Source organism: Macaca fascicularis, chromosome 3 (assembly GCF_037993035.2).
Source record: "Macaca fascicularis isolate 582-1 chromosome 3, T2T-MFA8v1.1".
Classification (NCBI taxonomy): domain Eukaryota; kingdom Metazoa; phylum Chordata; class Mammalia; order Primates; family Cercopithecidae; genus Macaca; species Macaca fascicularis.
This window is the reverse complement of record NC_088377.1, coordinates 14485184-14629068: the sequence shown is the minus strand read 5'-3', so window position 1 is coordinate 14629068 and position 143885 is coordinate 14485184. Positions and strand designations below refer to the sequence as shown.

Sequence of the window (143885 nt, the reverse complement as noted above, 5' to 3'; positions counted from 1 at the left end):
TTTTCTTCTGACTCCACTTCCAACAGCCATTTTTATCTCTGACAGCAAGCTGGCCTCTGTCTCTGGAGCTGGACAGCATCATGCCCAGATCACTCCATTTTCAGAGCAGGCTTTAGCAGACTCCTGGCTGATGGGAGCCCCAGGGAGGGGAGCGGGGGAGTGAGCGACCTGCCCCCACTGCAATCACACGGCGAAGGTTACTTTCCCCTCCACCAAGTGGGACCCTTTGCAAAGCATTTGCTCCCTCTGCCTTTGGGTTGTCCTAATTCAGAAGGCAGGCTGCTGTCTGATTAGCCCAAAATGCTCCTAGAAGCTTCTCCCAAGAAGCACCCATTCAGGCACTACAGCTTCCAAATTACTCAACATTCAATTAGTTCATAAAAATTCATATTCCTGGAGAAAGTAAAAAAATTGGAAATAGTTTTAGTTGATATAATAGAATTTTTTTAAACCACATTTTGAAAAAAAAAAAAATCATAAATCCCTATAGAAGTAAACTGCTGGCCAGGCAGTGACTCACGCCTGTAATCCCAGCACTTTGGGAGGTAGAGGCAGGTGGATCACCTGAGGTCAGGAGTTCGAGACTAGCCTGGCCAACTCTGTCTCTAAAAATACAAAAAGAAATTAGCCAGGTGTGGTGGCAGATGCCTGTAATCCCAGCTACTCAGGAGGCTGACACAGGAGAATCACTTAAACCCAGGAGGTGGAGGTTGCAGTGAGCCGAGATCATGTCATTGCAATGCAGCCTGGACAACAAGAGTGAAACTCCATCTCAAAAAAAAAAAAAAAAAAGGACGAAAAAGTAAACTGCTTTATAACTTTAAATAGTTTTTCACACCTTTACCATGTCTAATCCTTTCAGTAAACCAGTTCAAGGTTTCATTAATTATGTCTAATTTTTGTCATGTTATTATAAATAAGAAAACTAACCAGAGGGAGGTTAAGTAACATGCTCAGGGTTCTATGCTGGGCCGGACCTAGAACCCATCTCCTCTTTTATTCTTATTGCGTGTTCATTCCACAATCACATCTTAATCCGGGCCCAGATTTAACAGCCTCAGTTCTCCCACCGAATTCACACAATCCAGATTCATTCATTATATGGCACAAAGATTTCACTAGATGTTCAGAACTACATTGCAGTACAAAAAGTCTACAAATAGCTTCGTACATAATGCTGAGAGTTTGGGTAAGTGAACTATTCAATATTGTGAAATATTATGCAGTCATCAAAACAAAGTTGCAAAAGTATATTTGGCGATATAGCAAACCATAATATAATAATATAGAATATGCACAGCAAGCTGACCTTTTTATAATTATATGTATAAATAAAATGTATAGGAAATCATGTGAAAGGATATACCCTAAGATATTAATAGTGGTTACTTATGGATACTTGGATTATAGGTGATTTTATTGTCTTCAATTCAGTTTTCTGTAGAATCTTCTAATTTTTCTACAGTAAAAGTACATTTCTTGGGTACTTTTTTTGTTTGTTTTTTCTGAGACGGAGTCTTGCTCTGTCGCTCAGGCTGGAGTACAGTGGTGCAATCTTGGCTCACTGCAACCTCCGCCTCCTGGGTTTAAGCGATTCTCCTGCCTTAGCCTCCTGGGTAGCAGGGATTACAAGTGCATGCCACAATGCCTGGCTAATTTTTGTATTTTTTTAGTAGAGACAGGGTTTCACCATGTTGGCCAGGCTGGTCTTGAACTCCTGACCTCAAGTGATTTGCCTACCTTGGCCTCCCAAAGTGCTAGGATTACAGGCATGAGCCACCATGACCAGCATTCTTGGGTACTTTTTAAAGTTTCAAGGTTGTTTCAGCAGGAAGACCCATCTGGTTAAAAAACAAATGTGTGTTTGGCCAGGCGCGGTGGCTCACACCTGTAATCCCGGCACTTTGGGAGGCTGAGGAGGGCGGATCACGAGGTCAGGAGATCGAGACCATCCTGGCTAACATGGTGAAACCCCGTCTCTACTAAAAATACAAAAAAAATTAGCCGGGTGTGGTGGTGTCCACTTGTAATCCCAGCTACTCGGGAGGCTAAGGCAGGAGAATGGCATGAACCCGGGAGGTAGAGCTTGAGGTAAGCCAAGATCGTGTCACTGCACTCCAGCCTTGGCGACAGAGCGAGACTTTGTCTCAAAAATAAATAAGTAAATAAACAAACAAAAACGTGTGTTTATGCCTGGGGTAAATACATTTAATAGTGTAAAAGTTCAGTCATTTCCATCTATTTTATCTCATCCCTAACTGGCTATGGATGTTAAACTCAGTTGACTTCTTTGAGGATAAACATAAACATGTTTCACAAGCTTATTGATGTCTACTTTTAGTGAATTTCTTTAGGAAACAGAAGATTCATTACTAAACATTTTTTTTCATGTCTATTATGTTGGGATTGTTCTCCCCAGAAACTGTGTATTGCTGCTCGAACCTAAAGAGAATTACTGTACTCTTTACTGGACAAAATCACAAAACCACTGACTGGCCCACCCCGAATTGTGTTCCCTCAGAGACGACCACTGCCTCCAAGTCTTTTTTATCTATTTCTGCTTGATCTATCATCAGATTTCCCTGAGTTGCTGTTCAAACGTGTCCACATTTCTTTCATTTCTCTACTCCATTCCCACCCGACTCTGTTTCATCGGAGGACTTGGCATCTTTCTCCCTCACTTGAGCCTCGTGGCTTTCACACTCTGGTAGCTGAGGCCGCCTTTGTTCAAAGGGCTCTCTACCAGGAGGCACACAAAGTAAGGTGACATGTGTGCTTGTTTTCCCAGGACAGTTGACATCTGTCATCCTGACTTAATTATGAGACGTTCCCTCTTCCACTCGCGAATGTGCCCTGATTTGGACAATAATTTTTATAGTCCTACTAATGACGAGAAAAACATTGAAGATGGAAGCTGTTCTCAGTGGGGACGGTCCCTTGCCCCTTTTTCGGCCTCTGTGTCTTGGCTCATGCTAATCTTTCTTGTACTCGGTGACAAAAATGATCTCTTGTTCCTGTGAGAATTCTGACGTTATTACTTCTTAATCTGGATGGTTGTCTAGTGCTTCTCAGACTGATGATCTGTGTATGTTTTCTTTTAACCACCCATCTCAAACAGTTCAATTCAAATCCTCATTTCAGAGCTACCCAAAAATGCATGTGAGTAAGACTCATTCTTGCAGAGAAAAAAAAAACAAAACAGGCTGGAACCAAAGTCTGCTCATTCACAGATTGCTTTCCCCCACCCTGGCTCTCTTAAGAGCCACATCAGGACTGGATTCTCCCAGGTTTTCCTTCAGAGTGGAGAGAAACACAGCAGTCGTTGCCTTGGAAACTCTGTCCAGGGGCTGGCATCACGGGACTTGGCTCGCCTGCTCTGTGGCTGACATCCAAAGCTGACTCACTTAAGTTTTGATTGGTTATGGCTTCGCTAAGAGGGACATAGCGATTGAGGAGAGAGGACAGGGGAACTTGAGCAAGTGAAATGACTATAGCAAGACATCTGTCTTTTTCACAGAGTAACTCAAATGATGGCAAAAGAAATAACCAGTGCACGTTAATAATTAAGAGTCTTGATGAAATGTTGGCAGCCAGAGATGCCCGTGTTTTAATCCAGTTCAGAATTCCATGAGCTGATTCAAGAATATCTTCAAGACGTGCACCTGGTGCCACCTACAACTGTTCTTACACAGCAGCAGCAAATGTGGGTGGTTCTTCTATTCTAAGCTTCTTTTGTGGTCTTGGTTCTCCAATGGGCAGAATATTGTCAATATCCATCAGATTACAGATGCTTTAGATGAGTCTCTATCAGCTATCAATCGAGGTTTCCATTTCAAATCAATAATTAAAATAACAAAACATTTCTGATTGCTTTTTTAGATTACTTTTAAAAGGAAACCTACAGAGCATCCTAACGCAACCCCCTCTTTCTATAGATGAGGAAACCTAGCTTGGGAGATGGACGCCAGGGATGTGAATTGCTCCAGTTGTTAGAGGCTCAGTAGGACACACACCCCAAGGCTCTAGGACTCCCAGTGTGCTGGAACCTCACAGAACTACCACTTTGCCTCTGCTACATTCTGTGGAGTCTAATCGCTTAATGCATGAGTATTTTTTTTTTAATCTGTTTCAGCAAATGGAAGTCTGGCATAAAATGTAGTTGCCTGAATTCACTTTAAAGCTTTGAACAATGTTGTCATTCTGAATAATGTGCTTTGGAGATCTTGACCCATAACAAGATAGCACTGTTCCTTAATCTTTCCAAAGGAATCTATAGCGTTAACACAGATAGAGCGTTCCTGCAAAGTCTCGTGTGAGTCAGACACATTAGCAAGGTGATCAGAAATGTACTTATTCTGGAAGACATTTGTACTTATTCTGGAAGACATCACTCCGAAGTGATCTGGCAAACACAGCATTAAGGACTCAGAAAGCATTGGGGGAGGGGAGTTAGTAACAAATCTGAGTCATGAAAACAGGAAACGAGGGAAAGAGAAAACATAATTAACTTCCAGCGTAGAATGCTAGTGCCTCAGGGACAATACTGAAAAAGCTGTTAGCAGTCTGAGAGGGGCTGCATCGGGGACGGGGGGTGGCCTTGACTATTATTTTATTTTAAATAAGATTCTTGGTTACAAGAGTGAAGGGATAAAGTCAGGCTGCAATGAGGCGACCTTCCTGTTGGACAGGGCCTCCTGCAGCTACTGAGTTTCCCACTGTGTGTGTGCACAGGCTGGACACGATGAATGTTTACGTGGTGAAATGCGGCCCCTTGTGGCCTGGTTCGGAAAACATAACAAAAAAGTCCGACTCACAGCCTCAGAGTAATACTAACCTACTTTACAGCGTGTCAAACAGTGACACTGAAAAAATGACTACGGTACTCAGCAAAGTTAGTAATCACACCAAAACGCACCAACATATAAAAGAACCATTTTATTCAAGAAAGCCGGGAAGAACTGTCCCCTAAGCCAACTCGTGTCACATTTGAACGTGCCTGGGGACCCCCTGGCATGTTGTTGCAGCAGCACAGGTTTGGTTCAGCAGGCCTGGACGAGGCGTGAGGGTCTGCATTTTATTTATTTACTTACTTGCTTACTTGTTTTGAGATAGGCCTGTCGCCCAGGACGGAGTGCAGTGGCGAGATGACGGCTTACTGCAGCCTCGACCTCCCAGGCTCAAGCAGTCCTCTCACTTCAGCCTCCAGGGTAGCTGGGACTGCAAGTGCACGCTACCATACCTGCTAATTTTTTATTTTTTCATAGAGACAGGGTCTTGCTATGTCGCCCAGGCCAGTCTCCTAGACTCAAGTGATCCTCCTGCCTCGGCCTCCCAAAGTGCCAGGATTTCAGGTGGGAGCCACTGTGCCCAGCCAGGGTCTGCATTTCTGATAAGCCTCAGCAATTCCCACCCTGAGAGTGGCCAGTGGCTCAAGGGAAGGGTTGGCCAGTGGCTCAAGGGAAGGGTTGGCCAGGTCTCCTCTATCAGGGCCTCCTCACTCCAGGACCACAGGCCTCTGGAGGGCATTCTCTGCCTTGCTTTGGCCTCCCCGGGGTTACAATTCTTTCCCACACCCAAGCACTAAGAAGCCTGGGGAGCTACTTTTCTTTCGCATCTTCCAGCTCCAGGGTCTCCTTGCCCCAGCTCGAGGTCATCATTTCCCCGTAAGAAAGAGTGTCCTGTGGGGAGACAGCCCACTCCCCGACACCTTCCTAGCCTACTCTGGACCTTCCTGCTGCAGGAAGCAACCATTCCAGGCTGGCAACTGACTGTGTCTTATGGATTCCGCAGTCATGAAAGCCACAGGTTTCTTTCTTGATCACTGAAAGCAGCAGGTGGTTTTCAATGCCATTGCCTCCAAGTCTCCTCTTGGGATGTGCATCTCTGAAGGTGGCATTAATGTGTATCTGCCAGGCTTCTCCCTCGCACCCAGACAGCATGCACTGAGGCCCACTCCGGCATCTTGTTTCCAGTGTCAGAGTGGCACTCACACCCCACCCCACTCACAGTCCCCAGAATTCATTGTATTTGGTTAGGAAGAAAATCTTTAATACAAAGTATTTTTAACCCGGTGTGGGAGGAGAAAGACAGAATAAATACAACAGTAGAATCATCACAGATGGGTAATTACACATGTAAATGAGCTCAATTTGGTTAATTTCCCTTGAGTTCCTATTTACCTGGTTAACATTTTATGCTAGCCCCACAGCACCACTGAATTTTGGGGTACTTTCTTTTTACTCTTAAACGTCAATTCCAAAATATGAAAAGCAATTTTGAATAGTTTGGTGGAACCATTTTTCTCAGCTTATTTTTTTTTTCAGATTTTTCCATTTACCATCATAAATGGTCTACAAAGTATGAATTGCCTCCAGTGTACAGAGTCCTACAACGTGTTGGATCTCAGGAAAACACAACCCTAGTATTCCAGGAACAGTGGCCACAAAACTAGAATACAAAATCTAAGTAATAAGGTCAGGCCATGCTGGAGTCATTTAAGAATAATGAAGTGGGAGAAATGACATCGGGCTGAGAAATCAGCAAGGGCTTCCTAGAGGAAGTGGCACTCAAGCAAGATCTTGAAGGACAAATAAGAACTGTATGTATAGAAAAGGATCAGGTGTGAGACACAGAGAGTACACAGGGCATATTCAGGGGATATCTGCAGATCATTAGAAAGTCAGGACCAAGGACCCGGGGAGACAATTGAGGGCTGTGGGAATTAGAGACACAGGAATAATCACTGAAATCCTGGCAGGGCAGAAGTATCCAAGAGAGACTGCAGAGAAAGAAATGAGGGCAAAGGCAGAGCCGGGGAGAAGCAGGAGGAAGATGAACTCCAGCAAAGCAGCAGCAAGGAGGCAGGAGGCCACCAGGAAAGACAGACGCCATCAATGCCCGAGGATGACAGCACACTTGTTTGTTTTTTGTTTGGTAAAAATTTTCAAACAATACACAGGCCAGGTGCTGTGGCTCATGCCAGCACTTTGGGAGGCCAAGTGGGGAGGATCACCTGAGGTCGTAAGTTCGAGACCAGCCTGGCCGACATGGGGAAACCCCATCCCTACCAAAAATACAAAAATTAGCCAGGTGTGGTGGCACATGCTTGTAATCCCAGCTACTTGGGAGGCTGAGGCAGGAGAATCACTTGAACCCAGAGGCAAAGGTTGCAGTGAGCCAAGATGGCACCACTGCACTCCAGCCTGGGTGACAGAGTGAAACGATCTAAAATAAACCACAGGTACTCAAAAGTGCAGATATAATGAACCCCTACCCATGCCCATTCATAAATAATCAGCAGAGAGTAAGATGAGGGCCATACTATCCCTTTTGCTGTGTGGTTACTTTACCGACATTTTACCACAAACCCCAGGCCCCACAGCATCCAGCCCCTGCATACGTCATTATGCCTCGCTCAGAAATGTGGGCAATCAAGAAGAAAATGTTAAAGGAGAGGACAATTTAAAATCATTGGAAATTTTAGGGATTTCAGACAGAGAGTAACACTGTGTAGGAACTCACCGGCGGCCTTCAAGAGAGTAGTTTCAGCAAGATGCCTGGAGCGACGACCAAAGACCCAGAGTGGAAGTCCCTAGTGGGCAAAGTCAGCGCGGTTAAAAATAAGAGCGCAGTTCAGCGAGGTGCCTGGGCCACAGGAGGGCTCTCTGTCACCAAGATGAGACGTAAGTATGCTTGCGGGTCAAGATAAAGAATCAATAGAGTAGTTAGAGAACGAAGATGTGAGTAAACAGATACTCGATGCAGCAACATTCGTTCATTCCATTGAAGATGAAATGAGCACGTATTACCGGGCTGCATTCTTTTTGGCCCAGGCCACGAGACGGATAAAATCCCTGCCCTCGTGGAGCTAACACTCCAGTGGCGGGACAGACATTAAACAAACAAATGTAAAATACAATGCCCAGCAATGATCACCGCAATAAAGTAAAATAAATGACTCAAAGGAGGTGGCACACGACAGAGCCAAGAAGACACATGAAGAGGTGAGAGCTTGAAAGAGAGGCCAGACAGGACCTCTGGGCAGAAGAGGGGCTGGGGGATCTAGTAGCCAGAGAATCTCAAGGGAGGGACAACAGCAGGGGAGGGAACTCACGCTGAGTTCACTGTGTTTTATAGAAGAAAAAGAAGAGAGAAGCTCAGGACTTCTAAACCCTTCTAGACGCGAAGATTGCTAATACTCTATTAACTGACACAATGTCCCTTTACGTGTTTTACTGCGAAAAAACAAGCTCAGAGCGAGGCAAGAAGGCAGCCATGCACGGAAGGAAGGCACTGGGTCTGTTTATTAGCCAAGTGGGACTTCAGGCAATGTAAAGTCTCCGAGTCTCAGTTTCTGCATGTGTAAAATGGATATGATGCTTCCTGTGGAAGGGGTTTCTGTGAGAATGAGGTGGTATCATACATGGAGCCCAAGCACAGTGCTCGGCACCTCCTAAATGATCGTTAAGTGCTATCTTAGAAAAAAAAAAGGGGGGAAGCAGTTGTGACGGTCAAAAAGCAGCTGTTCCGTTTTGGAAAGAACCTTTAGAAGGCTTCCTAAGATTTCTCCTCAAAATGGCTACGTGCTCTTCTTTTTGGTCTGGAAAATGTTATGCAATCAAACACACGCTTTACTTTCTCAAAATTTCTACTGTTCTCAACAAGCCCCCAAAATTGCATGCTCCTGGTAAGGGTGGACAACGGTTAACGGAGAGAAATGTGAAAGTGACGACATCCTGGAGAAACCTAAATTATCGCATTTCCTCGAATCCACACAGTAGGTTCATGGAGTCTCACTTCCCCGCTTTGAACTTTTCTCATTTTCTTTCAGGGTTACATGAATTAGAAGGTTGAAGAGCCCTTGAAGGGTCACCTTGTCCATCTCTGCCTTAAAATTAGATAATAACTAAAAACCATGGTGGTAATTGTTCAGGGAGAAAAAAAAGAGTTATAGAGTTCATTTAATTTTGTTAAGCTAATTAGCAGAGGTCGACAGAGCCAACTTGAATGAAATGAGGCCAGTTCTATTTGAAATCACATTTAGGCCAATAAAACTCTGGGCCCCAGCACATCCATTCCTCATCCCACCCTTCTCTACCTTCGAGCTTATTATCACTGGGATTTAAATGGGTGTGACTATCCCCAAGAAACTATAACTCTATAAACTGGCCTTGACTGCACTCATGCCCTCGTGATCAGCTGCCTAAATAATGAATTAGCCCACAGACAGAACTCAGCTCTCACTAAAAAAATTAATGATCAATACCCAAAATATGTCAGATTAGATCAAAAAATAAGTTATTCTCCCTCAGTTCAAAAGTGATTGCCAACAAACTGTCTCTGCATGTTCACTCAAGCAACTGCCCAGTTATTTATCCTATCTGGGGAGAACAAAATAGATGTACATAATATCAACTACTTGTATAAAATTTTAAGTCATTTGTTTCAGGTATTTTGGGTTTTCTCCAGGAGAGGTGGAGAATGTGGCTGTAATCCCTAAAGTCTTAGAACGAGACTCGGCACAGTGGCTCACGCCTGTAATCCCAGCACTTTGGAAGGCTGAGGCAGGCAGATCACTTGAGGCCAGGAGTTTGAGACCAGCCTGGCCAACATGGTGAAACCCTGTCTCTACTATAAAAATACAAGAATCAGCCAGGTGTGGTGGCACATGCCCGTAGTCCCAGCTACTTGGGAGGCTGAGGCACAAGAGTCGCTTGAACCCAGGAGGCGGAGGTTGCAGTGAGCCCAGATTGCGCCGCTGCACTCCAGCCTAGGTAACGGAGTGGGACTTTATCTCAAAATAAATAAAATCGTATTTTCAGACATGGCTAACTTTAAAAAAATAAGTTTCATTTTAGACATACTAAATGAAAAGATGTTAGAACTTGTTCTTTTGGGTGTTGAGAAGTCATTTTCTCTTTTCAACTTTAAGTCAAACAGTATAGAAGGAATACACAGCAATATGCTGGAAACCCAGCTGGGGTGGGGGAAGCCTTCATTTTTTAGCACTTGCTGATTTCTCAGGTGTAAATGTCCCCACCATGGCCAGTTTCAAGCTACCAACAGTTTAATGACCAGCTGAAAAATTCCTGAAAAATTGATAATCGGTTCTCCCCTGCACACCACTGGAGCTAGACGAAGAGGCGACTGGTCTAAGATTTCTTTCACACCCTGTCTTATTTGGTTAGTAAACTCAGTTGTTAAATAAACCACTAAAAAGTGTGAATTTCATACCATATAATCACATTTAAACAAGCTTTTAAATATGGTTCTCATCCTAGGTGATCATTAAAACTCAGGTTATAAAATAATATTCAATTATATAGAAATATTTTTAGGAAATATTTTAAGTGAAAATAGTGTGACCAGTATGACCCCAAATTTGCATATAAAAATGACTAGAAGGATATACCCCAAAATGTGAATAATTATTAAAAGATTATGTGCTTTATTTCCTTCTTTGTGCTTTTTTTTTTTTTTGAGATGGAGTCTCGCTCTGTCGCCCAGGCTGGAGAGCAGTGGCATGATCTCAGCTCAATGCAAGCTCCACCTCCTGGGTTCACGCCATTCTCCTCTCTCAGCCTCCCGAGTAGCTGGGAGTACAGGCACCCGCCACCACGCCCGGCTAATTTTTTGTATTTTTAGTAGAGATAGGGTTTCACCGTGTTAGCCAGGATGGTCTCAATCTCCTGACCTCGTGATTCACCCACCTTGGCCTCCCAAAATGCTGGGATTACAGGCGTGAGCCACCACGCCCGGCCATGCTTTTTTCTATTTTTCAAATTTTGTGCAATGTTTACAACTGGAAAAAAAAATAAAGCCAATAAATGTTACATAGTTTAGAAAAAAATATATAGCATTTCAGATTATGTCATTAGAATCTTACAAATAGACTGGCTAGAAGACTGAATCAGATTGACTCTATTTAAATAAGGCTAAATCTTTATCCTTTATTTTTATGATGTTTTACTGCTTTCAAAGTACTGTCGTATGCATTATCTAATTTGATCATCCTTGACGCAGGGAAGACAGGTTATTGTACTTTCACTATACAGATGCAAAAACAGATGATTACATGATTTGCCCCTGATCACACAGCTAATAAAGCAGTTAAACTGGGACTTTGACCCTGGATTTCTGGTTGCTATCCCCAAGACCCTCCTTCAAAAACAAGCTAGGGGAAGCTTTGCTCATGGCGCCTTGGTTCAAGAAGTTCCTACTGAAAACCTAGACCTGATTCTGCAAGGGGCCACTCTCCTGGTCTTGAGCATTTTAAATGTCCTGTGCTTGACTAGAATCATCCGGGTAGGACACATGCCATTCAAGCATCGATGCCACACAGAACGATGCCTCCAGTGGACTCTTTAGCTTGGAAATGTATGAGCATGACTGGAGAACTTGCTGAGGACAGCACCCACACTCTGGGATGAAAACTATGCACAACGTTCTACACACACCCAGTTACAACAATCTTTAAAAGCTGCACACCAGGTTCTGGTATCAGTTTCCGTATCTTCTCCTTAAAGAACTAGGGAGTGCCCTTTATGGGAATGGCTGAAGGAGTAACTTCTGGGGAGATCTGTCTGAAGCCTCCACTGGGTCCCGTGTGGTTTGGGCTGGGACATCGGTCTCCTGCTTCTGGACTCTTACTCTTGCTCACAGGCAGTGCTTTCCCAGGGCTCATTTACCAGAAACGACCACATGCTGGGTTTTCCAATTGTAAGAAACAAAAATTTGTTGCCTCAAGTAGTAGGTTTTAGCAGGTGGATATATGGGACCACACATACACGTTCTGATGAGGCCTCATAGAAAGCCAGAAAAGCCACGCCACCAGATTCAGAGAAACAGGTGGCCCAGGAGGGGGTGGCCCAGAACAGGGGAAGGCCCCTCTCCTGCAAGTGTCACCGTGCAGCACAGACAGGAGGCAGCACTCCCACCTGGACCCCAGCCTTGGAAGTCCCTCTCTCACTGCGATGGCAAGGCCACTCCTTCAGGGATGCCACAGGTTGAGGCCAAAGATGAAGACTGTCTTATGAAACAGTGTTTCCTGGATTGGCTTTTAGATGCTTCGGTGGAGGCCATGTGATACAAAAGCGTTCTGGCTTCCATCTGCAGCCCAGGGGAGCTTCGTTAACTTCACGTGAAGAACCCTAACAAGAATACACGTGCAGGGATGGAAAGGTAATCAAAGGCCCACTCTAGAGGCAGGCACTAAGGCATGAGCTACATTTATCTCCTGATCCGTAACAGAATCTTAATGAGCACCAGGACATTAGAAATTACTTTTCATTGGTGAAATGAGCTTTCAAGATGAGTGAATTGGCTACAAATATTGTACAGCCCCTTCCTTCCCTAGTATGAACAGGGTATAAGGAATCAGGGAGCCAAACTGCCTATGGCTTTGGAATGGAATCTGAAAATGCTTGCTGGAGTACTCTGTAACCTGCACAACTAGAGTTAGCTGAGTCTTGTGGCTAAAATACTCTCTCATCTGTTTGGAATGAATTTTCACACAAGATGCCATCAAAGCACCTAAGAGGACAGACACCTGGGACTACATCAAGCTTACTGCGGCCAGACGTTTCCTTGTTGCCAGCGGGTGTTGACATTTGCTTCCACAGCACCATAGTCTGTTAGTGGGAGAGGAGTCTGCGAGAGAGAACACCTAGAGGACTCACTCAACTCTAACTGAGGTTGTCAACAATCTCTCAAAAAGAACACAAGAATCCTGCAGGATCCAGTCAGTGTGACTTAGGACCTTTTGCTCTGAGAACTTTAGTATTCTCACAAATAATCAGGGAACTTCTGAGCACAAGCTGAGTGAGTTACTCATACCACTGGGTACTGTTTTGTGACCTCACTCGCACCCAGAAACAAAGGGGTCTGGGGAAATGTGGGGTTACCTTTATATTCCTGAGCAGGCCTTCCACACTGCCATGCTAATGTGTGGCTTTCACAGCACGAGGATTTCTGATCTCAATTAAATATAATTCAGTTGGTAAAAATCAATCTTAAAGAACTTTGTTTTAACCTTTATTCTCTTCAATTATAAAAATACATACTACAGAAGTTTTACATGACAGAAAACAGAAAAACCAAAAACTCCCCCAGAATCCCACCCTCAGAGATGGCTACTCCTCTTTGGTAAGTATTCCTCCAGGTTTTTTAAGCATATAGTAGTACACAGCAGGAAAATGTAAAATCCTACTATATATGCGACTGCTCTTGAAGAAGTTTTCCAACAGTTCTGACAGATCATTCTGACCAATTTCTCTAGGAAACTTTAAGCATTAGTTTTCAGAGAAAATTCCATGACACTGCGGGTAGAAAAACCTCTAAGATTTTTCTTATCATTTATAATAAATATTATCCCAAGTGTTAAAGGTCAAATAAAGTTTTTAAAAATAGTAAATAAATGTGATACAGAGGAAAAAAAGTTCAGAAAATTATCCCAGTTTCTTATCAAAATCAAAACTCCTAAGTCCCAATTCCAACAAGTACCATAAAACGGCTTTAAAATGGGATTTTGAGAAACAATCACTTTTTACCATAAAATATAGCTAAAAGTAATTCCACAATTTTGGGGTCTTTTTTTTGGGGGGGGCGGGGGGACAAGGTCTCAGTCTGTCACCCAGGCTGGAATGCAGTAATGGCATGATCAAGGCTTACTGCAGCCTCGACCTCCCAAGCTCAAGTGATCCTCCCACCTCAGCGTTTCGCATGCCTGGCTAATTTTTTTTTTTTTTTTTTTTTTTTTTTTTTTGTAGAGACGACGTCTCACTATATTGCTTCATTTAACAAATAAGGGGAGGAAGGGCGGGGGCAGAATGGAGGACACAGACTAGAGTTCAGCTTTTACAAGTGGCAAAGGACAATTTTGATTCGGCCTCCCACAGCTTCATTTGTAATGCTTTCAAGACATCTTCCATCTATTGAATTGAAAAAATAAAAAATTAAACACACATATCATTTAAAATTATACATGGTTAAAAATAATTAAGATATACACTTAATGCAATTTTGGATATGTCATACATTACATGGTAGATATTCAGTGTTTACCAAAACTATTTGCAGGCATAAATTTTTTAAAATAAAGCATAATTCTATCAACATTAGTTCTCAACCTACAATCTGCATCTCTTTTATACAATCATCACCATCTCACCTATCTGGCCATGACAAAATGTTAACATCCAACAACAAGGCTATTTATACCACAAGAATCGAAGCAAACAAAATACTGATTTGAATCAAAGATGTATTTCTAGCTTAGCAAAATTAGAATACATAGTTTTGATTTTGTCATGAAATGTCTTCCTTATTATTTTGTTGATTAAGCTTTAGCTTCATTTGAATTCCCCAAAAATCAACTTTACTAACACCTGAAATGAAACAGGCACACTCTTCCTGCGATCAAGACAGATGACGTTATGAGAATTATCGTTTGTGGGGAAGCACTTCTTCACTGACAAATTGTTCATACAGAGATACAAAACGTACAGAATAAAATTACCTGTGTTAGAGACTTTTCTATTTCAACTCTGCTTTCAAGATTAAAAAGCTCTTTATCTTCTGACACAATTTGCTTTTCAGAGGACCCTAAAACATAACTGACGTACGGTACAAGGTTAAAATACAAGCCTGGTGTGGTGGCATGCACTTGTTCCCAGCTATTCAGGAGGCTGAGACAGAAGGATCATCTGAGGCTAGGAGTTTGAAACCAGCCTGGGCAACACAAGACCCCAGGCAATACGCCTGTTGTCTTAGCTGCCTGGGAGGCTGACGCAAGAGGATTGCTGGAGCCCAGGAGTTCAAGGACGCAGAAAGCTATGACCACAGCATTGCACTCCAGCCTGGGTGACAGAGTGAGACCCCATATCTTAAAAAAATAAGTTTTAAAAGAAATAAAAATTAAAAGCTAGGGGCGGTGGGCAAAATCCTACTAAACTACATTCAATTTTTAAAAACAACTAAATATACTTTTATTCCAAAAAAATTTCTCACAGTGTTTTCTCCTACAATTTAGAGTGTCTGACTTTTCCAATACCAAATAAAGAAGCAGGTCAAAGCAAAAAAAAAAAAAAAAAAAAAATTACTGGCTTGTTAGAAATCATTACTTGAAAATATATTTAACCAAACAGTATTGATTTAGTTCGGACACTTCCGTGCCAATTTCTCTGCAAACTTAACTTTCTGAAACACCAGTTGTGAGGTAAACATTTATATATCAAACTTACCTTTCAATGGCTTCAACACTGAGGCAAAACAAGTCTCTCTTGTAATCGAGATTCTTGGGCGTGCATCTGTACACGTAGCCAAGATTGAGCGAGCACCCTGCACAGTACAAAGTCTCCAGGATGCTGCAATAAAGAAACGCCTTGCTTTAGGAAACGAAGTAGCAACTCATTCTAATCTCATTGTTAAAATCCATAAACACTTCAGCTTCTAAAGTATGCTATTCTGACCACACTAGGTCATACATAAAGGATAGGAAAAAATGATAGTAATATATTTACAATAAAAATGTAAAGACAGTCATCTCCAAGTCACAATGCCTTAAGTATCAAATAACAAGGGACATACAAAAAAGTGACAAGAGACGATATCGAGGTGGTGTTTTTCTAGAATATAAATTCCTCAATCTGGTACTAATGTAACAAAGTGGAGAATAAATATTTTAGGCTTGCCAGCCATATATGGTGTCTGTCACTACTCACCTCTGTCATTGTAAAACAAAGCACCTATAGACAATACTAACTGAATAATCTGTGTTCCCATAAACTCGTATTCACAAATGAGTGCCCTCCCCATGGGCCATAGTTTACCAAACTCTGCTCTAGTGGAAGGTAATACTGTTTGTCTTAATTTAAAAAAAAAAAAAAAAAAAAAAAGACTCTCCAAAGTTAGATGACAACCCATGCAATTGTTCCTTCATTCTAGTTACCTCTCAACTCAGGTTCCACACACTTGAATATACCCTCCCCTAAAGCCTACTCATGTCTCCTTAAAACCCGGCTTAGAATCCAGTGTCTCTCAAACGCCTTGTTGAACTGACCCATCCAAATTTACCATTCTATAAATACACTAAAATTGCCACTCCAACACACAGCAAAGTGATGACTGGAGATTTCAATCCAGTAGTGATCACAGTAGTAAAACATACACCACAATCGATTATTATTGCAAAAGTATTATCTCCTACTCAGTACATGAAATACTTGTAATCACAAAATATCTATTCCTGCTATCAAGCAAAAGGGAGCTACCCAAGACTCACAGATTACAGACTACATCATTGTTTACTTACAGATACTGAGACACTGTTAATTATTACAGCAACATATGGATCAAAGAACAAAATGGAATTCTCACTGATGATGTGATTAGCTGGATAATATGCCACTGATTACATATTAAGTGTCTACGGGCTTTTATAAGTTTCTACACTTTTTTTAGTTTTACAGTAGAAACAATCTCACTATGTTGCCCAGGCTGGTCTTGAACTCCTAGCCTCAAGCAGTCTTCCACCTTGGCCTCCCAAAGTGCTGAGATTACTGGCAGGAACCACCATACCCAGCCAGCTTGTACAAGTTTTTATATAAGAAATATAAAAGTATGTTAGTAAATCCCACTTAAATTACTCACAGTGAACAGGCAAACCTCCATGCTATATATCAAACCTCATTACCATTATGAGACCGCCTCACACCATTACCAAGATTGTAAACTAGTATCTAATGTCATCAGCCAAGAAAGGACACTCAGAGAAACCAGAGGCTTGAACTCCCCCAAACACACTGAGCCATGAATAAGACTGTTTTATCCTGAGTTATCAAAATCAACCTAAACACCACCAAAAATAGGAAAAAACCCATTCACACTTCTAGAATCATCTTGTGGAACAATGAAGAGATGGTAGCTACTATTAAGGCAGCATCTTTCTGCTTTCACAGTTGGCAAGAATTTGGCCAGAATTCACTCTTGTCATCGAACACTAACATTGAGAAGGCAGTGCCAACAATCGCAAGGTAATGTTAGACAAGGAATAATCCGATTGTAAGATCCTCAACAAAGGACAAAGTCAGACTTAAGAGAGAAAACAGCACTGCTACCTTCACAACATATTTCTAAAGCCCTCAGTGCTCTTGCTGACCATCAGCAGAATGGCTCAGGCAGGTATTTCACAGGATGGGCCTATCAAAAAATTCCCTAGTGAAGTCCAAGACAACTGAAGGCAGTCTAATCGATGGGTTTAGGTGATACAAACAAACAGTATTAATAACTCTGGATCAAAGAGAGTGAATTCTCTATCAATCCTGATTAGAAAAAAGAAGAAAGTCTCTGTTTGGTGCTAGACTGTCTTTGACACTTGTCTCATAGTTGCAAATCTTTTAATAGTAAGAGAACAGACCTCAGGCAGAGAACGAGCCAGGCAACAATATCTCAGCTAGAACTAACAACAATTGTTTTCACTGTAATTCTCTCCAGAGTTACTTTCTAGTTATGGCAAGTATATATTTATGATAGTAAAAAGAATCCTTTTAAGATAAATTTAAATAAAAATTTTGAGTTGATTTAATTTAAAAAATTTAGTATGTAATAGCACAGTTGGTAGGTAGTACACAAATAGAACAAAAATGATGGTGACATCAAAATGGCTAGAGCTAGGAAGTGGGGAAGAAAAAGCACTTCGAAGGCAGTAAGGAAGGATAACAAGCATAGTCCTAGCTCTTATTGCTAATTCGTCCTGTGACCTTAGCAAAGTTCTAGCCTCCCTGGGCCTAACTTTCTTCAACTACAAAATGAGAAATGATCTGAGCCTGGGTTTTCCAAATTTTTATGGCCTGCATGCCAGCACCACAATTTTTGTCACATTCACAAACTATCTGTACTGTTACTAATGTATCTTAAATGGAGAAACTTTTTTTTTAACTTTTTATGGAAGAGATACATAGGGCAAAGATTACAGAAGGAGGACACAGAGCTTCCAAGACCTTTCTAGGTACACCCGGCATCTCACATTCACCAACCTGGAAGTTCTCTAAAACCTGTGGGGGTTTTGGAGGTCTTATAACACAGGCATGATCAAGTAAATCATTGCTGATAATCTCTAGCCCCTCTCCCCTCCACGGAGGTGGGAGAAGAGGTTGGGGTAGGGCTGAAACTTCCAACCCTCTAATCATGCCTTGGTCCTTCTGGACCCCAATCCTTAAGCTACCTAGAAGCCCCCCAGCCACAGTAATCTCATTAGGATTCAAAACGACATCATCATCACTCCAGAGATTCCAAGCATCTTAGAAGCTCTTCTGTCAGAACTGGTGACTAAGACCAAACATGGTAACAAAAGATACCCTTATCACCCCATCGCTCAAGAAATTAAAAGGGTTTTAGGAGTAACTAAGTATTGAATGTTTCTGTCCCCCACCAAACGTATCAGTTGAAATGGTAGCTCCTAATGTGATGGTATTAGGAGGTGGGGTCATCAGGAGGTATTGGTCGTAAGTGCACAGTTAACTTTTTTTAAATTGAAATATACTTTATTTGACAGGATACTCTAGCATCACTAAAAATGAAAAGCCAGGATTTTTAATATACATAAAATATATATAAAATTAATTTGTGTTTAACTGTGTACCGCCTAAAGTTATTTCATATGCAAGTATAAGATACAGTTTACATTTGGAGCAACAATTACATAGGGCAGCGCTTCCCACTCAGTTTGCTCAGGTGTCACTATGGCACATGGGTGGCAGGTATGGCAAGACATTTGTCCCCTCAACCCTTAAAGTGGCCACACAGGGCCTCAGATTGCTGGGGCTCCTGTGTTGTTTGCTCTTGCCACAAACAGCCTTATCTGTTTACCCCAATAGGCTGTGTATGTGACAGCAGCATTTCATGTGTGCCATAACATGAGAAAGGTGGGCAACATTAGCCTAAGGCACTCTTTAACATTCAGATTTTATAATACAGCTATTTTCTTTTTTTTTTTTTTCAAGACTGAGTCTTGATCTGTTGCCCAGGCTAGAGTGCAGTGGTGATCTTGGCTCACTGCAAGCTCTGCCTCCCTGGTTCAAGTGATTCTCCTGTCTCAGCATCCTGAGTAGCTGGGATTACAGGCATGTGCCACCATACCCAGCTAATTTTTGTATTTTTAGTAGAGATGGGGTTTTGCCATGTTGGCCAGGCTGGTCTCAAACTCTTAACTCCCAGTGATCGGCCACCTTGGCCTCCCAAAGTGCTGGGATTACAGGTGTAAGCCACCGCACCCAACCTTCTTTTTCTACTTTTATTTTCGATTTTCTTCAGCACCAAGCCCAAAGATCCAAAAAGGGAGTGTCAGAATATGCTTTTAGAAATCTGGAAACTCTAACTTTTCAATATTTAAAGGTGACCACAACCACTCAAGAACTGATATATTTTCTAAAACAGGATATAGAAAAAGCAAAAAGAGAACTGATATATGCAAATGACTGATTTTTTACTATCATGGAAAGTTTTATCCCAAGTAATCTTACTACTAGTAATGACATTTTAAAGATTTTTATTAAAAAAAAAATTCTCTAACATATTCATATACAGTTTTACTCACCAACCATTTTCCTTTTCACGTTTGGATAACTTCTGTTCCTTATCCACAGAAACATTACAGGAAACACCTAGAAACAGAGAAAGTAACAATAATTTATTAATGTGGTTCATTATAACATATATGCAGACAATTTCTAGTCCAACTTTTTAGAACTTGAAGGACAAAAAATAAGCCCAAAGTCACACACACACAACAGTGGTTTGAAATGAAATGTACTGGGGCCTTCTGGGAAAAGATGGCAGAATAAGAGTTATTTCCAACCAGATGCAGTGGCTCACACCTGTCATCCCAACAATTTGGGAGGCCAAGGTGAGAGGATGGATTGGGGCCAGGAGTTCAAGGTCAGCCTGGACAACATAACGAGACTCTATCTTCAAAAAAATGTTTAAATAAAAATTTAAGAAAAATTTTAAAAGGTTATTTCCTCCCTTTCCCTGAAAACCACTAACATTAATAGTATGGCTAAAATTAGAGGGAAAAATTCATTCCACAGTAAACTTGGAACCATTAGAATCTCAAATCACAGACTGAAAAGAACTATCTGCCAGTTAGTGAAACTGGGTTCCCAAACTAGGAAGATGCAAACAGCCAACACATATATCTCCAGATTTCCAACACAGGGCCCATTTCTCTAAAAGTAACTGAGAAGGTCCTCAGGATCCCAGCCACACATCTTTTACTTGAACAATGACTTGGACAGAGGTCACTGCTGGACTCGAGGCAGCAGCAAACATTCCCAAAGAATCCAGGTCTAGGACACACTAAAGGACAGGGTAGAGGGTGAAGAGAAATGAAGAAAGGACATCAGACCTAAAATGGCCAAAACAGACTCTTGATTTCATGGCCTCCTACAGTCTACCTGAACTCTGTAAACTCCATCCACCTGCTTGCTGAAATCAGAAACCAGGGTGTCATCCTTGATTCTTCATCTCCTCATCTTGCTCCCCCATATCTACTCCACTGATCCATCCCATCAATTCTACGTCACAAACCTCACTCCAGCCCCCAAACGAACAGCACTAACTCTTGCCTGGACTACTACCCTGGCTCTTCACTGACCTCCCCCCTTCCATACTTGTTCCTCCTTCAATGCTTTCTCCAAAGAAAATGCAGGGTCATATTACTCCCCTGCCTAAGCTAGCATAATAATGTACTTACTAGAACAGATTACTACTCTTTAGAACAGACTAAAACGTCTTGCAGTTTCTGGTCTCTTCCTTCCTCCCTAAATCTTATCTTTATTCTCTTTGACCATACTCTAGTCTCAAGGATTTTGCACCAGCTGCTCAGCACCTATCAAAAGCAGAGAGCATGACCAAGAACTGTACCCGCAGCCCAGCTAGCATTCACGTATAAAAACAGGAAAATATTTTCAAGCACATAAACTTGAAATTTTCTTGGAGATGTGGACGTGGGGAGCACTAAAGATTAAGCAAACAACTCAGGAATGAAAAAAGCTATTAAGAAGCTTTCTTATGTTAATGAGTACTGGAGTTGGGAAAAAAAATTATATAAACATTATAGGATCGGGTGCTCTAACTCACATTTGTAATCCCAGCACTCTAGGAGGCTGAAGCAGGGGATTGCTTGGGGCCAGGAGTTTGAGATCAGCCTGAGCAACATAGCAAGACTCTGTCTCTACAAAACATTTAAAAATTAGCCAGGTGTTAGTTTGTGTCTGTTGTCCCAAGCTACTTGGGAAGCTGAGCTGGGAGGACAGTTTGAGCAGGCATTCAAGGTTACAGTGAGCTATGATTGTGCCACTGTACTCCAGCCTGGGCAACAGAGGGCTGTTAACCCACTATAACCCTATTTAAAAAATAATCTATTAAATAATTAACCCTATTTTAAAAAATCATAGTAAGGCTGTTATGTCTACAACAGAATGTAAATGTACAGAATGTAAATGTATAAACCTTAACAAAATGAAAATAATTAAACTAATTCAAATTGGGTAAGGAAGGAATGGAAATGAATCAGAATTCATGTTTGTCTTTACGGGGGTGGGGGGGAGGGCGGGGAGATGTTAAATCCTATTATCTAAATCTGATTAATCAAAAAGTGTATAGTTCTTTAAACTATGTTTACTATTTTAAAACTACGTTTTAAATTTAAAAACTATTAATATAAAAATTAACAAAAATAATTGCCTTTCTATAAGTAAAGCAAAACAAAGAAAAGAGGCCACATGGTAAAAGATACTATCGAAACAAAGTACAAATAAAATGAAAGATGTAACACCAAACATGTTATTTCTTAAAAAGATGTAAACAAGGTAAACTCATTCAAAGAGCTTTTCCTACTGGATCAAAAATCTGCCTGGTTTTTCTTTTCTTTTTTTTTTTTTTGAGATGGAGTCTAGAGCTGTTGCCAGGCTGCAGTGCAGTGGCGCAATCTCGGCCCCTGCAACCTCCTCCTCCCTGATTCAAGCGATTCTCCTGCCTCAGCCTCCGAATAGCTGGAATTACGAGCGCACACCACCATGCCCGGTTAATTTTTGGCTTTGGCGAGGGTGGTCTGGAATTGTATTTTCAGTAGAGATGGGGTTTCACATGTTGGCCAGGATGGTCTCGATCTCCTGACCTCGTGATCCGCCCATTTCAGCCTCCCAAAGTGCTGAGATTACAGGTCTGAGTCACCGCGCTTGGCCTAGTTTGATTTTAAGAGGTGCAAAGAGTTTATCTCAACTTTCAGTTAACTAGGGGACACTGGTGTGCTCCTTTATTCCCAGTATTACACCAAGGAAAACGTTCCAGAAACGTCGATAAGCCGGTGATGAATTTCTGCCATCGAAACATTTACAGTATTCAAAGACAGGAAAAACCTCATCTTGAAAAACCACAATCCAAAACAACAGCCATTTTTACACCAATTGAGAAAAAATATGTGAACCACTTTATCCCTAAATACTGTAAAAATAGCAAAATGAGGGAACAGAGGAAAAACAGGTAACTGCTAGGACCAGGATTAGAAACGAATTCCCGCCGCCTTCTGAACTCTTTTGCTACGTCCTCCTTCCTCGCCAATTTTGATGAGGTTGGTGGTGCTTTTACGGCAAATTTCCTTCCCTTTCTTCCCCATAGCACTGTTCCGTCAGCTCCGCGGCCCTATCACTGGAGACTGTAGAGGTATCCGCTGATACACACAGCCCGCTAATTTCTGTGGGGAGTAATAGTACTGGCTGCACCTCAAGTGCTTACAGTCTAGTTGACCATTTGTTTCTCTTTTTTTAGGGTCTTTAAGAGTGTTATTCTTTGTTGCCCTTTGCTTCTGAGTAATGCTCACGATGATGCTGACTCAACCGCTGCTCTTCTGGGATCGGGGAGCCCAGAACAGAACCAGTCGCCCGAGAACCAAAGTGGAGGGGTGACCCTCCTCCCCTTTTCCTGCGACAGCTCACACTCTCAGACTTTTTACTCTCAAAGTCCCTGGACAGCGCCAAGGAGCCCCCGCCCCCTCCGGGGCCGCCCCGGCGCGGCACACCTGGAAGAAGGCGACCCCACGCCCCCATGCCCGGCTCGACCCAACTGACAGCGCAGCAGGATGCAGTTGGTGTCCTCCTGGCTGGCCACCCAGCTCAGCGAGTCGCCCAGCGGCCGCCGGCAGCCGCAGCACAGGAACACCAGCGGCCTCTCCTCCGCAGCCCCCGCCTCCTCGAGCCGCGCCTTCTCCGTGTCGGCCACCGACGCGTCTTCGCTCACGGAGCTCCACATGCTCGCCCACTTCTGCAGCAGCTGGTGGCGACTCGAGTCTTCGGAGAGTCTCTTGCCCAACAGCGAGGAGTCGCTGCCCTTGCCCTTGTCGCCGCACTCACAGCCGCCAGCGCATCCTCTGCTGCACCTCAGGGCCCGAACGCCCGCCATTACCTACAAACCGCCCGCGCCCCAGAGCGCGAAGGGAAAAAAAACCGCCGCTGCACATGCGCGGGGCGGGGCGCGTTGGCGGAGGCCGAGAAGGGGCAAACGCTTGAAGGGGCCGGACGGCGGGCCGCTTCTAGTGCGCATGCGCGCCGTGCGTCCTTGGCCTGGCGTGTTAGTCACTGCGCCTGCGTCAGGTTTTCCAGCCTGAAGAAATTGACGCTGCTGACCTGTTTGCTTGTCTTCCTAAGGATTATTCACCCCTTTCCGTGGGAGGGGCAGCGTCACTGAGAAAGTTACGGGCTGCAAGCCTGAGTGTCTAAGAACCACCTGGCGAGCTTCTTAAACAGATCGCCAGGCTCCATCTTCACAGACTCTGGTTCAGCAGGTAGCAGGTTAGCCCGAGAATCTGCATTTCTAACAAGCTCCTAGGCTTGCCCACGCTGTCAGTATTGGCAGCCCAACCTTTTTTGGGGGATTGGGAGGAGTCTTTCTATGTTGCCAGTCTCGAACTCCTAGCCTTAAGCGATCTTCCCGCCTCGACCTCCCAAAATGCCAGAATCACAAGCGTGAGCCACTGTGCCAGACCACCACCCTTTTTCTTCTTTTTTGTAAATGGACTAATTATAGTTGCATATAAGCGACTCCACTTTTGATGAACACTGCGCTATTTTGTCTGCTCCTGGGGGCCTCCTTTCCATGAAGTGGAGAAGGAAGGGGATAGGGGAGCCCCTCGTCACAGGGTCTTTTTGCGCATTGCTATTCCTAGAATGAGACCCTGGGAAGGGCCCCGGATCACTCAGGCTGTCACTGCAAGGAAAAAGTTGAGGAAGCAGCCATGCCCCTGGAAAGCTTGGAAGTGTGCCTGCTGCTTGGATCAAGGAATAATTCGTCCTTGCAAGGAAGAAGCATCCCTTCTTGATGATAAGGACAGATTTCCCCAGCTGCCCCAGAAAGCCAGCCTCTGCCTAAAACACCATAGGTCAGGAGGGAAAGCTGACGGGGAACCAGCCAGCTTTATGCACCGGAGACAGCCTGGTGGCATACCTGGGAAGAAAGCTACCTGCAAGGACCTACCTCTGTTCCCACTACGCGCTGGGTGTCCCCCAAGTCACTGCCTACTTTGCTTGGTTGCATAAACTATTTACGTACTTACAGCCACTAGCAAAAAGCAAAAGCTTTGGAGTCAGTGGTCCTGGTTAACTTACCCCTCCCTCCACAAGGTAGTAACAGTGTAGGGAACTGTGGAAAAGGCTGTTTGCCTTTCCTGAGTCTGATTCTTCCTGGAGTAAATGGAGTCTGTTTCTTCAGTACTACACCAAGTTGTTCATAAGGATCAAGTTTTCTAATATTCATGAAGATACTTTGTAAACCCTAGCACACCATGCTCATGTTAATGAGCTTCTTACTGGAAGAAAATGCTTTAGATAATTTAGGCTTTTTTTTTTCCACCCATAGAATTCCCTTCCTTCCTTCTGCTTTTTTTCCTTTATTTTTTCAGAGATGATGTTTCAGTATGTTGCCCAGGCTGGTCTCGAACTCCTGGCCTCAAGCGATCCTCCTGCCTCAGCCTCCCAAGTAGCTGGAACTACAGGCATGCATCACCATACTTTGCCCCTTCTGCTGTTGTGGAGCCAAGCCTGACCTTCCTGGACTGTTGTTTTCAAGCATAATATATCTGGTGCAACATTGATACAATCCACATGAGTTCTTTAATTAAGTGGCTAGTTACTTTGGGATTCAAAGGATCATCTTGTCTCAGGCTTTGGGTTCCTATTGTCAATACTTTAATTCTATGATAGGGTGCCCCAGGAAAGAAGGAATACAAGGCCGAGCTGCATGGTGACTTTCAGGGACCCTATTTTTGCCTCGGTAGGCCTTTCCCTCCATAAAACAGTTAACAAAAATTTCATTATATAGTCACATTGCTATGAAGATAATTATATTAAAATGATATCATAAAACATTTTTAGACCTATAAGTTCATTTATTTCTCCTGATTTAAAAAATGGAAACATTTTCATGATCCTTCAAAATATGGTTTGTAAGCATGGTGACTCCTGCACCTCATGGAGAAGTTGGCTGGTGCAAAATGAATTCCTCTATAGGCACAAGTGTGTGTGTATTAATATTAGGAATATAAAAACAAGACTAGCCTTGGTGGCTCATGCCTGTAACCCCGGCACTTTGGGAGTCTGAGGCGAGAGAGTCACTTGAGCCCGGGGGTTTGAGACCAACCTGGGCAACACAGAGACACTCTGTCTCTACAAAGATTTAAAAATTAGCCAGGCATGGTGGTGCGCCCCTGTAGTCTCAGCTGCTTGTGAGGCGAAGGCAGAAGGATGGGTTGGGGTTGGGAGGTCGAGGCTGCAGTAAGCTGTGATCATGCCATTGCACTCCAGCCTGGGTGACAGAATGAGATCCTGTCTCAAAAAAATAAAAAAAACAAAAACCTCAGCTAACCACAAAATCATCCTATTTATGGAGGGAGGACAAAATGAGATGCTTGAATAAGATGACCTCATATTTCGTGGTTGTAGTTGCTTCCTAAACTACATTCTCACCATACCTCCTAGTTATATAACTAGGAGATTTGGATAAGGTTGAGTCCATCTCCACCACTCTCACCACCAGTTCCAGGAATGAGTCCCTATAGGTTTAACTCGATCAATAGGGATGACCATGACTCTTCCATAGTGATTGGGGCAGGGATGGCACCTACCCCTGGCTACCCATGCTGCTCCCCTGGCAATAGGGATTGGCTCAGAATAAAAACTTGACCTTGTCAAGTTCAGTTTTTCCTAATCTGAGTAAGGGAATCACAGAGAAACAGCACCCAATCTCTAGATCCTTCCAGTTGTATGAGCCAACCAGTTCCAGTTATTGTGGAAGCCAGTTTCAATTGTTTTGTTTTTACTAGCAACCAAAAATGTATGTAACAATTGAGGTTTCCACTAAGACTCCAAGATGAGGTAAAAATGAGATACCAAAGTGTGTGTGAGACAGATTGCCCTCCTTCCTGGAGGAATCTTCAGCATAGATTTAGGAGAGATGATTTCCTCTTGTTTTTTTTTGTTTGTTTGTTTTGTTTTTGCAGTCTCGCTCTGTCACCCACGCTAGAGTGCAGTGACATGATCTCAGCTCACTGCAACCTCCACCTCACGGGTTCAAGCGATTCTCCCACCTCAGCCTCCCGTGTAGCTGGGATTACAGGCGCCCACCACCACACCCAGCTAATTTTTGTATTTTTAGTAGAGACGGGGTTTTACCATGTTGAACAGGCTGGTCTTGAACTCCTGACCTCAGGTAATCAACCCACCTCGGCCTCCCAGAGTGCTGGGATTACAGGCATGGGCCACCATGCCTAGCTGATTTCCTCCTTCTCTTACACCTCTCTCACACACTTTGGGAATATAAAGGAAGGGAGAAAATGGTGACCAAGATGATGTCACTGGAAGGATCTCTTTGGAGATGGGCCCCTCCCTGATAGAGAAGATGAGGGCATCTGCCTTCTTGCATCAATTTGGCTGACAAGAGACTTTGAGGAGACACTTACATACCTGTTGGTTCCCAGGCACTTGGGGACAGGGTGACCTGCAGGAGCGGCAAGCTGCATGTGTTTTGATAGCACAACAAAGGCAAACAAGGTAGGTTGTCAGCTAGATCTGAACTTTGCTGGCAGGATGTCACCTGGAGTCTTAATTTCTGCCTAAGGAGCTAACCTGAAAGCACGAAGACCCCCCGTGGTGAGTCAAGTGTGAACAGCACTCCTGGAGAACCAGGGCAGAGGGAGAGCCGGCCTTGCCCAGTGGGTTATGGGCATGCACTTGGGATTTGGGAGGTACAGGGAGTCCCCGAGGGGGCTAGGAGAGAGGGTCAGTTCTAACTAGACCTGACCTAAGAGTGCAAAACAAAGTTAGAACAAGTTCAAGTGTGTATTAGTCTGTTCTCATGCTGCTATAAAGAACTACTTAAGATAGGGTAATTTATAAAGGAAAGAGGTTTGATTGACTCACAGTTCTGCAGTTCTGGGGAGGCCTCAGGAAACTTACACTCATGGCAGAAGGCGAAGGGGAAGCAAAGCACATCTTACATGGCAGCAAGAGAGAGAGAGCAAGTCAAGAGGAAGTGCCACACTTTAAAACTATCAGATCTCATGAGAACTCACTGTCATGAGAACAGCCTGGGGGAACTGCCCCCATGATCCAATTCCTCCCACCAGGCCCCTTCCTCAACACATGGAGATTGCAATTCAACATGAGATTTGGGTGGGGACACAGAGCCAAACCATATCAAAGTGAAAACTGTCCTATCCCCCACCTTCTCCATCTCAAGCTAGGCAGAAATGAAAACCGCAGGGAACAGGTGAGGTGGGAAAGAGCAGGGCCAGCCACAGCCCCTTCCCCACCTGAGGCAGGGAAGGCTGAGGCAGCCTATGTCCTACCTGGGGCAAAAGGAAAACAGTTCTCATCCTGTAGTGAAGATTGCTGTGTTGACTAATATCTTGGACTGATGCTACCATTTCTTCACTGAGATTCTGTTTGCAACGAAAGTGCCTGCAGAATTGTCTATTCCCTAAGAGGGCCTTGGAAGAACACAGAGGGCATGCACTAAAATTCTGCTAGTATGGGTTTCTTTGCAAAGGTGTGTAGGAGAGAACCATGAGGGATGGTACAGGAATCCAGGTTAGCAGCCCTGAAGCCAACACCACTTCTCCTACAACCTAGAGGGATGCTGGGCGAGGTTATCAGAAGGAAGGAGAGTTGCGAAGAGTAGACCACCTTGAGACGATCACCTTCCATCCAGGGTCACAGCCACCAGCTGGGGTGACCTCATAGGGTCATTAAGGAGATTAAATTCTCTGACCTCACTCTCTTCTGTCCCTCTGTTTCCTGCTGGAACTCGCCACTGCCCACATCCAGCCAGAATCCACAGGGCACAGAGGATATTGATGTAATCCATACAAGTTCACCATGGTTGAGAGCAGGGTGGAGCGTGAATGGGAAGGGATCCCACACACAGACTGCCCTTGTGCTCATCCAGGGCCACAGGGAAGGTGGTCATCACCAAAGAAGGTCTAAGGGCATAGTGGAAGGCAAAATGTGAAAGAGAATTCCATTTTTATTGTAACCTGCAGTCTTTTCTTGCACAACGTATGGGTTACTTGAACTACCTGATTCAACTCTAATTTTTGGCTTGATTCAAAAGCTTTGGTGTAAATAACAAACAAATGCTCATCCAATTTATATCAATGGCTAGCACTAGAGGGGAGAGAGAGAGAGAGCAAGAAAATATAACTGGGGGAGAGAAGGAAAAAGAGAAGAAACAAATGAGATCTTGATAATTTGGGTGAATTATGGCCTTTTAAGAGTGCTCTGGCAATTGAGGAAAATCAGAAATTAATGGCTACAGGCCAGGCATGGTGGCTCATGCCTATAATCCCAGCACTTTAGGAGGCCAAGGGTGATTACTTGAGGTCAGGAGTTAGAGACCAGCCTGGCCAACATGGTGAAACTCCGTCTCTACTAAAAATACAAAAATTAGCCAGCTGTGGTGGCGGCCACCTGTAGTCCCAGCTACTCAGGAGGCTGAGGCAGGAGAATCATTTGAACCTGGAGGGCAGAGGTTGCAGTGAGCCAAGATTGTACCACTGCACTCCAGCCTGGGTGAAAGAGTGAAACTCTGTCAAAAGAAAGAAAGAAAGAAATGGCTACAGAACACAATCAGTCTATATTTTAATTTCATTCCCTTCCTTACACTAATATGACGGGATGACAGGTCGCTGGAATCAGTCAGCTGGCTCCTTTAGTGTGATCCACTTTTTTTTTTTTTTTTTTTTTTGAGACAGTCTTAGTCTGTCACCCAGGCTGGAGTGCAGTGGTGTGATCTCAGGCTGGAGTGCAGTGGTGTGATCTCAGCTCAGTGCAACTTCTGCCTCCCAGGTTCCAATGATTCTCGTACCTCAGCTTCCTGAATAGCTGGGATTACAGGTGCATGTCACCTCACTTGGCTAATTTTTTGTATTGTTTGTAGAGACAGGGTCTGGCTATGTTGCCCAGGCTGGTCTGCAACTCAAGTGATTCCCCCCACCTCAGCCTTCCATAGTGCCGGGATTACAGGCATGAGCCACCACACCTGGCCTGATCCAATTATTGGTAGAAATATGTCTAGGGGCCAAATGGCACCCAAAGCTGCCTTCCCAAGAGAATGCCATGCTGAACATTCAGCCCCAAGGGACCTTCTGCCACCATCCGAGCCCTCCTTAGGGCGATAAAATGCATTGTGGGAAAAGTGTGGATAGATATTTCTAGCTCTGTTCTGGGAGTGAAACAATATCTACAGGAATACACTTCACCTTCTTAAAAATCCTCAGAGGCAAGATGTTCTTTAAATAGTTCTGTTTCCCTCTCCTATTTAGTGTGTGGAATCACGATTTGCTAGTCTTTAACAGAGATGTTTGGTTCTCATGCAAGTTAAAAAAGAATAAGGAAAAGAACGTGATTTTCAGCAAAGTCATAATATATTTCAGCTGGGAAAGAATCCACACATCATAATCCACATGTCTCAGTCTACAAGTGGAAAAGCTCAGGTCTGGAGTAGTTCAGGAGTCACAGATCTAGTTAGTGGCAGAGACTTATGGACATCTGGGCTGATAGATGTCAGGTACCCTTCCCCTCTCAGGAATACTGCGCCTCCTCTCCCCACTCCAGCAGTATGACTGTGGTGGGCTCCCACCCTGAAGGTCTTAACTCACTCCTACCCTATCCCAGAGGTGGCTACACTCTAGCCCTGGTGATCAGTCTTAGCCACCAGCCACCTTCCTGGCCACAGCAACTGGTTCAAGGTGAGCGGGTGCCCAAACTAGAGTCCGTCCTGGGACTTTTCATGCCAAAGCTTGAAAGGAGAGTCCTCTGCTCATCCTTTCCTCTTGAATCACGACTCCAGAGCTGTCATGAGCCATGTCCCTAGTCATGTGGAACAGCCTGGCGTGACCGTGACCCTCAGAAAGAGACAAGATGCAAGGCAGAGCCCGGGAGTCCTAGCAGCACCCACACCCCACTGCTCCCCATCCAGCTCCACGGCCCCCACCTCACAGCATGGTCCCATTAAACCCCACTGGTGTTTAAGCCACTTAAAATTGGGTTTCTGTCACTACCAAAAGAATCCTGACTGAATGCAGATTCCAGTCCAGAGCCTAGGACTCTGAACCCCAAGTACGGTGGTCACACCAAACTGTTGAAATGTAACACCATATATCTATAGGCCCATGTAGTTTTCAAAATACGTCTTTCAAGGGGGCTAACTCTGAGGAATTCCAATATCATGTGGGAGAAGAATATGTTTCCAATGTAAAATTCTTTTTTTTCTTTTTTTTTTTTTTTTTTTTTTTTTTTTTTTTTGAGACAGAGTCTCACTCTGTCGCTCTGTCAGGCTGGAGTGCAGTGGCGTGATCTTGGCTCACCGTAACCTCCACCTCCCTGGTTCTAGCTATTCCCCTGCCTCAGCCACCCAAGTAAGTGGGATTACAGGTGCATGCAACCACGCCCGGCTAATTTTTTTGTGTTTTTAGTAGATACAGTGTTTCACCATGTTGGCCAGACTAGTCTCAAACTCCTGACCTCAGGCAATCCACCTGCCTCCATCTCCCAAAGTGCTGGGATTACAGGTATGAGCCACTGCGCCCGGCCTCTCAATGTAAAATTCTTCTATCAGCCCCTCACTCTCTTTCTAAGCACTCCTTTGTTTCCCTGTAGTTCTGTTCATTTTTTTTTTTTAAATACAACTGGAGGAAGATGGCTAAGACTGATCACCAGGGCTATGCTATAGCCGTTAAGGAATAATAGGTTTTAGCATCTATGCCAAACTCATAAATCTCCCTTTTAACTAAAAGGGTATTTTCTAAACCCAGCACAGACTAATCAGAACATGAATTTTGTGACTTCTGAATCTGGAATAATACCAGAGATGCTTAAGATTACAAATCAAGTATTCTTGGAGAGATTCAAGAAATGTCATATCCATAGCTGAAGGATTGGAAGATAAAGGAATTCACAGAAAATAAAGTAAGTAAGAAATGTAAATGACCAAAGAAAAGACAAGAGGCATAGGTCCAGGAGGCCCAACATCTGACTAATAGGTGGTTCAAATACAGGGAACACAAAATAAAGAGAATAAATCTTTAAAGAAATAATACAATTGACTGGGCACAGTGGCTCATGCCTGTAATCCCAGCACTTTGGGAGGCTGAGGTGGGTGGATCGTTTGAGGTCAAAAGTTCAAGACCAGCCTGGCCAACATGGTGAAACCCAGTCTCTACTAAAAATACAAAAATTAGCTGGGCAGTGGCGACGCATGCCTGTAATCTCAGCTACTCCGGAGACTGAGGCAGGAGAATCGCTTGAGCCTGGGAGGCAGAGGCTGCAGGCAGTGAGCTGGGATCATGCCACTGCACTCCAGCCTGGGCAACAGAGTGAGGTCCTGTGGAAAAAAAAAAAAAAAAAAACCAGCAATTGTCACTGCACTCCAGCCTGGGTGAGAGAGTGAGGCCCTGTCAAAAAAGAAAGAAAAGAAAAGAAAGGGAGAGAGAGGAAGGAAGGAAGAGAGAGAGGGAGGGAGGGAGGGAGGGAGGGAGGGAGGGAAAGGAAGGAAAGGAGGGAATGCAATTGCCCAGAGCTAAAAGATGAATCTTCACATTGGAAGAGCACACTAATTTCATGGCACAAGAAATGAAATAATCTCACACCGAGGCTTAACATTGTAAATTATCAGAACCCCAACCTTAAGAGAAATTTCTACAAGTTTCAGAGAAGAGGGAAAAGGTAAAAGAATCAGATCACATTAGACTTCTCATCAGCAACCTGACTTCAGAAGCCAGAAAGCTCAAAGTTCAGTGGGCAGATGATTTTCAGACTAGAGTTATATGCCCATTCCAATCATGATCCAGGTATAATTGACATTTTCAGATGTAACGGAGCTTGAAAATTTTATCTTTTACATCGCTGTTTTTTTTTTTTTTTTTGAAAAGAGTCTTGCTCTGTCACCCAGGCTGGAGTGCAATGGCGTGATCTCAGCTCCCTGCCACCTCTACCTCCTGGTTTCAAGTGATTCTCCTGCCTCAGCCTCCCAAGTAGCTGGGATTACAGGTGTCTGCCACTATGCCCAGCTTATTTTTGTATTTTTAGTAGAGACAGGGTTTCACCAGGTTGGCCAGGCTGGTTTCGAACTCCTGACCTCAGGCGATCCACCCGCCTCGGCCTCCCAAAGTGTTGGGATTACAGGTGTGAGCCACCACACCTGGCCACATAGCTTTTCTTATTTGAACATATGCTACAACAAGAAATGTAGAAAGATAGGTCACTATAAAAGAAAAGCAAATATTTAATATATGAAAAGATTCTCTGCCATGCTCATTTTTAAACTACACTAAAAACCAATAGCTCACCTGTCACTTTGATAAAATCCAGAAGTTTGACAACATAATCTGTTGTCCATACTATTGCCCAAGAAAACAGGCACTTTCATACATTGTTGATAGAAATGCAAGGTATTATAACCTCTATGGAAAGGAATTCGGCAATATCTAACACCATTGCATACATATGTATCCTCTCTCTCTCTCTCTCTCTCTCTTTCACACACACACACACACACACACACACACCCCTACCTCAGATCTAGGAATTGATTCCAAAAGTACATTCGCAAAAATATTGTAAAACATGAACACAAGACATTGCAGCACTACTTGAAATAGTGTAGTAGTGGTAGTACAGCCACACAATGGGAGCATTACATACCTGTGAAAAAGAGAGAGGCTTATCTCTACATGCCATGGAGGGGACACCAGAATAAACAGTTAAGTGAAAAAAGGCAGGCTAGGTGCAGTGGCTTACGCCGGTAATCTTAGCACTTTGGGAGGCCAAGGCGGGGGGATTACTTGGGTCCAGTAGTTCGACACCAGCCTGGGTGACATGGCAAGACCCTGTCTCTACTAAAAATACAGTAAAAGTTAGCTGGGCATGGTGGCACATGCCTGTAGTCTCAGCTACTCAGGAGGCTGAGGTGGGAGGATTACTTGAGCTTAGGAGGCAGAGGTTACAGGGAGCCAAGATGGTGCCACTGCACTGCAGCCTGCACAACAGAGCAAGACCCTGTCTCAAAAAAATAAAACAATGTTTTTTTTAAAATGTAATTTGCTAATGGACATCTAAAAAAAGGTAGAGGGAAGACATTAATATACATACATATTTACTTATATTTTTAAAAATTGAAGGATATACCAAAAATTTTTTTTAAAAAGTACTTACTTAGCTGAGAGTAACAGAAACACAGAGGAGGAATAGGAACTGTGGATCCACAAGTGTACCTTGTCTTGTATATTTGACTTTGGAATCATGTAACTATTTGACATAATTATAAAACAAAATCTTTTTTTAAAAAGTGATCTCTAAATATGTAGATATCGAATATATCTAAGTGGATGGCATAGCTGCATGGAGAAGAACTATTTTGAGTAATTTTAAAACACGAACTTGAGTATATATATCTCATGAGATATGCCCTAAGTACCAAAATAAATCAATAAATTTCTGCCATCTCTCTCCCAAAAAGATTTAAACCATTTTTAGTAAGCATGTTGTTGTTGTTAGAATTGATATTGTTAGATGCAAAAAATAAAATAAAATACTGACAAATATACCTAACCAAAAAGGTGAAAGACCTCTACAAGGAAAACTACAGAACACTGCTTAAAGAAATCACAGCTGACACAAACAAATGAAAACACATCCCACGCTCATGGATGGGTAGAATCAATATTGTCAAAATGACCATACTGCCAAAAGCAATCTACAAATTCAATGCAATTCCCATCAAAATACCACCATCATTCTTCACAGAACTAGAAAAAACAATCCTAAAATTCATATCGAACCAAAAAAGAGCCCACATAGCCAAAGCAAGACTAAGCAAAAAGAACAAATCTGGCGGCATCAAATTGCCTGATTTCAAACTATATTATAGGGCCATAATTGCCAAAACAGCATGGTACTGGTATAAAAATAGGCACATATACTAATGGAACAGAATAGGGAACCCAGAAATAAACCCAAATACTTACAGTCAACTGATCTTTGACAAAGCAAACAAAAACATAAAGTGGGGAAAGGACAACCTATTCAATAAATGATGCTGGGATAACTGGCAAACCACATGTAGAAGAATTAAACTGGATCCTCATCTCTCACCTTATACAAAAATCAACTCAAGATGGATTAAGGACTTACATCTAAGACCTGAAACTTTAAAAATTCTAGAAGATAACATCGGAAAAACCCTTCTAGACATTGGCCTAGGCAAAGATTTCATATCCAAGAACCCAAAAGCAAATGTAACAAATACAACGATAAATAGGTGGGACTTAATTAAACCAAAGAGCTTTTGCACGACTAAAGGAACAGTCAGCAGAATAAACAGACAATCCACAGAGTGGGAGAAAATCTTCACAACCTATACATCTGACGTGGGACTAATATCCAGAATCTACAAAGAACTCAAATCAGCAAGCAAAAAACAATCCCATCAAAAAGTGGGCAAGGACATAAATAGACAATTATTAAAAGAAGATATACAAATAGCCAACAAACATATGAAAAATGCTCAACATCACTAATGATTAGGGAAATGTAAATCAAAACCACAATGCAATACCACCTTACCCCTACAAGAATGGCCATAATCAAAAAATCAAAAAATAGCAGATGTTGGTGTGGATGCAGTGAACAGGGAACACTTCTACACTGCTGGTGGGAATGTAAACTAGTACAATCACTATGGAAAACAGTGTGGAGATTCCTTAAAGAACTAAAACCATTTGATCCAGCAATCCCACTACTGGGTATCTATCAAGAGGAAAATAAGTCGTTATATGAAAAAGATAGTTGCACACGCAGGTGTATAGCAGCACAATAGCAATTGCAAAAATGTGAAACCAGCCCAAATGCCCATCAATCAATGAGTGGATAAGAAACTATGGTGTATATATATATATACACACACACACCATGGAATACTACTCAGCCACAAAAAGGCATTTGCAGCAACCTGGATTGGATTGGAGACTATTATTCTAAGTGAAGTAACTCAGGAATGGAAAACCAAACATCATATGTTCTCACTCATAAGTGGGAGCTAAGCTATGAGGATACAAAGGCATAAAAATGATACAGTGGATTTTGGGGACTCAGAGGGAAAGGGCGGGAAGGGGGTGAGGAATGAAAGACCACAAATTGGGTTCACTGTATACTGCTCAAGTGATAGGTGCACCAAAATCTCACAAATCACCACTAAAGAACTTACTCATGTAAGCAAATACCACCTGTTCCCCAGAAACCTATGGAAATAAAAAGGTTTTGAAAAAAAGAACAGAAATGATAAATTATTCCAAAGACAAAATAGAATCGATATTGGTATTCTGAGGTTGTTTGTGTGTACATTGTATATTGAGTAATTATGTTAGTCTTGTTGGGAATGTAATTTTACATTTTGGAGAAAGAGATATAGCTAAGAAAGATAAGGTTAAGTAAAAACTCCATGCTTGTGATTTTGCAGTGGAAGCATCAGTATGAACTCATGCTATTTTGTATCTCAAAAAATAAATATTTCCTAGCTCTCTATATTGAATAGGTCTAAACATTACAACCAACCCAGTAGCAACAAGCGCACCTATCATCTAGACAGTGATAGCTAAATACTATTTTCTGCTAAGAACTGGGATTCCTTCGAGAAATGACTGAATTCAAGGTTCGCAGGGGTATCCAATCTTTTGGCTTTCCTGGGCCACACTGGAAGAAGAGTAATTGTCTTGGGCTACACATAAAATACACAAATAGTAACAATAGCTGATGAGCTTTAAAAAAAATGCAAAGGAATCTCATAATGTTTTAAGAAACTTTATGAATTTGTATTGAGCCACACTTAAAGCCATCCTGGGCCACATGTGGCCCATGACAAGCTTGTTCTAGGACAAGAAACGTACAAAATGTACATAGATTTAAGTTCAAAAATGCATCTCTCTCTCTCTCTCTCTATATATATATGTGTGTGTGTATATATATACATACACACACACATTTTTTTTTGAGACAGAGTCTCACTCCATTACCCAATGTGGAGTGCAGTGGCACGATCTTGGCTCACAGCAACCTTCACCTCTTAGGTTCAAGCAATTCTCCTGCCTCAGCCTCCTGAGTAGCTGGGACTGACTACAGGTGTGTGCAACCGTGCTCAACTAATTTTTGTATTATTTTAGTAGAAACAGGGTTTCACCCTGTTGGCCAGGCTGGTCTCAAACTTCTGGCCTCAAGGGATCCTTCCGCCTTGGCCTCCCAAAGTGCTGGCATTAGAGGCATGAGTCACCATGCCCAGCCCCCGAAATGTATAATAATTTTTTTAAGCTTCTTATTATTTACTGTTGGAAGACTCTAGACAGGGATAAATAGGTGTAGCATGAAAGACTTTCAGGGCAGTGAAACTACTTTGTATGATACAATAATGGTGGATACATGTTATTATACATTTTCCCAAACCCATAGAATATACAACAACAGTGAACCCTAATGTAAACTATGGACTCTGGGTGATAGTGATGTGTCATTGTTGGTTCATCAGTTGTAACAAATGTACCACTCTGAGGCAGCATGTGGATAATGGGGAGGCTATGCAGGTGTGTGGGCTGGAGGTATATAGAAAATCTGTCCCTTTTTCTCAATTTTGCTATGAACATAAAACCGCTTTTTTTAAAAAAAAAAAAAAAAGGTTTATTAGACAGAGAGAGAGTAAGAATAGGAAGGAGAAGACATCTGTAAATTTAACAAGACTTCAGAGACACATCTCCCATCAAGCAATTGCAAAACATGGCCCTTACTTGCTCCCAATTTGAGCAAATTAACTATAAAAAAAATTATGAGACAAAGAAAATGTGAACATTGACTAGATATTTGATTCAATTAAATAATATTCAGGTGGGATAATATGGTTTTCTTTAAAAAAAAAACCCTCCTGCAGAGATACATACAGAAATATTTGCAGATGAAATGATATTTTTTGAATTTGCTTCACAGTAACCCAGGGTTGGAGACGTGCGTAGGGTTACAGATGAAACTAAATTGGCCTTGGCCATGACTTGATAAAAACTGTTCAAGTTGAGTGATGGTTACATGGGAATTAATTATGCTTTCTCACTGCTTTTGCAAATGTTGAAATTATCTATGACAAAAATTGACTTTTTAACAAAGTTATGCAAATTTTGCAAGTACTCTGATATATACCTATGTTTGTTTCAATATTAAAATGTAACTTTTTTTTCTTTGAGTTGGAGTCTCGCTCTGTCCTCCAGGCTGGAGTGCAGTGGCGTGATCTTGGCTCACTGCAAACTTTGCCTCTTGGGCTCAAGCCATTCTCTTGCCTCAGCCTCCTGAGTAGCTGGGATTACAGGTGTGCACCGCCACGCCTGACTGATCTTTGTATTTTTAGTAGAGATGGGTTTTCACCATGTTGGCCGGGCTGGTCTCGAACTCCTGACCTCAGGTAATTCACCTGCCTTGGCCTCCCAAAGTGCTGGAATTACAGGTGTGAGCCACCATGCCCAGCCATTAAAATGTAACTTTTATAGCAAAAATCTTTAATAAAAACATGGGCACTCCAGAAAGAAGTGTGTTTATTTTGAGGATTTATATTCCCAGGAAGTGACATTGATTTGCCCAGTGCAGAGGCTGATTCATGGCCCCCAAAAATATCTACATTCGAATCCCCTAAGCCTGTGAATTTTACTTTGTGTGGCAAAAGGGACTTTGCAGATGTCATTAAGATTTTGAGATGGAAAGATTATCCTTGATTACCTGCGCAGGCCCAGTATAATCACAACTGTCCTTATAAGAAGAGGAGCTTTGGAAGAAGAGAGAGTTGACTATGGAAGAGGGAAAAGGTGATGTGATAATGGAAGCAGGGGAGAACGACAGTGTGGTGGGGGCCACGAACCAAGGCATGAGGACAGCCTCCCAAAGCTGGAAAGGGCAAGGAAATAGATTATCTCCTGGGGCCTCCAGAAGGAACCAGTCCTGGCAACACCTTGTTTGAGCCCCATAAGACTCATTTCAGGCTACTGGCCTCCAGAACTGTAAGACAAAAAAAGAAATAGAAATTGACATAAGGTAAGACATCAAATCTGTGTTGTTTTAAGCCACCAAGTTAATAGTAATGTGTTGTAGCAGCCATCGCACATTAATGCACCCAGTTTGCAGATCTCAGGGGTACTGGAGACTACTGTATCTGGCTGTATCCAGCTCTTTGCCGGGAAAATGAGGTTCCCACCACCTGAGACCATAGTATTGTGAGAATTGCCTGAAGCACCTTGTCCAGGTCATCGTTCAATAAACGTTTGTGCCGTCTTGCTCCCTAGATTTCTCCCTTCTACCTTTCTCTCCACACTCAATCTGTAGTTGCGATGTAATAGAAAACATCCTAGAAAAGACAACTTTGCCTTCAAGCTTTGGGTTACAAATTAAAGAGAGAAGAAAAACAATGCTAACAGTCAAGGTCTTTGAGGTATTTGTTAATGTAAGTATGTCATTATTATCTTAGAGTTAACCTTGATGACAGTATCACTTCTTACTAATGTCAAAGGGGCAACATTTTTTAAAAACTGTTTTTCTACCAGGGTGCTTGCATGGATCTTTCTTTTCTAGTCAGTCTCTGCTTGTCCATCATGGATATTTTAAAACCTAGATTATTATCAGACAAATAAATTCAACTTAACAATCAGTATTCTGTCAGAAGTGAAAATTCCAAACTAATAAAATTACGCTCAACTGGAAAACGTAGGAAGGTCTTTTTAATTTTATCCATTCTGTAGAGGTATCTCCTGTTTGTTTTTTGTTTGTTTGTTTGTTTTTTTGAGACAGAGTCTTGCTCTGTCGCCCAAGGCTGGAGTGCAGTGGCGCGATCTCGGCTCACTGCACCCTCCGCCTTCCGGGTTCACACCATTCTCCTCCCTCAGCCTCCTGAGTAGCTGGGACTACAGGTGCCCGTCACCACGCCCGGCTCATATTTTTGTTTTTTTAGTAGAGACGGGGTTTCACCATGTTAGCCAGGATGGTCTCGATTTCCTGACCTCATGGTCCACCCGCCTTGGCCTCCCAAAGTGCTGGGATTACAGGCGTGAGCCACCACGCCCGGCCAGGTATCTCTTGGTTTTATTTGCATCTCCCTGATGACTGACTTGGAGCGCTTTTTCATGTGCGTATTGGCTATTCACTTATCTTTCTTTATAAAGTATCTGTTCAAGTCTATGGCCAATTTTTTAATTGGGTTATTTGTCTTTTTATTATTGATGTATATATTCTTGGTATAAATTCCTTAGTAGATATATAATTTTTAACTTTATTTCTTTCCAGTTTGTGGCTTGCCTATTCATTTTCTTAGTAATCTCTTTGATAAACAAAAGTTTTAAATTTCAGCTGAATGTAATTTATCAATATATCCATTTCTACAGTTTGTAAAGCTGCTGGGATGATGATTGGGATTGCAGTGAACGTGATCAATTTGGGGCCATTTAACATCTTAATAATACTGAATTTTTCAAACCATAAGCTAGTATCTCTCTCCATATTTTAAGTCTTATTTCATCTCAGTAACATTTTGCAGGTTTTACTCTGGCACATATTTTGTTAATTTTATTCCTATATATTTTATAATTGTTGACACTAACAGAAAACATTTATCAGAGTATCAAAAAAGCATAAATTACACTTAAAAATAATGTGCATTCTGCAACTGTTGAATATAGTAATTCCGTCCAAGGCAACTAGATCTAGATGACAGATAGTCGTATCGCTACTGGCAGCAAATTCATATGGGTCTGCAGCAACCTCAATCCTTGCCTCCCCAGAAGGAAGAATTCAACTAAGGGGTGTAAGGCAGGAAAAGAGACGGAAGCAAGTTTTAGAGCAGGAGTGAGAGCTTCTTGGAAAGCTTTAGAGCAGGAACGAAAGAAAATAAAGTACACATGGAAGGGGGCCAAGCGGGCACCTGGGGAGATGAAGTGCACAGCTGGACCATTTGACTCGGGGCTTCATACGTGGGCCTGCTTCCAGGGTCTTGCATTCCTTCTCCCCTGATTCCTCCCTGCGGGTGGGCTGTCCACATGCCATGCTTGAGCCCACGCACCCAACTCCTGAGATCCTATCAGAAAGCTGCTGACTGGTTTTAGGTGTTTTCTATCTATTGGGAGCCTGCCTTTCCCTGGTGCCACCTGTGACCAATTATGACTTTAGAGAGACAGTTAACAACAGCCTAACCATCACTTGATGGTTGCCCGACACTCCCCGTGTGTGTGGGGGGGCCCCCTCCTGCCTTGCTCATACCTGACTAGCTACCCATTGTAACAGTATTAGTCTGCTCGCTCTGCCCAACTAGCCCAAAGTCCCACAGAATAGGTGTGTCTTAACAGAAATATGGCCAGGCATGGTGGCTCACGCCTGTAATCCCAGCACTTTGGGAGGCCAAGGCAGGCATATCTCCTGAGGTCAGGAGTTCGAGACCAGCCTGGCCAACATGACGAAACCCCCGTCTCTACTAAAAATACAAAAATTAGCCAGGCATGGTGGTGGTGCATGCCTGTAATCTCAACTACTTGGGAGGCTGAGGCAGGAGAATTACTTGAACCCAGGAGGCAGAGGTGGGAGTAAGCCAAGATCAAGTCACTGCACTCCAGCCTGGACAACAGAGCAAGACTCTGTCTCAAAAAAAAAAAAAAAAAAGAAAAGAAAAGAAAGAAAACCAGAAATGTATTTCCTCACAATTCTGGAGGCTAGAAGTCCAAGATCAACGTGTAAGTGGCCTGGTTTCATTCTGAGGCCCCTTGCAATAGTCAGTGGCCATCTCCTCCCTATGTTTTCACATCATCTTCTTTCTGTGCCTCGGTGCTATCCCAACCTCCTCTTCTTATGAAGACACCAGTTATCTTGAATTAAAACCCATTGTCACGGCTTTTTAACCTAATTATCTTTCTGAAGATCCTATCTCCAAATACAGTCCCATTCTGAGATACTGGGGGTAAAGGCTTCAACTTAGGAATTTGGGGGAGCACAGTTCAGCCCAGAACAGACGTGATATCTGCACAGTGTTGTACACACCTGGGAGGCACATGCACAGCAGTGTACACAGAAACATCTGGAAGTACACAGGTGGGTGTATGGTGTGGGGGATGCCTTTGTGATATTTTGATACAAGAAACATGTAGAGTCATGTGTCACTTCACGACGGGGATACGTTGTGAGAACTGCATCGCGAGGTGATTTCGTTATTGTGTGAACACCAGAGAGTGTAACTTACATGAATCTAGAGGGTACAGCCTACCACACACCTCGGCTGTACGGCCTAGCCTATTGTCCCCAGGCTACAAACCTATTGTTACTATGCTGAATACTTTAGGCAATTATAACACAATGGTAAGGATTTATGATAGTATTATGATATTATTAGTGTTAGATATAAACATATCTAAACATACAAAAGATACAGTAAAAAAAAAAAAACAGTAAAAAAAATAGTACATCTGTATAGGGTCCTTACCTGAATGACTCCTGCAGGCCTGGAAGTTGCCCTGCATGAGGCAGGGAGTGGTGAGTGAATGCAAAGGCTTAGGACATTACTGGACACTACTGTAGACTTTATAAACACCACACTTAGCGTATACTAAATTTATTTATAAAATAAAGTAAATGTGCAATGATGTTATGTTGGCTACAACGTCACTAAGTGATAGGAATTTTCCAGCTCTATGATAATCTTATGTGACCATGGTTCTATATGGAGTTGGTCATTGATGGAAGCATTATTAATCAGCATTTGACTGTATTTGATCTTTGTCCCTGGTAGCACAGCCCATAAAACTTGCAATACCTGAGTAATGGAGTAAGAGGAGCGTCTTCTGTTATTCAGCATAAACCACTTTCAACTCTACCTGAGTTTATGCTAATGAGGTGGGGGCTGGTTGTCAGAGGAACCCACCATATATTAGAGGGTTGCAACGTTCCCTCCCACCCTGGAAAAGGGAGAGAGACTGGGGATTGAGTTCATTCACTGATAGCCAGTGATTTCATCAATGCTGCCCACATAATGGAATATAATAATAATCTAGATGGCATAGCACATGATAAAACCCTACAAAAACCCTCCTCAAGGGGGTTCAGAGAACTTCCAAGTTGCTGAACACGTTGAGGTGCTGGGAGGGTGTGCACCTGGATCAAGCGTGGAAATATCCGTGCCCCTTCCCATACCCTGCCCCACGTGTCTCTTCCACGTGGCTGTTCCTGAGTTGTATTCTTTTATGACAAACCAGTCATTTAGTAAGTGAACTGTTTGTCCCAAGTTCTGTGTATGAGCCATTCTAGCAAATGACATAGTGTCAGGATTGAGTTACATTGTAGGACACCCAGCCAGTGTCTGCCAAGAATAGGAAGTTGCTTGGTATGGAAAAGCCCACACGTCTGGTGTCAGAAGTGTAGGGTGTAGCGGGACCAGGGGTTTTGTTTTACTGTTCAAGTGGATCTTTTGCCCCTCCCTTTGGAAACACAAGAGCCTCATTCCTCCCCTTCCAGTCAACTGAACTACCCTCAAAGTGCTCCCCAAGGAATGCCTCAGGCATGGCAAGCCTCAGCAAAACCAGCAGAGGGGCTCAAGTTATCTGGGTGGACTGTCTACACTGTCAATACCCAGCTTTATTCTGACAGTGTAGACCTGAATCAAGAACACAAGAAAGCGGGGCGTATTGGAGGGAAAGGCCCCATAAGCTGTGTATTTTGGCGTCCTAATTCTCAAAGGCTAAATTCTAGGGTTCCTGTCACCTGTGGTCCTGCTCATTCCAGATGTTCAGAATGTTCCTCTTGTTAGTGTCTGAGGATCTTAGAAGAGGGTGTAGAATTTGGAGTCAAGCCCTACAGAAACCCAGCAGAATCTACGTCACGTGTGGTATCAGCCAAGAGCTGAGTGGACTCTATTTCCCAAGAGCTCGAACCACATGGGGTCGTGGCCCAGATAAACAGCCTTTTGAGTTTGAACAAATGCGGCCAGCTGGTTGGTTCTTGGGGGCTTAGATATAAGCGGAGAGGTGCACTCTGTTGGGACAGGGGGCTCTCATTGGTTTTAATTAACTGGCTTTGAGTACATGACAGAGGTTTTTACAAGTTCACGGCTGACATCACTCAATTTCTGCCCTCAGATTTTGAATCTAAGCCAGCAGTTCGATGGTTGCTCAATAGCATCAAGAACTGCTTAAATGTAAGTCAAGGGCACTGTCAGGCTTACATTTTGATTCTTTTAACTTTTCAAGTATTTAAGGCAAAAAGCGATTGTCTTTCCGTTCCTACTGGGCATTTTCTAAGGGGCCCTGGGCATCTATTTCCTGCCCAGCTCCCTGTCCTGACACAGAGGGGCATCCTAGGGCTGCCCTGGAAAGCCATTCTCCCGCCTCTCTGCTCTGTTTGCTTTGGAGTTTTATCAAGGAGCAGGAGGATGGGAGGCTCTGCTGGATGCTGGCGATGTGAGGCACACCCCCCTGACCTTTCTTCCAGCCAAATAGCTCTGATAAGTGGGCAGACCTTGAGCCTAGAGACCCACAGACACACTTGGACGATTCCTGCAGAAATCAGTGAGGCAGTCTCCTCCCAGGGGCTCGGCGCCTGGCTCCAGAGGCGAGGCAGCTGGCCCGGACGCTGACTGCCCAGTGCCACAGACATGGCCAACGGGACCAACGCCTCTGCCCCATACTACAGCTATGAATACTACCTGGACTATCTGGACCTCATTCCCGTAGATGAGAAGAAGCTGAAAGCCCACAAACGTAAGTCTAAACTAGGGAAGCCGGCCCGACAGAGGCTGGGGGCCGGCCCAAATGACTGGCCACTCCCAGCTTTTTCTGCATTCACTTATTAACTCCAGTAGACATCACGGGAAAGCAGCAGTGTGGCTAGTTCACTCGTAGATATAAATGAATGGGGCCGGGAAAGAAATTGTATCTGTTAAGTTCTGTAATAAGCTTGGAATTAACCTGCTAAGTCACGAAGACACTTTGGAAGCAGAATTTTTATTTTATTTTATTTTATTTTGGAGATAGGGTCTAGCTCTGTTGCTTAGGCTGGAGTGCAGTGGCATGACCATAGCTCATTGCAGCCTTGACCACCCTGGGTCAACTAATCCTCCTACCTTAGCCTCCCAAGTAACTGAGACTACAGGCACATGCCACCACGCCTGGTTAATTTTGTGTAGTTTTTGTAGAGACATGTTATGTTACCCAGGCTGGTCTGGAACTCCTGGCCTCAAGTGATCCCCCCATCTCGGCTTCCCAAAGTGCTGGGATTACAGGTGTGAGCCACTGCACCTGGCCAGAGTATTCTTTTAAAGACAGATTTCTTGTTTAATTTGTTTGGGGCTCCAATAAGCTGAGCGAGTTTCCTCAAATTAGAGATTTGCCTTTTCCATTGTCTGTATTTAGATTTGGGACAGTTATTCTCTCCATCCCTAAGATGCAGGATTTAATAATTTTTGCTAAAATGCCAACATACATTTAATCATCATGGTCTCAGCAAGGACAAACTAGCATGACTTTGCTTCTTTTTGCTCATCTGCCCTCGGGTTCCTTATCTCTTGGCTAACATGGCATGTGTGGATAATCTTCTCTGAGGAGTCCAGTTACTTGATCACAATGACAAATTAGATGAGGAAGTGAGCATGAGAAACAAAACAAAAACAAAGCCTGGAAAGATTGGGTCTCAGCCCTGGAAACCCATGCATTACCTATCCCATAGGAAGTCTTGGCTTCCTTGGGTTTTCACTCACTATAATCAGATACTGTCCGTCAAACAGTAAATGCAGGGCTAGGTGCCATTGCTCACACCTGTAATCCCACCAACTAGAGAGGATGACTTGACGCCAGGAGTTCGAGGCCAGCCCGGGCAACATAGTGAGACCCTCATCTCCACACACACACAGAAAAAGTAAACGCAGTCCAGGCACAGTGGCTCATGCCGGTAATCTCAGCACTTTGGGAGGCCGAGGCGGGTAGATCACTTGAGGTCAGGAGTTTGAGACCAGCCTGGCCAACATGGTGAAACCCTATCTCTACTAAAAACACAAAAATTAGCTGGGTGTGTTGACACATGCCTATAATTCCAGCTACTCAGGAGACTGAGGCACAAGAATCGCTTGAACCCAGGAGGCGGAGGTTGCAGTGAGATGAGGTCACACCACTGCATTCCAACCTGGGCAACAGAGCAAGACTCCATCTCAAATAATGATGATGATGATAATAATAATAATAATGTTTTTGCTTCCAAAGTATCTTCATTTCTTAGGAGGTGAATTCCAAATTTATGACAGAAGATAACAGACACCATTTCACCTCCAAGCCCCTTAGGGTGTCAGGGGTCCTTGACACCCACAGAGAGAGATGCTTCTTGGGGTCTTTTTTATTCCTATTTGTGTCACAGTATCCCAGTCTTTATGTTTTATTTGAATGTAATTTCTATTTTCCCTAGAAGAGAAGTTTGGGGCTAGACAAAAATCCCCCCCTACCCCCCACAACAGACATAAGAATCTTTAAACTCCAAATAGGTGGTTGTTGAGTTTTTTTCTAGGGAACCCACCAGGAGGCAGGGGCTAGGCAAAGGCCAGGCACGCGGACTGCTGAGCCAGTCAGCTGGATTCACATCTTGGCTCTGCCATGTCCTGGCCGTGTTCCCCTGGGCAGGTCCGTTACCCAGGCTAGCCAGATTCAAGTAGAGAGAATGAGAGCCCCCGTCTCAATGGGAGAACTGTTGAAAATATGAGGTGGTCTTTAATTCACCATAAACAAGAAAAATGTGGCAGATGGTAATATGAAAATATGAGGTGGTCTTTAATTCACTATAAACAAGAAAAATGTGGCAGATGGTAATATGTGCTCCATACAGAAAAATAAAACTGGGCTGGGCACGGTGGCTCATGCCTGTAATCCCAGCACTTTGGGAGACCGAGGTGGGTGGATCACGCCTGAGGTCAGGAGTTCAAGACCAGCCTGGCCAACATGGCAAAACCCCATCTCTACTAAAAATACAAAAACTTAGCTGGGCATGGTGGCGGGTGCCTGTAATTCCATCTGCTTGGGAAGCTGAGGCAGGAGAATTGCTTGAACCTGGGAGGCAGAGGCTGCAGTGAGCTGAGATTGCACCATTGCACTCCAGCCCGGGCAACAAGAGCAAAACTCTGTCTCAAAAAAATAAAAAATAAAACTAGAGGGGGCAGCTAGGGAGAACAGGGACCCAAGGAAAGATTGCTACTGTGAACAGGGCACCAGTGAAGGCCTCCCCAGGGTCCCTGGGAGGAGGTGAGCCATCACAATGGCGCCTGGAGGAGGTCTCAGAAGAAGCCTCCCATGCAGCAGGAACGGCAGGGCAAGGGCTCCAGGGCAGGTGAGCACCTGGCATTTTCAAGGAAGAACAAAGAACAAGAAGTTGCAGTGACTCTCCCTTCCTCTCCCTTCCCTTCCCTTCCCTTCCCTTCCCTTCCCTTCCCTTCCCTTCCCTTCCCTTCCCTTCCCTCCCCTCCCCTCCCCTCCCCTCCCCTCCCCTCCCCTCCCCTCCCCTCCCCTCTTCTCCCCTCCCCTCCCTTCCCTTCTTCCTTCTTTTTGTTTGTTTTGTTAAGATGGAGTCTATCTCTGTCACCTAGCCTGGACTGCAGTGGCGCGATCTCGGCTCGCTGCAACCTCCGCTTCCTGGGTTCAAGCGATTCTCCTGCCTCAGCCTCCTGAGTAGCTGGGATTACAGGTGCCTGCCACCACACCCAGCTAATTTTTGCATTTTTAGTAGAGACAGGGTTTCACAGTGTTGGCCAGGCTGGTCTTGAACTCCGACATTGTGATCCGCCTGCCTCGGCCTCCCAAAGTGCTGGGATTACAAGCATGAGCCACCGTGCCCGGCCAACTCTTTTCTTATATTTTTGGAAACTGTTCTGGAAATATCTTTTTTCTTTTAAAATGGAAACGAGTTTATTATTTCATCATTTAATGCAATTTATCAGTCAATAAGGAAAAGAACAAAAGAGTATAGGCAAGGGTATGAAAAGACAGTAGCCACAGAGAAAACTCAAATGGCCCACAGAGAGAAAAAATGTGCAGCTTCACAAGTGGCCTGGGAAATGCATGGGGAGAGAGCCATGAGAGAGCACTCCACAACCACGGGATTAGTAAAAATTGCAGGATGGATATTCAGCCTGGGCAACATAGGAAGACCCCGTCTCCACAAATGAATGAATGAATGAATGAGTGAATGAATGAACAATTAGTTTGCAAGACTGCCTTGCAAACCTAGCTAGTGGCACTGGTTCTTTCCCTGCCTCATAGCTTCACCACTCACTCTTAAATTTGAAGAAATATCTGAGTCACTTTAGTTACCAAAGCAAATGTCCAGTCCCATGAAATACATTTTTAAAATGTTTAAACACAAACCATCCTTGAATTCCACTCAAAGTTAGAGCTTCCTATTTCCCCAGCATGGTGAAATGGATGCTTTTCCTTTATTAGATCTGCCAGCTCCTTTCTCTGTTTTCAGACCAACCCCACCTGGAGTTGCTCCACCATCCCTTTAGCCTGCTCCAGACTCTGAGCCTACCCTCCCCTGAGGCCCTCTAATGTGTCTTGCACTGCACACAGCTTTCCCTCTGACACCAGGATGGCAGCCCCCTGTCTACTCTGCTGCCACCAACTGCTGAGCCTCTTCCTCTGGAGATTTTCTGGAGCACATGCCAGACTCTAGCCTGACTCAAGGTCAGGGAAGTGCCTCTGATATGGTTTAGGTCTGTATTCCCACTCAAATCTCATGTCAAATTGCAACCCCCAATGTTGGGGGTGGGGTCTGGTGGGAGGCGATTGGATCATGAGGACAGATCTCCTCCTTGATGCTGCTCTTGTGATAGTGAGTTGTTGCTTATGAGATTTGGTTGTTTAAACGTGTATGACGCCCCCTCCACCGCTTCCTCCTGCTCTGGCCATGTGAAGATGTGCCTGCTTCCCCTTTGCCTTCTACCATGACTGCAACTTTCCTGAGACTCCTCAGCCATGCTTCCTGTACAGCCTGCAGAACTGTGAGCCAGTTAAGCCTCTTTTCTTCATAAATTACCCAGTCTCAGGTATTTCTTTATAGCAGTGCAAGAATGGACTAATGCAGCTTCCCGCCCTCTCCAACAGAGTAAGAGTTGTGGGAGACTCCACACACTGTTCTATCATCTCTAAAAAAAAATTATTCAGACCCAAGCATCATGAAATCCAACTTTAAGTAGTTGGCACCTGCCTTAGTCTGCTCAAGCCAATATAACAAAATACCATAGACTGGGTGGTTTAAAAAAAAGAAATTTATTTTCATACAGTTATAGAGGCTGGAAGTCCAAGATCAAGATGACAGCAGACTCAGTGTCTGGTGAGAGCTCCCTTCCTGGCTTGAAAATAGATGGCCACCTTCTTGCTGTGTCCTCTCATGGCCTTTCCTCAGTGGGCACAGTGGGGGTGGTGCAAATACATTCTGTGTCTTGTCCTCTTCTTAGAAGGACACTAATCCCACTATGGGAGCACCACTCTTATAATGTCATCTAAATTTCATTAGATGAGGACCCACTTCCAAATACTGTCACAATGGGGATTAGGGATTCAACATATGAATTTTGGGAGGACACAACATTCTGACAATAACACCATCTTTGGATTGGATTTCAGTCTTGGGTTTCAGCTAAAGCAGCCAGAGTGAGTCTACTATTAATATTAGATAGATAGATAGATAGAGATACAGGATCTCACTGTATTGTTTTTTACTCTGTTCATATTGACTTCATAATATTTTGTTTTCCCATGTCCTTAAATACTCTTTCACAAAGACTTTGCATGATGTTATAGAAATTTGTATCTTTGAACATACAGGGCGTTTCCAGGATTTTGCTATGGTAAATAATGGCCTTGGTGGGAGTGAAACTTCTTCCACTGTTGTGTGTTAAGTGAAGCTGTTCTGTGTACTTTTGTTTTCAGTATTAGAATTCAGATAAGTTTACTTAAAAAAAATCTAAAACAGACAGAAGCAAAATTCTGTGTTAGGCAGTCTGAGGGATGCTCTTCCATGGCTTCATGGGTGGGGTGGGGTGAGGTGAGCGTGAGTCAGGTGAGGGTGGACAGAGGTCATACCACAGAAAGCAGGTGACTGCCTTTGTTGACTTCCTTGCTGATGAATTCAACTTTCTCTCAGCTGGCCAGTTCTTTGGAGCCTGGGTCTCCTCCCCAATCAAATCAGAATAACATCACACCCTAGTTCTGCAAACCTTCTCTGCAGCAACACACATCAAAGACAGGAAGAAGCTGAGTGGATCCCAGGGCCCAGGGATGCTTCAAGATGGAAATAAAAAGGCAAAGCTCTGGCTTAGATGTTTTCGCTAGGCCATGTGTGGTGACTCATGCCTCTAATCCTAGCACTTTGGGAGGCCCAGGTGGGTGGATCACTTGAGGTCAGGTATTCGAGACCAGCCTGGCCAACATGGCAAAACCCCATCTCTACTAAAAATACAAAAAATTAGCTGGGTGTGGTGGCAGGTGCCTGTAATCCCAGCTACTCAGGAGGCTGAGGCAGGAGAATCACTTGAACCTGTGAGGCAGAGGTTACAGTGAGCCAAGGTCATTCTACTGCACTCGAGAGCCTGGGCAACAGAATGAGACTCCATCTAAAAAAAAAAAAAAAGATGTTTTCACTAGAATGCCATTTGGGCAGCTGGCTAAAATGTGTGAGGCCAGGCTGGGTTCAAATCTTGTTCAGAGTAGAGGAGGAATCAAAATACAAAGAATATGCAGGGTTCATGCATTAACCTAACAGGGACGATGGAATTTTTTCTTTTCTTTTCTTTTTTTTTTTTTGACACAGAGTCTCATTCTGTTGTCCAGTCTGGAGTGCCGTGGCATGATCTCGGCTCACTGCAATCTCTGCTTCCTGGGTTCATACCATTCTCCTTCCTCAGCCTCCTGAGTAGCTGGGACTACAGGCGCCACCACCACACCCAGCTAATTTTTTGTATTTTTAGTAGAGATGGGGTTTCACTGTGTTCGCCAGGATGGCCTCGATCTCCTGACCTTGTGATCCACCCACCTCAGCCTCCCAAAGTGCTGGGATTACAGGCATGAGCCACCGCGCTCGGCCCAAGGAGGATGGATTTTAAAATTTTTGTGTTTATGCTCTGATATGATTTGGATCTGTGTCCCCAGCAAATCTCATGTTGAATCGTAATCCCCAGTGTTGGAGGTGGGGCATGGTAGTGGGTGACTGGGTCATGGGGACAGAGTTCTCATGAATGGGTTAGCACCATCTCCTTGGTGCTTTCTCATGATAGTGAGTGAGTTATTATGAAATCTGGTTGTTTAAAAGTGTGTGGCATCTCCTCTTTCTTCCTCTTGCTCTGGCCATGTAAAGTGCTGGCTCCCCTTTTGCCTTCTGCCGTAACTGTAAGTTTCCTGAGGTCTCCCCAGAAGCAGAAGCTGCCATACTTCCTGTACAGCCTGCGGAACACGAGCGAATGAAACCTCTTTTTTTATTTATTTATTTTTTAAATAAATTACCCAGTCTCAGGTATTTCTTTATAGCAATGTGGAAACAGACTAATACATACATATGCTGGAATATATCCCATCATGTTTGGGCAGATATTTGGAAACATTTAGAGATTTACATATATATATTTATATGGAGCAATCAGCGCCGAATTGAAGGCTCTGGGCTGCCCTTTCCCAGGGACTGCTCAAAGTCTGGTGTGATTTTGCTGCAGGCACTTGACGGGGATTTTGCCCTTGTGATTTTCAGACAGGGCTTCTGACTGTTCCAAGGAAAGGTTAAGAATCACAACCTTTCCTTGAAACTGTCATCAAGGTGGAAAATGCAAATCTGTTTCCTGCAGCCCTGCCTTAATTAACTAATTACATGTTTGATCTTCATCTGTGCCCTTTTCCGAGGAAGAAAACCAATCTTACAGCAGCAATACAGATTATTCTAACATAGTGAGTCTCCAGACACCAGCCTAATGCTCCCTTTCAGAGAGTAGGATGGGCTGATTTCCCTTGAGTAGTACCTGGCTTAATGCTCTATTATTTACCTCTCAGGTCAATATACCTCCTTCCCTTTAGTTATGGGTTAAGAAGAACCGGTCACAGTCCATATTGACCTCCACTGTCACGCTGGTTCAATGAGACAATCTGTTCATCTGCTTCTCTGAGCATTGGAAGCAAGAGAACAAAATGACACTGCCAACCAATTTCTCTGTACACAATGTAGAAAATTCAAAGTACAGATTAAACAAAACAACTACATATAACTCTTTTTCTCTCATTCAGAGCAATCAATTTCAGGCCTCAACTTTAATTGCAGCTTCAAATTCTTCAGCAAATGATCATTCCCACGGGCATGACATAAGTAGTGAAAGTAATTTTTAAACAAAAGATACCAGAATGTGTATCTGCAAATGAATTTCCATCAAGGTAGCACTAGGGGCAGGTGCAACGCTTGAATGACTCTACTATTGCTCAACAACTTCTTGAACTGATGTTGCTGGGTGGCAACATTCTAGGAAACATTTGTGGTAATAAATTGTGTATCTCTTTTAAGAGGATGAAGTTTCTTTTTGGAAATAGTTAAGATTCACCCAGGAACAAATCAGGTTAATGAAATGGGTGATTAAGCTGGTTGATACCATCTGGATGTCATAAATGAATTATCTCACAACGTAGCAAAATTGTGTCTATGTGTGACTCCTTGAAGGTAATTCCAAAAGAAGAGATCTATAAGTGTTTGATCAATACGTGTGTTTTAGTAAGAATTCTATGACTCCATGGTACAGAGAGGATGATTATTTTGAAGGTCACTTTTCATTTGGATTTTTAAGTTCTGGTACACTCATTGAGAATGTCCGTTTCTTTGCTGACTTGGTAAAGAAAATGGATTACAACTAACAGAGTTCCATATGAAACAGAAGTTATTTTCTCTCAGTCTACAGGACTGGGCTGGTGAGGTGGCTCCACGGAGTCCTTAGGAACTCACATCCTTCCAGCTCATTGCACTACCATCCCTGGGACATGGCCGCCCTCATCCTCATGTTGCAAGACACGTTCTGACCATCACATCCATGTTCAGGGAGCAACATGGAGTAAGGGAATAAAAATGGACACACGGTGCTAGAAGTCTAGCAATCCCTGGAGGGAGGCTTCTAGAAGCTGTCCTGTGATGGCTCCACTCATATCACGTTGGCCAGAACCTTATCACATGGTTCTCTGAAAAGGAGGCAAGGAAATGTAGTTTTTAACTCAGGCGGCCATGTGTTCTGCTAAAAGCAAGGATCCTATTACAATGGAAGCATACAAGGGGCTGACCTTAGGGTTGACAGCTAGTAACCTATGCCACAATTCCCTCTTTTTATTTTTTTGAGATGGAGTCTCACTCTGTCACTCTGTCACCCAGGTTGGAGTGCAGTGGCTCGATCTCGGCTCACTGCAACCTCCGCCTCCCAGGTTCAAGCAATTCACCTACCTCAGCCTCCCGACTAGCTGGGATTACAGGTATGCACCACCATGCCTGACTAATTTTATTTTGTATTTTTAGTAGAGACAGGGTTTCACCATGTTGGCCAGGCTGGTCTTGAACTCCTGATCTTAGGTGATCCACCAACCTTGGTCTCCCAAAGTGCTGGGATTACAGGCGTGAACCATCGCGCCCCACAATTCCCTGTACTCATATCCGACATTTGGGTGAACTTGAAGGATACAATGATATTACTTGCCACAAAATCCTCTTAACAGATAATAATTTTAGTTCTATTTATAAATTGTTTCATAAACACAGAACAAGAAATGGCGCCATTAGCATTTATGTAGATATTTTATTTAATTCTCCTAACATTTAATTTATGCTTATGTAATTCTATATAAGTAGTACCTATTTAATAGGTACTACTATCCTCAGTTTACAAATGAGCAGATTTAGAGGTTAGCCAGGGAACACCCACCTCCAGAGCCTGGGTTCTTAACCACATTATTATTCCCTAATAAGGAAAACATCTTTTTTTTTTTTTTAAGACCAAGTCTTACTCTGTCACCCATGCTGGAGTGCAGTGGCACAATCTTGGCTCATCACAGCCTCCACCTCCTGGGTTCAAGCAATTCTCCTCCCTCAGCCTCCCGAGTAGCTGGGACCACAGGCACGCACCACCAAGCCCGGCTAATTTTTTTTTTTTTTTTTTGAGACGGAGTCTCGCTCTGTCGCCCAGGCTGGAGTGCAGTGGCCGGATCTCAGCTCACAGCAAGCTCCGCCTCCCGGGTTCACGCCATTCTCCCGCCTCAGCCTCCCGAGTAACTGGGACTACAGGCGCCCGCCACCTCGCCCGGCTAGTTTTTTTTTTTTTTTCGTATTTTTTAGTAGAGACGGGGTTTCACCGTGTTAGCCAGGATGGTCTCGATCTCCTGACCTCGTGATCCACCCGTCTCGGCCTCCCAAAGTGCTGGGATTACAGGCTTGAGCCACCGCGCCCAGCCTAGCCCGGCTAATTTTTGTATTTTTTTTTTTTTAGTAGAGTTGGGGTTTCACCACGTAGACCAGGCTGGTCTCGAACTCCTGACCGCAAGTGATCCTCTTGTCCTGACCTCCCAAAGTGTTGGGATTACAGACTGAGGCACCATGCCCAGCCACATCTTGATTTTCTACTGGAACTCTGGAACCCAAACGTTAGTAGAATGAAGAACAGAGGAATGCTAGAACTGTTTATTTACCAAAACAGAAGTGCCTACTATAAGAAGGAGCCCTTCGATTGGATTAATTTGTTAACTCGATGAAAATCCTCCCAAGATGAAGTGCAGCCTGGCCATGCCATCCAGAACCTATCCTGTCACTCCACTGCCGATGACTAACTCCCCTCATTCCAGCAGTGTGGACCCAGAGGGGAAGGGAAGAAAGGAAGGAGGGAAGAGAGGAGAGAGGGAAGGAAAGGAGAAAGAACAGGCAGGGAGGAGAAGGGAGGATAGGAGAGAGGAGAGGAGGTAAGTTTCTATGGCTGGACCAGTCTCATTGTCAACCCAGCCTGGGGCTCCCTGTTGGGAAAACCAGCTTAGGGATGTCTAAATATTCCTGACACTAGAGAGTCACACAGCTCTTGCTTTTGGAATGAAATGTTCTCTCCAAGCACTCGGGTGAACCTTCAGTAGGAAGAGGAAAAAGAATCGTATTCTCTTGCCTGTTTTTTTCAACAGAACATGATGAAAGAGATTTTAGTACCGAAAATGACTAGTGGCTGAGGATTGCCTTTTGGTCTGACAAAACTTAAACTCCACTTATCTGAAGACACTGTGTTCTGTGAAACCTGTCATCTTATTTCTTGCTCAATATCTGGGGATGACGACAAGGACTCAGACAAGTGTCAGTCTGGGAGAAGGGGGCTCTCAGGTGCTGAGTTTGAAGCTATTCCTTTAGATCCCTGGTAGAACTTACCTAGGTGCTATAAGACCTCAAACCCTGCACTATTTTTAGGAAGGAAAAAGAACATTAGTGTCTGCAGAAACCTAAAATATCCCTACAGAATAAAACTTCCAACCACATTTTCTGACAGCATATGTAACTCTTACACTGTAAGGGTTGTAAAATAGATTGTGACTCTTGGGGAGTGTAGGACAATGTGCAGGGAGTGGGCAAGGAAGGCTAAGAGAGTCAAAAGCTTCTTTCAAAAGTCCTTAAGCTGGCCGGGCGCAGTGGCTCACACCTGTAATCCCACCACTTTGGGAGGCTGAGGCGGGTGGATCACGAGGTCAGGAGATCGAGACCACCCTGGCCAACATGGTAAAACCCCATCTCTACTAAAAATACAAAAGTTAGCTGGGCGTGGTGGTGGGTGTCTGTAATCCTACTCGGGAGGCTGAGGTAGGAGAATCACTTGAACCCAGGAGGCGGAGGTTGCAGTGAGCCGAGATGGTGCCACTGCACTCCAGCCTGGTGACAGAGCAAGACTCTGTCTCAATAAAATAAAATAAAAATTCCTTTTAAATTTAGGACACACAGTCCAATCTCATTTCCCTTTCCCCAGGAATCCAGAGGTGCCCTTAAAAAGTTCACTGTTCTAGGGGATGGCATCAGCTCCTCAGCTCAGAGACAGAGAGGAGCGACGTGAGAGCCAGCCTGGCGGTCTTTGCTGTCCCTGCCCCCACGGAGTGTAAATGCCAAGTTGCTGAAGATTACAAGGCAGTAGATGCTCATGATTCTTTTGCAAGTACCCGTGCCTTTTCATTATACCCTGTTTTGAGGGGGATTTTTTTTTTTCTCCCCGAGACAGTGTCTCGCTCTGTGGCCCAGGCTGGAGCACAGTGGCGTGATCATAGCTCACTTCAGCCTTGAACTCCTGGCCTCAAGTGATCCTCCAGTCCCAGCCTCATGAAGGGGTAGGACTATAGGCATACACCACCATGCCCAGGTAATTAAAAAAAATTTTTTTTCTAGACATGGGGTCTTGCTATGTTGCCCAGGCTGGTCTCAAACTCCTGGACTCAAGTGATCCACCTCCCACCTTGGCGTCCCAAAGTGCTGGGATTATAGGCATGGGCCACTGTGCCCAGCCCATTATACCCTGTTTTTAATGTTAAATTTTAGGGTCCGAGGTCACCTCTTATGAATCCTCAGTTTTTCCTTCTATCTCTCAGGGGTTGTGGATGGCAGAGATGACACCCTTTGCTCAAGTACCAATCTTCACCCCAGAGCCTCCACCTCCGCCTCTGTGTACCTTACTCTCACTCTATTCATTCTTTCAGTGGTTTGTGCATTCTCTTACTCATTTACTGACAGCGTTAGTGCTGGAAGCACTGCAGAAGTTCAGAGGAGGAGGGTGGGGGGAGTTAGCAGTTTCTCATGTGCTGGTTTAGCCCCTTCTGAATCCTGAACAGTCCCTCACAAAAGGTGCTCAGTGAATTCTCTTTAGGTTATCATCCGCAAGTAGCCCTTTTTGGTGACACACGTAGGTGTCTAGAATATCCCATCTTGTGGCATTTGGCATTATGCAGTTGGTCTGGGATGAGACACTCGCAGACCCGAATTACGGGCCGGACTGCCCACAGCCACAGACAACCACCAAGAAAAACTGTGGTGCTGGAAAGTAGTTCCATAGCAACTGGCCTAACGTTCCCAAACCGGAGTCTGGAGAAGGGGAAAGGCCCCTCCTGGTCTGCCAGGTTCTTCTACCCAGGGCCCCAGGCAGGCTAACTGTGTTTCCTGGTTTCCTTTTCCCCCTTCAGCCTCAGGCCACAAATCCAGCCATCGCGCTGGTGGCAAAAGTGCTTTCTCCTTCCTGCCACAGCCCCTGAGATGAGACTTTCTGCCTGAGAGAGGGACTCGCTATTTCCACCTCGCCAACCCAGGCATGAGCAGACCTAGGCTAACTCCTGTAGAGCGGAAAGGGCCTCTCCGCCAGCGCGCTGCAGCCCAGCGCTCATCCTTCTTAGAGTATCAACTCTTGGGGTCTCTGAAGCTGTTCCACCAACAGCCCCTGGTAGGCGCTAGATCCCTCCCGGGGGCCCAGGAGTCCTTCCTAATACTCGGAGCTGCCCACAGCCCTCTCCTCTCCCTCCCATCCTTCAGACCTGTTCCTCTGAGCACCACTAGGAGCTGGGCAAGCAGATGCGTGGGGTTGGGCGGGGGGCGGAGTGGGGGGAGGAAGCACACAATTCCGTTCAATGTTTCCTCTTAACAGACAATCACCCTAAACAGACTCCGTGGCCAGCTGCCCTGAGGGGAAAAAAAAAAAAAAAAAACGCTTCTTGGCTTCTCTGTTCTTTCCCAAAGTGATTGTTAATGGGAGATCTTCCCCATGGTAACAGCTGAGAGGCTGGAGGACAACTGAAACTCAGGGCCCTCATTCCACAATACCCCGGGACTCCTTACTGCCCCCGAGTGTTGCTTTATGTCAACACCAACCCAGCGCTGAGATGCATCTCCTCCTCCCGCAGATTCCATCGTGATCGCCTTCTGGGTGAGCCTGGCTGCCTTCGTGCTGCTCCTCTTCCTCATCCTGCTTTACATGTCCTGGTCGGGCTCCCCGCAGATGAAGTGAGTAACAAGGGGTGTGGGTCTCTGGGTCACTCAGACGCTCTCCAGTGAGTAATGGTGCAGGTCGAGTATCTCTCATCCAAAATCCTGGAGACCAGAGGTGTTTCAGATTTGGGATTTTAAAATACTTGCATGGTACCTACCAGCCGAGCATCTCAAATCCAGAAATCTGAAATATTCCAGCGAGCATTTCCTTTGAGCCTCATGTCAGTGCTCAATACGTTTCAGATTTTGCAGCATTTCAGAGTTTCGGATTTGGGATGCTCAACTTACGTCCCTACAATGGAATAGTATTCAGCAATAAAAAGGGACGGAGTTCTGATCCATACTGCAACATGGACGAACCTCAAAAACATCATGCTAAGTGAAAAAAGACAGACACAGAGCTGCATGTCGTATGACTCCTTTCACACAAAACATCCAGAGTAGGCAAATCGAGAGACAGAAAGCAGATTAGCAGCTGCCTAGGGCTGTGGGGAGAGCAGGGAAGGGGGAACGACTGCTGATGGGTTTCTTTTGGGGATGATAAAAATGTTCTAAAATTAAGCTGGGCATGGTGGCTCATGCCTTGTAATCCCAGCACTTTGGGAGGCCAAGGTTGGTGGATCACTTGAGGTCAGGAGTTCAAGACCAGCCTAGCCCACTTGGTGAAATCCTGTCTCTACTAAAAATACAAAAATTAGCTGGACGTGGTGGTGCGCACTTGTAATCCCAGCTACTCAGGAGGCTGAGGCAGGAGGATCGCTGGAACCCAGGAGGCAGAAAGGTTGCAGTGAGCCAAGATTGCGCCACTATACTCCAGTCTGGGCAACAGAGTGAGACTCCATCTCAAAAAAAAAAAAGTTCTAAAATTAAGCCAGGCACAGTGGCTCACACCTGTAGTCCCAGCACCTTGGGAAGCCAAGGCAGGAGGATCGTTTGAGCCCAGGAGTTGGAGACCTTGTCTTCACAAAAAATATTAAAAAATTAGCTGGGCATGGCAGTGTGCACCTGTAGTCCTGGCTACTCGGGAGGCTGAGGCAGGAGGATCACTAGAGCCCAGAAGGTCAAGGCTGCAGTGAGCTGTGATCATGCCACTGCACTCTAGCCTGGGTGATAGAGCAAGACCCTGTCTCAACAAAACAAACAAACAAAAAGTTCTAAAATTAGATTGTGGTGATGGTTGCACAACTCTGTGGATGTACTAAAGACCACTGAATTGTACTCTTTAAATGAGTCAACCTCATGGAATGAAAATATATCTCAGTAAAGCTGTTAAAGAAAATGAAGCCAACTTGACACCATGGGCATTAAGTCTTGCTGGCCAGCTCACCAGGAGCATAAGAATCTTACCTTTGGCCAGGCGTGGGGGCTCACACCTGTAATCCCCGCACTTTGGGAGGCCAAAGTGGGCAGATGGCCTGAGGTCAGGTGTTTGAGACCAGCCTGGCCAACATGGTGAAACCCCATCTCTACTGAAAATATTAAAAAAATAAAATAAAAAATAGCTGGGTGTGGTGGTGCATGCCTGTAATCCCAGCTACTCACGAGGCTGAGGTAGGACAATCTCTTGAACCCAGGAGGCGGAGGTTGCAGTGAACCGAGATCGCGCCACTGCACTCCAGCCTGGGCAAGAAGAGTGAAACGCTGTCTCCAAAAAAAAAAAAAAAAAAAAAAGAAAAAAGAAAAAGAAAGATCCTTACCTTAGGTACCTATGGCCAGCATCTGTTATTGGATGCCTGCTGTGTGCCACTAAATTGGAGGTGAAATCCAGTTTTAAGGAGTAATTGGAACCCAGCTTGTTTTATGTTTTATGTTAATTCTGTTGTGCTAGAGGATTGGCTGCCACATCCCATGTTCCCTTCTAGGCTAATCAGCCCTCACAGCTGCTGGTCTCCTAATGACTGTTCTTAGGAGGCACCCTGTATTTTGCCATCGCTTATGCAAAGAGGGCCTGTCCAGTGGCTGGCCCATGCCCTTGGATACGTGTGGCCTGGCAAAAGAGCTGGGACCGGTCAGATTCTTGTCTTTGGAATTTGGAATCTAGACTCTGAGGGATGGACCTGGTGTCTATGGGGCTGCACTGATTGGTCCAGGAGGAGGGCTAGGGCTGGTGCCATTATGGACTGTTACGTCCATTACAGACGGAAGTCTTGGAGACTGGAAACCCTCAGTGTAGGAAGCTGGTCAGCAGAGAGATGAGCTGAACTGTGCTGAGGAAGAGCTGAGTGGCCTTGGACCCCCTGAGCCAAAGTATCCCACACCAGGTCCCACGAGGAGCCATGGACTCGCGCATTCGCACAGCATCTTAGTGTTTTCTGTTGCTGTAACAGAATACCTGAGGTTGAGTAATTTATGAAGAAAAGAGGCTTATTTAGCTCATGGTTCTGAAGGCTTAGAAGTCTAGGAAGCTCATCGACATCTGCTCAGCTTCTGGTGAGGGCCTCGTTTTGCAAAAAGATCTAATTCAGTCTAGAGAAAAAAACTCGTTACCCCTTAAAGGCTCCACCTCCCAGTGTTGCCACACTGGGGACCAGGCCTTCACATGAGTTTTGGTGGTGACACATCACACCACAGCCCAGCGTTACCTCGAAGGGGCCTCTGATTCTCCTCCCCGCCCCGCCTGCCCTGCCCGCGGTGTCTCACCCACCAGGGCTACCCTCGCCAGGCCATTTCTGCTCACCTTGGTCACATATGGAAGGTAGCTTTATAGCAATGAAGAAATTCATTCTATTTTTTTTTTTTTTTTTGAGATGAAAGTCTTGCTCTGTCACCCAGGCTGGAGTGCAGTGGCGTGATCTCGGCTCACTGCAACCTCTGCCTCCCACGTTCAAGCTATTCTCTTGCCTTAGCCTCCTGAGTAGCTGGGATTACAGGCACCCACCATGACGCCCAGTCGATTTTTGTATTTTTAGCAGAGATGGGGTTTCGCCAAGTTGGCCAGGCCAGTCTCAAACTCCAGACCTGTAATCCTAGCACTTTGGGAGGCCAAGGTGCGTGGATCACCTGAGGTCAGGAGTTCGAGAATGGCCTGGCCAACTTGGCGAAACCCGGTTTCTATTAAAAATACAAAAATTAGCTGGGCATCGTGGCTGGTGCCTATCATCCCAGCTACACGGGGAGGCTGAGACAAGAGAATCGCTTGAACCTGGGAGGCAGAGGTTGCAGTGAGCCGAGATGGCGCCACTGAGGTCAGGAGCCACCTGACCTGAAATCTGTTCTTCTCTTTCAGTTTTTAGAACTCACATTCAATTTAAGCACATTTTTACACCCGAGACACATCTGAGGGACAAACGAGTGATGTCACCCTTCTTTTCTACTCTTCTGAGATGACCTGCAGCCGCCCTGGGCCAGGGAGTGTGCAAGGATCGTCAGTAATCCTCCTGGTACAAAGTTCCCTGGCCTGGTCCGGCAAGCCCAGAGGCTGCCTCCACCGTGCCCAGCTCCCTGGGGGGCACAGGCCTTCTGGGCTGTTTCACAGTGGCAAACTGATGACGCTGTACATCCTGACCAGCTACAGGGCTTACTAAAGAAAATGCTCTCAAGGCACTTGGTAACATTCCTGGAATGCTCAGGGCAGCAAAGTGGATCCTTAGCAAGATTTAGGAGTCACTCCATGAGGAGCTGGCCTTCCCATGAGGAAGGGGAGGAGGGAGGGCATTCTTGGGTGAGTGCCATCTGAAAGAACGGCCTCTGCCCAGTGGGCTCATCACTTGGTACTCTTCATTCGTGCCAGCGTTGTAACCACGTTTAGAGTCGTTTTATACGTCACCTCATTTCATCCTGAAGATATCTGTGAGCCAATACTGTCCCATTTTACAGATGACGTCAAAGGCATCTGGGAAGTGGTGGCCAGAGCTCACTCCAGATGGCCATGTCCACTGCCCTAGCACTTTCTGGGCAGGAGAATCCACCCAGGGAGGATGCTTTTCTTTCTTTTCTTTTTTCTTTTCTTTTCCTCTTCTTTTCTTTTTTTTGAGACAGAGTCTTGCTCTCTTGCCAGGCTGGGGTGCAGTGGCGCAATCTCGGCTCACTGCAACCTCTGACACCTTGGTTCAAGTGATTCTCCTGCCTCAGCCTTCCGAGTACTGGGATTACAGGCATGCGCCACCACGCCCAGCTAATTTTTGTATTTTTAGTAGAGACGGGGTTTCCCTGTGTTGGCCAGGATGGTCTCAATCTCCTGACCTCGTGATCTGCCTGCCTCTGCCTCCCCAAGTGCTAGGATGACAGGTGTGAGCCACCATGCCTGGCACAGGGAGGACGCATTTCTAGCCAAGTGTATTAGTTTGTTCTCAGCTGCTAATAAAGACATATCCGAGGCTGGGTAATTTATAAAGGAAAGAGGTTTAATGTACTCACAGTTCCACATGGCTGGGAAGGCCTCACAATCATGGCAGAAGGCAAAGGAAGAGCAAAGCCACATCTTACATGGCACAGGCAAAAGGGCATGTGCAGGGAAACTCCCCTTTACAAAACCATCAGATCTCGTGAGACTTATTCACTATCACGAGAACAGCATGGGAAGACCCGCCCCCGTGATTCAATTACCTCCCACTGGGTCCTTCCCACGACCCGTAGGGATTATTACAGTGCAAGGTGAGAGTTGTGTGGTGACACAGCCAAACCATATCACCAAGATACAAGCTGGCTTGGGCTACGGATATAAAATGAGGTACATTCAGATACAGGGCTGGATGGGAGGTCAACCTGCTCCTCCAACGCCCCCATCCCCTCCATCCTAAATCAATGTAGGAAGAAGTGGCCTCCAGGAAAAGACCTGAGGCCTAGTTCCTGACAAAGCACCTCCTCTCTTTTGAGATCTCTCTACAATGGCCACCTTGGTGAGCTGGCTGACCCTTCTCAGGAATTTGCCTGTGTGGCCTTCCCTATGGGGTCTGGGCAGATGGCAGGTGTGGCAGGAAAGCCCCAAGCCCCACAGTACGGACTGTTCTGCAACTTTGACGCTTGCCTCCCACTCCGCTCTGTTCACAGGAACAGCCCCAAGCACCACCAAACATGCCCCTGGAGTCACAGCCTCAGCCTCCAGCTCTGCATCCAGAAGTGCCTGCCGTGCCACAGGGAACCCCCGGGGACCTCACGGGCTCAGGCGCGTTCAGTGGAGCCAGGGAGCAGAACTGACCCTGACCAGCTGCTACGACAGGAGAGCTCCTCCACCTTGCCCCTTGGGGTTTTCCAGACCCACCCCACTCTCCTCTGGGAACTGACCCTCAATGGGGGTCCCCTCGTCAGGAGCAAGCCCAGCGAGCCTCCCCCTGGAGACAGGACCTCTCAATTGCAGAGCTGATGTCAGCAGATCGTGGCCATAGCTGAGTGAACTGATGAAATCAAGCCAACCTGGACACCTCCGTTCTTTGTTCTTCTTAGAGGCTGTCTGCATGTAGCGGAAAGGGCACCTAGGTCAAGTGCGACTAGAGCAGGAGCATCCTATGCCTTTGACAAAGATTGCAGTGATCCCTCGAGGGCAGAGGTCATCCCAGGTGTTGCTGATTTTATTGAGCACACTTGGCCCGCTTGCTTATGGCTTGTTTGCTTAGGGAAGAGTAGGAAAATAAAATATATGTAAATCCAGAGGAAAACCTGTTTGCTTACTATGCCACTTTACCATTACTGTGTGTTATCAGCCCTGAGTTCACCTGGTCCTTCTGTACCTTTGTTAGGATGCTGGGTAAGTTCCCATCCAAGCTCCACTGACACCCTCCGGCTCCCCCAGATGTGATGCATCTGCCCTGCCAGGTCAGCTCGCTGCAGTCAGGGGACCTGAGTCTCACCTTCAGCCTCCCCACAGCCTTTCAAAGACAGAGCCCAAGGAAGTCTCTCCCCTGGAGGGCAGGCAGCCAGCGCCTGTCAGCAGCCAGGCCCGGTAAGCAGGGCCTATGCCCAAAAGCTGTCACAGAACACAAAGAGCCCTGGAAAGGTCTCCTTCTGGATGTGACTTTATGTGACAGTGGATCTGGGACCCTTGAAGGATCCAGTCCTCTAGTGCCCAGCAGCCTTGTTCCTGGAGAGGAGACAGCATCACACTGCAAATCCCAGAAGAGCCATGTGTCCCCTACAGCTTTCCGGCAGCAAGTTGGTAGGTTTTATTTTTAAAATAACTGCCCCCACCCCACTTATTTCTAATTTAGCACTTTATGTTTTAAGTCAGGTGAAGACCATGTACCATCTATTCTCCATGGGATGAGATTCCCTTCCTCCACGCTAAGTGACTGGAAAATACATGGACAAGGTCAGGGCAGTGGATTGAGAAGGGAAAACAAAGACAAGCAGGACTGATGAGCTCCAGAGAAGCAGAAAAGAAGGTGAGGTGCTGAAAATGTGTCCTCACTTGACTGAGCTGAACTCGACTTTGGAGCACTTGTTGCCACCTGACGTAGCATGTATTTGACTTGCTGGGCCCTAAGAACCTGGGAGGCAGCTAGGCCTGGAGCCGGGGATGAAGCTGTGGAAATCCATCCCACCTGCTCGATGCCCCTCCCCGCGCCCCCAGAGTCATGGGGTTCAGGGATATTCCCCAGACCAGTGTCCTTCCAGCCAATGCCCTCTGCATGAACGAGCAGAGGTGCCTATAACCAAAGGAATCCCCATCGACAGGCCTCGGAGAGGGGGATAAAGATTAAAGGGAACCAGGAAGAGAATGTTCTGCTGGAGCAGTGCTTGCCTGAGTCCAACTTGGATCTAAACATCGGATTTCAACTTCAGGACAGTCTCAAATAACAGCGTTGTAAGGTTTATTTGGGTAGGAAAGGGGGACAAGTGAGGTAACTGATCCTTGCTTTGTAGACAATGCAAGACAATTACTTGTGGTGAAGGGACTGTATGCCAACAAGTGTTACTCATGCTTTAGTTAAAACTTTAAGTCACTTAAAACAAACAATTCTAAAGAACACTGGTAGAAAATAGGGGCCGGGCACGGTGGCTCAAGCCTGTAATCCTAGCACTTTGGGAGGCCAAGACGGGTGGATCATGAGGTCAGGAGATCAAGACCATCCTGGCTAACACGGTGAAACCCCGTCTCTACTAAAAAATACAAAAAAACCAAAAACAACAAAAACCCAAAAAACTAGCCGGGTGCAGTGGCGGGCGCCTGTAGTCCCAGCTACTCGGGAGGCTGAGGCAGGAGAATGGTGTAAACCCGGGAGGCGGGGCTTGCAGTGAGCTGAGATCCGGCCACTGCACTCCAGCCTGGGTGACAGAGCGAGACTCTGTCTCAAAAAAAATAAAAAAGAAAAAGAAAATAAAAGTGTAAATGTTTCAGACAAAACCAAGGCAGCGTGATGTACGTTATATGGCAAATAAAACAGACACATCCTAGGCCACAGAGCAGACCCCAAGAATGCAGGAGAGTTTTAAAGGAACAGACAGAAATTTTAACTGCAAAAACCACGAAATTTCATGACTGTCAGCTACAACAGCAACGAATATATGACCATTAATAGTAAAGTTCTGACCTTTAAAATAAATGCAGGCCTACGTGGAACAAAACTAGCCTCTTTAACAATGAAAGGAAAACACAAAAACCTTACAAAAATAGACATTTATTAATAAGCATTTATAAAATTCAAAATCCCCTCTTTGAAGTATAACTTTAAAAATTACAGGCTGTCTTCTCAAAGCAGAGGTCAAATCACTTTTACACTTTAAGGATTCAGTGCAACATCTTTTATTTAATAAAATAATTAACAAACATTGGCAGAAATTAACTTACTCAAAAAGTCATACTAAACTTTGTTATGACTTTTTATAGAAAAATAAACTTTATTTATTTTTTTGAGATGGAGTCTTGCTCTGTCGCCTAGGTTGGAGTGCAGTGGCACAATCTCGGCTCACTGCAGCCTCCACCTCCCAGTTTCAAGCGATTCCCCTGCCTTAGCCTCCCGAGTAGCTGGAATTTCAGGCGTGCACCACCACGTCCAGCTAATTTTTGTATTTTTAGTAGGGATGGGGTTTCACCATGTTGGGAAGGCTGGTCTTGAACTCCTGACCTCAGGTTATCCACCTGCCTTGGCCTCCCAAAGTGCTGGGATTAGAGGCATGAGCCACCTCACCCAGCTGAAAAATAAAATTTAAACATATCTCTTCGTTTTTATAAAAAAAAAACCTGATACCTTTTGACATTTCAGCTTTAACACACATGAATCTCTTCTGCATTCAGAAGTGCCTCAAACTTGAGCTATTTCCTGTGACGAGCTCCAAGCCCCTAGAGAGGAAGGGGCTGGCCTGGCCTGACGAGGCAATGGATGGGCCTCATGGCCTGGAAGTCCCCACATTCCCTGCAACTCTGATGCGGGGCACACACAGGCCCGAGTTTATCATTTACTGGCCTGTTCAATCAAGTCCTCTCGACTTTTCTTGTCAGAGAACTGAGTCAATGTACTGAACTTGTTGTTTCCCACACCTTCTCCGGAAACCCTTGACTCAACCAAACTTCTTGAGGCTCTGGTCATCAGGGCGCAAGGCGCTGGCTGGCAGGAGTCAAGCATCTGAGGCTGCACTGGCGACATCCTTGCAGAGCACCACGATGGCCTCCTCTTCACTGCTCGGAGCATCATCTGCGGCCTCACACACCATCCGGATGTGGGCTAAGAGGGTGTCAGGCCGCTGGGCCCCCAGCCAGATGTCCTTTATGTAGAGAGACACCAGGAATGCTGCGGAGGCTGAACAAGAGCAGGGGATAGGCCGTCAGGATGCACACCTGCTCAGCTCGAAAACAGGTCATCCTGCCCACAACGCAATGGCTCTGCCAAGTGCCCAAATAAACCGTGCGACAGGCCTGTGCAACCCAAGGTGAGCAGACCGATACAACAACTCATTCTGCCTTTGCTTAACTTTTGTGTTAATCTTTTTTACTAAAAAATTTTTTTCTTTTTTTTTTTTTTTAAGAAAAAGACAGGTCTCACTCTGTCACCCAGACTGAAGTGCAGTAGCGTGATCTCAGCTCACTGCAACCTCGACGGCCTGGGCTCAGGTGATCCTCCCACCTCAGCCTCCAGAGTGGCTGGGACTACAGGCATGTGCCACCACGCCCAGCTAACTTTTGTAGAGACAGGGTTTCACTATGTTGGCCAGGCTGGTCTCAAGCGGTCTCCCCACATCAGCTTCCCAAAGTGCTAGGATTATAGGTGTGAGCCACTGTGCCTGGCAAAATTTATCTTTCTTCTGATGAACATGTGTGGATCCCCTCAAAAAGCTGTTACAAGACAAGTCTCAGTCTGGTTCTGACCGTCCATGCCGAGAATGAGACTGAAGTTTGAGAAGAACCTCCCAGAATCATTTCCTACCATTTCCTCAGTGGCACGGGTAAGGAGGAAGAGAAAGCTTTGCAGGCAAAAAGGCCCAACTCCCCAACTGCGGCCAGACCAGAGGGTGAGGTCGCCCCTGCTACCAGGTGAGCCCACCCGCTAGGCTGCTGGCCCCTCCCTCCCCTGCACCCCCACATTCCTCCGTGAAAGGATAGCCCTCCGGGTTACCACACGCACCTCCCTGGAGCTCTAACGGCCCCCTGGAGCCTGTGCTACTCACTCATTCACACTGCTAGGCTCCTACCTAGTGACTGCCAAGTACACAGACTGCGCATGGGCACATTTGTACGCATGTGAAGCTACATGCGCGCACACACGCACACACGCAGCTGGCCACACGTGAAACAGAACTCGTCATGTGGTTAATGGTCGGAAACCCACTGCCCCGCGGGGTGGAGGGATGCAAAGGTTCTGCAGTGCCCTCTCTGCACCGTCAACATAACCAGCACCAAAGGTTTCCCCTGCAAGCGAAGACAAAGACTTCCTTCCCTTCACATTCACTGCCCAGTGGCAAGTTCTCTACAACCCCAGAACCGTAAGAGGCCACCTAAACAGGCACAATAGCCAGCTGAGGAAGTCGGCAGAAACCTAAGCGTTCCAAGCACAGAAGTCACTCCTGCCCCAGACCCACTTCTGCATCCATTTCTTCAGCCTCCAACGAAAAAAACAGCCTTACCTCGTGTGGCTTCGTCCTTCTCACTCAGAGAAGACAGGCAGAGAGCTTCCATGGCCGGGTGGAAGGGGCTCCCTGCCTGGCCCTGGGCGGCCACCAGCTGCAGCATGACCAGATTGAACAGGCAGGCCACCTCCTGCGCAGGCCCCGCCAGCCCCTCGGCCCCACAGAGCCGGCTATACAGCTTGAATATGCTGCTCCTCATGGCACCATCCTTAAGGAGGTCAGCCACGACCACAGGGTGTGGCAAAATGTGGCTCTTAAGCCAGCCAACCAGTCCTGCAGCCTCTGCCCTGCTGAGCAGGTGCTCGGCCACCGACCGCAGCACCCAACTGACTGCCACGGAAGCGGCGGCATACACGGGGCCTGGTGCATTGCTCTCGGGGCTGGCTGAGTCCACAGGCTCCTGAGTGGGGTCAGGAACAGGGATCACTGGTCCCCAGTAGGTCAAGATGGACCTCAGGAGGCCCTTGCATATCTCCAAGGTAGATGCCATCAGCTCAGGGTCGGCCATCTCCTCTGCCTCCCCAAGCCTCCTCTTTCGGCCCCGTGGGCCTTTGGCTCGGGCTGGCACGACAGGCTTGTTTTTATCCTTGAGCATTTCTGTGAAATGCACAAAGAGAAGGTAGTGAGACGGGGGTCCCTCCTGCCCACACAGATCCAGATGTGGGAAGGTGTCAATGGGGGACACGCAGGGCGGCTTGCATGTCCTGAGCACCTGGCCCTGCTCCCACGTCAGGAGCCTGGTGAGTGCTCAATGTTTCACTATGCCTGTCATCACTGTTGTTATAACCAACTCATTAATCCTCACACCGTGAGGCAGGCGCCATTACTGTCCTCTTTAAACACAGGGAATCAGGGCAGCATCAGAGCTTCAGTCCAGGAGGTCTGGTTCCAGTCTTTTCCTTAACCCTGCACTACAGGATGAGGTGGCAGCAAGTAGCTCACAGCCACCCCCAGCCTCTTTACAAGTGGGCACCCTGACACTAACGTAGGTGAAGTGACTTCTCCAAAGACAGACAGCTAGTCAGTAGCTGGGCTGAAACTCAAAGGCTGCCCAGCTCCCCCTCCAGGGCTCCAAGATGGATGTGTCCCATCTCTGAGCCTCATTAGCTTTGGAAATGTAGCTGAGAGGCAGAGAGAGAGGGAGAGAGAGAGAGAGGGAGAGGGAGAGAGAGGGAGAGAGAGAGGTGTTGGCTAATCTGGGCCAGTCCTGGGTCCTGACACTTACTCATGAGCTCCCGGGCTTGGCCCTTCTCAATGGCTGTTCTCAGGTCTTCCTGGAGCTTGAGGTCTCTCTCAATGAGGCTCCACTTGTGCAAGAGGACAAGGACGTCCTTGGTGGAAAGCACTGTCTCATTTACAGTGAATCTGTTCATGTCCTTGAAGGCCTGTATGACGGTGGCCCGGTACCTCAGCACAGACTCAAGTGTCCCGAAGAAGTTGGTCAGCTGGATGGGGGCCAAGGTGGGCCTGTTTGGGAGCCAATGTTACAGACTGAGCAAAGGCTGCCTCCCCAGCCTGGCAGGCAGCACTGCGGCAGCCTGACGACATTGCACACCCAGAGGTACACACAGTTCCTGCAGGAACCAGCTTTTCCTGCACAGCAGACATCTAGCATGGGCCCCCAGGATGCAGAAAAGAAAAGTGAGCCACTCCAGCAAGGCACAAAGGGGACCTGGAGTATGATCTGCACCCCAGAGGCACAGAAGCTTCCAGAAACCCTGGCTAAACAGGGTGGCCAAACACACAGCTTGAGTTTGGCCACCTCAAACAGCCAGGGTGCCAAGGGCCTGCGAGGGCTCCACTCTGGGCCTGCCCATTTCCCTTGCTCCCTGACCACCAGTCTGAAGTGAGAAAAACTCAGGGAGGCCCTGGGACAGCGTCATCACCCACGGCCAAAACCTGACTGATGGCCACCAGGAGGAAACAGATCTCCCTGAACTCCAAGAGAGTTAAATCCTGTAACATCGCTTCCACGCAATTGTAAACGTAAAACCAGTATTTTAAATAGCAATTGGTTCTTAGACACCAGCATGTCTTCCGACAATCCCTACATAGGAAACGTTGACTATCCAGCATGGACTTAACAATTTAGTTTTAAACAATACAAAACAAAAGGCCTTGTTCTTTATCAAGACATTTTTCCTTCTGAGACTACAATCCTCTTGCTATCAACCTTCTGGTTCCGGTTAGCATCACTTGGCTCCCAAATCAGAAATAATGAGTGCACACTGTGTATTTTCTGTAACATGGTAGATTCGGAGGGAAATTTAGCTCTTCCGAGGAAACCAAAAGCATGACTCCAAGGGATCGGGTGAAAATACTGAAACATTCAAGAGAATTCATGGACAATGAGTCTTCACAGGCTAATATAATGAAGGCAGAGGCAACCTTGGGAATACCCTGTCTTATGTTAGAGTCATAGAAAATACTTTCTTTCTATGAAACATCACTTGATTCTAGTGTTTGAATCACAGTATCAAGGTAGATGGCTCGCCAGCTAAAAAATGACCTCAAACAATGCATATTCGGGTTTGAAAAGTATGTTAAGTTCTCAAGGCCTTGACAAGAAGCCTTATAAAGTTGAAGGGGAAAGAAAGAGCTAATGAAATAGATGTTCTGACACTACCTACACCTGACACTGGTACTCTGCCCCAATCCACAGCAGGTCACACAGCCCAGCGTTCCCCTGGTACAGCCAGAGTCGTGACCGAGACATGGTGTCCACAGGTGGCAGACCAACACAGCTTCCAAGAGGCCAGGAAGGACCCCCTGGCGGGGGCAGGACTCACCTCAGGTGCTTCATGAGCACGACAAGAACATAAAGGAACTCGTTGACCAGGTGCAAGGCAAGCCGCTTGGTGGGCTCCCGGGAACCAGGCTGGCAAGGGTGCTGGCTCTCCCACTCCACTGCCTTATCCCCCAGGTTGGTCACCCACAGTGTGTGGAGCAAGGAGATCACATTAGACAGCAGCGGAGTCTCCAGAAACCTAAAACCAAGCACAGCAGCCTTCAATCTGCCACATCTTGTCCTTTCAGCAGGATCAGACGATCCCCCTCCATAATCCTATCTGCTCATCCCCCTAGACAAGCATAGTCTCCAAGTAAAAACAGGGTGCTTGCTATACGAACGCAGCTTCCACACAGGACAAGGTGCCCCTTCCTAACAGAAGACTGCCCTAAGTCCCTCCAAAAATTCAGCAGCCACTGGGGCACACTAATAAAAACTGTCCGGTTCATGATAACAACTCAATTTCTAAAACAAGCCATTATTAGCCAGGAACATTAGCTAATTATGCCTTTTATAAACCTGAAACAGTACTGAAGTTGATGTCCAAATACACATTCTAATTTTGGATATTAATTTCTTCCCCACACCCCCTTTTTTTTGTTGTTTGCAGGTATACTTGGATATATTATTTTCTTTTAGAGAAATTTCAGGAAATACTTAAAAAAATGCACAAAAGGGCCTGCATTCTCCCAGGCTTATTATAGTAGTTAGTTCTTTGTAAGACAGAGCCCTCCCGCCGAGTGCTGTCTGCTGTGACAGGGTCTTCATCTTTTCAGTCTCAAACAGCAGGAGAATCAGGAATCATAATAAATCATCAAGTTCAGACCCTTGGTGCTGTTCCTCCAATGCGGGCTCGTCACTGATGACAGACCCTGCACTGACAGCAGAGCCCTGTAAGCTGTTAGACCGGCCTTCCTGCAACAGACGGCTGCAGCTGCTAAAGCCTTAGCGAACAGGACACTACTTCAGAGCACAGAAGGCTGCTGGGACACCAGGGGAGGAGCCTGACCTGAGCAGAACAGAGCCAGACAGGCTGGCAGAGATTCTGCCAGATGTGAACAGCAGCTGGTGTCTGCTGTCCCATGGCAGACAAGAGACACTCAAGGAAAGGCTGTGAATGGAGGAAAGGCACTTTGGCACTGCCAGGAGCAGGACTGCCAGGCATATGGTAGCATTGGAGAACGCTGCATTTCAGAGAGCATGGATTTTACTGGACATTTCCAACCAATAGAGCTGGCAGCAGACACCATTGTTTCTGTTCCTTTCCTTCCCACCTGACGCGCACCTCGCATGCAAAAGGTACTTACTTGCTTTCAAGGATGTGTAAAATCCATGTTAAAAGGCTATAGTCTCGTATGATTTCATAGGCAGATCTGGCAACCTGGGCAGCATTCTGTAGAATTTCCAGAATCCAATTCTGAAAACCCCAAACAAGAAGTTACTCTTCAGTGAGAAAACCCAATTTACTTGATTAAAGAAACCGTTTTAAAAATGTAATGGTATGGTGCTATTACAGGTGGCGGCTGCAAATGAAGCCTGCTGTGCTAAGTCTGTCAGAGTGGTGGCCGTGTACGAACGTGCCCTTCCCCACAAGTGACAGCCAGAAGACACAGACTTCCACAGCAATCTCTGGGCCCGGGGGATCCCACTTCCATTAATCCATCATCTGGAGCCCACCCACAAGCAAAGCTGCACCACAGAAGCCAATGGCCCAGACGCGCAGCCGCCGGCACAGGGACTATGTGAGGCCCGCCTCCAGGCCAGCCACTGGCCACCAGCCATGAGCCACGCAACCCTGTGTTTACCACCTGGAAGGGAGGACATAAAAATGGGACTGTCCCCTGACGTGTTTGTGGGGTGCTTCAGAATTCTCACATGCCACAAAAAACAAAAAGTTACCATACTCAAATTCAGTTTAATCAAATGGGCTTCTTCATCTTGACTTACTCTATTTACCCACATTTTACATATGAGAAACAAAAGCTGACTATGCTAGAAATTAATCAAAATACTAAAGGCTTTTCCTATTTCCTTCTACCACCTACCTGTAATATCTAGGAGGCACACACACCAGCTCTTGGTTCCTGACTGGTTAGGTGAGGCTGTCTGTTTCAACCTGACTCTTGCTTTCTAAATGAGTTCTAATGGCCCCCAACTTCTGTAGTAGGTGAAATCCTGGTGATTCCAAAGCACCTCAGTCACTGACAGGGGGTTTCTAGACTTTCTGGCCACTCCGAAGGCTCATGATTAGTGATCAGTACGCCCCACTGATGGCCTTCGTATATGCCAAGGGCCATATACACAGTAGGAGGGCCACAGTAAAGAATATGCAGAGGACACACGACACTGGGGGGTCACAACAGTGCAGCCTCGAGTGAATCCACCTGCTCTGCATGCAGGGAGCGGGACAGGCGCTGTCAGTGTCTCACTTCCCCTAACTGAGAGCCAGGTTTAGGTCGGTCGTGTCCAGGCTGGGAACTGAATTCATACGGACTTGACTTCCAAACAAAACCTTAAGAAGCGGCACAGACCTTTCGCTTTCAAATAGGCTTGCGGAACCCATGTACCTGTGCCGCCTCGTCACACAGTGGGCTGTAGAAGAAGGACAGGATGATGTGGAAGATGCCACGGCGGGCACACAGCTCATAGCACTGCTTGTCACGGATCCCCTGCCGCAGAAGGCCAAACACCCACTCCTGCTCCGATTTTTGCTATAACCCAGGCACACAAAAAACCGTTGTTAAGTAAGTGAAAGTCCTTTCATCTGACAACTGTTCAAACACTACTATTTTTAAGTGGCGGCAAAGGTTGTAACACAGCAGCCCTGACCTCCATGTCTGATAATGAAAAATCCCTGATCTCATCTTTGATTCTATTTCTTCAGGTCAAAAATGGAGGATCGAGTCAAGTTTAAATACTGAAGTCAGATAGGTATTCTATGAAAGAATATTTAATATGAATATCTAAAAAAAGAATTTAATATTTAACCCAGTGATTCACCAGAAAATACGAGAATGTCGTAAAGCTCAGGACTCTGAAGCAGAGTTTTGAAGGTGTGGGGCACCATGTAGAAGTGAGGCCACAGCACAGAGGCATTCCGAAGTGCAGGCCTGCGTGGTCACTGCCTGCACAATCGTGTGGGCTATGCAGCACACAGTATCCATGGGGAAAACGGCAGTAGACAATGGCGGCTGCATAATCAATTCAGGAGCCTGTGGAAGGCCATGAGGACTGTGGAAGCATACCTCCAAGTCGGAGCTGTAGAAGAACTGGTAGAAACCTGGCACTTTGTCCATGTTCAAGTACTCGTGCGACAGCAGGAAGTTGCTGACCTTCAGATACATGTGCTCCTCTGAGAACACAGGCAGACGGTCAGTCACGGCAGGCCCCAGCAGGACGCCCCCTGGTCTGGCAGCACTCAGAGGCCGGCGTTCTGGGTATCAGACATAAATCCCCTCCCAGGAACTTTTGTATCCTGACCTAGAGGACTGGCTCTCGAGAATGAGAACACAATTCGACACCTCAGCTCCATACTGCACACAGGCTTGCTCTCCTGGCTCAGAAACCACTGCTGGACGTTGAGTCCTTCAGGGACCTCGCCACCTCCCCCTCCCCAGCTCCCGTCCTACAGCACAGGCTCAAACCAGTAGGTGGGAAGGCTGGGACTTGGTCACACATCCCACAGATCAGGGCTGACACCACACCAACCTGCTGCACCTGCCTCTAGCTTCTCACTGAAGGGAACCGTCACAGCAGGGGAGGCTCAGACACTGCTGAGTGCCTCTGGAATGCAACAAGGCAGAGGCAACAGACACCCTAGCTCCTGCCATCTCCTATCCTTGGATCGCCAATGAGTCTACCCCATGACCAAGCTGCCATGCACACACCCCACCCCGACATGAGCACCAGTGTGGGACAGAGCCACACCCAGGACCAAAACCGTCATGGTCTCTGCCCATTATTTTCTTCCCCTTCCAAATCTCCAAGGCAAGTAAACCCATGGAATAAAATGAAATGGGAGCAGATGAAAATCAGATCTGAATTCTAATAGCAACTTGACTGTGAACGAACTGTGGGGCCTTGACAAGCTATCTACCCTCGGGAGCCTCAGTTATGAGTGTGGGGGATGGGGTGGAAACAGTGAGTGGGCTGTTCCCTCATCTGAAATAGAACCATGTTATACTAAAAGCACCCTGTGGTCCCTGATGGTACCAACTTTCTATGATTCTTCTCTCCATAACCAAAACCAGTCTTAGAATGAGCTCACTTCTAGTCACAGTATCTCAGCAGTGGTAGCCCCATTCCTGTAACAAAAAGGAGCCTTGTTCTAACAACGTGGGTTATACCTGCACAGTACTCATACACCAAAAGCTTTGTAGCCAAGGACCCGTAAGCCTAAGCATGAATCGATGATTAATAATGACGGTGATGGTGACGGCAGCTATCACCGATGGGTTTTGACTGTGCCAGGCACTTACATGTGTGTGAGTGTGTGTGATCTAGGCCAGGTGTGGTGGCTCACACCTGTAATCCCAGCACTTTGGGAGGCTGAAGCAGGAGGATCGCTTGAGCCCAGGAGTTGAGACCAGCCTGGGCAACATAATGAAACTGTTTCTACAAAAAAATCAACCAGGCGTGGTGGCATTTGCTATAGTCCCAGCTACTCGGGAGGCCGAGGTGAGAGATTCCCTGAGCCTGGGAGGCCGAGGCTGCAGTGAGCCGAGATCATGTCACTGTACTCCAGCCTGGGTGACAGAGCCAGACGGTGTCTCCAAAAAAAGCACCAAAAAAAGCACCAAAAAACAAAAGAAGTACGTGATCCTCATCACCCTCACAGCAATGCTAGAGGCAGTGGGTCCTATCATCACCCCATCTTAGAGGAAGAAATGGGCATGGGGAAGTCCGGGACAGTCTGGCTATGTCCACGCTTTTAGCCCCGGGTTCCAATCCCTATGATGTGATCGGCCCACATTTGAACTTCAGTTTGACTTGCTCTCGCTACAGTTTTCTATAGCTACAAGCAAACAGCAATCTGCAATCTTTCCCTCCATTATAAATGCTGTTCTGCACTTCGCTTTGTCATCTCATTTTTTCTGGATTTCACCCCACAGGGGTCCATGACGAACTTCCTCACAGCCCTCGTCTATTTACTGTCCAGAGCTGATGGGGACTTCGGGGACTCCTCATCTTCCACGACCATGAGCACGGAGTGGCCTTGAACACAGATGTGTGACCCACTACACCTGTGGGACTAACCCCTAGAAGTGGACTTGCTCAGCCTCAGCTTTCCAGTTTCCCCTCAACCTAATTATGTCAGTGGTACCTGGTTTCAAAATCTGCAGGGCTGCTTTGGCAATGAAGAGAGCCAAGGTAAAAGTGAGTCTCATGTCCTGAGTTCGAATCCCATTCCGGACTACATCCAACAGGTAAAGTAGCTTGAAAACAGAACAGAAAAGGAAAACGTAAGATGAGCGTGTTCAGAACTATGGTCAGTCTTCTCTGGTGCAGCCGAACCGGGGCTCGGCAGGGTGTGCCTGCTCCTCATATCCCAGGGGCCACCAAAGACGAAGCTCACAGGAGCAGACACAACTCGCCAGCATCTTCGGAACGCTGTTCGTTTTTATTTTAGGAGTCAGTCATGTGCACAACAGCAGAGAGAAGTCTGGCACCATGCCCCGAAAAGCTAATCTGCTCTTGTTCCTCCAGCACCACGGGGTACAGGTTTCTGAGGTTCAGTGTGTCGTGGATAATAGCTACCTTAACCACTGAGTTTAGACCAAAGAAATACTCCGTAGAATTCAAATCATTTTGTCTACACACAACACAAGAAAGCCTGTACGGAGACACTTTTCTCAGCCTCCACAGGGGGTTGTGGATCAAAGGCAACCTCCGGCATCACCTCCTAAGGGAACAGACTTCTGCTCTTCAGCAGAGACCTCCCGGCAACACGCCACCTCCGTGCTCCTTAGTAAATCCTTCCACCAAACTGGGCGGACAGCCCGCTCTCTGAAGCCCGCAGCCCACCCCCACAGTGGGATGTACACTCTTCCTACTTACCTGGGACTGCTCATGGAACCGTGCCCCCTCCAAGTGTGAGTAGTAGGCCGCCAGGACATGGTAGGCTACGGCTCGCATCTGCGGGTCATAGCTGCTGAGTGCTGTGACAGTTAGGCCCAGAGCATTTGAATCCAAAAATTTTCGACAATCCACCACAAACTCTACAGGAAATAAGATACAGCATGAAACACACACACATTATTATTGTTAACCTGGAGAATGAAATTTCCTCTTGCGTCTTACCAATAGCTACCTGCGCCAAGCACAAGGAATGCAAGTCTCTCTCCAACTCCTCCTAACTTCTGCTGAAGTTAGACAAACACAAACTCTTCCTTCATGTGGCAATAATGACCATACCTTCAGTTTTTAAAACGCTCACACATCCCAACCAGGATAATTTCATTACTTCTCATAAACACCCAATGAGTCAGGATACTGGAGGTGACACTGAGACCCACTGCGGAGACCCCAGCATGCCAGCGGCCTGGGGAACACAACTGGGAATCAGCAGAGAAAATCAGTCCCCAGCTTCCACCTTGCTCAGCCTTCCACTGCGGGCGTCTGTCTACAAGCACGAGGAAAGCACGTATGGCAGTGAAAGCAGGAAAAGGCAGCTGATGCCAACCAGCCTGACGAAGGACTCACTCATACTCACTCTGCAACCCTAGCTCTTCCTTCAAACGAACAACACAAATCTCACAGAAAAGTGGCTCACCAAGCTTAATCAAAAGCTACGGTCCAGAGAGCCTGTTGGCTGGTATCCATTTGCCATTTGTGAGGCCTAGAGAAGCTGACAATCGCTACAGGAGTGGAGAAGACTCAAAGAGAGAGGGAGAAGGTCAGACACATGAGGGGATGTGCCTTACCACAACCTAGAGGGCTCTCCACGAATCAAACTGAGGACACCTCACCACTCCTTAATAAAAGCCCAGGCTATTTTACAAGATAAATACTCTCAAGAAGAACCTTAGAATAGGGATTCATGATTAATGATTAAACTGATCTTGATAATTACCCACAATGATGTTCTCGAGATAGAGTGACCAGTGGCCTAATTGGGAATCAAACACAAGCCAACTGAAATGACTACTCCAAATGAGTAATCATGGAATATACTATCAATAAGAGATAGTTCACTGATGGCATTTTTAAAAGTTACAGAAAGATTAAGCATGTTAAGCAGGGACACAGAAGATACAAAAACCTAAAACCAAGCTTCTAGAGATGAAAATGAAAATATCCGAGCTGAAAAACACATTGGATGGTGATATGGTTTGGATCTGTGCCCCTACCCAAATCTCATGTCGAATTATAAACCCCCGTGTTGGAGGCAGGGACCCTGGTGGGAGGTGATTGGATCTCCGGGCAGATTTTCCCTTGCTGTTCTCATCATAGCGAGTGAGTTCTCACAAGAGCCGGTTGTTTAGAAGTGTGTGACACTGCCCCACTTCCTCCTGCTCTGGCATGTAAGATGTGCCTGCTTTCCCTTTGCCTTCCACAATAATTAAAAGTTTCCTGAGGCCTCCCCAGCCATGCTTCCTGTATAGACTATGAAACCATGAGCCAATTAAACCTCTTTTTTTAAATCAATTGTCCAGTCTCAGGTTCTTTATACCTGTGCAAGAACGGACCAATACAGATGGGATTATCAGTGATTAGACACTAGACCAAAAAGGATTAGTGAACTTAAGACAGCAACAGAAACTATCCAAGTTGAAACACAGAGAGAAAAAAAATGAACAGAACATCAGTGTCCTGTAGGTATGTGTAATTGGGGTCCCTGAAAAAAATCTGAAGAAATAATGGCCAAAACTTTTCTAAATCTGACCAAAAAAAAAAAAAAAAACAAAAAAAACAAAAACAATAAACCTAGAAAGCCAAGAAACTCAATAACATAAAACATTAAGAATATCATGCAAGCATTATTACAAAAAGAAAATCACACCAAAGCACATCATGATCAAATTGTTTGACACCAGTGATTTTAAAAAAATCTTAAGAACAGCCACATGACATACAGAAGAATGAAGATAAGAATGGCAGATTTCTTGTCAGAAATAACCCAATTCAGGGGCCGGGCACAGTGGCTCACGTCTGTGATCCCAGCACTTTGGGAGGCCGAGGCGGGTGGATCACGAGGTCAGGAGATTGAGACCATGCTGGCTAACATGGTGAAACCCTGTCTCTACTAAAAAAGACAAAAAATTAGCCGGGCATGGTGGCGGGCGCCTGTAGTCCCAGCTACTCGGGAGGCTGAGGCAGGAGAATGGTGTGAACCCGGGAGGCGGAGCTTGCAGTGAGCCCAGATCGCGCCACTTTACTCCAGCCTGGGTGACAGAGCAAGACTCCGTCTCAAAAAAAAAAAAAAAAAAAAAAAAAAAAAAAAACCAATTCAGAAACCAGAGGAGCAACTTCTTTAAAGTACTATACGAAAAAACTGTCAATCTTGAATTTTATACCCCATCAAAATCTTTCAAAAGTTAAGACTTTTTTCAGACACAAAAAAGCTAAAATAATTGGTCACCAGTAGACTTGAACTATAAGAATTCTTAAAGGCAGTATTTTAAGAAGAAAAAAAATACCAGATAGAAATCTAGATCTACACAAAGGAATGGTAGCAATATGGCAAATATCAAATATTTACATTTCTTCTAAAAATAATGACAATTTGAAGCAAAAACAATATATTGTATGGTTTATAGCATACTGAAGTGTAATGCATGATAAGAATAGCAGAAAAGCCAGAAGGGAGGAAATGGATCTATACTGTTACAAGGTTCTTATACTGTACATGCAGTGGTATCATCTCACTTGAAGATAAACTGTAATAGATTGAAGATGTGTACTATAAACCCTAAAGCAACCAGTAAAAATATGCATGCATGCACTCATACACATACAAAAGTTGCAGCTAAAAGTCAACAAAAGACATTTAGAGTCAGATCAACAATCACATTAAATATAAATGATGTATACACTCCAATTAAAAGGCAGAGATGGTCAGATTAGATAAAAAGCAGAACCTAGGTACATGCTGCCTTCAAGAAACCCATTTGCAATATCAAGACATAGACTAAAAGTGAAAGGATGAAAAGAGCATAGTCAGATGACTCTTGGGCATAGCAGTTTAGGAACAAAATTTTCTAATTCTCTTATTTCTACTTTTTTAAAGAGAAGAGTCTCCTTTGTCGCCCAGGCTGGAGTGCAGTGGCACAATCTTGCTCACTGCAACCTCTGCCTTATGGGTGCAAGCGATTCTTGTGTCTCAGCCTCCTGCATAGCTAGGACTACAGGCATGTGCCACCACGCCCAGCTAATTTTCATATTTTTAGTAGAGATGGGGTTTCACCATGTTGGCCAGGCTGGTCTCAAACGCCTGGCCTCAAGTTATCAGCCTGCCTTGGCCTCCCAAAGTGCTGGGATTACAGGCATGAGTCACCATGCCCATCCTAATTTTCTTATTTCTCACAAGTGACTGTTTCTGATAAGAGGGGAAAAGAAATCCAAAAGCTTTAAAAGCACCAAACTAGATAAAATTATATTGTTTTACAAAAGATGGGAGAAATGTATTTAAGAGACACCTACATAAGTACATAACAAATATAGGTAAATGGACTACATTTGGGAAAGAGAACAGTCTAAACATTTAGTTTATACTCACTAAAAGCAGCTAATACTCAGCTGGCTGGGATATTTTTAGTAATCACTGACATTCTAAGACAAATGGATTTTCCACATGTCCATGAGGAAAAGTCAGTTTCTTGTTTTGTGCTCATCTCTGCTAGTCTATGAAAATCTTGGCTTTGTAACACTTATGGAAAAGAGCTGCCCTCAGAATGTTGAAAACATAATAGGCTATTTAAAAATATTTATAAATGCCATTCTCTTTGTTTCAAGAACCTCATGAATAGCAACTTGGCCTTAACAGACCTTCAGATCAAAATGGCTTAACCAGGACAAGTTATCAAGGATTAAAACTAAAACTGCCCCAAAACTTGGTGTAATGGCTCACCCAGCAACTTGGGAGGCTGAGGTGGGAGGATTACTTGGGGCCAGGAGTTCCCCTGGCAACACAGAGATACAGTCTCTACCAAAAAAAAAAAAAATTAGCTAGGCATGATGGTGCACATTTGCAGTCCTAGCTACTCAGGAGGCTGAGGCAGGAGGACAGCTAGAAAGGAGTTTGGGTATACAGTGAGCCATGATTGTGCCACTGCACTCCAACCTAGGTGACAGAGTGACACCCCGACTCTTAAAACAATGTGCCCCAGTTTTAGTGGGCTTCAGTAGCAGTGTAACTGTGCTGTTGGAGCATCAGAAATCTTCCTTACACCTCTTTTTTCCATAATATCCCCCAGAGGCACCCCACTGGGCTAGACTCATCACAGTGAGAAGAGTCAGAGGAACCCGCGCGCTCTGGTCGTCTGGTGATGAGGCTCAGAGAATTGCAAACGGGGCTTCCTGCTCTGGCTGCCTTGTGGCATGTGTGAATTATGAGCTGTAGATTTCAGCCCAGTTCTGTTGAGGACAAGAGTTCACTGTGGAAAAAGCATTTGTCACTGCCATTGCTAACAGCCTTGGTTGGCCCTGTTTCTTGGCCAAGGACTCAGAGAAGGAAAGCAATAAGGTTAAGAAAACAGGTTCCCACTTCCAGCAAAAGGCTGAAAACGGAGCAGTGAGACTGTAATTACTCTCAAGACTGGCAGCCACATATAAAAATTAATTGTATGATCAATTTAGGATTACAGTTAGTTTAGCAATACCTGGACCAGGTGCCACCGCAGGAAGTAAAAACATACTGTTCAGAACTTCTGCTACACTCTGGGTAGCTGAATCGCACAAATATAACATGGGATAAATGCAGCTTGGCAGAAAAGATTGCATCATGTGTATCGCCATTTACATTAAGATCAAATACAGGATGCTGGCCCCTTCTAGGGAGGGAGGGGCTTGAGGAGCTGCTTACTGTTCTATGCCCTAATCTGGCTGGTGGTGTCACTACCACTGACTTTTCTACATGTCACACTTCAACTATTTCAGTGCCAGGAATCTGCCTCTTCCAACGAATGGGTATGCTTCCCTTCAGCAATCAATGAAATCTGTTTAAAAACCAGGCCTCCATTTTTTGTTCAGGATGACAAGATGCCCAGAGCAACATCTAATAAACGTACTTTTCGGGCAGTGGTTTTTTTGTTTCTGTTTTTGGTATATCCATTTCCCTCTCCACCTCTATACCTTTTGAAACATTCTACTTTGATATGAATTTTTTGTGTAAATTTTTGGCTATTGCAATTCCTTTCCAAGATTGGGACAGACAAGTTCTGCAATTTTTTTACCTATATTAAACCAATAAAACTTAAAATAGATGTATTTGGAAATTTAACATAAGGCAACTGGTACCTGGTACATTTTCCTAATTTGAAAGACCATTTACTAGTGACAGCTCTTCAAAAAAGTCCTCCCAGACCAAGGGGGGGTGGAGGGGAAGTACACTACTCAAGATTTCATGAAAATTAACATTCTGATTTTGCTATTAAACATTTTCCAAGCCTTTTTCTCCTGAAAGCTCTATTGTGAGACAGAGGACAGACTAAATGATTTGTCATAATTCACTAAAGTTAAAATGTCTAGTAGTCTTGCATTTTTTTAGAGTACGGAAACTTTATTTCCATGTTTGATGAGTAACAGACTTAGCCAGCGCCACTGAGGCACAGGGGAAATCAGAAGAGCTTCCTGGCCACAGAATAGGAGATCTGCTGCAGTTAGCCTGCTGCTTAAAATCGCCATCAGGGCAATTAAGATATCCGTTTGCTATTACCGTAATCTGACATTTGTATGAAATGCCTTCTGCTCTCTTGCAAACAAAATCTAGCTTCAGCAACAAACCACAGTGCTCACCAAGGGGAGCTAGAGCCAACACAAAGGCCTATTGATGGGAAGATCTCTATGAAATCCCAGCCTCTTTGATCTTTTTAAAAGGGATACAAAGGGCACCGATAGAGGATTGGTAAATCTATTCAGAAGTAGGAGCATTTGTAGAGAAAAGAAAATTTCAAGTTTAAAAAGGAGGAAAACAGGATGAATAGTAGAACACGGTCTCCCCAGTGCACCTAAATCTCCCCAGTTGTGAAGTCTGGGAGTCCATTCAGGGATCGTGCGAACCAGCACAGAAGCAAAATGCGTGCCTCGACGCCCCCAGCACACCCCACTGGGAGCTCAAGCTGGACCTAGGAAAACATGAGGAACTGCAACAGTTCTCCCTCTAGAATGAGGAAACTATGGCCAGAGGTAGGGCAGGAAGCGGATTTTCCCTGTACACCCTTCAGCACCTGCTGAATTTCAAACTGTGAATCTATTACCTAATGTTAAAAATTAATGAACTTAGACTTCCCAATTCTGGCAAGATAGACACGCTTTTTCCTATTCTTCCTATCAAGCAGAACGAAAAATACTGAGCGTCATTTGTAGAACAAATATAAGATGATTCTGGAAGGTAGAAAGAAAGCAGACCAGACAGAGACCTTGAGACCCAAAGAACAAGGTAGTGCATTCCGGGGTTGTCTTCTTGCCTCATCTCTCCTAGACTTAGAGCTCAAGTCAGCAACCTGGAAACGTCGACAGGCTCTCTTACACACAAAGGCCACAACAAAAGTCTGTTCTAACAAAAAAAAAAAGAAAAAGAAAAAAGGCTGCCTAACAAAGCAGAAAACTTTGAGACAATAATGGCGATACTTCAGCCAAACACTTTACTGTGCCCCACTCCCAGGCACATCAGCAAAGGTGGAGCCTAGACTCCCAGCCCTGCCAGGCTGGAAGGAGGAGCCCCAGATCCCCTGCTGGGGTGGCATCAGAGAAGGCCAAGGAGAGAGGCAGGATGTTCCTCTCTTGGGCAGTGACAGTACACTCCTCCTGACCCCACTGGGGTGTCAGAGGAAGCTGAGCAGAGAGCAAGGACATTCAGCATGCCCAGCAGTGACTCGGTGGCCCCGACTTCTACTCGTCCCCACCAGGAAAGACCTGCGGAGGCCCAGTGAGCAGCTGAGACCCCCATCTGTCACAAGCGGGACAGATGGACTTTTCAACACACGGAGGCTGTAACAACTGACAACAACAGGTGAAGCAGTACGAATCGGGACCCAGACCTCACACCTCACAGAAAAACGAGCTCAAAACAGATCACGGGCTTAAACGTAAAGAGTAAAACTAGAAACGTTTAGATAGAAATATAAGAAAAATTTATCAGGATCTAGGGGTAGACAGAGTTCTTAGATGCCAAGAACATGATCCATAAAAGGAAAAACTGACCAACTGGACTTCATCAAAATTAAAAGCTTTTGCTCTGTGAAAGAGCCTGTTAAGAGGATTAAAAGATAAGCTACGGATTGTTAGATATTTGCAAACCACAAATCCTTTCAAGGACTAGTATCTAGAATATATAAACAACACTCAAAACTCAATAGTCAAAAAAAGAAAGACAAAAAAAAAAAAAAAAAAAAAAAAATCCCCAAATGCAATAGTTAAAAAAACAAAAAACAAAACATCCCATTAGAAAATGGGCAAAAGGCATGAACAGACATTTCACCAAAGAGGATATGTAGACAGCAAATAAGCCACAGGATGTTCAACATCATTAGCCATTAGAAAAATGCAAATTCAAGCCACAATGAGCTATCCTGCACACTGTCAGAATGCCCCCAACCAACAGACCTGACCAGCCTGGGAAGATCAATCTCAGTGTTTCTCAATGTGTGTTACATGTACGTGTTTCTTTCTCTCTCCACAACCCATTCCACCCACAAGAACTCCCGCTCTGAGGCTACTAGATACAAAACATAATTTCCAAAATGTATTTAAGCCAAGAAAAAGGCAACCTCAGCAGGCTGACTCATTTTCAGGAATAAAATCTCTCATTTCTGTTGGTATTTGACCAGTAACTAATGAAAATGCTCATCATTAGGAATTAGGGAAACATCAAAGATAATCGGACATTCCCAGATTTTAAAATTACAATTTTTTTTTACATCACTGTATGTTCAAAATACTAACTGACTTTGCTGAAAATCACTGGAATGAACAGATGAGAGGGTGGCTGAAGATCCCTTAAGAACTATTTCCAAGATTCAGGTCCTCATCTGGTAATTGTGGCAATAATTACCATAATCAACCTGACCTCTGAGAAGTCACGCATAGCAAACGCATAGCAAGCCCTGACCCCAGAGAAGGCTGTAGTTACCTGGCCTGGTCAGCTCACTGAAGAGCTGAAGGAGAAAGCAGGGGTCGTAGAGGCCATCAAGATCCACCCTGCTCTTGTCTTTGAATATCAGCTCCTGTGTGTCCTGAAAGAGCCAAAACCAACAAAAATGTGTGATTCAACCTCACGAAGGTAATATAGGTTGAGTATCCTTTATCTGAAACACTTGGGATCAGAAGTGTTTCAGATTTTGGAATATTTGCATACATAATGATATAGCTTGGAGATGGGAGCCAAGTCTACCAACACACAAATCATTTGGGTTTCATATGCACATAACATACATAGTCTGCAGGTAACTTTATACAAGAATTTAAGATAATTTTGTGCATGAAACAAAGTCTCTGTACACTGAGCCTCAGGAAAGCAAAGGCGTCTCTATCTCATGTTAGTGCTCAAAAAGCCTCAAATTTTGGAGCGTTTCAGATGTGGCATTTTCAGATTAGAGATTCTCAACCTGTATGGCGTAACTCTTTACCCACTATTGCCAGAGCTCAAATTATTTTGAATATTTAAGGGCATAAAACAAAGTACTTCTTTAAAAGCAGTGCCTGTACATGAAATGATAGGATCCTTGGGATGTGCTGCAAAATCATCTCCTTGGGGGCAGGGGAGCAGAGTGGTATAAACAGAACAAACATGGCCAGTGCAGATCATTGTCGCAGCTGGGTGGTGGGCTTATGAGGGTCTGGTTTCTGTACCTTTAAATATGATAAGATTCTTACTTAATAAAATGGTAAATAACAAGAAAAACGAAGCTGAGGGTGCAGATGGAGCCCCTGCGGCTGGGGCAACGGGGTGGGTAGGGAAAGAACAGCAGCAGCCGCACCTCAGAGGGCAGCAGCCTCCGGTTCTGGGGGAAGTGCAGGATGGTCTGCATCATCCGATCCCGGTCCAGCAGGCAAAGGATGTCCCCGACGCTCGGCTGCTGCCACAATGACCTGCCCAGGCTCCGGCATGTCTTATGATGCTCCACAGCCGCTGGGCCCCACAGCAGCACCCTAGAGCCAGAAAAGGGAAAAGAGACTGGTCACAGGGCCCCCCGGGAACAGAATTCATCCTGATAACAACAACAGGCAGTTGTCAGGCCGCCAGTACACACCAGGTGCTGTTCTGAGCATGTGACATGTTACATCACTCAATCCCATCACAGCTTATGTGAGGGTGATGCTGAGGGTGGGTGAGTGTCGGTGATGACAGAAGCTGGTGTCTACTCAGAGCTTATGATGTGCAGGCCTATTCTAAGTCCTTCACATAGATCAATTCACTCAATCTGCCCAATGGCTCCATCAGGTGGGCACTATTATTATCCCCCATGTTCAAATGGGGCAAAGAGGTGCGGAGAGGATTAAGCAAGTTGCTCAGCTGCTCACCTGCCCAGATGGTATATTGCAGGGCTGGGATTCAAACTCAGGAAGTCTGGCTCCTGAGTCCATGCTAGACCACAGCAGCAGAATCCTGATCTCTCACTGCTCATATGTGGCCACGACTGAACCAGGTCTGCCTACACTAGCCTTTCGGCTACGCCCACCATGTGTATGCTGTGGACAACCTTCACACCACAACCTCCACCACAGCTGTGAGAGGCCACCTTGCCTTCTTCCTAGAAAATGACTCTAGCCTAGCGCTTCCGCCAACTCTTCTCCTCCCTCCCCCATCCACTGCCCCGCTGCTGCCAGGCCGCTCCCCAGAGCCCAGCTGTGACGAGGACTGCTTCTCCGCTGTCTCCTGGATGGAATGGAAATGCTTCTGTCTGGTACTTCCACCCTCTACTGCCAATTCATTTGGCCTTCCCATTGCCTGCTTCCCTGCACACATCCGATGACCCCGATAAGCCGGGCTACTCACCATTTTCCCAAATGTCCTGATTTTCCACCTCCTGCATGCTGTTTCCTCCTCCTGCTGTCCCAGGCCCCTCTGCCCACCTCACCTCAATTAAATCCCTCTGACTTGCCAAATGCCAACCCTGGCACGAATTGGTCCTGAGCACACAGAGCCTGGCTCTTGGTGCTTCTGTAAGAGCTGGTTTACATCTTGGGGCGTGAGTCAGCTGCCACTTTAAAAATGTTAAATTTCTCACAGTCTGATACCCTCAGCAGACAGGAAGACTGTATCTCATTCCTGTAGGTTTTCCTGAGAGCACCAAGCCCAGCGCCTCCAGGCACTCAAGTAACATCTATAGAGCTAAATACTTCTAAACAAAATTCTTCTAAATACAGGTTTGCTTCTGTGCGAGTAAACAACAGTCACTAACGTTAGAAAAGGAAAGAATCATCCTTTCAGGGATGCTCGCTGTTCACCTCAGTTTCTGGCAGGCAGGCAGCCCATGCGCCAGGCACACCGGCAGACTGCCCGCTACTGAGCGTCGGGAGAGCCACCACGGAGCGTCCAAGGTCCCCAGCGCAGCACCCCAAGCTCAGGCCTGCTCCCTCATCTAAGGACGGGATGTTTATTTTGTTTGCGGAAATGCTCTGTGCCCTTTAGAGCCACAGAGCCAGTGAGTGACAAATCCTTGATTCACTCTTCCCCCGAGAGCTGAAACTAGACTCCCTTCACAACCAGCCCCATCTGCGACTCCCGGGGCAGCCTTGCTTGGCTCTCTCTGCTCTCTGGGTTAGAGGGTGCTCTCCTGCAGAAATGGGGAGCTGGACCAATGCTGCACTGTGATAAAACCCGCCTCCGATTTGCTCTCCCCTCTTCCTCACATAAGGAGGACTTTTCTACTCCAGAAAGGACATAACTGACATAGCACCAGGTCTGACGTCAGAAGAGCGAGGCTGGCGCAGGAGAAAGGAAGACAGTTTCTATGCAAGCCCTGGGCGTTCTTAAGAGACAGAAAAAAATGTTTTCATTTCCTTTTTCTTTCTTTTTTTTGTGGTGGGGAGGGTTCAGAGATCGCTTCTGAGCTGATACAGTTCTTATCTTTAAACAAAGTACTTTGAAGTGGAAATCATTTTCTCCTCCCTCCGAGCTCTCCTGAAGGATCTTCCTTGGCTCAGTCAGCCCACCTCCTGGCTGAACACACACACACACGTACATATGGAGCAGATGTTCCGGTGCTAGTCCCAAATGGCAAGGAGAAAAGAAGACTCTAGGGCAGCAAAGGGGATCCAAAAGTGCATTCTATCAATGGCACCTTCGATCAAGCTCCCGCTGAGGTGCGGCACTTGTAAAGGTGAGGCAGGGCCCACAGGGAAAGGTGTTACACTCAGCCCTGCGGGACCAAAGCCCAACTGACCAAGAAGCTGGGAGCCCAGGAGAGGCCGACATGCACACACACACCTACCCACACACATGCACACACAAACAAAAATAGAGTAGATTTTATGCACGGTTAGGCCCCCTGACACTTCCCCTGAAATCCCTACGGCATAAGTCAATCTACCTAAAGGCATGAGGAGAAAAGTTTTCAGAAAAATCAGCCAAATGAGACACCTCAGCCTAGCCGCCAGTGAGCCTGGGGCATTTCCAGATGGACAGGCACCCATCAGTCAGCTGGAGTGTCCCTGCCCAGATGCCTTATGGCATGAGGCCAAGCTTCCCCAGAGCAGCCTATGCAGAAGCCAGTGTGAGTCAGGGGAGTGCTGCCTGCCTCACTCTTTCCCTGAGAACCAAACTGGAATGAGAGAAAATCTCGAGTCTGGAGCTCGCTGTGTGGAGAGGGGGCTGAGACCTCAAGGCCTAGTCCACCTCTAGCTCAATACTCACCTGAAGTTGATGAGGCTGAGCTTGTTCCGCTCATATGCTCGAAGCAGAAGTAAAATCTTCTGATCTACAAGTCAAAGCAGGATCGGTTTAGAAAGATGAACCCCTGACACCCTCCTGCTGCTCACACCACCTGCCCTCATACCCTCCCCTGCTCAAATGGCCCGGTCCTCACATCTTCACCCTGCTCCCACCGCCTGCTCTCACTCCCTCCTCCTGCTCACATCCCCCTGGCCCTCATTCCCTATCTCTGCTCACATCCCCCTGGCCCTCATTCCCTATCTCTGCTCACATCCCCCTGGCCCTCATTCCCTATGTCTGCTCACACCCCCGGTCCTCATTCCCTATCTCTGCTCACATCCCCCGGCCCTCACTCCCTATGTCTGCTCACACCCCCGGTCCTCACTTCCTACCCTGCTCACACCACCCCCACCCTGGCCCTCACTCCCTCCCCGTTTACAGCCCCACCCCGGCCCTCACACCCTCCCCCTGCTCACACCACCCAGCCCTCACACCCTCACCTAGGACACTGAGAGTGGCGCCATAGGCCCCGAGAAGCACGGCAAAATGGCTGCTCTCACAGACAGAGGGGCACATCTCCACCACTGTCAACATCAGGTCCACCAGCGCTTCTGCAAGAAAACAACCCTGAAACACACGGCATGGTGGAGTAGACACCCTGAACACCAGCAGCGAAGAGAGCCTTCCAGGGAACACCGAAATGCTGGAAATCTCCCCCTCTGAATAACACTGGTGTGTGGACTGCCATCTAATCCCTTCCCCACTTATTTCTCTTATCATTATTTTCTTTTTTTGAGATGGGGTCGTGCCACGTTGCCCAGGCTGGTCTTGAACTCCTTAGCTCAAGCGATCCTCCTTGGCGTCCCAAAGTGCTGGGATTAGAGGCATGAGCCACTGCGCCCAGCCCCCCACTTATTTTTCAATTAAGACATCTCCACAATCACCTTTCTTCCTAGGCCTTTGACAAGGCTAAATTCAGCCCCTGCACACTCCCCCTCCCAAATGTTAAGCCAATACGGATTTTCAATCCAGGCATGTTCTCCCCATGACTGTGCTACCGAAGCCTCTAGTCTGTCTACTCTTGCCTGAATTGAAGGGGGCAGCCCTTTTTAGTTTTTCTACTACTCATACCAGTGATGTGGCTAATGGCTGTCTTCGACTTATTAATAGCAGTTTATTACAGTCCGGCCCTGTGGTGATTGCTAATACTTCTGGGTGTGAATTTTATGTCTAAAAGGCGTGGTTTCAAGAGGGCGGGAACCCTCGGATTATCTTCTCTGACACCCGACCTGTGAGCACTAAAATGAATGAATACTGACTGAATTAGGGATGGAGCCTAAACTTAGACTTTTGAAGTTCTTTACCACCGAACTGTCAATGGGCAAGTTCTAACCATTTTTCCTTGATACAAGTTTCAATCTTCCTGAGCAGAAATTTCATGCAACTAATCCATTTCTCTCAGGTTAGACACCCACACTTTTTTCCATACTTGACTTCCCCTGGATCCCAGATTTTAACATGAGCCCTTGATATGGCACTAAGATCTCAAACACGACTTCTGTATGCCAGTTACGGCCTTGAAAACAGGTCTGTGTTTGCTGTTTGACGACAAGTCAGGAGACATTTCTTGACCCTAGATTTGACAGAAATAAAACATTCCAAGACTGTCTTGGCAATGCTTCCTTAGCTCCGAGAGCCTGAGGGAGATGAGCTTCAGTGCAGCTGGTATAAGGAAATCAGGATAAAATCTGGATCTGGAATGGAAGGGTTGAGGTGAGGGGTCACCTTTTACTTGGCTGTCTGGGCTCTCCTCTCCGTCAGACTTCAGTAGAGTCGGCAGAAACAGCGAGTGCTGCATGAGCATCGTATGGACCACCGGGAGCTGGATGAGCTTCGTGCGCACGGAGCTTTCTGGGCCATACAGGAGCTGTATGGCGGTGAGGAGTGTTTTTAAAAATGTGCGGTCCTGGTACCGAAATCTAGGTGGTGAGAGTCAAAGGAAAAAGAGCTTTGCTAAAGGGAAAATTTATTTTATAGAAAACAATAAAAATTCTTTTTCTCAGTATTTTATTTGTTTATTTATTTTTGAGATAGAGTCTTTAATTCATTCTGTTGCCCAGGCTGGAATATAGTGGTGCAATCTCAGCTCACTGCAGCCTTTGCCTCCCAGGTGCAAGTGATTCTCCTGCCTCAGCCTCCACAGTAGCTGGGATTAAAGGCATGCACCACCATGCCTGGTGAATTTTTGTATTTTTAGTAGAGATGGGATTTCACCAGGTTGGCCAGGTTGGGCTTGAATTCCTGACCTCAGGTGATCCGCCCACCTTGGCCTCTCAAAGTGCAGGGATTACAGGCGTGAGCCACCGTGCCCGGCCATTTTCTCAGCATTTTATTAAGAAAATTTTCAAACAACACCAAGTTGAGAATTTTGCAGTGGATATCCTCTACCCACCATCTAGGCTGTACCACTGACATGGCACTGCATGGCTCTATCACGTCCTGTCTGTCCACTGACACAGGGAGCACTTCTGAAAACAACGGAGGGATGCAGTGCATTTATTTTTATGACTCAAACACCAAACAAACTTCCTGCTCAGTGGAAACGCCAGGAGGCATGATAACAGCTGCGCCTGAGAAAGAGGCAACTTAGTGCCTCCCAGGTCACCTTGCCCAGCCTCCCTCCTTCCTCACTGTCCCCTATTCAGAACTTCCATCAAATGGTTCAGAAGCCTTCTATGTCCTAAATCCCTTCAAAACCCACTAAGGAAAGGAAAGCAACATGCTCTAAAAAAAGTGTTTTTCAGTCCTACACAAATAACTTTAACCTAAGACAGAAAGAAATATCATAATTCTGTGATGGTAACCTATGGTCGTCATTAACCTGGCACCCACCCTCACTTCTCTTTCTCCTCTTGGGTGAAATACTTTTCTCTGTTTCAAGTTCATAGGATGGTCAGGGAAATGAAAATAATGCATGACTATCTGATTGCCCCAAACTGAAGAGCTGGAATGTATTAAGGGTCAGGGAGGATGTGAGGGAAAAATGAACCCTAACACACACTCTGTTGGGAGTGCAAATTCACTGGCCGGGCGTGGTGGTTCATGCCTGTAATCCCAGCACTTTGGGAGGCCAAGGCAGGCGGATTATCTGAGGTCAGGAGTTCGAGGCCAGCCGGCCCAACATGGTGAAACCCCGTCTCTACTAAAAATACAAAAAATTAGCAGGGCGTGGTGGTGCGTGCCTGTGGATCCAGCTATTTGGGAGGCCGAGGCAGGAGAATCGCTCGAACCTGGGAGATGGAGATTGTCGTAAGCCGAGATCGCACCATTGTACTCCAGCCTGGGCAACAAGAGTGAAACTCTGTCTCAAAAACAAAACCAAAAAATTTGCTCAACAACTTTGGAGAGCAGTTTGAACATCTAGAACTGAAGATGCACCCACACTAAAAGCCAGTAAGTCCCCAGTCCACTCCAAGAAACTGTTCCCTCTGCACCAAGAGACATGATAGAGACTACAAGACTATAATGGGAGAGAATGAGACAGAGGAAGAGAAAAAGAGAGGGAGGGAGCGAGAGATGTGATTTAAAGGGGAGAAGAGGGAGAACAGCCTAGACGTTTGTCAGTAGAGGACTGGCTAAGTAAACTGGAATATAGATGACCGAATATTCTACTGCAATAAAAATGAACGACTTAGATCTACAAGTATCAACATGGGTAAATTAGAAACATGTCAGTGAACAAAAGGATGTATAAAGAATGATACATTAGTGTAAAATGTTAAACACGCTAAATAATATTGTTTAACAACATACTAACACTCAGTGTATGAAAATACAAAAGAAGATATTGACAAGACAAAGCAGAACCTCGGAAGACTATTGACCTTTGGTTAGAGAGGGATGAGAAAGAAACAGGACAAACACAGAAGACTGTCAGTATTTATTAAATGTGGGCACTACTATTATTCTCTGCACATTTCTGCATTTCTTTTTTTTTTTGAGACGGAGTCTCACGCTGTTGCCCAGGCTGGAGTGCAGTGGCGCGATCTCGGCTCACTGCAAGCTCCGCCTCCCGGGTTCCCGCCATTCTCCTGCCTCAGCCCCCTGAGTAGCTGGGACTACAGGCGCCCGCCACCGCGCCCGGCTAATTTTTGTATTTTTTTTTTTAGTAGAGACGGGGTTTCACTGTGGTCTCGATCTCCTGACCTTGTGATCCGCCCGCCTCGGCCTCCCAAAGTGCTGGGATTACAGGCTTGAGCCACCGCGCCCGGCCTTCTGCATTTCTTTAAATAGTTCCTTTTAAAAGACCGCTTCTCTCATCATCAGAAGCACCCTGTGTCAAGAGGCAAATAATTTAACTTCTTCAGCTTCTATCTCTAAAAATGAGGTGACATCTGCTCCACCACCTGGATTATGCTAATGACAAGCTATAAAAGAGGCTTCGCATGATGAACGACATTCACACCTTTACTGAAGGGCTCTAAGAAAATAAAATCAACTTACTTGAGTCCTGTCTTCACGAATTTCTGCCAATCACCAGGATCAACTTCATTAAGTGCATGCTATGAATAAAATAAGTAAGAAATACACATGAAACATCTCAATCTACAAAATACTAAAAGATCCCGGCTGCAGAGCCTTCAGAAAGGGCATCTGCCTCCATGGCCTGATTCCTCCTCTGTAAAACCCATGATTAAAGGGTTGAAAAGAGGAACGCCGGTGTCCCCTCCTGCTCCGACCCTTGTGATTTGACCCAGCACCTCCTCTGTTCCAGACTCTTTGTACAACACTTTTTTTTTTTTTTTTAAATAGAATAGGCATACAAATTGATTAATGTGCGTGGGGAAAAATCACTGAGCAGTTACTCTTGTTTGCACAATTCTTGATAAGCATGTGACAGCTCAAACTTGCAGGGGCAGAGAGCAGAACCGAGATTAATCTTAAAACAAAAACTAAAATGCAGAATATGAAATTACACTTAGAGCCATTCAGTAAACACAAAACACAGTCATCCAAACAATCCACAAGAGCATGCAGGTTTTGGGTTTTTTTTTTTAACTTAAAAAAATTGTTTGGTTATTTCTGCTAGTAGCTCTGACATTTTATCAGCATAATTGTGTTTATCAAATAGCCAAAGGAAATTTCCTGAGTAGTCCTATTTTTTTCCTTTGTCTATCATTTCAAATAGCACTAATAGATTTGTAATTAGCCTTTTATTAAATAGCCAATGAAAACCACTAGTGTGACATCTCTACCCAGCCTCCAGGACACAGGGTTGGATGACATGAAGAGGTCTGTGGAACTGGAGGATCAATGTGGCTCCAGAGAGACCAGCTAAAGGCCGTGTGTGTGCAGGCTGCTGCCTCCCACCAGGCTGGCTGTGCAGTGGAGGCCACAGTTCCAGAAATCACAAGGAGATACAAGGAGATCCTGGACCCATCAGCTGAGGCCTATCTCATACTCGTTACTTTTATTTATTTATTTTTTTAAAAATAGATTGGGTCTTGCTAGGTTGCCAAGGCTGGAGTACAATCCCACTACTGATCAGCACAGGAGTTTTGACCTGTTGTTTCCAACCTAAGCCAGTTCACTTCTCCTTAGGCAACCTGGTGGTCTCCTGCTCCAGAAGGTCACCAAACTGATGCCAAACTTAGTGTGGAAACCCAATGGGTATAGCCCAGAAGCTATGGGCTCAAGCGATCATCCTGCCTCAGCCTCCAGAGCAGCTGGAACTACAGGCGCGTGCCACCATGCCTGTCTCATCACATTTTTAAATACATGTTCTCTTTCCCCCAGCATTTCCTACAGCTGGACATAATTGGCCAAGTATGCAAAAATGGACCACGCAAAGATGTTTATCACAGCATTTTCTATCATAATAAAAAAACCGGAAAACCACCTACAGGTCCAGTATTATACAGCTGCATGATACATGATGGTACATCTACCCATCTACCACTCACCAACAAAGTCACAGCAGGTCCACAGTCACCAGGTGGGAAAAAAAAATCTCTAAATATGGTACTATGTTAAAAACAAAAGACCAGGCTACACACAGCATGCATAATATCCCAATAATATATAAAATTATACATAATTTTATCACATACACGCAGATATATAACAAGGTCTCTAGAGGGAAATTCACCAAACTTATAATGAGATGGACTCTGGGTAGTGGGAGTTTTTTTTTTCCTTCTTCTGTATTTTTTGCAGTGTTAATACTTGCAATGAGTATGTCTTTTAGCCTTATGATCACAAAAACCAGTAATGCCAAACTGCATGCGTGGTAGAGGAGGGTGGATATCATACAGTGGAATTCTACTCAGCAACAAAAAGTAAGAAACTACTCATTCCCACTACATGGATGAATCTGGAAAGCATCACTGAACTGAAAGAAGTGAAATGCACCACAGCTGACACACTGTATGATTACACTGCACAGTTCCAAGTCTACAAAGGTCTCAAACAGGCAAAACAACCTCAGGGTGACAGAAATCAAAAGAGTGGTTGCTTTGGAGGGAAGCGGATTTTGAGAAGATGCACAAGAAACTTTCTGGGAGATGAAAATCTTGGATAGGAATGTAGGGTACACAGACATATTAAGTACACATATTTCTGGATACTTCAAAATATGTAAACTTACCTCAATTAAAAGAAAAGGCAGGCAAGGAGGGAGGCAATCCCCTAAAAGAGCCCAGTCTGTCATTCCATCAACAAGCCACCCACAGGGTGGAGAGGAATAATGGCCAAATATTTCGAAATTTTGTGAAAACTATAAACCTACAGAACATAAAGCTCACTGAACCCAAAGTACAAGAAACTTGAATAAAACTATCCAGAGGTATATCATTATCAAACTGCTTTAAACCATGCCAAAAAAAAAAAATCCTAAAATCAGTCAGAGAAAAAAGACACAACACAGAGAAACAAAGGCAAGAAAGGCAGATTTCTTACTGGAAGCAAAGCAGGCCAGAAGACAGAAAAGCAACAAGTTTGAAATACTTAAATGAGGAAAAAACTATTAACCTAGAGTGAAACTATTAACCCAGTGAAACTTCCCAGCTTGTTTTATGAGGCCAGCGTTACCTAATCCTTAAAACCAAAGACACTGCAGGAAAATAAAATTACAAACATCCCTCATGCACACAGATGCAAAAATTCTTAACAAAATATTAGCAAATCATACAATATATAAAAATAAAACATCAAAATCAAGCAGGCTTATCCCAGGAATGCAAGGTTGGTTTAACATTCAAAAATTTGTTAATGTAATTCATCTTATTAGTAGACTAATCAAAAAACAAGACATTATACAACATCTCTAGATGGAAAAAAGGATTTGACAAAATTCAACATCCATTCCTGATAAAAGATGGTTCACCAATTCTGGGGTTATCTGGTATCTGCCACTCTGCCACAGACACAGCCCCTCTCATTTCCTACAGGGCCATATTCATGCCACCTGGCTTGAAATGCATCTATAGCTTGGTTTATCCAGCATACTCTTTCCCACAGAAATTTAATCTGGATCTCTAAGAAAAGACACTTACCAACAACGCGTTTAATCTAAGCAGCATTTGCTTCTCCTGATCCTGAGTATTGTCATCATCTTTCTGGCCACCATTGAAAGACACGATCAGCCACTTCACACAGGACTCCAAAAGGGTCCTTCTCCAGGCACATAGCTCTTCTGCTGACCCTTCCAGAGCTGCTGAAATGGAGTCAGCCACGATCCACCTGCAGCAGGGGATGAGAGTCAGAGACAGAGAGGAGGCCTAAATCCTTCTGACTTTACATATAATCCAGCATCACAAAGAGCCATATGGGATAGATGCTGAGTCCTGCTCCCCACACTACCCACTCACAGGAATCACAGGCTTCCCTAGACTCTTACTCAAAAGCCAAAGATATACCAGAATTTTTACAAGCAAGGGAAATACTATTAGTACACTAGGAAAAGGATACGTATATCCAGACTTTGTCTAAATTAGGGTTTCTCAACCTCAGCGCTACTGACATTATGGGACAGATAACTCTACCCTTTAGAAGCCAGAAGCAACACCCCCTCATCCTAGTTGTGACAATAAAAGATGTCAGACATTGTCAATTGTCCCCTGGGAAAAAATCACCCCCAGCTGAGATCCACGGCTCTCAGGGAATCCAACTCAACCATCCACTTATGGAGATGTACAAGCTCCAGGCAGGATGCCTGGAAGTCAAGTTCTCGTAGGAACTGCCTGATCAGCACAACAGTAATGCAGCAGTTTTTCAATGACTTACTCCATGAATTTAAAAAAGAGAAAAGTGAAGCCGAGAGGAGAACATCCTGCGACCAATCTGAGCCTTCATACCTCTTGTGACTGCTTGGGGTGTGAAGCAAGCTGGGCAGGCGGTCCATGAGGACACTGAGATCCTTGGCTCGTGCAAACGGGACCAGCTGTGCCAGGATCTCCTGGTATGGCCCAGGCGCTGGGGGACTGTCAGTGCTAAGAAGCCTGTTCTGTAGCTGCCTCCACAGGGTTTTCCTCAAGACAGGAATGACAGCAGAGGACACTAGGGCAGAGATACCAAGGAGAAGTCATCACACTCAATGGTGGGCTGGAGCCAGCTTGGACCAGCTCACAGGAACTGGCTGCTGTATTTTAGGTATCCTGTGACCCTGGCGATGCCACACTGATGGCTTGAAATTGGCCATGGCAGGAGTACTGACATCATGGAAACTGGCACACCTGTCTCCTTCAAGGGTCCTCTCCTATCTCATCAGTCAACACTCTTGCTGGACACTCTTCAACCCAGGGGGCCCTGGCCATAGCCGCTATTTCTAAGCTCATGATAAGACCATGAGTGCCAAGGTTCTCAGTTCACATGGGATTCATTCTTCAAAGCCAGGTAACAGGGAGAGTAGCTGTTACGGTTTGGATGTCTGTCGCCTCCAAATCTCATGATGAAACGTGATCCCCAGTGTTGGAGGTGGGGTCTAATGGGAGGTGTTTGGGTCATGGAGGCAGGTCCCTCATGAATGGCTTGGTGCAGTCCTTGTGGTAGAGTGAATGAGCTCTGGCTCACGCTATTAGTTCCCAGAGTGCCAGGTGTTAAAAAGAGCCTGCCACCTCCTGTGCCTCTTGCCTCCCCTCTGGCCATGTGATCTCTGCAGAGCTGGCTCCGCTTTTTCTTCTACCATGAGTGGAAGCAGCCTGAGGCCCTCACAAGACGCAGATGCTAGCTCCATGCTTCCTGGACAGCCTGCAGAAGCATGGGCCAAATAACCCTCTTTTCTTTATGAATTACTCAGCCTCAGGTATTCCGTTATATCACTGTTAAATGGACTAAGTGCCCAAGGACAGGTATGTCAAGCACCACTGACTAGAACCCTAGTTGCAGGGCGCTGTCTTACTTTTTAAAACCTCTGCCATCAGCGATATGGAGTTACACGAAACAGAGGCAAAGTGGTGAGTAAAAATCATCCATACATTCGACAAAAGGGAATTATATTAAATTTGGGGTAATCAAAAAGTGCCTCAGCTCTGAAACCCAGTGAGTGGAGACAGAAGAGAGAGTTGAACCCAGGCTGCCTCGACTCAACATCAACTCACCAACATCTCCCCAGAGGGCGGGGAACCCTGGGACATGGGATGGATTGGTGCCCAAGGACTCCTTCAATGTAACAGGACAGTCCTAAATAGCCCCAGCTACTGCACCCAACTCCGCCAGATTCATGTAGGGGAACTCAGACCTGATGGGGCACAAGGGGCTGTGCCTCAGGCCACGAAGTACGGAGACTGAAGGGAGACAGGGTACTGGGGAGAATTACTCCATCTTTCTCCATCTTCAGAGTTGTGCTGGACACTGGAAACTAACCCACATCCCAGAAACTGAATTTCTAGGGTTTAAAAATGGCCATGCAGTTCACCTTCTTAGCCTGAGCAACTTAAGACTCCCAGCTGCCCAAAGCTAGCCTTTCCCTTACCTCCTGCTGGGCGTGTGAAGTGGCTCCGCATCCTGCACTGGAGGTACACATGGATGAGGGGGAGGAAGTCATCCAGGTCCCCCTGGAGGCCGAGCCCTGGGCCAGCCTGCAGGCACCACTGCTCGAACCACAGCAGGTGGGTGCAGCTCTCCTGTAGGAGCAGGGCAGCGATGCTGAGGGCCGCCTGCGTGCGCCGGGCCAGGCAGTAGTCAAGCAGATCAGCCCCGACCGCGGGGACCAGCACAGGCTCTCTCTGCAGAGTGTGGAGGAGCACTGTGTCCAGCTCGTCCACTGCCAGCGCGGGCAGCAGAGCCCCCAGGCCTCTCACAGACTCGGAGGACCACAGGAGCCCACCACTCTGCAGCTGATCCTGGGGGCTGCAGGTCAGCAGCTGCACCAGGGTCTTCCCAAGAGCATTCAGGTGTCTTTCTTTCCCGGGGCATTTCGTGGGTTGCTGGGTCACCAGGTGGGTCTCAGGCAGGCTCAGCAGGGCCAGCGTGACCTCACGGAGCTGGGCACCCTCCATGTATGGATGCAGCTCCTGCAGGGCCTCCAGCTGCAGCGGTGTCTTTGGTGGCGATGTGGCCGGGCCCTCCCTCCTGCTCTGAAGTTCCTTCAGCACGCTCTGGGTGATGGCCTCTAAGTACCTGGCCAGAAGGCCCAGCTGCCCAATGTTCCGGAGGATCGGGGCACTCGCCGCCAGCAGCTGGAGGAGCCCTGCACTGAAGTGGGCGGCCAGGAGCTTCACAAGGACAGGGCTGAGCGAGTGCGGCGGGAGGGCCTGCTGCTCCAGGGCCAGGAACCAGCCCTCCAGGGTGGGGTGCCTGAGGACGGCCACGAGCACCTCCTCCAGCGTCTGAAAGGCAGTGACGAGGCACAGACGTCACACGAGGCCCAGGGCTAAGAGGGGACAGCCGCTGCCACACAAGTATTCACTGTTGTTAGCAGGACAGAGAGCAGAGGCCCCCTTCTCTAACCCATTCCATCCTCAAGCCCGCATTTCCATGCTCCCTCAGGGTGCCCACGGCATCCTAGCCAAGCCCAGCCAGCGCAGTCATCCAGTTGTACCACAATCGCCTGAGGCACTCCATCTGCCCTGGCAGCACTGGACTGTGACCTGGCTGGTGCCCCACCCACATTTTCAAGCACGTGTCTGAAGAACCCAGCCTGGGTGAATTTCCAGCATGGGAAAAGGGCTCTCGACGGTCACTCAGTGTGGGGGGCGGGCCGTGCAGAAACCCCACCATGTGAGTAAGAGTAATCAGCTGCTGGCTTCTCCTCAGTGGCCTTGCCCTCCTAAATAAATCTGGTTGAGGGACAGGGGTGTCTACTTACAGCTGGGGTGATGTCAGTTTAGATGAGACCATGTGTCTGGGAAAAGTGGGTTGGGATTAAACCACCGTGTGTCTACGATCCTGAATTGAAAGTAATCCTGTCTCCACTGTCAGGAGGAGACTGGGCCTCGAGTGACCCCACAAACCCCCAAACTAGTTCTGACCTGGCCAATTGAGTAAACACTGAGCAGAACGCAGGTGAGCACCCTTGCTGGATTAGAGAACAATTTCATTCAATTGTTCCGCATAGCCCTCCTGAACTGATTCCTCACCAGCGACACTCCACCAGTTCCCAGAGACAGAAAGAAATTTTCTTCCCTTATTTATTCTCAGGGAAGGAAAGAGGAGCCTATCACAGTCTCCACTCAAGCTTTACCAGTTAAAAACAGCAAAGCACGATCACATACTGAGAATGCTTTGCCTCACGCTGACTGGCTAACAGGTGGTCCCTCCCAAGCAAATACCTCCCAGAAAGACAACTCGGAACTCAAAGGAAAAAAGTGTATATTTCAATTAGATTGTGAAACAAGGAACGTATCTGCCTCCTGAACCTGGGAACACAGGTTACATGGCAAACTGTGAGAGAAACAGTCATCCTGGCCCCAATTAAACAGTCTGCTCCCCAAGACCCCCAACAGGACAGGAAGGCTGCTGCTTCTCAGAGCGGTCTATTTCCTGTGAAGAGCAGTACCCGCTGCCCACCTTTCACTCAACACAAGCTGCAGCTATTCACACTGTTTCTCAGCAGGCTCCTCACACAGCGTGAGAGAGAGCCGTCTGCAGGGAGGGTGACGGTGCACAGAAAAGCAACTGGAAACAGAAATGCCCAAATTAAATCGCACACCGGGCGGGTGCTAGGAAGTTTCTATGATCTCTGCTGTAGTTTCTGCATTTCCCGACTTTCCCACAATGGACCCATGTTTGTTTTTAACCAGAAGTGAAGAGAAAGCCATTACCCATGACTCTGAGAACAGGCTAACAGGCGACCTGTGGGAGTACCTGATCATTGGCCAACTCCAGTGAGGCCACAGACTCCATGTCCAGGAAGAGGTCGGCTTCGGCCCGGGCGGCCTCACATCTCTGCTGGTTCTGGGCATCCAGCTGCTCACAGTGGACAACCAGGCGCCTCAGGAGATCCAGGAAGAGCTGCAGGAGGGGCGGGCCCACACTTCTGCCCAGCTGTGAGAACAAGAGCACGAGCCTCAGCAGGGAAAAGAAGGGCTCACAGCCACCAGGCAGTGACTTCCAGGGCCCGTGTTTTCACAACAGGAGACTCGGGAGGCAGGCTGAGATGGCAACTCCTCCCAGAGTGTGTGTGACACCCGTCAATGCAATGCCATTTCTCAAATAAGAGATGTGTCTTCCTAAGCCCTGGTGAAACACAAAGGTGTCCCTAAGCTGAAAGGGACAGGCCCACCTCAAAACTTAAAAATCCCTTGAACCACATCAGGAACAGAAATTCATCAGCCAGCTACTACACAAATAAACTTAAGAGGGAGGGCTGGGTCAGGCACGGTGGCTCACACCTGTAATCCCAGCACTTCGGGAGGCTGAGGCAGGCAGGTCATCTGAGGTCAGGAGTTCAGGACCAGCCCCGCCAACATGGCAAAACCCCGTCTCTACTAAAAATACAAAAATTAGCCGGGCATGGTGGTGCATGCCTGTTATCCCAGCTACTAGGGAGGCTTAGGGAGGAGAATAGCTTGAACCTGGGAGGCAGAGGTTGCAGTGAGCCAAGATCCTGCCATTGCATGCCATCCTGGGCAACAAGAGCTAAACTCCGTCTCAGGAAAAAAAAAAAAAGAAAGAAAGAAAGAGGGAGGGCTGGGTGCAGTGGCTCATGCCTGCAATCCCAGCACTGTGGGAGGTTGAGGCAGGCAGATCACTTTGAACCCAGGAGTTTGAGACCAGCCTGACCAACACGGCGAGAACGCATCTCTTCAAAAAACACAAAAATTAGCTGGGAATGGTGGTGCATGCCTATAGTCCCAGCTGATTGAAAGGCTGAGAGGTCGAGGCTGTAGTGAGCTATGACACGCCACTGCACTCCAGGCTTGGTGACAAAAAAACAAAGGCGCGGCAGGGCCGCCAACGCAGTCTACCGTAGGAAGGGCTCTGTCTTGACCAGAGCTGCCCTGAAAACAAAGTCAGGCTGACCTGACTCCCGTCTGCAGCTGCTGAGGGACATGAAGAGTTTGCAGCTGAGGTCTGGACAGAACAGCACTTAAACTGCCTCTGCAGTGAGTTCCAGGGAGCAAGAGTGTGCTGAGCTGTGGGCCCGACTCAGAGAAGGCTGAGCTCTCTGGTGGCAGAGCTCTGGGGCGTGCGGAGGACGGGGCAACGCTGACCTGGCCGAAGTTCTCCACGGTGCTCCGCAGGTAGAGCAGCACCTGCTTGGCCGCGCGCAGGACCTGCTGCATGGGGAGGTGTGGCATGCTGGCCTGCAGCTGCGCCTGGATGTGCTTGTCCCGAAGTGCCTGGCTCTCATAGGCTGCCTGCAGCAGGGCTGTGAAGGAGGAGGCCGAGGGAAGGGCAGGGGGCGAGGGGCTACCCTGTGCCTGCAGCAGCTGAGGGAGACAGCAAAAGGCCGGGGAAGAGAAAGACACATCACCACCAATGAAAACAGTCATAGGCATGGGTAACATACAACAAACGGACATTTCACAAAGAAGCACGTGCTGGGATAGGACTAACAAATACGGGATCGTGTGGCATTTTACTTCAGTAGAGTAAGTTCTGGTCATGTCATGCATACTTTCCTAGAGCATTTCCGCTGACCACATGTAAAGGCCCAAATCATGCTGGATCTACACCCCTTGGAGAATAAGGCAGGAGCCTGTCCCACAGGCAGGAGCCACATGTGACAGAGGCCGGATGTGAATCACAAGAATCACTAGAAAGGGGGAAATCAGCCTACAGAGGAGCCCGCTCTGCAAGTGGCCTTTGGAAGACCTTCCTCAGGAGCTGCGGGTTGAATATGTTGTTAGAAGGACAGAAGATGGGCAGAACACAGAAATTTCTGGAGCCCTTCTGCCTCAAACTGAAGTTATACACTTCTTCTAACGTAACTAGCAAGCTGCCTCCTTTATTCACTCAATGTGGCTTATGTTGTAGAACTCCATTTGACTTCCTTAGGCTAATAAAACCCAAGGCTGTAACATGCCCTGAAACTTGGTGGTTGCCAGTGTTCCCCAGGCCTGCAGCAGCACCAGAATACATGAGAAATGCAGATTCTCAGGCCCCACCCAGACCTGCCGGGTCACTGTGCGGCTGGAGTCCAGCAGTCAAGTTTGAATAGGCCCTCTGGGGAATTCTGACACACCCTGGAGGGTGAGAACCACTGCTGAGTCTTATTCCACAGAAGGTGGACACCCACTCCGAGCATCCACGAGGGGCAGGACAGAACCTCTCCGAGCATCCATGAGGGGCAGGACGGAACCTCTAATACCTCCACATAAGCTGCTGTCTGGCTATCACTATGGCCTACGTGTGGAGGAAGGTGGCAACAATGTTGTGGGCGAGGCCTCTGGAGCCGGAATGCTTGGGCCGAATCCTGACTCCGCCACTGACTGGTGTTGGAACCGCTCTGTGCCTCAGTTTCCCTATGTGCATAAAGGACGGCGAGAGTCCCGGCCTACTTCTCAGAGTTGAGGTGAGGATTAAACGGCCAAAAATACATGTAGTACACTTAGTACAGGGCTGGGTATGCCTCCAAAAAACACCCAGAAAACATGCAATCGTTGTTGGCTATTGCTACGAATATCACAAGACAAGGAGGGTCTAAGCTGTCTGCTTTTTCGAACACAGCTAAAATGAAATGAATGCACAAAAATGCCTACCACAAACGTCGTGCCCCGCACAGCACTGTAAATACTCTGCATTGGAGCCAGAATCCCACCAAGAGAATGTAGTCCCCAGCAAAAGAAAATACACTTTTTCCTTTTCTTCCCCAGCTTCAGCAGAAGAGACCCTGCTGGAGGCCTTGAGGGGCCACGTGTGACAGCTGAGCACAATCTGTCTAGGGCCATGCTAAGGTCCACAGAGGACAGCCAGGAGACAAGCACGCACAGATAACAAGGTAAGGAAAAAAAGGAAAAGGCAACGCTCCTGCCCCAGGCTGAACGAGGAACTAACCTATTATCATTATCAGGGAGCCAGTGGGAAATTTACTTTGGCTGCATCACTGAGTCTTGTGTGTTCAGTTATGTTAGCTGAGCACCAGGGATACCACTTAGCTTCCCCTCTTATGCAGGGCACTTTAGGGTAAGAAATTTCACCCTGCAGGCTGTCTGGCTATCCAACTGCACAGCTGTGGCCCAACCAGCTGTGACCCCGGGAAGAGCCCTGCACGGGAGCAGTGACCACAGCTGTGGCTGCAGCTCACCCAGGCCTCTCTGGCTTGCTCTGGGATCCAGAGGCTGTAGTATCTGTTAAACCGTGAGAGCTGGTGGCAGCAAGGCACTGGGCATGGAGGCTCAAGCTTGTCATACGCCTGGAGCAGGAGACACAGAGCCAGGGGGTCCCTCTGGGTGTGGAGGAGGTCAGTCAGCACCGCCGTCAGATACGTCACAACGTTTTCCGCTGCAAAGGAACGAGATGCATGTGGGAAGAGGCTGGCTGGGCCCACCCTTCCATGACCTACCAACACCACCTTCTTCCACATACACGCAAGACCCTGAGACATTCATGCAACTCCACGAGGGGACACATAACCACAGGGAAGGAGGTGCTACTACTAAAGACTGTACTAGGCTCTGGTTTTTTTAAACATATAGAGCAAAGTCAGACATTCACTCCCTTTTGCCTGGCCTCTTACATGCCTGGGTCTTCACTCACTGGGAAAGAGGCCCAGGAGTGAAGACCCAGCCATGTAAGAGGCCAGGCAAAACCCACCTGGGACCAGGACTTGCTAGGTGCTCAGCAATCCGTTTACTCTGCCTCGGCACACAAGCCTCTCTTGTGTGTAGGCTGGGACCACATGCCTGGTGAGTCACTTCCAGGCCATAACACCCCTTGCTTGACTATCCATCCTCACTTCCCTTTCCATGGTGATCTTGGAAGCCACAAATTGAGATGGCATAGCTACAAAATGGGAGCAGCCTGAATCCCTGTCCAACTTCCTGGAGGACAGCCAACCAGAAGAGCCACCCGGCCTGTACTAGACCACAGCAAGGTCTAGAAACAGACTCTTATTTACTAAAACTACTGACAAGTCAGGGCTTATTTGTTACTGCAGCAAAGCCTGAGTTCTCCCGACCAATCACACTACTATAATCTGTGAGCACTTCCTTGGGTCTAAGTTGCCTGCAAAATCCAACAAGTATGAAGGAGTCATCCTTCGCATCAACGTATCAAGAATAAATGTTGACAAAAAAACACCACTGTTACAGAGACTGTCTGGGCAGCCAGGCAAACACATTATTTCAGACTCATGCTCAAATGACCAATTTCCCAAAAGCCTAGCCAGCCCCAACATCCCCACCCCTGTGCTCCTAGCTCTGCTGGCTGGGTAGCTCTCACCCTGGGGATTCTGACCTCTTGTTGCCCTGGATTCTCAGCAACTGATCCCACAGCCCCTGGAATCCCACCTCCCACCCCGCACAGACCAGCCGGCCAGATACGGCCAGAACATCCTGACTACACACAGGTACCTGCTTCACTGTCTGTCCCAAGAAGCAACTTATTCCTCGCTTCCAGGGCTGCAGGGACCACAGCACTGAATGGGAACGTGAGCAGGATCATGTCTTCATTTAACGTGAACCCTATTTCCTCGTCCAAGCCTTCACTGCCCTCCACCAGGACATCCACCATGTCGAGAACATCTGAGACAGAAAGAGGAGAATCCAGATGATGTGATAGCCACTGAAGGGTTTCACTGCAAATACCCACAGGGAGGCAGGAGCAGAATCCACGCAAAAAGAAAAAAGCCACATTCCTCTTGGGGTAGCATTTAATATAGTTTGACCCTGAACAGACAAGACATTGCCTATGAAATCTTTCATATCTTTGTCTGATAAAATGCAGGATATTCAGCTGAGGTGATAAAAGGTTAAAGTTTCCTCAAGTGACACAAGAAGCCCAGGAACTTTAACCCAGATATTCAGGCAAACGAGCCAAAATCTGAGAGGCAAAATAGCGTGAGGGTTAAAGCACACGCCAGAGCCAGAGCGCCTGGGTTCAAATCCTGACTTTGCTATGTAGTAGCTATATGAGCTTGAGCAAGTTATTATACTAAACCTCTCTGTGCCCCAGCTCTTATCTCCATATAAAATGAGGAGAATAATAATATCCTTTTCTTTTGGGGTTGCTTATGAGATTTTCATGAGTTAGGACTTACAAAGAGCTTAAAACTCTACCTGGCACACAGTAAGTACTACATAAATAAAACAGCAAGTGTTTCCTATTACATGAACACATAAGGAGACTTCATTTCCAGAACAGGCTGGTCTTTGCTGCAAAGGGACTGTGTGCACTTGGCCTAGGGCATCAGTGCAGTTCTTGTTCTCAATCTCTTAACATGTCACTGTGGCTTGGTCTTCAGACCTTTGAGCAACACAGAACAGAATGGAACATACCGTCAACGTGGGGGATAGAGTGGAACGTACCGTCAACATGAGGAATAGAGTGGAACATACCATCAACGTGGGGGATAGAGTGGAACAAACAGTCAACGTGGGGGATAGAGTGGAACATACCGTCTATGTCAGGGATAGAGTGGAACATACCGTCAATGTGGGAGATGGGAATGCTCATGTCGTCGGCTTCTTGCTTCGTCATAGTGGCCTGCAGCGTGCTTGCTTCTTGGACAAAGTCAGATGCTTTGTCTGTGTATGAATAGGGATTCGCCACCAATGTCAATAAAATCTGGGCATTAAAGAGCCAAGTAGAAAGCATTCAGATGGTCACAGGTAAATGAAAAAGCCAAAAAATGTCACTGGTCAAAATCAAGGGAAGTGACATAGTATGTTCAATCCTTAATTAGAATAATTTTACTATGAAGTTGGGTCTAAACTTTTTGTTGTGGAATTAAAAAAAAAAATCTCCTTTTAGTATAGCACTGCTTTTAATATCACTTTTGGTATGCCCCTATTCCCCTGTGCAAAAACAAATTTCCAAAAGGAAATGAAACAGCATGCTGTAATATATACCTATTTTACATATTCTAAAACGAAGATTCTGAAGTCTCAGCAAGAATAAGGAAGTCAGGCCAAGAAGCCTTTTGGTGCTGGTGCATCAAAAATGCCTCGATTACGCTAAGAAGTTAATATAATTATCTCTGAGCATGCTCCTTTATGTGGGAAATATGTGCTTACGCGTTCCAGAAACTGAATCACAGTCTCTCTGTTCTCTTCCACGGTGTTCTCTAAATGCTCCAGCCAAAGCTCCAGCTCCTTCCAGGTGTGCTCAAACACCCCCGTGTCCTGCAGAATCTGCCAGGAAGCAGGTACCAGTGAAAAAGTCAGAACAGAACCCACTTTTTTTTTTTTTTTTTTTTTTGAGACGGAGTCTCGCTCTGTCGCCCAGGCTGGAGTACAGCGGCACGATCTCAGCTCACTGCAACCTCCGCTTCCCAGGTTCAAGAGACTCTCCTGCTCAGCCTCCCGAGTAGCTGGGATTTCAGGCATGTGCCAACACATCCAGCTAATTTTTGTAACTTTCTAGCAGAGACAAATTTTCACCAAGTTGGCCAGGTTGGTATCAAACTCCTAGCTTCAAGAGATCTGCCTACCTTGGCCTCCCAAAGTGTTGGGATTATAGGCATGAGCCATCACACCCAGCCTACAGGACCCACTTTCTGCTGGAGGTCAAGCAGTTTCATTGTGCTCCGGCACCACACGCCCAAGGAGCATGCAGGCGGTGAAAGTTTCATCCCATTTTTCTCTGAAAGTTAGTCTTTCAAAATAATATCCCCATTGTTGAGGGAAACAAAGAAATCATTCTACGCTTTCTCAAAGACAATATAATCTGGCCAGGCCTAGTGGCTCATGCATGTAATCTCAGCACTTCAGGAGGTTGAGGTGTGAGAATTGCTTGAGCCCAGGAGCTTGAGATAAGCACAGGCAACATAGTTGAGACCGTCTCTACAGAAAATAGTAATTAAAAAACGAGCCGGGTTAGTGGTGGTGCACACATGTGGCCCTAGCTACTCAGGAGGCTGAGGTGGGAGGATCACTTGAGCCCGGAAGGTCAAGATGGCAGTGAACTGTGATTGTACCAGTGCACTGCAGCCTGGGAGACACAGCAACAGCCTGTCTCAAACAAACAAAAAAGACAATATGATCCCTTCTCTCATGGCTGCTTATCCTTTATCCTCATTTCCTACATAAAAAGAAGTGAAAAAATTTGGCTGCTACTTAGGAGCCAGAGGCCTCTGGATTTTCACAAAGACCCAGGTAAATGTGTAAAACTTGACCCCTCACAGCTACTCAACCCTCAGCCTGTATGAAATTCTCCAACATCACGAGCCAGTCACATCATATCACTTCAACGTGGACCTCAAGACTCAGACCTCAAGACTCACTATTTCCAACAGAAGAGAAGCTGATATGAGGCAGGACTTGAATGTGCAGAAGTGATGAAATGATTTCCCCAAATGATCTGACAGCGGAAACTCAGGGTCTAAGAGGACTTACGGCACAGAGCCCTGCAACAGCATGCACCGAAGGAAAGCCTGACTGTGCCAATTTCATCTATTTGCAGTCAGTGATCATGAAATCTAGCGGGGGTCAGGTTCACAGCTGCACTACCTGGAAGGAAATGGCATCCTATGGAGGTCAAAACTTAGCCTGCCACATTCTTTCAGCGGCTCAAGAGAGAAGGCTGTAAGTGCAGCAAGGTTATCAGCACTTCAAATACAAGTGGAAGGTCAAACCTCTGTACCCTAAACATAGTGCATCCCCCAAGCTGTTTGCTGCAGAGCAGAAACGAGGACTAGATGTCCTACTGCCATCATAAGACCTGACACAGCTCTGGAAACATGAGTATCAAGGACAAAAAAAGAGAAGGAAATAAATTCCTGTTATTTTCCACTGCCTTTGATGACCCATGTGCTGTGGGTGATGGATTTGGGCAAAAAGGCTGACAGCCCTGGAGAAGGCCGGAGCCTGAGAAGGAGGAAAGAGGCACTGCCTAATCAACACCAAGAAGCCAAAATGTAGTATTTAGTGAGCCTACAACAAGCTAGAAATGACCTACCTAAAAAAAAAAAAAAAAAAAAAAAAAAGTCTCTCCAATGTACCAGGCTGCCTCTGAGAAATGTAGCTAAGTGTAAGACACAACAAATTTAACTGCCATAAAACCTTCTATTTTAAAACTAAAAACAATCCCAATACGTCCTGAATTCAACAACTGTTAACTAAACACTTACCATAAGGAAGATCTATACAAAATGCTTTTCAGAGTCAGAAACTGGTAGAAAATGCTCACCTTCATGATCAGAAGTTTAGTCGATGACTTCAGTTGTAAATGACTACTGGTCACAAACATTTTCATTAGTAAGTAAAATACCGATCGTTCACCTCCAATAATTTCTGCATCTGGGCCTTCCTAGAGTTTAAACAATATTATGTATTTTTAATATACATAATTACATATATAATTTTAATATATAGTTATATATTAGACACATACCACAGGGCCAGGCGTGGTGGCTCACACTTGTAATCTCAGCACTCTGGGAGGCCAAAGCAGGCAGATCACCTGAGGTCAGGAGTTTGAGACCAGCCTGGCCAACATGGCGAAACCCTGTCTCTACTAAAAATACAAAAATTAGCCAGGCATGGTGGCACACGCCTGTAGTTCCAGCTACTTGGGAGGCTGAGGCAGAAGAATCACCTGAACCCAGGAGGCAGACGTTGCAATGAGTCCAGATGACGCCACTGCACTCCAGCCTGGGCAACAGAGTGAGACTTCATCTCCAAAAACAAAAAACAAAACAAAACATAACAGGAGCCATCACTTGCTGAACGCACAGTATGCTGCCAGGTCCTTACCTCATCTCATTTTAACCACAATTTGGCAGGAAGAGTAGCAAGAGTAAGCACAGGTAGCCGTGTTCCTGTGCTGGAGTCATCCTAGGGACCCAGCTTACACTGACTCACTGAATTCTCCCAATACCCCTGTGAGGTGGGTACAGCTGCTACCCTATTTTACATGTGGAAACTGAGGCACTGAGAAGGCACCTGGCTGTTCACTGGAAACCAAGGCAGATGCTGTGCTGTCTGGTGGATAGTGAGCAGGAGGGACCCCAGCGCTGAGTCCGTCAAAACATGTCCTTGTTACTTTCATCAGGATGCCGGTGCTGGCAGAATGGATTGCTTATGCATAATTTAACCTCCTCAAAAGGCTTTTGGGCTTTGAACACATGTCTTCAACAAGTACATGGAGCTCCAAATCCCCAATCCAAACTCTGTTGAGCCCGTGTGTCTCACTGCAGCCCTTGGCAATGAGGACAACCCTGAACGTGGTGAAGTGCTGGTTAGCTTAGGCAAAGCCAGCAGATGTATCTTATAAGCATAAGGTGGGGCACAGGATATAAATTCATACCGGTTCTTTCAAATTATGAGGCCTCTGTTCACTTTCCAACTAAATTATCAAGATCCCATGAGCCCAGTTGAGCTGGAGTAAAAACCAACCAGCAATGCCCGAGCCTGTCACCTCCCTAGGATTGGTGACAATGACCTCACATCTCAGTGGAATGGTGGCAATCAGCGATGCCCGAGCCTGTCACCGCCCTAGGATTGGTGGCAATGACCTCACATCTCAGTGGAATGGTGGCAAGCAGGGCTCTGGGCAGCACCGCCTGGGTCCCATCCTGGACCCACCACTCATGGACGGGACCCTGAAGAAGGTTCTGACACTCTGTGCCCAGTTGCCTTGTCTTTAAGTAGCGTGAACTGAGCAGCCACATGAAGCACCCGTATCCTGCCCAGCACGCAAGTAAGTTCTCAGGAAGAATGATCCTCAGCTACGACGCCGGGAAGCCTCAGTACGGGGACTCGAGAGAGAGATACATGGTCCCAGAGGCACAGCATTCTTAAGTCTTCCTGGATATGTCACATGTAAAAATGCCAACATACATTTCCATACTATTGGTTCCATGTAAAATCTAAGTCACTAAAAAATAAATCAGCTCAGATTATGAGAAACACTTAGACAATGCTTAATTTTGCTCGATCATGTTCCCTCCTCCTCTTTGCATAGAAATGATGCAGCATCCTGGGCTTAAGCCCAGGGTAAAATTCTGTGGCATCCTGAGTTTCCCTTTATGATTTAACATTATGTTCTCCAAAAAGTTCTGGAAGATATTCTATTAACGACCTAGAAAAAAATGCTGGCAATGTCTACTGATTCTTCCACCAGCCTCAATCCTCTTCTGACTTGGTATCTATTCTCATCTCGTCTTTAATTCTCCCAGGATGAGGGTAAAGCAAAAGGAATGTATTTTATTTTGTTTATTATTTTAAAATGGGAAAAATGTAAAACAGTTGAGATAAACAAGAAACTCCCTGGACCCAGCAACAATGTATTTGCAGCAAGGACATGTTAAGCACCCTATTTTACAAAAGCAAGCAGGTTCCCAGGCCTTCTGGTTCATGAATCAGGACCTCTGCTGTGGGTCTCTCTAAAATGAGAACGCTTAACCTCTTTCGTCTTGCCCCATCAGGTTCTGAGCCAGTTAGCAATTCATCAGGCCAAGCAGCCACCTGGCCCAGCAGGTTAGCTTAGGGCAGAAGACTGGGAGCTCTGCTTCCTACCTGTGCCTTTAACCACAGAAACTTGCTGGCCGGCAGCTCCAGGGCCACCTTCAGCATGTGGTGCTGCAGAATGGGAGGCACCTCCTCTCGAAGGCCCTGCTCGGAGATGATGCCTATGGGTGAAAAAGAGGCAGGCTGAAAAAAGTCACGTGGACGTGGGTCCCCAGCAATTGCTGCCCTGGCCAGAAGGTCAAGGAACTCAACATGGAGAAAGAAAAAGGGTGGATGCAAGGTTCTGTTTCTCTGTCCTGTGCTCACTCTCACGCAGCACATCTCGCCTGATGTCTCCCCACGCCCTGGTCTGTACAAATCTTTCAACAGAAAGTCCAAATCCCACTTGCCTGAGGAAGCCACATAGTCCGCACTGACCCCGAACAGCTGGAATCACTGCACCCAACACGTACCCTCCAGGGGTGGGCTCTCGCTAACGTTCTCCCTGGCTCCCCAGACAGCAAGCATTTTGTGGACAAAGACTGCAGCCACCTGCGCCTGAGACTGGGTCCTCATCCTCTAGCCGGCTCTCTGGGTTTCTCCTTTGCTACTAAATACTAAATGGCCACATTCTAGTAAATTTCATATTTCCACAGCAAAGAGAACCGGTCACCTTCAAATGATTAAAAAGTGAATTGCAGCTTTTGAAAAGGAGTATTTCATAGCTTATATAAATTCCAAGAACGGTATTTTTGCAAGTCTTCTCCCACAGGCCCAATTATAAAGTGTATCAGACAAACTTTACCATCCAGGAAACATGACCAGACAAGCATTATGTTACTTTTAAAAGTATGAAACTGACTCAGTGGGGGAAAAGATGAGGTAACTATGTCAAAAGTGTCTCTGCATGAACAGGACGTCCCTTCTGCAGGATCCTTGTTTCTGCTATACCCTCTGCACCCCCACTCCCTTGAAAAGTGACGTTAGAGTTAATGTCACATGCTCGGATTTGTGGGCCATTCATGCCGGTTGCTCAGCACTCGGAAGCTGGCTGGCTTCTTCCATTGTTCTCACTGCTACCAAGTGTTCATCTGATATTTACTTATGGAAGACCAGCTATTTAAAAAATACTGATGCAAGTACAATTTCTCAGGCTGACGGAGGAGCATGCAGTCAACTGTCCACCAGCCTTCCCGATTCTTGGCTCCAGGGCTCTGCTCTGGTTTACTGGCACTTCCTCCACCTGCACTGGCAGGAACAGTGGCGGCTTGTCTGCAAGCCCTTGAAACCCACCTTTCAGGAGTTTGCTGAAGTCAAAGTTGTACTGCGTGACCACGTGGGGGACCACCTTCTGATAGAGGCATATGACCTGGAGCAGAACAGCTTTCAAAAGAATGGTTTCCGCATCATCTGCACACACAGACACACACATACACATACAAAGAAAAAGAAAAAGAAAGAAAGAAACAGTTTGAATTAGGAAACATATTGGTTCTTTGTCCTTGAGCAGCTGAACCAGGTGTGGCACCACATTGCAGCCAACTGCATGCTGCACACTGAGGCTGCAGACAGACTGCTCAGTACCTGGGTCTAAGGAGTCAACGTGGTAAAAACGTTAAAACTGTTCAGGGGATCTGGGTTAAAACCTCATTTCACTGCTGTGACCTTGGACAGGTTCTGGTCACTCTGTCTCCCTGTGCTTTCATGTCTTCATCTGAGCAACAGGGACACACAGCAGAGCCTACCCCTGCAGGGCTGCCATCAGGATGAAATACGACACAGACATAAGACAAAGCTCAATGCCTGACCAACGACAAGGCTCTGAGTTCTATCTGCAGAGCGAGAGACAGCACCCCGGTATTGCCGTCCCTGGAGAGGCCAGAGCACACGGCACCCAACACTCAAGTCTTCAGAGACACACAGTACTTGTATAAAGATGGGCACATGTCTAACAGATACTAAAATTCAATCTATGATTCCTTTCCAATTCCTCTCCCTAAGCAAAAAAAGATAGAGACACATTCACAGCCAGAGGTGCCTTGAAACAAGCACTGCTCCAGGACTCTCTGGATAGGAGCTATCCTAGGCTGCCAGTGTCAGCTCCGTCCCATGCAAAAGGCAGAGTGCCCCCTCACCCCTGAGCCCTTACCGCACTGGCGAGCCTCGCAGGCAGCTGGGGGCCCATCGCTCCCTTTCTTCCCTTTCTTGTCATCTGGTTTGGTCTCTTGCTTTTTAAGTGACTGCCAGACCCACACGATAGTGTTCAGGTCTGGCAAAATCTAAAAGGGAAAAAGAGGTAAAATATTAGTTGTATTCAACCACGAAGGGAGACAAATGAACTGAACATACCAACAAGATGCAAAAATCAGGGAGTGGGGTACGAGCCTACAGGACTGTGTGTAAGAAGGAGACGGACGAGTGGTGAGAAAACAGGCCCATATCCACCATAAGCTCTGCTCTGCAGTGTAATTTTTTCTTTCTTTCTCTTTTTTTTTGAGATGGAGTCTCACTCTGTCACCCTGGCTGGAGTTCAGTGGGGTGACCTCAGCTCACTGCAACCTCCACCTCCCAGGTTCAAGTCATTCTCGAGCCTCAGCCACCTGAGTAGCTGGAACTACAGGCACCCGTCATCACGTCCAGCTAATTTTTTGTATTTTTAGTAGAAGCAGGGTTTCACCAGATGGCCAGGCTGGTCCTCGAACTCCTGACCTCAGGTGATCCACCCATCTTGGCCTCCCAAAATGCTGCGATTACAGGTGTGAGCCACTGCGCCCGACCATGTTCTGCAGTATAATTTCTAGAACTATACAGAGCAAAGATTTGGTGAACAGGCAAGTGCTGATCATTAAAACAAACCCCTTAAGCCTCATTCACCTGAGCGAAAGACACAGGGAACAAAGAAAGACTTTCTCAGGAGCAGCTCAGGGAAAGCTGCCCTGTGCGACCGGGGCTCTCAGAGCAGCCAGCCAATTTACAGAAGCTTGGCCTTCAGCCACAGGAAGCAAGCGGGGCTTCCTGAGCCACTGCATCCCTTCTCGCTGGGCCACAGTGTGGTGTGTGTGTGCCTGCAGCCACGGGTGAGGGGTAAGGACACAACCTACCCCTCAACAACATCACACGGCTCCTGATTGAACATGAGGTCCCCACCAGAGCCAGAACTCCTGCGAGAGAACACGTGTATCGTCTAAATTCTTACTCTGCACAAGACTTCTGGATCATGCTCTGTGACATCACTGCCTATAATCACAAGTGGCAGGTCTTCTCAGCTGACCCTCAGCACCCATGCTACCACACTGCCCGCTGGCCCATCCAACCCTGCGGTTCCAAGGACACATCACTTGGCTTCCGCCCTTGAGCTCCCAGAACGGCCTTTTCCACCTGGTGAGGTCTGGAAGGAAAGCCCAAACCCGGATTGGAGCCTACCTTGCTCAGGGCTTCTCTGAAGAGCTGCACGAATTCTTCCATCATCACAGCTGTGTACACGCCTGATTCCTGCCACACCTCTTTATTCAGGCAGTGGTCAACAGTTTTTAATGCCCTCTTCAAAACGACAGAAATAAGGGATAAGGCCGTGTGCCTCACTGAGGTGCTGTCCAACTGGGAAGAAAAAGAGTTAAATGCACAAATGTCTCTAGGATACACTGGTGGACACAGATTTGCTAAGTGTGGGCTTGGCTGGCATTTGCCCCTCCTCAGGTCACTCACAGGGGAAGCTGCATGAAACAGCTGGTCTCTACACTGTGAGAAGAGGCGACCTGGGTACCTTACCCTCCTGATATCCTCTGGGTCTGACCTCAGCAATCGCCAGGAAACGACCACTAATGGCAGCATCCAGCAGTAGTTTCATTTTTATCATCTGCTCTTTGGTAAGCCTTGAGACAACTACTCAGCTACTGTGAATGTTCTCCATTAACAACAGATCTCATCAGAAGCCACTCTGCCACTGTTTTCTTTTTTTTTGAGTCAGGGTCTCACTCTGTCACCCAGGCTGGAGTGCAATGGTGCGATCATAGCTCACTGCAGCCTCAAGCTCCTGGACTCAGGCAATCCTCCCGCCTCATCCTCCCAGGCCCCGGCCCAGACAACTCAAGCAGAATCTGCATTTCACATGATCCCCAGGAGAGCCCTCCAACACTGAGATCTGAGAAGCCCTGGCTGGGACACTGCAGACTGGCGGTGAGGTAGAAACAAAGAGCTTTTCTGGTTTACTTTTAGCTCAGTAACCGCGACACCCCAGAGCCCCAGCATTCCAGTCAGCTGCGGCTTCACTCTGCATACACTGCACACTAAATCAGGACTACAGGAACTATCCTAAGCCAAGAATGGCCGGCCTCACAATCGCTTCAAAGGCAGGCCCCACACAAGCATGCACACCACACCCAAGGCGCTGGGAGCACAAAGCTCAACCAACAACCCGGGCCCTGCTTCCAAACGCTTTCTTACTTCCTGTTTCTAAAATAGGCTAAAGCTTCTCTTCCTGATTCTAAAATGTATGCTTTAGAAGTTTTTTAGACAAAACCATAAGAAATAAAAAAAAAACCCAAACAAACATCATCTAACTCCAGCCCCTGGAGGCACTCGCATCACCGGGTCTCACATAAAACCAGTCTTGGCTCTCGGAAAGGGCACCTGTGGAGGGAAGGCAAGGCTGGGCTCAGTGGCCCTGGTCCTGGCCCTGCAGGGCATGGCAACAGCCAACAGGGGGAGAGGAGGCTGTGTCCTCTGAGACTCCTTCCTTGGAGCCACTCCGTGCAGGAGCTACAACACCCCTCTAGGGGCACAAGCCTTTATCCTGAAACAACACTGAGAGGAGGAGGAGACAGGCTTTTCTCTCCCAGCCTACCAGGAGCAAGCTTGGAGGGGAGAGCAAACGCAGCCCACAGGGGAGGCACATCTGGCTGGGTGTGGTGGCTCAGACCTCTAATCCCAACGCTTTGGGAGGTCGAGGTGGGAAAACTGCGTGAGGCCAGGAGTTTGAAACCAGCCTGCGCAACATAGTGAAACCCTGTCTATACACAAAATAAAGATAAGAAAATCAGCTGGGTGTGGCGGTGTGTACCCGTAGTCCCGGCTACTCAGGGGGCTGAGGTGGGAGGAACACTTGAGTCCAAGAGTTTGAGGCTGCAATGAGCTATGATCACACCACTGTACTCCAGCCTAGGCAACAAAATGAGACCCTGTCTCAAAAAAGAGAAAAAAAAATAATAAAAAAATAAAGGAGGTTCATCAAACTAATCCTTGCAATCTGGTTTTCCCGCAAGCCCTTTGAGAAATGCAGATGTCTCCCACGTTAATTAAAACAGTTGGGCAAGCTAGCTGGGTGCCAATTTTGCATACGATGATTTGACAAACACAACACGAGACCTTTCTGCCTACTCCCACACAGGCCTCCTCTCTACTCCTCACCCCATCACCCATGCTCAGCACAAACCCTGGAGGGGTATCAAAAAACGGTGAATCTCACATGGTCTCAGGAGTCCACCCCACTTTACAGTGACTGTGCTCATTCCTACAGGGCCAACCCACACCTGTGCAACCCACCACAGTCAACCTGCTCCTCCTGAAGCCACACAATTCAGCCTGCCTAGAAGGACAAAGACACCCCTCCGAATACCTGGCCTCCCCCAGGTACCTCACGCAACTTGGGGTTAGGAGGGGCTGGCAGGGCCCAGGACCCAGGGGTGCCAACAACCCACAGCCATCCACCCACGCCCGTGATGCTGGGGTGAAAGACATGTGAACCCCTCAGAATGTGGTTTCTGAAGGGGCATGGGGACCTTTATAACAAATAATCATGTAAAATTTAAGTATCAATTTCTTCCATGAACATGTCCTCCAAAAATGCCTGAAAACAGCTGGCCTTCAAAGTATATGTTCACCAGGCATCTTAACACCATTCACCTAAACCATAAAAGAAAGAATGTGCTGGGCAAATTTCATTCCTACCATGTCTGGAAATTCTAAACTAATGAGATTTTAATGATGAATTTTCCTTCTTCTGATTTAGACATTCTTTCACCCTCCGGCAGGACTAGAAAGGCTTGGAGGGATGCAGGGGTCCCCGCTGTGTGATGGAGCAGGGCCAAGGACATGAAGTCCAGTGTCCCTAGAAGCAAAGTCTCTTTGCTCCAAGGTCCTTACCCACGTGCGTGGACCTGTCACTCATGGGTTATCTCAAACTACAGCCTCTGTCCTGGAAGCCTCAGAGGCTCCCTAACAAAACACAATCAAACCACATCCAGGCAGGTTCTCAGAATAATCACATCATGTAGCCAGCGAGTTTAGCTGGAGGCAGTTCCAGAAGTGGGGCAACCGCATGGCCTTACGTTTAATGCTTGGGTGAACATGCTCTTATTGCACACCAGGGGCACAGTGGTCACCATCACCATAGCCAGGAGTCGAGGCAAGGGTATAAACTCTCTGGTCTGAAATGCCCGGGAAATCTCCGGCTGAGCCTCATAGATCTAGGAAAAGCAAAAAAGAGATATAGTTGGTGCTGGAAGTAAGTTTCAAACCTGAGACTAGTTGTAGGCACCCGAAGGTGAAGCCATTCAATCAAATAATTATAGCAGTAAAGGTTCGAGACTCCCCACAAGGCAGAGTGGAAGATTAACTCCCCCAAATCTACTTGTCAAAGACAAATGAGGTCAGGAGACTGGCTGTTAACAGACAAAGGACCTTCAGAGCAGAACTTGACCTGTGGTCTGCAGAGTCTCTTAAAACCTCTGATGGCAAATCAATCACTGCTAGAACTACGAATGGTACTACTTATCAGTTCCGGCTGCACTTGACAGGCACCTGACAAATGATGTCAGGAAGGCATATCAGGAAGCCATTTTCTCAAAGCTTCCTGACAACCCTTTGGGATAGGGACACTTTACATTAAAACAAAAATATATTCACAGGTGACAAAATTGGAGCTCAGCGAGGTTAGGTAATTTCCCTAAGGCTACATAGCTAGTTAGCAGCCAAGTAAGGACTCAATACTGGGCCTGCAAAGACCACACACTCACCCCTCCCCTGTATCAGATGCAGCTCCCAGTAGGGTGCTGGCCCCGGGACTATCTGTACCAAAATGAGGGGTGGAGTACATCCTCCTTATCCCAAGGTAAATGTGGAGACGGTGCACATAGGCACTCAAGCAGAATAAAAGCTGGTTTTACAGGTAATGCCAGGCCCAGGCAGAGGCACAAGAAACAATCCCAGGTATTTTACCACTAGGCAAACCATGAATCAGTGACAGAGAGTTCAAACAAGGCAGGCATCACTGCCAAAGAACTAACAGTAGGTACCTCCATTTGTAAATGGGCAGATGCTGACACCATAATCAAGAGGAAGGTAACGCACATCCACTTAAACCATCAGACCAACGTTCCACAGCTTATTTCAAGTTTTTCTAACTGAAGCAGCAACCTTTAAAAACTATCTGACAAATCAGACATTTCATTTTATTTTGCTTTTTAGGAGCTGAGATGGAGAAAAGATAATTAGGCATCTCATCAATCCCAGTCTAACTGTGCTGGGATTTCACTCTAGGCAAAATCTTGATGAACAAGATAAATTGGCTCAAAAGATTCTAAAGGAATAAACTTCAAATTCAGCTCAGTGAAAGGCAAAATGCTATAGAAGATAAGGACACCAAATTTACATGATCTAAAATATCCCTTTTTATCCCTGAAAGGTCTTCATATTGTACAGTTTACCAGATCAGAATGTCTGCCAGTCCCCCAACTCCCTATGCCCCCCTATCTAGCTAACTGACTTTTTTTTTCTGAGATGGAGTCTCGCTCTGTCACCCAGGCTGGAGTAGAGTGGCGCAATCTTGGCTCACTGCAACCTCCGCCTCCCAGGTTCAAGCAATTCTCCTGCCTCAGGCTCCCAAGTACCTGGGATTACAGGCGCACACCACCACACTCGGTTGACTTTTGCATTTTTAGTAAGAGGCAGGTTTCGTCCTGTTGGTCAGGCTGGTCTTAAACTCCTGACCTCAGGTAATTCGCCTGCCTCAGCCTCCCAAAGTGCTGGGATTATAGGCATGAGCCACCATGCCCAGCCTAGCTAACAGACTTTTAAATATGTTTTTTTACCTTGTTTAGTAGTTTGATATTATTTAACCAAGTAGACTTCGCTCGTGGGATAAAGGAAAACGTCACTTCCTTGAAGTATTTGTTCAGTAGGTCCGGGCACACTCTGAGGATGTTCACCACAAGGTCAGCCACCAGCTCATCATCAGCTGCAGTTTTCAAACCCAGCAAGAAGTGCAAAAGTGTCAGGTTTCCACCTCTGTTAGAGAAAGAGACATGGGGAGAGGTCAAAGCACCCTGAGAGCTCACGGTGATGCAGCTCTGCAGAACTGCCCTCAGTGGACACAGCAATCACAGCCTGGGGCACTTCCCCCAAGACATAAAGTGGGAGTTCTGTGGCCTGGGGCTTCCCGCTCTCCACAGAGGACTTCCCTCCCATCCTCTACTTCTGAGTGGCTGAAAAAGTCTAAGTCTCTGATTGTCCTGCTCCATTTCTTCTTTCCTACTTCCCTCCCTTGAGTTCAATTTGCTTTCTAAAGGAAGGGAAGAACACCGTTCTCTCTCACTCTACCTCAGCCACCTACCAGTCTACCTAGAAGTCAAGGCTACTGAAAAGAAAGGGCAAAACCAGCATGGAGGAATCCAAGCCCCAAACTTCATTTTGAGATTTTACTGACATCCCTCCTCCAGCCACACATGAAAAAGCACTACGTAGGGCTGGCTGCGGTGACTCACGACTGTAATCCCAGCACTTTGGGAGGCCAAGGCGGGAGGATTACCTGAGGTCAGGAGTTCAAGACCAGCTTGGCCAACATAGTGAAACCCTGTCTCTACTAAAAACACACAAAAAATTAGCCAGGTGTGGTGGTGCCCATCTGTAGTCCTAGCTACTCAAGAGGCTGAGGCAGGATAATCGCTTGAACCTGAGAGGTGGAGGCTGCAATGAGCTGAGATTGCACCACTGCACTCCAGCCTGGGCAACAGAGTGAGACTCCATCTGAAAAAAAAAGCACTATGTAAATACATATGTGAGTGTAAATGTAAAAAAATGCAGGTAAGACATTTTTCTCTTGAAAGGGGGACTTCTTTTACTTTTTAAAATGTTTTATTATTTCTTTATTTAGAGATAGGGTCTTGCTCTGTCATCCAGAATGCAGTGGTGTGACCAGGGCTCACTGCAGCCTCGAACTCCTGGATTCAAGTGATCCTCCTGCCTCAGCCTCCTGAGTAGCTGGGACTAGAGGTGCGCACCACCACACCTGGCAATAAAGTTTTTTTATATGAACTGCTCATGAGTTGCTGCATGGTCCAGAGTGCCATCAAATTATTTCTTGACAAGAAATCTGACAAGACAGCACAAGGTCCTTGCACGGGCCTTCTGCCTTCCCTGTTTCTAGCTTATTTCAAATTCCCTCATCTTCATTTAGCAGCTGAAAAAAGCTAGGATGGGGAAAAATATTGAAAAGTTGTCTCAAAGTAGACAATCTTCAAAGGTATGAGAAGATAATAAAAGCAGCAGATGAGCCCAGGAGTTCGAGGCTGCAGTGACCTATGACTGCGCCACTGCCTTCCATCCTGAGCAACAGAGCGAGACTCCATCTCAAAAAAAAAAAGTAAGACGCAGGAAAGACCACAGAGACTCAAACTTGCATAAAGGGAGTAAAACCCCAGGATCCACACAGCGAAAGCCCCAGGTAACAAGGCTTCACCTGCCTCAAAGTCTTTTTAGAAAGTACGCCCTTTCCTATCTGCTTGACCCTGGGAAGTCAAAACACCCAGAAAACCCTCAGACTCGGCCTCGTGCATGACACAGCGATGGTTTCTAGGGTCCCCAGTGTCTCATATGCCCCTTATAAATTCAGTAAAACTACAATGCTATAGGACAGCTTTACATATAGTTTTAAAAAGTTTTTAAAAAATCAAATTAGAAAGTATAATTTTGATCAGAAAAACTATCCTTTAAAAAAAGGATATGAAAATATCCTTTCTTAATATGAAAATGTCATGAACAAATATAGTTTGTGCTGTCAAAAGAAAAGGATATTAAACCTACAAAGAGTGCTAAAAATCCTACACATACTTTAATCAACAACGTAATCAAATGGAGAGCACTAATATTTATGTAGTGCATGATACATGCCAGACACTGCTCTAGGCATTACCACCACCTCTCTACGACAGGCACTACTTTTATTCCCACTTTATAGACGAGATAATGGAGGCAGAGAGGATGCCTAACCCAGTGACGGTCTCAGAGCTAAGTTACAATTGAAGCCCAGCTGCCTGCTGTTAACCTACACCAGGGACTGGCAAAGTAGGGCTCAGCACCTATCACTGTAATTTTATTGGGACACAGGTAAACCTACTTATTTACATCTATGGATGCTTTGGTGGCACAATTGAGTGGTCACAACAGACTGTAGGCTGCCAAGCCTAAAATACAATCTGGCCCTTTGTAGAAAAAGTGTGCCAATCCTTGCTCTATGCTGTAACACCAGTTTTCAGTGAACACCTACTATGTGCCAGGCACTGTCCTAGGGACTGGAGGCCCGTAACAGACCGGCACCTGTTCTCACCACTTCTCACCAATCTGGTAACGAACAAGCAAATAAATAAATCGGCAAACAAATAAACGAACAGTCAGAAGCCTAAGCCAGGCAAAAACACCGTGACAGTGGAGGGACGATTTCAGAAAGGGCTGCTGGGGAAGGCCTCCCTGAAGCGGTGAGGTCTGCAAAGGAACCTGAATGAAATGAGGGAGTGGGCCACATGTCTACTGGGGAACAGGGAACGATGCAATTCAGTGTTCCCAAAGCTTTCTGTTACCATTCACAAACACATCTCCTTCCTTTCCCTTATGCACAAACACTTGTCTTTTGCCCATGGCTTCAAAATTCACATACATCACAGCTTGCTGCAAACAGACGCATACCCACAAGTTGATTCAATACGCCCATCAAATGATCATCTATTTCAGGGGCCTAGTTATGGAGGAAAAATGCTTTAAAAAGAGAGAACAATGCATGCGTTTTAAGCATGGTGTACTATTCTACTCAACTATAAAAGTCTGCTGTTGTGTTTTGGCAGGAAAATGAGCTCATTCTTACTGATGAAAGAAGAAAGAAATGATGTGACAAGTTAAATCACAGTAACCTCAGAATCAAAACATGTACAAAGTCATAAGCAGACAGAAAAATTCCCACCACGTTATTCCATTCTGAAGGAATCACCTGATTTCCTGACTGGCTGAAACTAGAAGTAAATCAAACTGCCTAAATCCTTGTGATATAATGCTATGATAGAAAAACAAGGAGTAAAAAATAAATCATTTACAATGACCAGAAAACGTGGCCAATATTTTTATTGTCAAATGGGGAAAAAGCAGATAGGATGAACAGTAGTAAGCTGTTTTTGTTATTAAAAAAAAACCACATGGACCTGTATTATACGACTACAAAAAGAAAGTCTCAAAGAATATAATCAAAACCAGTAGATTTGAACTTTATGTTTCCTTACTGATGAAATGTTATCACAATTGTGAAATATGAAACAAAATATAAAAAATAAAAACAATTTTGAAATCGTGACTCATGGGCAGCCTGTCGAGGACAGGGAGGACTGTTTAGTACCAGTTTGGAGCTAGACTTCCTGGATTCCAATGCAAGCTCTGCCATTTAACCAGGATAAGGGTCTGGACCTCTCTAGAACTACTTTCTTCCTCTGCAAAGTTGGCATAACAATGGCACTTGCATCAGGACTGCTGTGAGGCCCATGTCAGGGCCAACCCTCTCTGTGAAGGCAGACGCCTTTCCTGAACTCCAGCTGACGAACACTGTCTTTAGGTAAACATCTGCAGCACCTCCCTGGGTGAAATATCCCATGACCTAACTAAGTGCTAATAGACAGCTACCCTCAGAACTGCCCCCGAGGACGTGCAACGAGTAGAAGTTCTCTGGGACTACAACTGTTCAACCCTGAAATGAGTTAGATAATGTCCACAGTTCTAGTTCTAACCTACTACAGTTCCACTGGACACTCATGTATGTGGTGACTTCTAAGGAACACACACACCCTGGGGTCCACAAGAGTGTTATACTTTACCTGCCAAAGGTACCCAAAGATGCATCATAAAAATTAATTCCATGCTTGAGTGAACAGCAAAGATCCATCAGGAAGTTATGAACGAGCTCCCGTACCATGGTTTTCCCTGCTTCTTCAGCAGAAACCTATGAAGATTTTTAAAAATTCAATGCAAATCCCAAGCTCATACATCTAAGTAAGAGCTACAGTAAAAACAAGGACAATATCAACTGCCTGATGACAATTTAGAAAACATTTTAAACATCTGGTATCATTCCAAACAGTAAATGAAAACAACAACCAAAGATACACCGATCAAGATAAAAGAATACTCTGAAGAGGGACAAGCTTGAACCGGTATTTTTAAAAGCTTTAAAGTGATCTAATTTCTCTTGTTCATTTGAATAAAATTCCACATTTGGGAGTGTTTTTAGGCAGCCTCCGAGGCTTGCTGCTCTAGAGCATACAAAAACATGTTCAAAACAAGATGACCTGGGCAAGTCTCCAAGATAAAAGGAGGTGAAGTAGTAGACTCTTGAGAGGTGAGTTATTAAAACGTTAACAGGAAGTCCGCGCCTTTACTACTCTGGCCAAGTCCATGTTAAGTAACACCCTGAGGGAAATTAAAATATATACTGGCATTGGGTCAGTGTGAGAGCAGCTGTTTCAATTTAGCACATGCGTTAACTAGCACAAAATAAATTACGTATGTCAGTCGATGAGGCTCCTAGACATTCAGGATCCTGAAGTTAAAAACAAACAAACAAACAAACAAACAAACAACACGCAACAAGGCTTGAAACTCCAACAACTGGACATGAAAGAATGGAAGGACAGGAAGGCAGAGGTAAAGCAAGAGGAGGAAAAGAGGGCCGGGATGACCCTGCAGGTCTAACAGGCAAATGCTGCAGGGAAAACTAAGATATGGCTCAGCTCAAGGAAATCATGGTTTTCTAAAAGAAAAAAATATATATATGTATTAGCATGATTAAGAAATTAGGGGAAAAAATCCTATTGCAATTAGCAGAGGGTTAATACAACCATATAACCACAGTCAAAAGAAACCGATCAAATGAGGGGACTTCAAGTCTGGTACAGCGTTGAGAATTCTCCCTCTCCCGACCCTGAGGATCAAATTCCAACAACGAGGTCAATGAAAACTAAAAAGGGTCTGCACCTTGACATCTTCCGGGTTCACGTCGGTAATCCCATTCCAGCTGTACAGCGATGCTATGTGGTTCAATAACTGCCCCGTAAAAAAACGCACCTTCTGGGTTTTTGTGATATTTTTATTGTGAACTACCTGAAAACAATAATAAAAACAAATGAAGTTCATGGAATTCAATTACTTTTAAAATGGTGCTCACTGTTTTCTGATCATTATAAAAATAACGCATGCTAGTGGCAGAAAATTTGGTTTAAAAAAAGTAAAAACATAAAAGGGAAGTTCACCAATATTCCCAACCATCCTAGGACACCTAGTTACTATTTTGATACATTTCATTTCAGTCACCACCCACACCCACACAATATATATGTGTATGTATTAGTTATTTTTTGCCTGAGATTTTATTTATATGTGATTACTTATGAAACATAATCCTTTTCCACATCATTAAAAAATCCCTGTAGAACATTTTGGGGGGCTAAATACCATTCTATCCTATGAGTGGACCACCACTTATCTAACCATTCCCCTGGTGTTTACAATTAGTTGTTTGTAAATTCTGGCTATTCTCCATAAAGCCGTGATTAGCATCCTTGAACAAAGTTTTCACTGCATCTGACTTTGGACTTGACTCTGGTTCCTGCAAGTGGAATTGTGGAACAAATTCTCAGCTCCACCCAAACCTACCCCCAGTATCCCTAAGGGTGTGGCCCAGGTATATATATTTCAAATACATTCCCCTAGTGGTTCTGATGCAACTCCCCCAGTTCAGAACCACCATACATCAGGGTCCATGAACATATTTAAGACCTCTGACACATCCTGTCAGAACTGTTATCTTCCATAGGGGATACAACACTTCCTTCTCAAGAAAGTATCTGATTCAAAGCATCCTGGCTAGCACTGAACACTATTGTTTTTAAAAGGCAATGCTATTTTAGTAGGCAAAAAAATCTGTATGTCACTATTTGCATTACTTTAAATTAGGGTTTCTCAACCTCAGCTCCACTGACACTTGGGGCCAGGTAATTGTTTCGGGGGCTGTCCTGAGCATTGCAGGATGTCTGGCAGCATCCCTCCTGTCTCCTCACTAGGCACCCGTTGTACCTCCCCAGTTGTGACAACCCAAAATGTCTTCAGAGTTTGCCAAATGTCCCGTAGAAGGCAAAATTGCCCCCAGTTGAGAATTGCTCTTTAAAATACTTTGAACATAAAGTCCTTTCATGCTTATTAGCCACTTTCATGTGGACTCTGGACAACATGTCATGTCGGGAGGGTCACAGAGTTTTTCTTACTGCTGATTTAAGGTGTTTCTGTGTTAAAGGCAGTGATCCTTTTAGCAAGTTTTCAAATATGGATGAGATGCTTGCAAAAGGCAGAATATGGAACATGACACAAAACAACCTTTTGCTAGCTATGTGAATGAAGTATTATTTATAATTGACAGCCCACAATGATCACTTTGGGTTGCTGTGAAATGTTGACCATCAGCTTTTCTGCTGCTGTAATAAAACAGCAGCCACGTCTGGACGTCACTGGCTGCTTCAGCTATTCCTTAACCTTCTAGTCTCGGGGTATGCTCATCAACAAGAACAAGTTTCTGCTTAAGGAAGAAGTTCCCACTCAACCAATACAACAGTCTACGTAACGTAAGATGTTGTAGCTCTACAGTACTGTAAACACCGGAGAATATCTCCACGCTCGAGGGAAATCAGACAACAGAAACACTGATCACCAAGCACGTACCTTTGTTTTCAGTGTGGATAATAAAATATTGATGGTAGAGATCCTATCTTCCTTTATCCCTGAGCTAAAAATGCAGGGAATAAATTCTGAAAGTAAAAGTTTCAAAGCATTAAATTCAAAAATATTTTGAAAATGAGAATAGACGAGAGAATATTACTGTTTAAGTAGTACAGCAAAGAATGCCTTTTACCTTTTCTTTTTTTTAAGTTTTTCTTTTTTTTTTTTAACTACACAAGTTTCCAGTAGACATAACCACTTCCATGACATAAGAAATCAAGAAGCCAGGCACAGTGGCTCATGCCTATAAACCCAGCACTATGGGAGGCCAAGAGTTCAAGAACAGCCTGGGCAATATAGCAAGACCCTGTCTCTAAAAAAAAATTTAAAAATGATCTGGGTATGGTGGTGCGCACATGTACTCTTACTGTAGTCTTAGCTACCTAGGAGGCTGAGGTGGCAGGATCAGTAGTACCCAGGAGTTTGAGGTTGCAGTAAGCTATGATTGCACCACCACACTCCAACCTAGGCAACAGAGCAAGACAGTGTCTCCAAAAAAACAAAACAAAACAAAACAAAAAAAACAAAAAGGAGGAAAGAAAAGAAATCAAGAGCACCTAAAGGTGAACCAATGACAGAACTTTTTAAGAAGTTCAGTAGGTCTTTAGTTCCATTTTGCTTTTCTTTTATTAAAATTAACTAAATACTATTTGAAAGAGAATGTATGGCATAACAAACTAATAAAATTTCTCGCTTAGACTTGCTGAGATATGTTTAAAGAGAAGGTCATCATTTTTTAAGTTGGCAGTAGAATTTTGGTTGATTTAGTTTGTTGACTTTTTGCTTTCTCTTCCTACTTTTCAATCCCCAGGGAAATAGCCACCAGCGCTTGACACTATCATTATTAATGCAGTGGTGACAGTGGGCAGAAGCAGCAAAGCAATTACAATTTTCCTTGCTCCACACAGGCTTACTGGGCACACAGAATTTCTACAAAAGCAAATACATTATTTGTGAAAAAGGAAAAATCAGAAAATACCAGACAAACCAAAAGAATAAGTCAAGGCCTCAGTACCGAGAAGTTAACACTGTTAACATTGTCTGAGTTAACTATTAACTTTCTGATGTATTCATGCTGTTCTATTTGAGTAAAATGAGATCGTACTTTACAGTTTTATAACTCAGTTTACACCTGATCATGTATCACTAAAAAACTTTGAAACCATTAAGTACAGCATTTTTTTTTCTTTTTGAGACAGGGCCTCCCTCTGTCCTCCAAGCTAGAGTGCAGTGGTGCAATCTCGACTTACTGCAGCCTTGACATTCCAGGCTCAAGCAATTCTCCCACCTCAGCCTCCCAAGTAGCTGAGACAACAGGTACACGCCAACATGCCCAGTTAACTTTTGTATTTTTTTCTTCTGGTAGAGACAGAATCTCACTATGTTGCCCAGGACGGTCTCAAGAATTCCTGGGTTCAAGCAATCCTCCCGCCTCCACCTCCCAAAATGCTGGGATTACAGGCGTGAGCCACCACGGCCAGCCTCTAGAGTATTTTTAATCGCTGCATTCCGTCTTATGACCAGTCCCCTATTTGCTCAGCCAATCTCTTACTGGTGGATAGTTAGAAGTCCCATTTCCAGCTAATATAAATATTATTCCCTAACAAAACTTCTACTCACATCTGTAATTATTTCACTGGGATAAATGACTAGACATGGAATTGCAGGATCAAGTATCTTAAAAGTTGTTTTATCTTTTTTTCTTTATCCATTGTGCAACCCACTTCAGTGCCAGCAGCCTACGGGCACAGAGGCCAGGCAATGGTTCGGGGCTACAGTTTGCTCTGGCATGGGGTACTATGAGAGGCCCAGGGGGACGGGCCCATCATAAATCCAAACCCATGCATAAGCATCTTAAAAGTTTTAATGCGTACAGCCAAACTCCCAGCAGAAACATTAAACTGTAGCACGTTCCAGTCCCCTTCAACAGTGAAAATGGTACCAACTGTCCTGGAATAAAAGGCCAGATGGCTGAAATGACCCAGGGGAGTCTTAAGAAACTACTGGCCCTGGCAGCAGCAAGACATCCTGAACCTAGTTCCTAGTAACAAGTAGGAAAAAAAAATCTGTCTGCTGCATTATGCAGAAACCACATCTCCACTCTCACGCTGCCCACCACAGCAGCAATGGAGGGCCCCACACAGACCAGGCTGACTACAGACAGGGTGACCACCACCTGCACTCTTCTCCTAAATGGCCCCGGCAGTCACGTTCCAGGGGCAGTTCAGATCGCCCACCTGGGAGGGGGAAGAAGGACTGGAGACCCAAAAGCCCTGAGTACAGTACCCTGCTACTCCTCCTCAACAGCTCCCAGAGCTCCGGCCAGTCCACGGGACTGCTCTTCACCTCCAGAGAGGCCAGGATTCCAGGGAATCTTACTGAGCAACTGCCATGTGCTGAGCTAAGTGCTGCCATTGATCATCTTACTGAATCTCTTGATAAAACGCAAGGGGCCCTAGCAGATTAAATGATGCCAAGCCTCACTCTAGGGACACAGCCACCAGAAGGTGGTCAAGCTGGAATTCTCTGAAGCCCTGTTACTGATATTCTCATAACACGGGGCTAAGCCACCAAAGAACTAACTTCATTTTTTAAAACTACAGCTCCCAAGGAAGTCCAGGTAGCCAGGGCTATGAGTCTGAGTATGTTCCAGAGCCATAAAGCCTCCTTTGTTTGCCCGACTCTGCCTCTCTGAGGTCTGCATTTATCCTCTGTTACGGCCTTGCTCAGCACTCCAGATGGCATAACAGGACACCTCTGTTCACTCTGACCCGTGATATCAAAACGGTACTGACCAAGGCTTTGCACCTGCTCACCCATCTCCCTGCCCCATACCCTTCGATCTGGGGTACAGAGCAACTGCAAAGGCTGCAGACCTTTTTCTAACTTGGAAGAAACGGTTTGCAGCAGGGTTTTCAAAACAAATGGGCTTTCCTAAGGGACAAGGGGGTGCACCTACCTTTCACTTCCAACACCTGCACTATAGTGCTGTCATCACCCGCAATTAGAAAGGAGAGAGCAAACTGAATGTAGGCCTGCCGAACGTCGTACACTCCCTGGAGGACAAAGGAGACCTACATGTCACATGCATACTCCACACAGAGCCAAAGGAATCAGTAACACGGTGGCCAAGCACACCCCTCCCGTCTCAACATCACCAGCCCCCCGGCCTCGTCCCCAGTCACCAGGGGCTGCAAGTCTGAAACCAACGTTCATTCTTCACGGAAAGCAAACAATTTTTTCTATTCTCTTTCCCTGGTAATCTTCTCTACTTTTCCTTCTCTTTCAAGCCCTATTCTCAATACAAAAGTATGGGTAAAAAATAGCAGCGTTCCCTTCCCTGACTATAACACACATATTTTAGTTTCTTGGCCACTTTGGTGCAGAACAAGACTCTCAGCCTGCCTAGATCCATCTCCTCTCGCTTGCTAATGAAAATCATCTATGTTTTTGAAAAGTCAGAGATGATGAAATGACTGGTACTGCTTTTGGTGAGACATCAATGTGGTGATGTCTGGTTTTTATCAGATACTATAAATAACTTATTAGCTCATACCACAAACCAAAGCACAGATGCTGTCACGTTACCAACCCTGTTAGGCCTTCCCAGGGTTGCAGCCAGCACTGTCACACAGGCATCAGCCACCACCTAGGGCAGTGGGCACGTTTGGGGAGGGCCCCAACACCGTGACAGCAGCTGATGCCTCTAGGGAAGTCGCTGGTCAACTTCCCCTCCCAGTATCACTAAGACAAATCTGTGTCACATCACTCCTCGTTTTGTATCTAAGGAACTCAAGGCATATGGTCATGTCAGTCTCCTATCAGCTGTTCCAGAACTAGCAGGAGTGCCTAGATCCTCCATTGCTTACGCCCAGCAGTATTCTCTACTTCACAGTTACTCCAAAGACACCTTCATTCACTGCCGAGAAATAAGTTAGTATCACAACAAATCATTGTCCCAAAATGCCTGGGAAAATTAAGGAGTAATCTCTGCCTTCCAGATAGTTCTGATCCACTTAGTAGTAGCAGGAGAGGTGGTGGCAGTAGCAGTGACGATGAGGAGGAGGAGGAGGAGAACAATGTTTACAGAGCACTTACTATGTGCCAGGCACTATACCAAATGCTGCACATCTGTGATCTCATTTACTCCTCATAACAGCCTGAGGGAGAGATGCCCACACCACACCCATTTTACAGACGAGAAAACGGAGGGGTCAAAAATTCAGCCGGATACAGTGGCTCACGCCTATAATCCCAGCACATTGGGAGGCCAAGCAGGGCAGATCATTTGAGGTTAGGAGTTCGAAACCAACCCAGCCAACGTGGTGAAACCCTGTCTCTACTAAAAATACAAAGATTAGCTGGGTATGGTGGTAGGCGCCTATAATTCCAGCTACTCGGGAGGCTGAGACAGGAGAATCACTTGAGCCCGGGAGGCAGAGCTTGCAGTGAGCAGAGATCGCGCCACTGCACTCCAACCTGGGCGACAGAGGAAGACTCCATCTCAAAAAAAAAAAAAAAAAATTCACCCGAGGTCACACAGCTAATTAAGTACCACAACTGAGATAAGAAGTAATTGTACAAACATACTACTTATGTTCAACTACAGAGTTCTTCCTTCTTCACGAGATTCTGTGGCATTTTCCATTTTCATTTCACTTTTTCTCAGGGTGCAACGACCATACCTGGCACCAGTTAGGTCTCTGTGCAAGTCTTTAGTTAATTCCATCTTATTTTGTTGGGTCTATGTTCCTTCCGGAGAAAAGGAAGGCTATCCAACCCATGGTCCCTGATACGTAGATCAAGGCCTTGCACACTCATTACACTTATTGAGTCTATCCCCATACATGCCACACAGCATCTCAGCAAGACCTTATTACACCAATGCGGGTTTCTCCCAAAACTGAGAGCTTCAAACTATCCTCTCTATTCTGAGGACCTACCTGTGTGACTCATCACAATAAGGAGTTTGCGTCCAATGATCACTGGTGCTGAGAATGTGCAGCACTTCCATAGTGTCAGCAACACTCCAGTGCCTTAACCCACCAATTCACTTTTTATAAAACACTCACTGCATTCAAGATGCCATCATCTCAGGCCAAGGGAGGGTGCAAAGTTAACCAAGATGTTGTCCCTGTCCTCAGGAAATTTAAGCTGCTCCCAAGCCATCTCTATGCCTCACGGTTCAAATAAACATGCCATCTAATTCAAGCAGTTAATTTTCCTGATCTACACATGCCTTGTGTTCCAGATAAATGCTGGTAAAATGCTAAAACTTGCCTGGCAAAATTAAATTAAGTTCTGTCTTTTCCCTCCTAGTGGAAAGTTCCTGTGCTTTTATTTTTTGTCCACTGACGTAACAGTACTGGGAGTCAGGACTCTGGAATGCTGGTCCAGGTTTTCTGCCATTCTAGATCTTTCTATCCTGCTGGTACACAGCAGAACTAGACCTCCTGCGGATCCCTCCAGCAATGAATTTATAAATGAAAAGGTTTTAGTTATCACCTCCTGGCTTCCATCTTTTATATCCCAGACAACTCCAAATTTTCTGTCCTGACGTGATGGAGGAACTGGGTAAGATCCCCAGGACACAGCAGCTGCCCGCTCTAGGCTCTGCCACTGCCGTCTCCAGCCCACTCCATCCTCTGTCTCCAGTCTACTCCATCAAAGGCGTCCCACTCCTACTGCAAGTGGGCCACATGCCTGCTCTTCATTCCCACCCTGTGACCTCACAGGGTTATTATTCCAGGAAGAAAACGTCCTGAACTCTTCAGGGCTTATTCTGCAAAACACCGTCTAAAATAGACCAAAATACATTTGGTAAAACTGCTCTTTGGCACAGGATTTTAACAATGCTTTCTTTGGCTGGATGAATAATATCTACAATCCTCCTTCTTCATGAGGCTTTAATAATTTCCTCCGAAATGTTAACATATATTCATTAAAAAAAAAAAAAAAATCCCTGCCAGCACTTCAACAACTAAATGGCATAAAACAAACAAACAAACAAAAAAAAGCAGGGGATGGAGTGAGGGAGAAAAACTCAGACTCAAAAGGGATCAAAGATATTTAAGAAACATATCAGCCAAATGCAATGTAGACTTTGTTCGGATCCTGATCTGAACCACAAGGTGTAAAAACATTCTTGAAACGGAAAAAACCTGAGACCAAACTGAGTAATAGATGATAGTGAGAAATTATTAATGGGTTAGGCGTGATAATGGCACTGTGGTTTCTGTTCTTTAAAGGGTCTTTTTCTGTTAGAGTACATGCTGAAATATTTATAGTGAAGTATGATTCGCGTCTGGGATTTGCTATAATCGACTGCCCCAGAGGAAACTAAGAAGGTGGAGGGTGGGGACAGTGGCTGAAGCTGGACAGCTGGTATAGGGGTTCCTTACGCTGCTCTATTTTTAAATGTTCCTAACAGTTCCTTATTAAATGTAATGTCTCAACTCCATTTCCTGTAACATATAAGGTATCTAAGATACTTATTACAGATTACACAATGAGAGTAAAAACACTTTCGACTTGACTGTAACTCCCATTTTACAGATCCTGGAGAGGTAAAATAATGTGCCGAGACCCTGAGAGGAAACAGCTCGTGCGTGGCCCTGCAGTCAGGGTTCAGGACGGGAAGCCCTAGTCGGCCTTTCCCACGCTCTCTGGGCTCCTGGAGTCTATTTCACTCAGACAGCTGGGAGGGCTGACATCAAAAGAGATGGGTGGGGAGGGCATTTGATGGATAATTACTGCCAGGCTTACTGCCAGGTAAGACCAAAGAACCGTGATATTTGCCCTAGTCTGCAAATAGCACACACATTCTTTTTATTAGAAACGTATTTAAATGTCAGGAGCCATTATTCATTGAATGGAATTTGTTGACACATGGATAAAGTGTAGTATCTAAGAGACATTAAGACCTGGAATTTTTTTCCTTAGAGAATACCTTATTTGTAATTCCAGTAAAACCCTCAACACCAGGCCAATCTCGCAGAGCCATAAAAGCTACTTGGTATTATCAACCTTTTAGTCCAATTCCTGGCAATGTAGAAACTTCTAGTTCCCAGGGATACTGACAGAACAAGGTGGCACGGGGTTATAGAAGTGAATTACTCTAATGTGGTTCTCCACCGCGGCAGATGGGATGGGCTGATATCTGTCTCCTTATTCTTTACGTTCAGGAAGAGGGTGACACTCTGGCCAGGGCTGTTCACAGCACTGACTTCCAGCAGGGGAGCTGATATGGCAACCAGAAAATGCCCTTCGACAGACAACCTGCAGCCGGCACACGTGACGGGAGGATGCCCTCGCTCAAGCTCAGGAGTCCTCAAAGTGTGCCTGCTCCCCAAGAACCTTTCCAAACCTAAGTGAAATTTCTAAAGTCACCAGGGAATTTTTGTTTCACAGGTTTCCTGAAAACCAACCATCCACACTCCCATTTTATTGGGCACAATCCAACCCTTACCCATCATGAGATTACAACTGGGAGGCAAAAGTCACTTATTAAAAAGCCACAGAAGTCCTCTTTGAGGACGTCACTGGCTTAGAGCTTCAAGGGCTTTCTCCGAGGTGGGCAGAGCAGGAACAGAGGACTGGGACACGCTACGAGCTTCAGGGCCATGGGCACATGGAGGGTATTTCGTTTACTTAGGAGAGGAGCTGCCCACAGCTAAGTCATCCTCACATCTCACTCAGCCCCCAAGAGCTTCCTCAGATGTCCCCATTGTTCAGGCTCTGCCAGGTTCTGGCCCTGTCGCCAGCCTGAAGTGAGTCCTATCCTCACAGACAGATCCTGTGGCTGCTGACACACGCCCTTCTGCATAGACACCTCTCATTCCATCTGTGTGGGGATCAGGGCCAGAGAATGGAGGAAAAACCACTGCAATCCTCCAAGGGAAGGAGATCCATGGAAGGCACGAGATACTGTGGTCCCCTCACCTTTGAATCCCTCTTGATCACCAAGGTGTACAAGGTCTTTTTATTCAAATCAAAATGGCTGCAGACATCCCTGGCAGCTTCCGGACCCTGGGTCACCATGGCGGCCATCAGGCTCAGGCAGGCGCGAGCCAACCTGTACAGGGGTCCAGAGGAAATCAGACACGTCAGCAACAGCAGAAGCAGAGCCGCCTCACCACAAAGCCAGCTGCAAGCTGCTTGTGTTATTTGCTATTTCCAAACCAGAAAAAAAGAAGGAAAAAGACACGCCATGTTTTAAGCAGGAAAAAAAAAAAAAAAGCATAAAGATTCAAAATAAGGCTCAAAATTAAAACTAAGTAGGATTAAGATTATAAACAGGAGATTTGAAGAAGATGGACATTTCTCTCTGGAGCGAGCCATCATGTGATCAACAGACCACACCTCAGTCCCCGTGACCGCAGGATACAGACGACGACTTCTTCACAAAGGCATCTCCGAACGCGATCGCGGCTGTCTTTCCGTTCTGCAGTTACCCAGATTCCATGGTTTTCTGAGAACATGCTACATGCAAGGCCCTGTTATCTAGGGGAAGGTGGCATTTACAACACAGGCAAGGCCCTGCCACATGCACCTCGGATTCCAGTAGGGGGAGTCAGTCAACAGATATCGCAGCAAGGACAGTTGCAGGCAGGACAAGAGGGACAAGGGATAAGTGAGAGAGGAGTCAGGGACAGCCAGGGCTGGTCTACAAAGGAAGGGGGCAGAGACTCGGTCACTGTGGCCTCAGAAACAGCTCAGCTCTCCTCTAGCCATAAAGGTAATAACCACATGCACCTGCGGAGAGCTGAATGCACACCAAACCCAAAGGCCCGTCCTTTGTCACGCAAGGGCAGACAGCCTACCTGTAACCCGAGGCATACAGGGACTCACAGATGAGCTTCATGTGGTTGTTCATCAGCTTTTTCACAATGTTGGTTCCCACAACATGGAAATGTGAAAGATCACTTGCTGTCCGCAATAATATGGCCTCAAACACTTGAAATATTAACACCGTCTACAAAGAATTGAAACGCATAGAAATTGTATCATTTCTATTCCTACTGTACATACATGCTCCTTTTGTCTTAGCCATAGTTACTTGCAGGCTTAAAGCCTTTTAACATGCAGGATGAGGCCCACCCAGATCCTGAGTCAAAGGTGACAGCTTGGCAGGCTGACCCGCGGGACCCAGGCTCTGCATGTAGCCCCGCTCCCACAGCCCAGCAAAATAAAGAACAGCTTGTCGGGGCCGTGCACGGTGGCTCACGCCTGTAATCCCAACACTTTGAGAAGCCGAGGCGGGCAGATCACGATGTCAGGAGATTGAGACCATCCTGGCCAACACGGTGAAACCCCGTCTCTACTAAAAATACAAAAAATTAGCTAGGCATGGTGGCGGGCGCCTATAGTCCCAGCTACTTGGGAGGCTGAGGCAGGAGAATGGCGTGAATCCGGGAGGCGGAGCTTGTGGTGAGCCGAGATTGTGCCACTGCACTCCAGCCTGGGTGACGGAGCCAGACTCTGTCTCAAAAATAAATAAAAATAAAGAACAGCTTGTTTAAAATTACAGAAAATCAAATGAGAAAAATCAAATGAAGTGACAGGACTCACTTCAGGCTGGCGATAAGGCCAGAATGAGAAGAAAATTCTCTTAATGACTGGGCCTCATTGCTTTAGAGATAATCAGGTCTACATCCTTATAGCAATAACCCTGAGATTTCAACAGGCACATAAATATCCCAGTGTTCAATCTCTTTGGAATCAGAAAACAATCATCAATTCATTATGTGTTGTGAGTCTGTGACACCACGTGTTTATCTGTTTCCCTTTTGTTTAAACCATACTGAAACCAAATGCATTTTGATTAGGAATCTATTATCCTTCCTTCCGATAGCATTCATCAGATGTTAATAATAAGTGAGAATTTTCCACTAAAATGCTTTCAAAGGTCATGGAGGCAAAAAATGAATACATTCCTACAGCACAGGGACAAAGCATCATTTTCTATAGAAAGTTGGTAATGGAAATTTCTATCACATTTTTCCTCATCAAACTTAACAGCAGCATTAACTTTTCTTCTCTTCATCAAGCCATGTAAGGAACAACATACTTCACTTTCAGGTCGTTTCTCTCCACTTAGGAGCTGGAAAATTTCTGCACACTCAACAGAAATCTTTATATACCCTTCCACAACATCATACACATCTTCTCGTGGTAGCTTCTTGGCAGCAGACACAAACGCTTCCAGGCCTGGAAAAAAAAGTTATGTTCAAACGTTAACAAGGTCAGTCTTAGAAACAATCACATCCACCACCGAACCTGCTTTCCCTATTCTGTGACCTTCCCTGATCCACCTACACTGCACAGAAGCTACTATGAATGCTATCAACTGAACTGTTTCTCTCCAAAATTCATGTTGAAACTCTAAGCCCTGCCGGGCGTGGTGGCTCACGCCTGTAATTCCAGCACTTTAGGAGGCTGAGGCGGGTGGATCACCTGAGGTCAGGAGTTCGAGACCAGCCTGGCCAACATGGTGAAACCCCGTCTCTACTAAAAATACACAAATTAGCCGGGCGTGGTGGCACATACCTGTAATCCCAGCTACTCTGGAGGCTGAGGCAGGAGAATTGTTTGAACCCAGGTGGCAGAGGTTGCAGTGAGCCAAGACAATGCCATTGCACTGTCTTGGGTGACAGAGTGAGACTCTGTCTCAGAAAAAGAAAAGAAAACGAGAGGAGAGGTGGGGAGGGGAGGAGAGGAGAGGGGAGGGGAGCGGAGAGGAGAAAAGAAACCTGAATCCCTAAAAAGACAGTATTTGGAGATACAGCCTTTTAGGAGATAATTCAGGTTAAATGAGGTCATGAGGGTGAGGTCCTAATCTAATAGGATTGGTGTCCTTATAAGAGAAGGAGGAGACATCAGAGAGCTCCCTCTCTGCATGTGGACAGAGGAAAGGCCATGTGAGGACACAGCAAGAGGGCAGTTGTCTGCAAGCCAGGATGTGCCCTTACCAGGATGTGACTCCGCTAATGCCTTGACCATGGACATGGCCTTCAGAACCATGAGAAAATAAATTATTCTTGTTTAAGCCACTCAGTCTACAGTATTTTGTTATGGCTGCCCTAGTAGATTAATCCACGTGGACATCATGAACACACTTAGAAACCACGAAGGCAATACAGGAACAAGACAAACTGAGTGCCAATGTGACTCCCAGGTTTGAGTACTGACTCTGGCAATGATTCGTCTGGATCCCTACACAGCTTTTGTTCCCTCAACTATAGAATGGGTATAACAAGAAAAACCATATACAGCATGGTAATGAAACATCACCAACAGCTTTACTTACATGACATCAGTTAATTCTCACTGCAACCCTCCACCCTAGGTACGAGTATTTTTTTCCCTAGGTACTAGTATTTCACAGATGAGAAAACTAAGGCCCTTGTCCAAAGGTACATAGCTTAGGAGAGGCAGAGCCAGGACTCCAATCCAGGCAGTCTGGCTCCAGAGCCCATATTCTTCCTCCACGAACCAGACGATTCCTGGCCATGCAATGGAGCTGACGCCTGCTGCTCTAAGTGCAGTGGCACATGGAGTGTCCGTGCTGCGCCTGGCCCACGGTCAGCACGCCAAGCATCAGCTAACATCAGTGCTCTTCAAAACCCAAAGGGGGGATCTCCACTCAAGTATTTCCCCATAAGGTCAGACCCCAGAAGTCCCCCACTCAAAAATCTCCCATCTCAACGGCCTGAGGATTCTACTACCCTTCCCACAATTAATACAACCTCCCCTCCCACATCACTGACACCTGAATCTGAACCCCCGCCACAACCCCACCCAACCAACGGGGAGCCACCTGTGTGCTGCTGCCCACGAAATTCTCCTGCCAGAACCTGTTCTATAAAACTGCCTCTCAGAGAATCACTTGAACTTGCCTCTTGGAGAATTGCTTGAACCTGGGAGGTGGAGGTTGCAGTGAGTTGAGATCGCACCACTCCACTCGTCTGGCAACAGAGGGAGGCTCTGTCTCAAAAACAGAACAAAACAAAAAAACCCTGCCTGTCTCTGGTTCTACTCTCTGGGCCGCACTTCTCGACACTAGGAAGGCAGGGCACGGCAGTGTTTGGAAGCCGCATGAGAGCATGAGCTACAGGTAACACATCTTACTGGGGCCTTCATCTCCTCTGGGGAAGTAGAGACTTCACCTTATTTGAAAAAAAAAAAAAAAAAAACAGACAAAGGGACTAAATATTTCTATTAAAACACACTTAGTAATTATCAATACAGTAAAATGCAAAATGCCACGACCTTTGAGAAACACACTACAGTCTTCCTAGACACATCAGAACAGGGTGGTCTGCTTTAGGGAGTGCCCAGGCATCCCCAGGGGGTCCTTCCCCCTCTGCCTTGGGGCCAGAGGCAAGGGATCTAATCCTTCTTTCCCACACCAGCTGCCATCACCCTAGTCGGCACCTCTGAAGACCCAACACTTCCTTTAACCTCTCTCCAGAAATGACAGTTTCGAGATCCTTCTATGTTCAGGTCACTTTCTATGTTCCCTTGAAGCATGAGGCCCAGAACAGGGCTCGGTACTGCAGGTGAGCTCCACTAGCTGAGCAGAGAGGACCAACACATCCTTCCTCTTGGACAGCAATTCTGCATGTCGCAGATTCAAGTCCAGATGCTGCTAAGCAACATCTGCCCAGGGACGCATGAGCAGGACCTTACACCAAAAACACAGCAGGTAAGAACACAAACTGGAGCCAGACTCCTGAGCACGCATCCCTGCTCGGCCACTTACTAGTTGCATGGTACTGAGTAACAGTGAACTCTGAGCTTTGGGTACCTGACCTGTATAATGGCACAAGAACAGAACCTACCTGACAGGGTTTGTAGGAAGGGTAAAAAGGCTAGTTTACACATAAAGCCTCCAGCATCACACTTACGGCAAGGTAAACCCTCAAAACATAAGAAGCCCCCCAGGCGTCCTCAGCAGCAGCAGTGAAAATCCGGTCACATTCGGTCTCTGCCAGCCTCACAGGAGTTTTCAGATCCCATTTTATGCTGCAACATTTTCCGCAGCAACCACCGTCATTCCTTTAACAGTCACCAAGTGAGTGCATCTGCCATGCCAGGCGCTGCTCTGAGCGTCGGGGCCAGACTCCATCACTGCTGTATGCAGCATGGTCTGGTGGAGATTACGAGCAAGAGCCATGGGTGTTCTGGCCGAGGTGACTGTGGGTCACAGGATTCAACTGGCACAGGCACCCTGGAGTCATGCATAATACCTGCTCTGTCCCTCAAGAAAACACAGAATGCAGGTGATAGCAAGGGCTGTTAATGCAGAAAGAGCAGTGCAACTACTTACTCTTTTTTAAGGAATTATTCGCCAAACTCTAGCATGTAACTCCCAGCATTCCAGAGTAGTACAGGGTGGAAACCGCTGGCCTGTTACATTTGCCGTCTCTTTGCAGGTTCATCTTTCCATACACCATTTACTGGGCACCTACCACGTGCTCCAGGCATCACAGGGAGTGCCCAAGATGTGCTGGTGAGCAAATCAGAAATGGCCTCTACCCACAAGGTGCTTACAATCTAATGGTAGAGACCAACGTGAATATGTATTAAGCACCTACCGCAATCACTTACATAGACACATATGGCACCTGTAGGAAGTACTATCAAGCAAACATCAAGAGTGTAATGAGGGCTGTAACTAGGGAACATGATCTAGATTAGAGGGTTGGGAAGGTTTCCTCTGAAGAAGTAATGCTGAACCTATTATTAATAATAGTAAACATAAGTATTGAGGGGGCAGAGAGTGAGACCACATTCCAGGCCCCAAGGCTGGAGGGTACAGAGTGTGACTGGAGCCAGACAAGTGGGGAGGGGTGATTGAGTGAGTGAGGAGGGTAGCCTGAGATGAAGTCAAAGAAGCAGGCAGGGCTAGATGAAGCAACGGAAATGACTTTGGATTTTATCCCAACGGCAGTGGGACACCACTGAAGGGTGTCATGAGAGGAGTGACATAATCAGATTTGGAGTTTTAAAGGATCATCTGACTGCTGCACACAGCACGGGCTGTAGGGAAGCAAGTCCAAGAGAGACCAATTCTGGGCAACTCTAGCCGGGGTCCCAGCCAGGGTCCCAGCTGGGGCTGATGATGCCTGGACTAGAATGATGATGAAGGAAAGAGGGGGAGCAGACGGACTCCAGAAATTCTCAGGAGGAGAATCAACCAAGGCCAGGGGACAGACCCATGCAGACGGAGGGCTCTGGCAGGAACATCCAGGTAATCAGAATTACCACTTAATGCAGCGGGGAAACCAGAAGCAATGCGGGGAGAAGGGGATCAAGAGTTTAACCATTAGTGTACTCTCTTACAGTATGGCCTTTTCTCTATCACCAGTGGAATCATGGGCAAACATTTTCAAAGGAATTGGCTTGGAGCCAAACCCTTCTTGATGGGGGATCCTCCCACAGGCTGACATTGATCCACTCTGGAATATCCTCAGTCCTTACCAATCTAACCCTGCAGCTCTTGTTCCTCCACTACACGAAGGGAGCATCATCAGAACCCTTCCCTCACATGCCTGGTGAAAACAAAGTCTCCTAACAAACATCAACTTCACTTCCCTGATCCTCCAGCAATCCTATCATAGGAGGTTACGAGAGCATATCAAGAGGAAGAGAGGAGGAGAGAATTCAAGATACAGACCAGACTCAAACACTAGTTCAACATAGCCTCAAACAAGAGATCCACACTTTCACCCACTGACTCAGCTTTGCCCCATCTTTCAACTACTCACTTACACCCATGGGCTGTCAACCCAGGTTTCCTTCTGACACGTGTTCACATGATGTAGCACCTGAATGTCATGAGACTCTCTGTGCAAGACCATGAAATACAGATACTACATCTTTTAAACAATTAAACGTGCTCTTTCTTCTGCCAGAAAGGTTCCTGTCCCTGTCCCATCCTAGAATCCTTTTGAAAAGCCACTTCCTCAGGGGAGCCTTCTTTGAGCTCCCAGATTAGATCCAAGGCCTGCTAAACACCCTCAGGCACCATGTACCTCTCCTTTGGAAAACTCATGCTTGAAACTCTATGTGTATGATTTTGCTGACCGATATCTGCCTTCCCCACTCGACTGGACTGTTTGTAAAGCCCCACAAAGGCAGAGGCTTTTTGAGATTTTTACTCATCACTTTCTCTCTACCTAGCAAATAATAGCCTCTAGTAATACTTAATGAGGCTGGGCGTGGTGGCTCATGCCTGTAATCCCAGTAGTTTGGGAGGCCGAGGCAGGCAGATCACCTGAGGTCAGGAGTTTGAGACCAGCCTCAACATGGAGAAACCCCATCCCTACTAAAAATACAAAATTAGCCGGGCGTGGTGGTGCATGCCTGTAATCCCAGCTACTTGGGAGGCTAAGGCAGGAGAATTGCTTGAACCTGGAGGCGGACGTTGCGGTGCGCCAAGATCGCATCATTGCACTCCAGCCTGGGCAACAAGAGCGAATCTCTGTCTCAAAAATAAATAAATAAAAAATAATGAATTCGGAAATATATAATTCTATGCTAATGTAAGTATCATCTTCCTAGCTGTGACTAGCAAGTACAGGTATCAAAACTTTAAAAACAGGCCAGGTGTGGTGGCTCATGCCTATACTCCCAGCCCTTTGAGAAGACAAGGTGGGAGCATTGCTTGAGACTGGGAGTTCGAGGGCAGCCTGGACAACATAGTGAGATTCCATCTCTACAAAAAGTGAAAAAAAAAAACATAGCTGGGAATGGTGGTGTGCACCTACAGTCTCAGCTACTTGGGGGACTGAGGTGGGAGGACAGCGTAAGCCCAGAAGTTCAAGGCTGCAGTGAGCCATAATTGTGCCACTGCACTTCATTCAGCCTTGGCAACACAGCAAGATCCTGTCTGTTAAAAAAAAAAATCAGGACAAAAATTGAAGTTGAAGCTATTTTGGCCATTAATTTAATAATTTATTTATCCTGAGAGAAAAACTGCCACTGTTTTATGTTAGAGCAATGCTTCCACATGGCAACACGTTCAATTGCGTTTTTCCCAAACCATGTTACTTTCCAAACGATTACAAGTAGTCGTGAAGGATGGTCACACTTCACAAAAAGTGTAATTATAGAGTCGACTCCATCTCAGTCACTGGCCCATTCCTGGTAAACTGACAAGTAGCTGTGGTGGCTTCCAGCAGCTTGTTACAAGTCATCAAGTCAGTATGAGTGCTGGGGGATAGAAGCTCTTGAAAAAACGGTGCTGACGCCCCAAGGAGTAGCAAAGTGTATCATGAACCGTCCTGAGCTGACTCAGTAAGGACTCAACAGAGAAGGACACTTCATTTACTTCCCTGACAACTGCAATAAAATTTAGAACTAGCGGAGGGATGCTGCCTGGGCAAGGGAAATAAATGTGTTGTAACGTGAAATGGTCCCAATCAAGCAAGTCGGGGTCCCCTCGCTATCGCCGATAGTCCAGAGCAAGGAAGTACAGAGCAGTCCTGAACCTCAGTCTTCTGCAAACCAGAGGCTTGCTACTGAGCCTAGGTGACCCGAAAGCTGAAGAAAAGAGAGGTTGTGCCTGGCACACGGAGGCCGCCTCGCCAGCCTGTGCTCCTGATCCTGCGCCTGCCGCCCCGGACTCACCTGGCCCGGGGCCCTGCGGGTCCTTCAGCTGAGCCTTGAACCGCACGCCCGTGAGCTCTTCTTTGCGGGCCCGCTTGGCTGCGCCCGCGGAGGAAGCCGCGCCGTCCTGGCCACTCGAGGCCTTCCTCTTGGAGACCCCCATGGCCGACAGGGCGGAAGCGCGACAGAAACGACACACCTGAGGGGTCCCGGCAGGAGCACTAGGACAGAGAGCGGACACGCGCTTCAGGACCACATGGGGCAGGAAAGGGCGGGGATACCGGAAGAGGCGGGGCTCGGGGAAACGCAGGCGGAAAGCGCAGGCCCGCTGGAGGCCGGGACCGGCGGAAGGGGCGTGGCCTGTGGAAGGGGTAGGCCGGCGGGAATCCAGAGTCATGGGTCTCCCTGTGAGTTTGCTGTCCCGGTTGGCTCGGTCACGGCATGGGGCGAGCGGACACTCCACGACACTCCCCTCCCCCGGCTGCGGGGTTTGGGGTGCACTGGGGCGCGCTCCTGATCCCGGTGGCTCTCTCGGGTGCTCTTGGCAGGAAGAACTCCCAGACCTTTCACTCCTGGCCCGGCCGGTCCGCGAAGACGCGGGCCCCGGCGCATACAAGCAGCACAATGAGTAGTTCTTGACCCGAGGTCGCCCTGACGGTGTCGCATGAAGAGCTTGCTTCACACACAACAGGATTCGATACTTTGCCAATTCGAGACCCGGGTGGCTGGCAGGGAAGGCGGATTCGCCTTGGCTAGGTGCCGGGCAGGTCCCCCTC

General features: G+C 46.0%; 3 protein-coding genes and 1 non-coding gene across 8 annotated transcripts; 1 reads left to right on the top strand and 3 right to left on the bottom strand.

The window, feature by feature from the left end:
• Positions 1-13019: 13019 nt before the first annotated feature.
• Positions 13020-23477, bottom strand: MIS18A (MIS18 kinetochore protein A). Its single transcript, XM_005548827.4, has 5 exons — positions 23124-23477; positions 19592-19658; positions 15240-15362; positions 14516-14612; positions 13020-13928 (listed from the first exon to the last, which is right to left on the bottom strand). The coding sequence occupies exons 1-5, from the start codon at positions 23452-23454 to the stop codon at positions 13848-13850; spliced, it is 699 nt and encodes a 232-aa protein (XP_005548884.1). The 5' UTR covers positions 23455-23477; the 3' UTR covers positions 13020-13847.
• Positions 23478-44229: 20752 nt separating this feature from the next.
• Positions 44230-63197, top strand: MRAP (melanocortin 2 receptor accessory protein). Its single transcript, XM_005548825.5, has 3 exons — positions 44230-44347; positions 57527-57626; positions 62601-63197. Exons 1-3 carry the CDS (start codon positions 44242-44244, stop codon positions 62911-62913), a joined length of 519 nt encoding a protein of 172 aa, XP_005548882.3. The 5' UTR covers positions 44230-44241; the 3' UTR covers positions 62914-63197.
• On the bottom strand, positions 61936-143388 carry URB1 (URB1 ribosome biogenesis homolog). Of its 5 annotated transcripts, XR_006696952.2 has the most exons (40): positions 143131-143388; positions 136565-136704; positions 135318-135469; positions 134437-134569; positions 129455-129551; positions 126439-126524; positions 124702-124827; positions 123546-123670; positions 119508-119703; positions 117747-117884; positions 114844-115017; positions 113570-113699; positions 112714-112830; positions 111490-111602; positions 109160-109279; positions 107047-107163; positions 106459-106597; positions 105385-105555; positions 104118-104314; positions 102082-102300; positions 100733-100912; positions 98400-99255; positions 96784-96985; positions 95983-96169; positions 92933-92991; positions 90215-90408; positions 88930-89040; positions 88412-88475; positions 85533-85704; positions 84686-84788; positions 76453-76613; positions 75719-75830; positions 73641-73747; positions 72963-73106; positions 71703-71812; positions 70397-70594; positions 68833-69074; positions 67605-68204; positions 65735-66283; positions 61936-63158 (listed from the first exon to the last, which is right to left on the bottom strand). XR_006696952.2 is itself a non-coding variant. In XM_005548826.5 (39 exons), the coding sequence occupies exons 1-39, from the start codon at positions 143270-143272 to the stop codon at positions 66102-66104; spliced, it is 6816 nt and encodes a 2271-aa protein (XP_005548883.3). In that variant the 5' UTR covers positions 143273-143388; the 3' UTR covers positions 65149-66101. The 5 variants fall into 5 exon arrangements, 3 of the variants coding, with proteins under 3 accessions (XP_005548883.3, XP_073890240.1, XP_073890239.1); XM_005548826.5 differs by lacking the exon at positions 61936-63158 and having other exon boundaries at positions 65149-66283; XR_012432058.1 differs by lacking the exons at positions 61936-63158; positions 65735-66283; positions 67605-68204; positions 85533-85704 and having other exon boundaries at positions 69031-69074.
• LOC123572650 (small nucleolar RNA SNORA42/SNORA80 family) lies at positions 128205-128340 on the bottom strand. Its single transcript, XR_006697203.1, has one exon. It is a non-coding gene; the product is annotated as a small nucleolar RNA SNORA42/SNORA80 family (small nucleolar RNA).
• Positions 143389-143885: the final 497 nt, after the last annotated feature.

What these genes read in the sequence shown, in the direction of transcription:
- MRAP (XM_005548825.5), top strand. Translation starts at nt 44,242, where the DNA reads ATGGCCAACGGGACCAACGCCTCTGCCCCATACTACAGCTATGAATAC. An exon ending in GAAGCTGAAAGCCCACAAAC is followed by an intron (nt 44,348 to 57,526) that starts GTAAGTCTAAAC and finishes CTCCTCCCGCAG; the next exon opens with ATTCCATCGTGATCGCCTTC. An exon ending in TCGGGCTCCCCGCAGATGAA is followed by an intron (nt 57,627 to 62,600) that starts GTGAGTAACAAG and finishes CTCTGTTCACAG; the next exon opens with GAACAGCCCCAAGCACCACC.
- URB1 (XM_005548826.5), bottom strand. Translation starts at nt 143,272, where the DNA reads ATGGGGGTCTCCAAGAGGAAGGCCTCGAGTGGCCAGGACGGCGCGGCT. An exon ending in TGATCAAGAGGGATTCAAAG is followed by an intron (nt 129,552 to 134,436) that starts GTGAGGGGACCA and finishes TTTGTCCTCCAG; the next exon opens with GGAGTGTACGACGTTCGGCA. An exon ending in GCAGGTGTTGGAAGTGAAAG is followed by an intron (nt 126,525 to 129,454) that starts GTAGGTGCACCC and finishes TTTTACTTTCAG; the next exon opens with AATTTATTCCCTGCATTTTT.
- MIS18A (XM_005548827.4), bottom strand. Translation starts at nt 23,454, where the DNA reads ATGGCGGGCGTTCGGGCCCTGAGGTGCAGCAGAGGATGCGCTGGCGGC. An exon ending in CAACTGCATCCTGCTGCGCT is followed by an intron (nt 19,659 to 23,123) that starts GTCAGTTGGGTC and finishes CTCTGTTTCTAG; the next exon opens with GTGTTTCCTGTAATGTTTCT. An exon ending in TAGAAAAGTCTCTAACACAG is followed by an intron (nt 13,929 to 14,515) that starts GTAATTTTATTC and finishes TCAATTCAATAG; the next exon opens with ATGGAAGATGTCTTGAAAGC.